General features: G+C 46.5%; 8 protein-coding genes across 12 annotated transcripts; 2 read left to right on the top strand and 6 right to left on the bottom strand.

The window, feature by feature from the left end:
* Nucleotides 1-20546: 20546 nt before the first annotated feature.
* LOC26532679 (uncharacterized) lies at nt 20547-21281 on the bottom strand. The gene is made up of 3 exons (XM_015186624.2): nt 20955-21281; nt 20749-20884; nt 20547-20697 (listed from the first exon to the last, which is right to left on the bottom strand). Exons 1-3 carry the CDS (start codon nt 21159-21161, stop codon nt 20612-20614), a joined length of 429 nt encoding a protein of 142 aa, XP_015042110.2. The 5' UTR covers nt 21162-21281; the 3' UTR covers nt 20547-20611.
* Nucleotides 21282-52910: 31629 nt separating this feature from the next.
* Nucleotides 52911-95252, bottom strand: LOC6901770 (uncharacterized). Of its 4 annotated transcripts, XM_033383369.1 has the most exons (11): nt 95141-95252; nt 94370-94425; nt 55913-56409; nt 55571-55855; nt 55199-55483; nt 54988-55110; nt 54332-54436; nt 54133-54231; nt 53841-54071; nt 53703-53771; nt 52911-53100 (listed from the first exon to the last, which is right to left on the bottom strand). In XM_033383369.1, exons 1-11 carry the CDS (start codon nt 95159-95161, stop codon nt 53090-53092), a joined length of 1782 nt encoding a protein of 593 aa, XP_033239260.1. In that variant the 5' UTR covers nt 95162-95252; the 3' UTR covers nt 52911-53089. The 4 variants fall into 4 exon arrangements, with proteins under 4 accessions (XP_033239260.1, XP_033239258.1, XP_015042111.2 ...); XM_033383367.1 differs by having other exon boundaries at nt 53703-54071; XM_015186625.2 differs by having other exon boundaries at nt 53703-54071; nt 54988-55083; nt 95141-95251.
* LOC6901771 (transcription factor GTE3, chloroplastic-like) lies at nt 59706-61294 on the bottom strand. Of its 2 annotated transcripts, XM_002134405.3 has the most exons (3): nt 61143-61294; nt 60127-60960; nt 59706-60060 (listed from the first exon to the last, which is right to left on the bottom strand). In XM_002134405.3, the coding sequence occupies exons 2-3, from the start codon at nt 60955-60957 to the stop codon at nt 59821-59823; spliced, it is 1071 nt and encodes a 356-aa protein (XP_002134441.3). In that variant the 5' UTR covers nt 60958-60960; nt 61143-61294; the 3' UTR covers nt 59706-59820. The 2 variants fall into 2 exon arrangements, with proteins under 2 accessions (XP_002134441.3, XP_033239261.1); XM_033383370.1 differs by having other exon boundaries at nt 59706-60960.
* Nucleotides 74862-75405, bottom strand: LOC4814875 (uncharacterized). The gene is made up of 2 exons (XM_033383372.1): nt 75297-75405; nt 74862-75240 (listed from the first exon to the last, which is right to left on the bottom strand). Exon 2 carries the CDS (start codon nt 75237-75239, stop codon nt 74934-74936), a length of 306 nt encoding a protein of 101 aa, XP_033239263.1. The 5' UTR covers nt 75240; nt 75297-75405; the 3' UTR covers nt 74862-74933.
* On the bottom strand, nt 83138-83954 carry LOC6901772 (uncharacterized). Its single transcript, XM_033383371.1, has 2 exons — nt 83691-83954; nt 83138-83630 (listed from the first exon to the last, which is right to left on the bottom strand). Exon 2 carries the CDS (start codon nt 83579-83581, stop codon nt 83261-83263), a length of 321 nt encoding a protein of 106 aa, XP_033239262.1. The 5' UTR covers nt 83582-83630; nt 83691-83954; the 3' UTR covers nt 83138-83260.
* Nucleotides 95253-95404: 152 nt separating the features above from the next.
* LOC6901773 (uncharacterized) lies at nt 95405-98401 on the top strand. The gene is made up of 2 exons (XM_002134407.3): nt 95405-95634; nt 97270-98401. Exons 1-2 carry the CDS (start codon nt 95619-95621, stop codon nt 97743-97745), a joined length of 492 nt encoding a protein of 163 aa, XP_002134443.1. The 5' UTR covers nt 95405-95618; the 3' UTR covers nt 97746-98401.
* A 24773-nt stretch (nt 98402-123174) lies between these two features.
* LOC6901774 (serine/threonine-protein phosphatase PP-Y-like) lies at nt 123175-124373 on the bottom strand. The gene has a single exon (XM_002134408.3). It carries the CDS (start codon nt 124365-124367, stop codon nt 123375-123377), a length of 993 nt encoding a protein of 330 aa, XP_002134444.3. The 5' UTR covers nt 124368-124373; the 3' UTR covers nt 123175-123374.
* Nucleotides 124374-126533: 2160 nt separating this feature from the next.
* On the top strand, nt 126534-128831 carry LOC4814881 (uncharacterized). Its single transcript, XM_001355116.4, has one exon. It carries the CDS (start codon nt 126626-126628, stop codon nt 128687-128689), a length of 2064 nt encoding a protein of 687 aa, XP_001355152.3. The 5' UTR covers nt 126534-126625; the 3' UTR covers nt 128690-128831.
* The last annotated feature ends 15032 nt before the right edge of the window (nt 128832-143863 follow it).

Raw genomic sequence — 143863 nt, 5'->3', positions numbered from 1 at the left:
TTTTTCAATCCCTTTTCTTTTTTTATTTTTATGCTGCATACTTTCCGGAAAAAGCGGTGCGGTCGCGACGAGGCCCAGGGTCAAATGGGATGGGCGTAAGGGGCAACGCCTTCTAACCCAAAAGCCAAAACATAGCCCAGACCCCAACCCCCGCGCCCGGACCCCCTCCCAACGACAGGGCAATGGTAATAATTTAAAATTAAAATTTTCTTTTCAGTTCTTTTCTTCCTCGTTCTGCACTCTGTTCTCTCGGTGCTCTCCGTCCTCTTCTGTCGTGTCCATGTCCGTGTCCGTGTCCTTTCCCGCCGCTTAATCGGATAATGCGAATTTTTGTAATCGAAGTTTGTCGAGTCCTTGTAGCCCCGTTGTCCTGTTGTCCCGGCCCGCTGTGGTGTACATGACTTGAGTCAATATATGCAGTATTTTATGAAAAGTTAACCCTTTTTTCCAGACCAGTCCCCAACTCCCACTCCGACTTCTTTCCCAGGTTGATTTGCATGCGACCAAGTCGAGTCCTCATCCGCAGCCGAAGCCGAAGCCACGGCGCGACTTTTGTTTTAATGTCAGCTCGGGCGGGCGACGTCGCTGCTCAATTGTCTAACATTATCTGATTTAGCGTTTAATGCCTAACCCTTGCTTTGCCTGCCACTGCCGCCGCCTGCCGCTCGCCTGGATACCGCCTCGGCTACAGGATGCGCCCACAAGGACGACACACGCGCTCTGCCATTAAGCAGGCAAGGGCAGAAAAAAAACCAAGCGAGAGGGTAAGACTTTGTTGGTGGCTTCGAAGCTTTAGATACCCTTTAACTAGTCCCCCCCAATACCAAATATCGAATATATGTATCCGTACGATCTAAACGTTTCCTGCTAAAATATATCTTTACTCAGTTACAGGCCGATATTTGTATACCCAAGGACTTGCTTTGCTGCTACGATATAGGCTCGTAAATGCCTTATTTTCTACATGGCAAACCTCTGGTAGTGTCATCATACCCTGTCCAAGAGGAGGGTACAAGCAGAACAGAAAGCAGAGGTGGAGGCAGGCGCAAGGATAACGAATTAAAAAATTAAAAATCGAAAGGCAACGACGACAAGGACAACAACGAGACGACAACAGAAAAGGTGGAAAAAAACCCCCACATACACACACACATACACACACACATAGAGAACACACACTCTATCGTCGAGAAAGGGGTGGAAGATGATTAGGTGAGGGGGCTGCCTGATGTGCCGCCGCTGATTAGGCAACGCTCCGGGGCCCAGGCAGGAGGAAGAAGGCAGGAGGCAGCGCGGCATAATTAAAACTCGCAGCGCCGTGTAATAAATGCCGAGGCAGGCACGGCCAATAAATAGCAACAACAAGAACAAGAGCCAGAGCCGGAGCCAGAACTGGGAAACGGAAACGGCATCGGAGCAACCCTTTGACAGCAGCCACAACCTTCTCAGAGCCAGAGTCAGAGCCGGAGCCGGAGCCAGCAGCAGAGGCAGAACCAACCCCTGACAGTCCGAAGGAAATAAAAGAAACAATCGAATTTTAATCAATTCGCACACCATCCTCGCCTTGGAGTTCAGTTCCCATTTCATTTGCATTTGCATTTGGGCTTTGTCTCTAGGCAACCAAGCGTTGGCCCACAGAATCCACAGACCCAGACCCAGTCCCCGATCCAAACTCCAAAGAGAACTTGGGCCAATCCCAATCCCAGCCAAAAAAGAGCCAACAGCTAACACAATGTACTAAGGGTATAATCCTGATCTCTCAACCCTGCCTGATCCACGAGCAGGTTGAATGCTTCACGCCCTTGCAGGAGCCCTCCCAGGGGTTGCCTAATGGGAGTTTGGGGGCTTCGCAAAGGGTGCTCGTTGGATGGCCTTTGAATGGGAATTGGTGCCGGAGTGTTTCGATGGAATCGATGAGCTCCCCAGTTCTTTGAGAGCATCTCAAGTGATTCTTTCAATGGAGATTGGTGCAGAAGTGGTTCAATGAGTTCGATTGATGATTCTCTTATGGTACTCTCCGAACCAGAAAAGAAGGGCGCACAATATTTACTGTGGACTCTCCCCGGGAGCTGTTGAAGTCGTGCCACATTGCATTGTGTTTGGGGCCATTTGCTTTGGCAATTTCTATTCATTGCAAGTCATCAGCTCCCCGGCTGCTCGGCTCTGTCTACACATTGCACTTGACTTCTTCTTTTTTTTTATTTTTACTATCATTTCCACTGCCTTCTTCAGCCACATTTCTATGCGGACTTTCAGGGTCCGGCCCTGAACAGAGCCATCATCTGCCGGGGCCCTGGTCCTGCGCATCGCCCCTCTGCCTGTTATTGCGGCTCATCATCTTTCGGCTGCCGAGTGGAGGCTGACATAGCTATTCCCTCATTCTATACCATTCTTCTGGCCATCCTCCAGCTCCAGCTCATCCTCCAGTATAGTCCACAGTCCACAGTCCAATCCCCATTCTTGTAGCTTCCATTGCTCGTTCCTCTAGCTGGATGCTGATGCTGCTGCTGCTGTTATTTATAATTTTCGTTTATTTGCATTCGCATCCAATTTGTTTGTTCGTTCCCGGACTGCTGTTCTGTTCCGGCTGCTCTGCTACCTGGTCTGTCGTTTTTTATTCCGCTCTCATGTAGAAGGGAGTCGCCTTCTCCTTCTCCTTCTCCGTCTCCGTCTCCTTCGCCTAGCCCCACATTCCACATACATTTCTACTACTTTCGACTTGTATTTTTCCGTTGTTGTTGTTCTCTGTGTGTCCGTCCGTGTCTGCCTTCAACCATTTTACGCCATTATCAACGTCATCGTCGTTCTCGTTCTCATCTGAATCCGAATCCTCCATCCTCCATGCTCCATTCTCGTTCCTATTTGCGTTGGTATCTTCTGTTTTGGGTCCGTGGATCGTCCATGGAGCCTGGCATTGTTGGGGCTTGGTGCCCAGGCGCTCACCTTTCCCAGTTGTTGTCCCATTGTTGTCGCTGAGTCCTCCTTCTGGGCCCCCATTTCTATATCCCACCCATCTCTACCGTCCCTTTCCGGAGGCCATCTCCGCCGCCTGTCCAGCTGTCAGGGCATATTATTGGTGTGCGGAAAATGTTCGCGTAATTGGAATGTTGACATTCGTATTTGTGAAAAGGGAGGAGCTCCAGCTCTCATCCATCCAATCCAAACATCTGGGTGACATGACTCCTATCAAAGTGCATCAAATAGCCTCGTTCTGACGCCCAGCAACATGATGCCTCTGGCTCTGGCTCTGGCGCTGGCTGTGGCCTCCGTCTTTGGCTCGGACCACGGCTTGGACTCTGCTTCTGACTGTTTGGCTTGAAACAGTCCTAAAAATCTGCGGCGTTCGGCATTCGGCGTTACCTAAGTAAGGCATCAACCTCCTTTCCACGCTCCCAAGCATCAGTCAGCAGCACATCAAACCCCGACCAGAGGAAGACTCCTTGTTGACTTGCACCCTGGTCGTGACATTGCTAAAGCTTCGACAACTTGTCAAATTACCCAAAGCCAGCCGCCGGGCAGGAGACCGAGGCCCCCACTCCAGTGGTCGTTTGTCAATATTTAAAATTGAAAAATGCGCCCCCGCCCCGACCCCGTCCGTCCATCCGTCAGGTATTTCATATCATTTCAATATCATTGATGTAAAAATGCTGTTCGCTCTGTTAATGTGCGCAACGCGGGGCAAAGACAAAACGCAAGTCAATGAAAATGAGACGGGCTTGGGTCTGGGGTCTGGGGTCTGGGGTTGGATTGGTTTTGGTTTGGCTGAGATCAGGGGAAAAGACAGCTACGGCAACAACGACAACGACAGCGACAACGTTGACGACAATCGGAAGACACCCTTAGACACACGGCAGAGTCACCAGAGTCACCGGGGGTTACCATTACCGACATCCATCCATCCATCCAGCCATCCGTCCATTCACTCGCTGCTTCCTCCCATTCATTCATTCATTCATTCGCTTATTCATTCAGTCGTCTATCTGTCGTATGTATATTTCATATGCCCGCATGGATTGGCTTGGGGGAGTGGCAGGCGTCTTAGCATTTCCCAATGTACTCGAAAACGATTTATTAAAAAATATCTTTGGCACGGCGGCGAGGCAAAACAACAAGCAAGCTTATTAAAAATTTATTACCAAGCTTAAAAAATGTTACCCCAGTCGTCGACTCAATGGATATATGTATACATATATATATTATACGTTTCCTCGGTACCCGCGGGGCATTTCACTGAGAAGTTGGAATCAGGTGGCGGTGGGGTGCGGGTGCGGGTGCAGCCCGTGGAGTGCTTACCTTCGACGACAACAACGGGACAGAAAAGAGCCCTGGGCGAAGATATTGAAAGGTATTTTGGCTGATTTGTTTGAGTTGGAAATTTAATTTACAACTGTAAATGGTTTTAAGCGTTGCGCTCACGGAGCGAGGAAGTACAGCCCCCGCGGGTTCTACGAGTGCAAATGGTGGCAGTCAGGGGCGAAAGCATAGATGGGATCTCTCTCTGCAAACCCCAAGCCCACAGCTAATTGAAACTTAATTCAAAGGAGAGTAAACTTTAGGTTTTATCAGCACGAAATAAAGGCGAAAGAATCTCGTAAGGAAGCAGTTGATTGAGCCCATGTTTGGATCGTATTAAATTTAAGAGATCCCATAGAAAATGGATCTTCCCAATTTTTGGTTCCGCAGGAAAGGCGGAGGAGGAGGCATTGAAGGATGCACCCTAATCACTGAGATATCTGGTCGTGGAATATTCTCATTTTCGATGCTTTAGACTTGCATCTAATACATAAAGGAAAAAGCATCTTCGAAACGAGCACAAAAATGTGGCTTCAGATCTATACATACGAAGTCAATATTAGTTTTAACTTCGAATATTATTCAAAATATTATATCAACACAAAACAGGGCTATCACCAAAAGGAATACCCCCTATCAAAGTAGGATTCATTCGGGCTAAGACCATCAAATACGCCTCACTGTGGACCTCTTTCAGAGCCTTCAGACCTTGGTCTTCGTACTCGTAGAATCGACCCGTGGCCGTATCAGTGGCATGGGCAGAACAGCCACAGATGGGGTAGAGGAGGCAGGCCATTAAGTGACATATCAGCTGGGTGGCAGGACCTTCCACAAAGACCTTTTTTGGGCATTGGTCATCATCATCATTAGTAATGAGCGAAACCCGAAATCCAGCCACCACCAAATCCCACCCAAAACAAACAGAGAGAAACGGCCTCTGTCGTTCATTTCTCTGACTCTGATTCCGAGTCTCTGTCTCAAGCTCAAGTCCAATGACAAATGATCAAATGTCACACATGGAATTTAAAGTAGCTGCAGCTGTGCAAGGCATGGACGGGTGGAGTGGAATGGGATGCGAATGCGAATGGGATGCCCTGGGATGTCGATGGGTTGGGTTCTATTTTGGGGTGGAGATGGAGGCAGGTATACGCTTATTAGCCAAAAGATGGCGACCAAGGGTTGACGGACGGATGCGGATGGGCTACTATTTGATAACTAAAACTCATCCAGCGACGTTGTCATCATTTTTATGATTTGGCCAAAATGATGATATGAAAGCCCATGAAGGATTAAGTGTGGCACAAAGATACGGCTGCTAGAGAGAGAGAGAGACAGAGAGAGTGAGGGGCAGGGGCAGACACACATGTGGCATGCCGTAAGCCCATCCAGGCAGGCGGAAGCATTTTTCAATATTTGACAACAGGCTGCAGTACCATTGCCACAACCCAGACACCCACACCCACCCCCACCCCTATCCCCACCTCAGGTTCCCGCTCCACTGGCCGTGTGTGTGTGCCACTGTGTATTTGTGTGTGAAAAATGGCGACTTTGACAGCTTGACACTTGAGCCTGGCAACCCTGGTGGAACCCTGGCAGCCCGGCGGTACCGCACAACCTCACACATGCATCCCAAACATCGGGAATATTTTAATCTAAGCATTGTCTCTTCTTATATAAAGGTAGCAGCTCTACGGCAGCCTCTCATTTGGCACAGTTCGGGGCACCACTTCTCGTGCCCCTCCCCCGGGTGATTGGACCCGCTGACGTGGCTGATATTTTGACAGCCAAACGTCACTTCTGACAGCTTGTCCATTTGTCAAGGCACGGCCCAAGGAGCTCAGAGTTCTGCCACAGGATTTAATTAGTCGAGGGGTTGGGTATGGACATGGACTGGGACTGGGACCCAATAGAGAGTTTAATGGGTGAGGAGCAGTGAGCTCTCTTGGTTTCTTCGTTTCTTGGATTCTCCCTCCTACTATCGTCAGCTTCCTCGAAATGTCATCTCATTTGTTGTTTCTGCCACCGTGTTGCTGCACCTTCCACGAGTATCAACTCATTAATTTCTATTTCTGTTTGTCTTGGGCACAAGAGTGCAACGCGCTCGGGTCTTCTCTAGACCCCATCTCACTCCCTCTCGTGTTGGCAGTAAGACCCACTTGGCGATCTCTTGTTCCTCCGACCTCCTGCCTGCTCCTCCAGCCCGCTTGGGCGCTACTACACATATCTGAAATTATACTTTGTCCTTTCTATAACAATAATTATTATTTTGCTTCAAGCATCAGCTTCAGCGCAAGGACCAAAGGAGAAAGGAGCAAAAAGGGTGTGGGCCGCAGCAGGAAGACTGGGAGGATGTCGGTCCAAACAATCAGAATGTCTATGGTGGAGACGCTTACTGGGGACAGAACCAGCAAACACTTAAAAATGCTAAATAAAACATATTCCACTTACACACACACACACCCACACACACACGCAGGGGAGGAGCCATATGGGGAGGTTCGTGCAACACACACAAGGTTTGAGGGGTTGCTTCGAAGGAAGGTGGGGGTTTTTTAGGGGCCGGCCGGCGCTCACAGGTGCCGCTTGTTAAGAAATATCTCGGGCTAGGGCCAAAGCAGGGCCAAAGGGGCTGGGGGTTGGGTTATTTGCAATTCATAAACAGCAGACACAGATACACACACAGACACAGGCACAGACGTCACATACGCACACACAAGAGTGAAAAAAATAATTTGCAAAAGTAGCGTCGTGTGACAATTGCCGAGTCCCGTGCCTCAGCCTCACCCAATGACTGTGCCCCAGTCTATGCCCCAGCCTGTGCCACAGCCTGCGCCTCAGCGTGTGCCTCGGATTGAGCTTGTGTGGGCCTAAGGGTCCACTGTGAGGATTGGGAGGCACCTCTGCTCGGCGGGGACCAACTACAGTTGTTGCTGTTGTTGCTATTTGAATTTTGAGGACATTGTGATGAGGCTTTAGTTTGCAAATCTCTTGCACACACACACATATAAATAGAGAGAGAGAGAGAAATGCAAGGCACCACCACAGCACCACCCATCAGCAAACATACGTCAACGAGCAGAGACTGATGCTGAAGTTGAGACCGAGATGGAGATGGAGATGCAAGGCCGGTAGGAGGCGGAGATGCTAACGCTACTTCAATGCTTGATATCACATAGCCATGGCTGGGCACAGCCCCCCCCCCCCTTACCAACCTTTGGGTGTATGTGTGTTTTCGTGTTCAGGAGCCTGCATTTGGCGTTGCATATTTTTGAGGGCATCGCCAGGTGGACTCCTCATCTGCAAGTGACAGACAGTTACCGGAGGGGAGGACTTTCCACCGATCTTTGTGGTTAAACGACAAAGATCTTAGACTCTTTCTGATTTCTATCCCATTGAGTTTCCCAATTGTTAACAGTCTTTTCGTTGCCACCCTATTTTCATCCACATCTTGTGGCCTTTTTTCCGTTCGAATTCGTTAGACTTTCCGTATTATTTTTTTGTAGAATAATAATTTTGTCGCCTGCCCTCGCGCGCCCTCTGAACGAATAGAGGGGCGGAGGCTGCTGCTGGAGGTGTTAGGACGTAGGGATGGTGGTGTTTGGGGGGTTCGTCTTGCATCATCAGCGCTGCTGTGCAGGTGTCACGCCCAGTCCGGGGCTGTCGAGTGCGCTTATGGCTGTCATGACGCCCATAACATTGTCATCAACATTAGTTTGCCTCTCTGTTTTTCTCTCTCTCTCTGCATCTGTGTATTGGTGTGTGTCTTTGTATAACTGTATGAGCGTGATGTTGCGTAAGTGTGTGTGTGTTGGGGTGGCCACTAGGTGGTACTGCCTATGCCTTCCTCGCTGTTTGTTTGTGCTCTGTTCTGACATCGTCACAAAAATTGGTGCAAAATGCTTCACTCACTGTTGTTGCAGTATCCAGTGTATGTGCGTATCTTTGTGTGTGGCTGTTTATTGTGACTGCAAGTGAAGCGCAGTCTCTGGCATCCTTTTGGCCTCCTTGGATCCTTGGCTTCCTTGCGACTGTCTGTCCGTGTGTCTACCTGCCTGCCTTCTTTGTGTCTTAGGCGGCCACTATTTATTGGTAGCACCCGAAAGTAGGCTACACACACACACACACACACTGCTGCTCAGACATACACACACGCAGAGACATAATTAAGCGTTGACTATTTGTAATTTTTAATAAGACAGCCCAGCCCCACCACTCGCTCTCCCCTTCGCCTGAGCCGCCAGCAGCTAGCAAACCCATGACAAAGCAGCGCCCATACACAATATAAAATAAGCATGAATAATTAGAATATGTTAAGTGTTTGGTGGGGCAGTGGCAGTGGACGGGATGGAGGATGGAGGTAGGTAGGAAAGTGCACCAGTGCACCGCATATTGTGTATTTATATACATAGCCACGCCCACACGCCCACACACCCAGCTCACACTCACACAACACACACACACACTCGTAGCAGGAAAGCGGAGCTCGAGTGGGTGGCCCACCTGACTTTTTGTCATTCAAATGAAAACTGTACATACGTCGTCGTCGTCGTCGTCGTCGTTGTCGTTGTCGTCAGGATCTTTGTCGTCAGAGTCATCATCAACAGCTCAACACACACACACACACACACACACACATTTACGCACACATAGATACAAATGCACAGATGCAGAGATACACAGATACAGATACACCTGCTCTGATTGCTTTGTTCAGCATTTTTTCTGCTCACAATTCTCGTTGTCTCGTGTTGCTGTTTCTCTGTTTCTGATTCTTTTTGCATTGCATACACTTAGGCGCGACTTTTTTCTCTCCTGCACCGCGCCGCGCCGTATGAGCGTGTGCGTGTAGCTGTTATGTGTGTGTGTGTGTGGGTGCTGCTGCATAGAAAAATTTACAATGCAATTGAGTATGCAAATATTGCCTACTTGTCATGTAGACAAATATACATTCAGCGCTCTGGCTCACCCTTTGTAACAACCTCCTCCTCGCACTCTCCCGCTCGCTATCTTAGTGCCCCATACATATGCAGTAGCTGTTATGCATATGCATATGTGTGTGTCTGTATGAGTGCCTGTGTGTGTGTGTATATGTTATTGTTAGAGCCGTTGCATTGTGATTGTTGCAATTTTCGAAATTAAAATAACAATATGGCTAAATCTTACAGCGCAACGCCTTTCTATGCGCTTCTCGCTGAACGCAACTAAACTCAGAAAATGGGGGGAGAACGAAAATGGGAGCCTGAGCCAATAACATGAAAGATGATGGCTAGAAGACGGAGTGCTAATTCAAATAGAAAGGTATCAAATAATCTTTGAGACTTTAAATACGAAAGGTTTTTCTCCTTTGCATAACTGTACTGTACCCGGGAAAAGTGGATGAAGAAAGCAGAAGAGAGCTGAATGTATCTCCCTCTTGTTGGCATCTCGTCGGAACTGACATTTATGCCATTGCCATTTATTTATTACAAATTGTTTGATATTAAAAATGTATGCCCGGGCGAAACTTTGCTCCCAAGTAAATCATTGTTTTCGACTGAAGAATGGGGAATGGGTGGGGGGCGTGGGGCTCTCGGGCGAACAATGACTATGCTCCTGTCTGAGGGTACATATGCATATAGAATGTCAAGAAATTAATGGCACTTGGCGAAATTTATGAGCATTCTGATATTTATGCGTCTTCTTCGTGAGGGGTCCGCTGAGACTGGCTCAATATTTCGTTCGAAAGACATCACAGGCGATGCCACCACCGCCGCCCAAACTCCTCACCACTGCTCCTGCCACTGCCCTAAGGTTTCATTAATGGCCTTGTTAGTGCTTTGCCTGATTCCAGTAATTTTTGGGAATTTTTTGTGGTGCCTGGTGGCTTGAGGGATGGATTGGATGGGTGCCTCTTCCGGTTTTGGTCACTGAAAGACTAAAAGACTAAAAAGGGTTTTTGTTTTTTTCCTAAAAATAAATTCAATTTGCTAAATGTGTGAGTGAGTGTGTGTGTGCTGAGAGGTAATGCAATTTATTCGGACTCGTAATAAAAATTAATAACGAAAACGTGTCGGCCCAAACAGCGTTCGAGCCACTAATATGACTTGGCACAAACAAAATGGGAAAAAACTGAGCTGGAAATGGTGTAAGAGGAGGAAGGATGGGGGAGGGATGGAGGAGGGAGCGCCGCCGGACAGGAGGGGAGTGCTTTGTATCCAAGGTCCGGTTAGTGCTCTCGCATATTTTCTATCTAATAAAAATCAAACAAATTATGCCAACAAACTAGATTTTATTGCCCATGCCCCCATGCTCCCCGTCCTTTTGTGTCCCTGTCTCCTGGTGATTTGCTCAATAACCCTTGTAATATAAACAGAGGATTCCACACACAAGCACAAACACATGACGTGACTTTCACTTGGCAGCAGTCCATCAGGGTGCCCGCCCACAAGCCCAGGAAAAAAAGGACATGACTTGGAAATCACTTAATCTACTTGGCTAGCAAGAAAGCAAGCAAGACATACCCAGAGGGAGGGAAAGCAGAGGCCAAACAAAGAAGCCGAAAGGGAAAGCGACACTGAAACCGAAACCGAAACAGAAACAGAAACTGAAACCGAAAACCCTTTCGACTTAAGGGTCGAAAGAAAAAAGGGCAAAGGAAGTAAACGGCGGCACATACGGGCTCTGCCTTTTCCTTGCAAGTGGGTGCGTGTGGGTTGGATCTGGCCGAAGGACATCCGCACTGAATAAACACACCATGACAACGGCATATTTCACATATATGCGAACAAGCCCGGGCGGCCCATCCGAATTATTGCAAATCACTAAAACCAACAATCCACAATCCACAGCCAAAAGGAGCAGTCGAACAAGCCGCGAACAGCAACAAAAGCAACGAAAAAAGGGGTTGGCGATGTAATTGAATTCAATCAAAATTGTTTGGTCCATCAAACAGACAATTACAAGCCATATATTCTGCCCAAGGAATTGGCAACAATACGCTTTGCAAAAACCAAAGCAAATACTGCCATTCCACTTCAACCCCCTCACACGCGACAGGACCAGACCACGCATTGAGTTGTCAGTCCGCACACAAGCCCTACCCCCGAAATGGCATTGCCATTGCCGCCGAGGAACACACACGTAGACAAGCAATTTGTCAATCGCTCGATTTGATGAGCTTAACATCCTCATCCGCGTCCCCATTCACATCCGAATCTCAAAGGGGGAGACGATGAGGCGGCAATAAAAAACAGCCAAAAGAGTTGCCTGATGGAATTGGGCCAGGCTTAAATCATTGGTCGGCGTCTTTGGGGAGGCACATGCCAAATGTGAATCACGCTTGGGCATCGGCTGAAACCCAATCGATCTACAGGGATCTATGCCGTCATTTTCAGTGTTTTTGGTAACAAAGGATTCATAAATTCGCGTGTAAGTCTTCATTAACTGAGAGTTAATGATCATCTGAACTTTCATTGAGGTTGCACTTTTGCAGAACTTTCTTAAGCATATCACTAAGGAATCAATATCTTGTATATCCCCTTATTATTAGTCTGGTAAGCGTTGGGCTTTTCAGAAGAGTGACCAGAGTTTCGCTGCAAAGCTCGAAATCTTTCAAATAACATTTCTCCACTGATCCACAAACAGCAAAAACGTGTTGCACATCGTTCAACAAAGCATCGAATCTGTTTGATTCTGCTCTCCTTTTGAAGAAACTCTCTGCCAAACCTGGGATTGCTTATGGCCCGAGGTTGGTTTTTTCAGCGCTTGACCTGATGCCCTCCTCCTGGTAGACCGCATGGCCTATACGCCTATCCAGTATCCAGCTGTTGAAGCCTCCCCGTCGCCCTCATGGTCCATTTTTTCTGCAAAATCACTTGACCAATTTGTCAAGTGGCACTAAAGCGTGTGCGTCGCCCGCCTCCTCGTACTTTTGGGGGATGGCGCGTGCTACTTTGTTGTCGTCCTCCGTCCTCCGTCCTCATCCTCACCCACATTCTCGTTTTCATTCTCGTCCTCGTCGACGCCGTCTTGTTTGCGGTGGTCTTTTGAGAGTTTGGCATTATCCTTGTTACAATTTGCATGCATTGTGGTGCCGTTCATCCAAACCCAAGCCCAAACCCAATCTGAAATCCAACCCCATCTCCTGATGGAAGGGAAAGAAAACCATTCATCCATACATCCATCCTGGGGCTATCTATCCAGGCGCCTTTTCAGGCCAGTGATAAAAAATCTACTTGTCATTTCTTGTTAACCCTCCCCTGGACCCAGGCTCTTGGTCTCTGGTTCCTTCCCCGCCCACGACCACATCCATGGCCACTTATGCCCGGCTATTTACTTATTTTTTATGATTTTATTAGCTGCAAAAACAAGCAATTGTGCTACAATGTTTATTGGTTATAGTGTTCTTCTGGGGATCCACAAAAAGGGGTTCGGGCTGGGTCTTTGATGTCCCCTTAAAAATCATAAGCGTGAGTTATGGCTTATGCCCAAGATTTGTTAGATCTCAGTGTATATGGGACATGTGGCTTACGAGTGTATGGGGTTGTTATACCAATAACAGACTTCTCCATCTACATATGTATGTATGAGTTGGGCGGGTCTCGGATCCGGGTCCGAGTCCCCGTTGCCAACGGCAAATTGCGACAGCGATTTGGCCTGATTTGTGTGATTTGATTTCATTTGATTGTGTGTAATGTAATATGGCCAAAAATGAGGGCCTGCAAAGGGCAGGAGCTGGAGTGCAGCCCAATTATGTTCATTGACTGGCAAAGATGGGGCAGGCCATCAGATCAAAGTGCAGCCATAAATTCGTATTAATCAGGCACATATTGATTGGAGGTACACGTTTCTGTGTAGTGAAATCTATTGATTGATTGTAATTTTGTGTTCAACAACGGGTGTAGAGAATGAGTGGAAACCTAGTGGAATAGTGGAATATAGCGTCTTAGGATATGGGGCATTAGATTTGGTTGCTTATAATACTTTTCTAGTGACCGTGTATACGATAATACATCCATTCGCCATGCCAGCAATCACCAATCATACTATCATCTCTAACGCTGTCTCAGTCAGTCATATTTTAACAATCGTCCAAAATGAATGTTTTGCGTATTATTCAGGAAATTCTTTCTCCATTTGCTGAGTTGGTGAGTTGCTAAAATATTTTAATAACACTCAATGCCCTTTAGCTGGGAATCCACTTGCAGGAGGTGAACATAACAGTCGCGTTTATGGAGTTAACGTTTACGTTTTTCTACGAAATGCTTAACGACAACATGAATTTGATATTCACCGTGTTCGTTATGAACTGGAACACTTTTCCAGAGGGAATTCTCGCAGTATTTATGGATTTTTGTATGTAGCCACTGATCCCTTATGTCCACCTGATGTCCTTCTAATGTCCCTGTGCCATTTCAGTGTCCTGCATTATGTGGAACAACTCGGAAACGCGAAGGCCCTTTCCAGTGGACAATCCCTGGGAGCACAAATGAAGTAAAAAGTAGGCCTCACTTTGTTTCAAGCTTTCAACGAGCAACGGGAGTGGCCGAATAAAGATATTAATGAACAATTGAAAAATTTGTTACCTATAATCTCCAATCTTCTGCTGTTTCGAGGCCCTAGGTTTTGTACATATGGAACTTCTACAGGACGTCACCTAGAGCCCTGGAAATAAGCCATCTTGGCGGCGACTTTGACTGAAATTTTCGAGTGGCACCATTGTACATCGTCTGATTCTGCGTTTCCACTGTCGTCCTGAGGCGTGTATTTATCTGCTTTTTGATGATGGAAACTCGTTCTAGCTCAGACATTCTAGATTGAATTCTGAAAAATATAATTAGACAGTCCCTTAGTTAACTGATTCTTGTGGATCCCCTGTCAAATCAATAGATACTATTTAAGCGCATGCAGCATGATTTGATGGGGCTCTTATGGAATGCTTCTGGAACTCCCATGCTTGAATGGTACTCCCTGGGCTGGACAATTGGTTGACCTTTTGGTAAATGTCTTAAAGACATCTTCATTTCAGTGACCCCGCCACTCTTCTGGCTTTTAATTGCCTGCTGGCCCCAGGCCAGGTCAGACTCCGTCTCGTCTTTATATCCAGTTCCGTGTTTCCGTCTGTCTTTCTGTCTTGGTTTCAATTCTAGTCCCACCCTCGCAGCAGTCCGGCATTCATTTGGACCGGCCATTTCATTAACTGGCCCAAGGCGAACCGAAAACGCTGTGGCGATTAGTTCACAGTCATAACACATGGTCGAACCGCAGTGACCCCAACCCCCAAGCTCCACCCGTACCACTTCCAGTGCCACCCCCACTCTGAAACCAATTCCTATTCGGACCCAGTCATCGACACCGCCTGACTGACTGTCCACTACCTCCCGCTCCACAGAACTATAAAATTTTATGACTTTCTACAGGCCAGCGGCCATCAACAGGAGCCACACACACACACCCACACACACAACATGCGGCTACACTGAACGGAAAAAGTATTTATATAGAATGTGGAATGAAAACAGTTTGTAGATGATTGAATTTTTTGATTTGAAACTTTGAAAATTACTATACCTCTGATTCTTGCTTTTATTTTCAACAATGTGATGTTAATAATGGGAAATATATTCTTGAGTTTGAGATTCTTGCAGCTCTTCAGCAATTACCTATATTGGGGATTATTCATACTTGATTATAAATCCGTAAATAGCTGAATATTTCTGATAGCTCAGATATCATTTGACGCTTCCCTAATTAACGTAAAGCGAATATTCACCACAAAAAACGACCAATCTTCAGTCTCAAAGATGTTTATCGAAATGAAAATACCCCTATTCTTTCTGAAGTCCTTTTGCTTAGCTTCTTGGTTTTGAAATCACTCTCTTCCAGAATAATAACTCGATTGTAGCAAATATTTGTCCCAGTGTACTGGCGCACACACACATACAAGTAGAGGGCACGCTCAATTGGTTTCTGGTTTTTTTTTTGTTTTTTTTCATGTTTGCAGGTAGTTTAGGCTGCAGCACTCCCCCACTACCGCGTGGTGGGGCCCCTCTACCAATGCCCCTGCCGCTGCCTGCCTCTGCCGACCTTCCCAAATTGCGCAAAATGTTAACAAGCAATTGAGCAGACAAACAAACAACTGTTGAAGCTGTCCGGGGGGGTGACAGGGTGGTGCTGCGTTGATTAGTTTAACGCGTCCAACGTAGCGGAAAGTTGCGACGTCTGCTCATTAAATTGAACCAGCCTTATTAGTCGGTATGTGTCCTTGCTGTGGCTTAAACCAGCCCCCATTCCCCCTCCCACTCACAATTCGCATCTCACTTGCCATCTTCGTCTCCATCCACCATCCACCACAGCATACTCAACGCTATAAAATGTAATTTTATATCGAGCGAAGCTACTTCATCTGCAGTTTTCCGCCGCCAGTGCCGTGTGTGCGGTTTTTATGGCCCACAAACGATCCCATACAGTCGGAACGGACTATAGCGAACATTGGCTATAATTTGGAACTGGATGAAGTCCAAACAGAGCTAGAGGAAGATCCACTAGAAGGAAGGGAGAAAAAAGTCTAAGCTGCCTTTACAAATCGATCGTTTTTTTGTTCAAAATTGTATTTTAAATTTATTTTAAAGCCATGAGGAATAAATGAAAAGAGTTTTTCCATAGAAACTCGGTAAAAAAATGACCTGTGAATAGAAGATAAGCAAAATACCACCCATTCTGTCGTGTATGCATCATTTTAAAATCCTGATACCTTCGTGGTATCAACGGGTGGTGGTGGCGGGAGCCAGAGCCAAGTCTAACTTTCAATATTGACACATGGCAGAAGTTTGGCTCCGTTTACCCAGCCGCTGGCGCATAATAACTGTCAAAAATCTTTCAAATTTTAATCAACTTTATTTTTGGTCCCACACACATGTCTCTTCGCTTTTCCACTGCCTGGGAAAAGCGTTTGGGAAAAGTTTGTTGGCTTCTTTTTCCTTGGCCAAACAACACACATATGAACATTAATGTAAATGTGCGGCAGTGGCTGCCGATGCCTATGTCTTACCGTCCTCGCCATCTCTGTCTGTTTGCCGGCAAGCCAAAAGTATTAAAAACGCATTTAATTAAGTTGAAATTGTGGACTGAAGCCTTAACGGAGTGGGAAACGGAGACTACGCAATTAACCAAGTCTTGCGAGGTAATCCTTGTGACAGAATCTTGGTATTAACTTTGAAATTTCCCCAGAATTCAATCGATAAAATGTACATACATACATACATGTATGTGCATGTGTATATTCTCCTAAGGTTAATACAGTTATAATATAAATAAAAGGCCTTCAATTTAGAAATATGGGCTGATGGACCTACTAACGATTCCAGTGTTCATCTTTTTATGGGTATACGAGTATTTCATATAAGAATATTTAAAGTCAAATATCTTTTATAATAAAACGATCCGAGCTTTAAGGTTTCAGAACCTCACTGCTTGATAACTTCCTTCCGAAGCGAAAGTGAACCAAATGTTCAGGTTTCAGAGCCGCACTGCTTGATCACTTGCCTGCGAAGCGAAAGTCAACCAAACGTTCAGGTTTCAGAGCCGCACTGCTTGATCACTTGCTTGTGAAGCGAAAGTGAACCAAACCTTCAGGTTTCAGAACCTCACTGCTTTATCAAATGCCTGCGAAGCGAAAGTGCATCAAACGTTCAGGATTAGATGACGCACTGCCTGTAGGAAAAAAGAACCAAACCTTCAGGTTTCAGCGGCTCTCTGCTGATTACTTACTTGAGAGGGGAAAATTATACAATGGCTCAGCTTAAGGGGGTGTATTGCCTAGTCTGCCTACGAATTTACCGAATTGTACAATAAGTCAGGAATCACATATCGATTGTTTTGCTAGATCTTTCCGTACTCAGTACGGACAGTACTCTCCTACTTTCCCATACCTATTCCCATTCCCAGGAGAACCCAAATACCAAACCAAAGCAACGAGAGCAATTACAATATGGCGTCTCCCGGCCGGCGACTCCACCTTCCTCCGCGGAGATGCCAACAAATTTGATATATTGTCAACTATGTTTGCCCAGTGCTTACCCAAACCCAACGCCAATTCCGAGCCCAGAGTCCAAGCCCAGAGCCCAATCCCAATCTATCCCTGTAGATGAGCTGCGAGCCCACCTAGGCGCCGTCGCTGTCGCTGTCGCTACTTTGTCTTGTGCATGCCAACAATAATTTTTGATTAAAGATGAATTTTTAATTTAATGTATCTCACAGATAGAGACGCAACCGTAGCCAAGCCATAGCCATAGCCGTATCCGCGGTCGTATCCGTATCCGTGGTCGTAGTCCAACGATACGTAAACGAGACAAGGCAAAAGGAGGCAAGAGCCACGCTGGCCGGCGTCGTGGCTAAAAAACATCAGGGAAATGAGGGAAAAAACGCACGAAAATGTTTTTTAATCTCAACGGCAAACGGAAGCGGAAATCAAACGACCAGAACAGCGGCCGTGCGGTGGTCGGGGAACACAGAGAACTTGAAGTGATGTAAGTGGTGGCATACGCGGTGCAGCAGAAGAAGGAGTACGGCGGGGTGGAGAGGAGTGTGAGTGGGTGGGTGGTAGAGTGAAGCAACGACCAAAGTATCAAACAAAATTTTTAATGTCTTGACTGGGCCTCGGTCCACGGTCACCCCCGTTCCACGGACCCCGTTTTGGTGTCTTATGCCTGGGCGCCCTGTTAAAAAGCCCGCGAAATTCTCCCGAACCAACCCCCGCGCATCGCTCACCCCCCTTGTAACTACCCATCTTCATGGCACTCCCCGACAGGAAACGGCCTTTGATTTTTTCCGAAGTTTTTTAACTTTTTTTTGACCATTTTTTTGGCTTTTGCTTTTGGCTCATTAGGAATTTTTCTTTGCCAGTTTGTTGGAAAAGCGATAAAAATGTTTAAGGCAGCAGTGGTCCTTCCCCCTCCAAGCTCGCCCCCTGTAGCTTAGGACACCCCCAACCCCCTGTGCAGCGCCTGCCAAATGGTGTTTAATGATTTATGAATAATCGCCATTTTGCATTTGAGTGATGACGATGGGCCTGCGGAGGGACGGCACTCGGGGTGAGGCATCAGGCATGTTGTCTGTGGAGCATTGACGGGGGGAGGGGGGTGGTTAAGTCAGTCAGTCAACGCACCCAAAAGTCCATTTGCACGTTTCGCTGGTAAAGGTGAAGGCTCTACCATTGAGCGGTAGGGGGGGTGGGAAGAGGGAGGGGGTGTCGGTGTTTCACTTCACCGGGTGGTTGGTCGGTGGGTGGGTGGTTTATACAGGCGTTATCAATGTTCCTGGGTGGTTTGTATACAAATTTTCATTTTCTTTTGATAATTTTTACATTTTTTTCGAGCGTTTTTTCTTTTTTTTCTGCCCCATCGAAATTTTGTTGCTCATTTTCGTTGTTTTTACAATTTTCCACTTACGCGTTAAATATTTTTGACAAACAACACGCGCCTCCGCCCATGCGGCGGTACGGATGGGGAGGGGGAGTGGCGTGTCTGCTTTGACAGGGGATGGTGGGGGGGAGGTGTGGCTGTGAAATGGATCGTTCGGCAATTAAGAATTTTCCCTAATTGAAAGTGCTGCTCTGTGGAGTACTCGTATTCGGTTGTTGGTTCGTGGGTGATATGGAGGCTGCCACTTATGTTTTCTCTATCCTTGTGGTTTATACTTTCCGCCAAACTATCCTTTGAGCAATTTTCCCATGAGTCCTACTGCGTCCTCCACTTTGCTCCGAAATAGAGCTTGAAAATCTATTAAGATGCTGCATATTCTTCAGTTTATTTTTCGCATTATTCATACGTATATTTGTCGGCTTTCGTCCGCATTATTTTATATAAATTCCTCAATAATATAGATTTGCCAGGTTATTCGATGGTTCATTGTATTAAGTTTAAGTTCCCATTAATATATTTCCCTTCAATTTTGGGTTAATTTTTTCTTTCATCCAAGCTACAATCTATTATCCTTCATGGCTTGAAGAGAAATCTGAACTTCTCATTCCTTTCCCTTCCCTTCCTTCAGACAGCCTCAGCATCCCATTAAGGACTTTTAGCATAGCATTTACCCCCATTTTATGCCTTCTAACAAATACAGATACAGAACGACAGATAAAGCGATCAATTCCGTTTGGAATCAAACTCAAACCACACAAGTCGCCTGCCATTTGACTTCTGACAGTAACGGGTCTTAAGAGGAAACAACAACCGTAATAAAAGTATCAACCCACACACATGGCACACATGATACTCCCTCACACACACACGCACACACACACACAAATATACGCGTATTCCCATTGAGAGGCATTTGCCTATCAAAAAGTTTTGATCTTTGATTGTCTGGGTTTGGCTTTTTAACTAATTTGCGACACCCTGCCCAACCCCTAGCCATCACAATGCTCTGCCACCTTCCCACATCATCCCCACCCGAACGACCCTCCTCCTTCAGTGACACATACACCCCCCCTCTCAAACATACAACGCGCTCAAACCGCATGCAAAGCGCGTCACATGCAGTCACTGGGGAATTAACGCCCCATATACCCGCCCCCCCCAAAACCCAACCCAACCACCTCACGGGGCTCACAAATATTTTGCATACGTTCGTTTCGTTTAAGCCGCTGTAGCAATCACAATCCCCATCCACCCCCTGTCCCTGGCTTTATTTGCGCAATATTTTTCTGATAATAACAAATTCGCGAATATGTTTATCTGCGTTTTCATTGCCATCTCCTGCCGTCTGTTTTCCACTGCCTCTGCCACTGCTTTTCCTTGCCTCCTCCGTTGGTATTTTTTATTCCTTCTTTCTGCTGCTCTTGATAAAATGGAGCTTTGGCAGGGGTCTCGTTTGGATTTGTCCTTCTTCAGTCTCTCGTCTGCGACTGCGACTCCACAGAATGGTTCCCCTTCTGTGCGCCTTCCCTTTGCTAGTCTTTTTTTAGCGTGCCACTAATTCCATTTGAGACGTAACGAAAACGAAAATGACATCAATTTATTTGTGTATTGTTGTTTGTTTTCTCTTCATTCTGTTGCTCATCCTCTCATTGGCTGCCTTTCCTTTCTTAGTGACAATATCCTTGGGCAGAAGGGGCTCTTGCAGAAGGAGAGTGGGCCAGGAAAGAGGCTTGAATTCAAAAGGAAAAGATATTTCAATTTACATGTTTGTTTATGTATCAAACTTTTATTGGACGATTGGGTCATTGATTTCAAAAGTGTCAGAAGACATGCATGAATGTTACAAAATTTGAATTGACGAAGAAGCATAGTAAGTATTTATAGAGTTCTCGCGTTTCACATGAAATATTGAATTTAATTCATTGATCTATAAAGTCTTCTTGAATACCCATCTGTAAATACTCTTCGGCCACGTTCCAGAACACTAAGCCGACCACTAAAAATGCTAAAGAAGTCACATTGGTTAGGTGGACATCGAGGATCGCTGTATACGTACTTATATCTAAGATAGCCAGGCTCATGACTAGTGGGTCGGCATGGCCATAGAGTATGGTAAATATCAGATATCCACTGCTCAGAATAATCTGGATGGTACAGTTCCACAGTAAAAAAAGAGTCAAAATCAAGAATTCCTGCAGGCAGACGCACACATCAGGTTGAACGATGTTTCCCATTGATTAAGGACAAAATTCGACTACTCACAACGATGTGCCGAGCTAGCAGTATTTGTGCTGCTATATACAAAAACACTTGGATTGTTTGGACCACCATTATGACGTACGAGTCATTTTTATCGACTTTCTCGGGATGGCGCTTAAATTTGTCCGCTACCGGCTGGGTGAGTATCAGGAACAACAGGTTGGTCATGCTCAGGGCCACGACATAAAATCTCTTCCACCCAGGCAACATTTTTGAAAAATCTGTGAAAGATTTGTGTTGCTTTGTAATTTGTAATTTCCGAAACTAATAAAATGCTTAAAAGATTTGGAGACTCAAGTTGACGGACATTAGAAATTTTCGACAAAAGCCAACTATCTTTTCAATTTCTCTTTTCAAACAGGATACCTTTGTGTTCGTACTGAATTGATTGATATCGAAATCTAATATTGGTAATCATATTAGTTATCGGAAAACATGGAAACGATATACATGTACGTTCCAAGTCGCTCACATTTTCATGTGAAATGTTTCAGATTGATTGTAGTAGATAATTAATTTACTGAAAGATGCTTCGTTTTAAAGGGACTGACATTAGTTGGCCTTATTTGAGCTTTAGGACTTCAGAGCTGATAAATATTAAGATACTTGGTTCTCTGTCTCTTACTTAGAGCTCAAAGAATCAACCATATGTTGACTCTATCGGACTATCTGACCAAATCAAGATATCTTGACATTCTACAAAGCTAGAAATCTTTTGGAATCGTAATATCTCTCACAGTGCCAGATCTGGCCTCTCTGCACAGACGACCCACGCATCCTCGGGCATGTTCTTGTGAGGGAAAAATGCCAACAATAACTACAATTACACCCGAAGGATCAGTTAAAAAGTCAATAAGCCGCCATGGACAGGCGTACGGATGTGTATGCGGTCGCGGACGCGGACACGGACACGGTCCTAGACACGGACGCGATTCGATGGCGAGGGTAAAAAACGCGCCAAAAAGAAAAGCCGCAAAATAACCGCAAAAGAGTAAACAACAACAAGCGAAGAGCTTACCCCTTTCCACCCCACACTCTTAACACGGCCACCCTCTTGCCACCCTCTCTATCAGTTTCTATCCATCTCTGTTGCTCTTCTAGTATCTGTTGCAGCACCTTTCCACTGCCCCCGTGGCGCAACCTTTTCGGGAAGACTTTTTTTGCTTATTTAAAAAAACCATAAATCAATTGGGCACGCCAAACACAAACACATGCATACACACAAATATACACATATACATATATGCACACTTATACAAATGCAAATCTATTTTTAAATGCGAAATAATATGGAACCCATGTGGAGGAGTCGAGGGGCGGGAGACATCCCCTGCGGGCAATGCGTTGAAAATCGCGCACTGCTAAAATCGCCCGAAAACGAAGTTTAAAAAAAAAGGGGAAAAACGAAGCGAGGAAGGTCCTCGTAGTGGGGATGGACGGAAAACGGGGGGGCAGGACAACGAAGCGGCAGGACAGTGGATGAGACGGACCGGACGGGGACGAGGCATTGGGTAAAAGCCACGCGAGAAAAGCCGCTGATACGACATGTGGGAAAAGTCGAAAAGTCAGACTCAAAAACGTGGAGGGAGACGGACAGAGAAGGAGATAGCCGCAGAGAAAACGAAAGGGAGAGAAAAAGTCGGAAAGAAAGAAAAGTGCGGTGTGGGGTGCGACAGATCAACGGATGAAGATGCGCCGGCGAACGCCCGCCCGCTGGCAATAAAAGAAAAACACGAACAATAAAAATTTTACATTTTTGCATAACCGAGAAAGTGTGTGGGTGCGAAAGGGTTGTACGGCGTCGGTAGCGGGAGGGGTGAGGGTTGGGGCACACCCGAGGGTTGCCCATAAAATGACACACTTAAAGGTCGAGTTGGGAGACCTATTGCGGTCTACCCCGAAAAGGAAACAGTGAGACAGTCGCTTGGCCCCTCGGGGCTGCGGAGAATCCCACTACCGTATTTGCGTAGAGGGGAGGTCTCAGAGCCGCTCGACATTAGTTTTGACGGACTGTGCTTTCGTGAAAGAAATGCCAACACCCGAAGAACAGCAGCAGACACATATCTGATTTCCGTTTGACGGATCCTTTCCCTTTCCCAAACCCAAACCCAAACCAGAGCCCAATTCTCTCCACCGTTGTCCTCCCGCTGGGCGCCTTGGATAACTCTCTGGCAAAGTGGCTGGCTTATTGGCTTAGGGCTATGGACTGTGCACTGCCCTCCGGGATGCCGGTAAGTGTTCCGTTCCCCATCGGACGTACACCATGTGTACATAGGGTTTACCATTCGAAAGTTTGTACAGATTGACTTTAACTATGGTCCCAGAAAGGCTGCCCCGCTGTCTGGATCTTAGCTGATAAAGATTAACTACGATTAGTCGTGGATGTGTGCATCAAACGTCACCAGGAGATGATTGTGGGGGAATATTCTCGAATTTACTTTACGGAAATCATAATTTTCGCCTAGAAGTACCTGTTGATCTAGCTTCTAGAGGGTTTCCATGTCCGAGGGATCTGAAGCTACGCTTTCCATTCAAGATCAGGAACTATACGATCCCTGTTCCTTCTAATTAACATATACCCTATATTCAAAAAGAGTTTGGACCATTATTATTATAACAAGAAGGAACAGATCAAGAAATCTGCTTAAGAATACAATAAGTTTGCTCTTTTAAAGGATATCTCATTATGTGGAAGAAATTGCGTGTGTTTTCACACTCCTGGGTGCCAGTAGCAACGCGAGCTTTGGAATAAGGGCGTCGACTACAAAATGGTGACAAAAGCGAAAAAATATATGTATATGGAGCGCATTTAAATTAGCATAAATCAAAAAAGAAACTTCCAGTGCAGAGATTTGTAGGAGGAAGCGCGGAAAGTCAAAAGGAATGGGAAGGGGTAAAGGCTAAAAGTTGCATGTGCAGTGGGTACAAATGGAGAGTGTTGCATTCATTTCAAGCCTTTTCTTATGGTTTCCTACATCACATATAACACTTCATTCATCTGCTCCCAATTCCGATTCTCGAAAGTTACATACCTCCACTTTCATTGCTTCCGATCTCGACTGATGGACAACCGCAAGGACTCCACATAGTCGCAACACCTTATCCTCCGCCCCCGCCTCTTCCTCTTCCTCTGCACAATTCTGTTTGTGACTAACGCTAACATTTTTGTGATTTTTCATCTGCTTTCCTCTCTGTCTTGCATTTTTCACACCTTTTGCGGCTTCGCTTCATTCGCTGTCGCTGTCGCATTTCCATTTCCATTGCCACTTCCGCTTCCGTTGATTTGTTGCCGCCGCTGCTGGCGATGGGGCGTGGCAGGAAGTGGCTGCTTAAAACGCCCCACACAGCGAAGGAGTAAAGGGGAGTGCAAAAAAAAAGGAGACTGAGGTAGCAGCGGCGGCAGCGCCTCAACTTATGCTGCACATAATTTGTAACCATTTCGCACACTGCCCCGCCAATAGGTGGGGGGAGAGGCTCGGGGGTGTGCTGCCATCGTCACATGCATTTGCCCCAAATTGCTTCACATTTCAAATAAACCAAAGCGGATTTCTCACACCACCCAGAATCTCAATCCCCCCACCAAGTCCGACCTCAGGCCCATTCCATTCGCTTAAAGTTTATAACGTTTCCCGCTTCTACTTCTGCCTGCCTTTTTTTCCTACCATTTTCTTTTGCTTCTTGCCATTTTTTTCTTCATCTTCTGGACAGCTTCCTCTTCCACTACGAGTTTTTTCTTTAAAATGCCCTTACAGAGAAGGGTATTGTGTATCAATAGATGACTACAGTGGATGCAGTTCAATCAGTGGAAGTCTTCATTTTTCAAAATCCTGACTGACAAAAACGGAAGATCAAAACTAAATTTTTGTATTCATATCTAGGCCTTCAAACTGCTTTATATATTTGAAAGCGATGAATCTGCAAGGGTATCTTAAGGGTCGACCACAGTCGCTCGCATTCCTTCCTTTTTTTCTGTTTAAATTTTTGTGTGCGATTGTTTTTTTTGTTGGTATATGCGAATATAAATGAAATTTTTGTTGTTTGGACGTGACACATTTAGTTTGAATATATGGCAACTCAGTCGTCAGTCAGACGAGCATTGGAACGTAGATGGTTTTTGAACGGAGAGATGGTCGGTGAGGCAGCGGCAGCGGGAGCGCCATGGTCTTGGTCTTGACTGACGACTGATGATGACGCAAACGCAATTTGGCTTGCAAAATAGATGGCTAAAACGGACTAGAGTATGGAGTGGTGTGGCAGGAGAGCAGGAGGAGACAGAGGGTGGTTCGGAGCTGTAGCTCAGGCGCGATCTACCTCTGGCAGTTTATATCTAATTCTATTCTGAAGATAATGAAGGCTTCCTCTATAACACTTCCTTTGTGCATCGCCAAACCACACAACAGTCCGCTAACCCACTCCCGCACAATGTTGCACCTCCGTCCTACTGCTAAGCCCTGAGTGCCACACTCCGAGGCCAATCCTCGTCCGCTCGCTCCCTTGATCCTTGGCTGCTCTTGACAGTGGAAGTGGGAAAAAATTCAACATAAATCACAAGCACTCAATGTCAACTCAATGAACTGTTCATGCATGCAGGGTCCCATTCTCCCCCTCCCCACCGATTACCTTCTGCTTAACCCCAGCCCCACCCCACTGTGCACCACCCCTCGAGTGAGCGGAAGCAAGCCCACGCAGTTGGTGCAAGTGGAGCTGGCATCGCGTTATTTGTGGAATTTTCTTGAGTACATTTCGATGATAAGCAGCAGGCTGAAGAGCAGGCCACACGTGGGGGGTGGGAGAGTGGGATGGTGGATGCTGCTGCTGCGTTTTCCTAACAATTTGTCATGCATGGAGCGCCAAATATGCCGAAAAGAGAAAAATGTATTAGGAGCAGCAGCAGGAGCAGGAGCAGTCGAAGAATAAGTCTGTGAAAGTCCCAGAAATGCCACAAATAAATCATTTCTTTTTGCCTTCTTCAAATACGTATGTATGCGTGTGTGTGTGTGTGGGTATGAGTGCAGGAATAGATAGCAGTCCTTGAGAGGGAGGAAATGGGTTTCGGATTCCGATTCGGTTACGCATTCATCCACTGACTGTCTGAAGTAGTTTCATTTTTGGTTTCGGTTTCGGCGGCACTCGAAATATTTTCACGTGTCCTGAACAAATGTCAAAAACACACACACGCACAGCACACACGAACACAGCGAAACAGGGACATAAATCAAAAATTGCATGTGCGAATATGGATGCCGGGATTCGACGGGATTCGGGCAGGCACACACTCGTGAAAGTATTGAAATGTAACGCATTTATTTTCATTACAAGCCTCGCCATCGGCCCGCAAAAGTATGCTATGTAAAATATTGGGCTACGGCGCGTCACTAATGTGACAGCCAGCAGAAGGGGAAGGGCTAGCAGAGATGCCAGAGCAGGGTAGGGGCCGGGGCATGGGCAGGGTAGCCCTTTAAGCCACCGTCGCGCTATAAGCACTTTATTGGATCATCAGACTTATTTTGATATGTGACCAAATATATATGCGAGTAAATATACGAGACTGATGAAAGAGGCGGGGAAAAGAGCAGAAATTCCTTCGAAAAGAAAAGAACAGAACAGAACAAATGCTGGTGGAGGGAGCATGAGTACGAGGCGACACAGCATTGACATTTTGTAGAGCACATGGAAATGGTATGGAAAAGAGCAGAGCACATCGGGCCCATAAATTCTTGTCAGTGCCTGGCAGGGGCGATAGAGGATGCTGTATGCTGGGATGCTGGATGCTGAATGCTGGATGGCTGTGGTAGGACATCAACTTTTGCTCAAGTTATTTTCATTTGTGTAACATTTTTGCATACTTTACGGCGCATCTGAAGCACGTCTGAGTGTGTGCGTGTCCGTGTGTACGGATGCTCTTTTGCCGACTACTTTTTGACAAATCTACTTAGGCATTTCTTTGGTTTTGGTTTGTTTATTCATGTTTATTTGTGATTTATTTCGATAACATAATAAATATCCACACAGCATACCATTCACTCTCCCTGTCTTCCCTTCTCTGGCCCTTTGTGTGTGTGTTCGTGTGATAATGGCATGTGTACTATGTATATGCTGAAGGCATGTATGTCCTTTGTCTGTTGCCCCATACCTCCCGTCCCGCCCATTCATCTACTTGAATATTCAAATCACTTTCAGAGCATCCACTTACCTGGGTAAGAGTACGAGAATCCATCCATCCATCGTTTAGGGTCTATGAGGAGCAGACGGGAATGTAATCAGAGAATTCTTGTAAAATCATATATTGGAAAGATCTAAAAGTTCCATCCAATTGATTTCCTTTGACTAATTACCAAACTGATTTCCCTTTCTCCTTTAGCCCATCTATTCCCATTTCCCCCACAGCTCTGTACTCTGATGGGACACCTTCAATCTCTGGCTAAGGTTCAGAATGAGGCCCATTCGGGGTCCGTGAGCTACTCCGAAATCAAATTATAGCAAATTTCCCATTAGTTTTAATGGAGGTGCGTCTCGGTGCGTCTCGGTGCGACTCGGGCTGTGGCTCTAGCACAGGGATCCGGCTATCAAAACGCTGCAGGTAAAACGCGGCCAGCGTTTCGATAGACATTTTTTTCGTTTCCCATTTAATATCCCCGCATCCCCCGGCAATTTCTCTCCCTCTCTCTCTCTCTCATCCCTCTGCTGGTCACTTTTATGTGGGTGCTGGTTTTTCTCATTTTCCATTTATTTATTTTTTTATTATTATGATTTTCCCAGCCAAGAAAAGGAAACAGGAAATATCTTTGGCTGGCCGCTCGTTCATTTTCGTTTCCAGTCGTTCTTCCTCGTCCTCGTCGACGTCTTCGTTCTGGGCTTCGTTATGGTCTCCCGGATCTCTCTTTTTCTTATAAATGACAACGCCTCATCGCGCAATTTGTTTACCTTACATTTGCGCGGCATGGGGTCGCATCCCCATCCTTCTCGCAGGGTTCCCATCAGGCTTTTTTCATCAATTTCAAAATTGCTACATTAGTGTTGCCCACTTAACAAGTTTAAGGGGGCCGCTCCTGAGGTTTTCTTTCGGTTTCGGTTTTTCTCTTGCTGGTTTTTTTTTTTTTGGCCTCGGCTGAGCCCCGCCCGCGCGAGCCTGGTGGATCTTCTGCAACGCCGCGGCGCGACGTCAGTGCCGGACCGCCTCGTTGCGTATTAAAATTAGTGATTAATTTTTACGCTCGAAATATGCAAATGTGTTGCATTGATGAATACATTCACAGACCCACTGGGGTCTGCCCTGAGTGGGCGTTGCGCTACTTCATTTTCTACTTCATTGCCAAAGTTCGACGCCTGGGGACTTGTCCGCTGGGAATATCACCAGAAAATGTGTCTGGCGTCGCGCGTTTTTCTATCTCTCTCCCACTCTATCTCTCTCTGTCTATTTGTACTTTTCTTTTTTTCTGTGCCTCTCTGAAGGAAATGAAAAATTTTTATGTCATATTTTGTGCGTTTCTTTCTTATTTTGTTCGTGCCTCCTTCTCCTCCTTTGGGCCGGCGGCTAAAATTGATTATGGATGAACGCCAGTCGCCGTGGACTAAGCGCAATTAACATTACTTTTAATTCGGAGCGGACCATGGGGCATGGGCCACGCTAATGAAGCATGCAAATGGGCGCAACGGAGGCTGGGACCGGGGTCCGGGGTCCAGTGTTCAGGGTCCAGCCGGAGATAAGTTGATGTCGTCCTTAACTTGATTTTCTCTATTAGTGTCTAATTTGTAATGTATTTTCTTCTTGGCAATTGATATGCAAATCGCCCAAATGCTGACAAATTTTTATGGACGGGACGACTGTACCCCAGAGAAGGCGTTCCCAAAAGGAGAATTCAGAGATTTATGGTACTTAAACGATGTGGAGAATGAAGAATATATATTCAACGGCTACTCGGTGTTATAGGACAAAGAGGGAGTGCTCAGAAATTCTTCATTTTGTTGGGAGCTTATTCGAGCCTAACCCTTTACTACGCTTTACCTCTATCTGCTTGGCAATTTCTAACAAGACAATCCCCTTTGGCAGGTGTAACCATTTAGTTTTACAGAACTAAGGAGCTGTAGAATGTCGGACCCGACGAATGTTGCCTCGTCCGAACAGATAAACTCCAGAGCCGTAATCCCAAAGATTTCCAACGATTGGTCTTGCCATTTATTGATTGTCATCGCAAAGGCCAATCGAACTGAATTTTCCTTCCTGCCGTTCAATAGTGATGAAGTACTATAGAAATTTTTTAATCCACTTTTATATATATAGCTATTTTGATATTTGATGCAAGCTAGTAGGGGTCACCAATCGAGTATCAATCATTAGCCTTAAACTATTCCCAGGCGGAAAACCTATTGATTTCAAGATTCCCTCACACTCTCCTTCTCACTCTCTCTGTCTCCCTCTCTTCCTTTCTCTAAAACAGGGCAAGTGTTCAATTGTGTTGCCTAATTTCTGGTGCGGAGGCAACTGGAGTCTGGGGCAAAGTACACGCGCGTGCACATGCGAAATGAGAAAACTTTTCGACCACAACATCGACGTGGTGGCAGCGTTAACAGCCGCCGGCCCACACAGACGGACAGGCGCGCTCTGGCGGACGGACACGGGCGTATAGCTACAGCACAAATACAAATGCAAATACAAATACAGAGGCTGGTGCCTCCATTGCTGTTGTCTGCCCGCAAAAGATTGCTTTTAGAAATTTATAGTTTCAATAATGTGGCGGCCGCTCTGCGCTGCACTACACTGAGCGAAACGGCGGCAGCTGGGAAATGGCGGGGCGCTGGGGGTCTCGTGTGTATTTTCAATTTACGCGTCCGTAACTTCAAGTTTTGCCAAGTTTACCTAACAGCGCGCCCAGCCGCTCTCCTTGTGCCACATGCCACACGCCCCAAAGGGGAAGGAGATGTCGACGAGCCGCGTATCGAACACTTGAGCAGCATCCTCCACAGAAGTAAACCCACACCCAGACACACAGCCACATATGCTCGCGGAGTCATTGTCTTGCAGCAGGAGTCAGAAACTGTGGCAAGGACTGGTGCTGGTGGTGAAGCTGCAACTGGGGGCAGAAGCAGAAGCAGGAGACCGAGACTGAAGCAGTTGCCGTTTCCGCAATTACAAAACTTCCGCAAAAATAACAAAACACTCGCGAGTGCTGGCAGAGGAAGGCGCAGGAGACACACGGGTGGGATGGTAGGACCCAGGAGGCCGCGAAGACCAGGACCAGAAGCAGGACCCTGCCGATGAAGCCCCGGCATCACATGTGCAATGGGCGAGGGCGCCCAAACAGTTCTACATGCATTTTTCTAGGGCAGATTTTAATTTCTTAATGCAGAAAGGGCATAGAAGAAGGAAGAGTGAGAGAAAGAAGGAGAAATAGAGCCGGAGAAAGAGATAGAAGAAGAGTTGAGGTGCTGGACAACTTTGCCTTTGTGCATTCCCAATGAGACAACCGGCGGAGCATGTTCTGCTGAGAGTCGCATCTGTTGCAAGGCAATGTAGTGTCGCCCCCCCCTCTATCTCTCTCCCTCTCTTGTACGTGATGGATGTACATGTTGACCCGCTCCCGTGCCACCATTAGTTTTCTGTCTGCCGAATATAAGCATCCATGAGACATCATCTCAATTTTCTCATTACCAACATCATTGACCATATTTATATGGCACACAAGCGCATCGCATCAAAAGAAATTGATAATCTCTTAATAAGCAAACCAGCATCCGGGGTTCGGGGTCCGGGGACCGGGGACCAGGGACCAGGGACCAGGGACCAGACAGGCAAACAGACTAAGAAAGATTCCTTCTTGCTTCTTACGGGAATCCAAAAGACCAACAAACAAAGTCCGACGAAGGCAACTTCAAAGCCAGTTCCCCCCTGCCACGTGTTTAAGGAAACATCCTGCCCAACTATCCATTCCCCCATTCCTACCCCCGAACTCTATTCCTTTCCGTCCCCATCGCCCATGCCCTGTCCCGGAGTCCTTCCCGGACAACTCCCGTTTGACACGCACACAAATCACTTGATTCAATCATCTCGAAAATTGATAACATGCCATTTACAAATGACATCGCCGGGATGCTGAGCTGCCGCTGGCCGTACGGTCTAAAAAAGCAAGCTCATTGAGAGCTCCTGGCCCTGCAATCCCCCACAGCCCGCTTGCCACAAAATATTTATAGGCGGACAAACAACAGCGGGAAAAATCCGAAAAAATTAGGACACGTGCCGCCAGTTGACCAGCCTCTTTCCTCTTCCTCTTCCCCTTTCCCTGCCACGCCCAACGCCACTTTACGGGTGAAAGTTGCAGTGAAAGTGAAACGTTCAAACCGCACACGGCACGCACCCAACGCCCAACCACCAAACTCCAAGCAGGAGGCATCATGCCTATGTACCTCCCATCCCTGCCACTCATTTGCGATGCGTTGCACGCTGAGCTTTTCATTTCAATTTGATCGCATTTTTTGTGCGGCCATGGAACAGGGGAACAGTGGCATAGGGGGACGGGGGACTGGTTAGACAATCTGAACAATCTGAACAATCGGACAATTGATTCGAACGCATTTGCGTGTTTGCTTCAAATAACTGAGAATTATCTTCAGTCTGAGTTCTTTTGTTGTGTGGATTCCCCATTGTGCCATCAGGCATCATCAGGGACTCGGCGTTCGGGATTCAGGATTCGGGATTCGAGATGAGGATGGGGCGGATGGGAGACGGGGGATGGTCAGGGAATCAAGTTAAGTGATTCGCTACGTGATGCTCTTTTGGGGAGCATCGTAAAAAGGTTCTAGCCGCAAAAAATGGCATTCAGAGAATGTTCGAGAAGAGAAGGAGACAGTGACCAAGGAGTTAGTAGGAACGAGTAGGAACGAGAAGGAGCGAGAGGTGCCCCACCACTATCAAACACTCGTTATTGCAATTCCCAGCCAATCCATTGAGCATTTACCAGCTTTGACCAGCTCCCAACCAATCCCCAATCCATTGAGCATTCACAGTCGCAACCAGTTGACCAAAGTTTAATTAAGAGCCAAAACAAGCAGAAACAACACATTTGGAAGAAAGGCACAACAACACAAAAAACAGTTGGACGAACAACAATGGCCCGGGGTCAGAGTCAGTGTCAGATGGCAGGAAATGGTAGAGGAAGAAAGAACGAATGGGCCGGCCATCGCCATCCAGCAGCAGAAGAAGAACTGACCGAAAAGTCAGCAACACTTGAGCCAAATGTCAAATACACAAATGACCGAATAGCCATTCAAATGGCAGTGGAAGGGAGAGTGGAAAGTGGAAATGAAAACGCCCTCCGGGGTGCATTTGCGACTCGATTGAATATAAAGCGAAACTATAACGAAACCGGCAGCAAACAAGGAACAACAAAACCCCAAAAAGGTTAGGCCCAGACCCCAGTGGTATCGATAGTTGTACCCGACCAAAGTTCGCCCCAAAGGAGAGACAATGCTGGGGAGTGGGAAGTGGGGGCCGACCAAGTGACAATAACAAGCACAAATGGCCACGACACTGCTGATGATGACAATGGGACCTCCAATGGGACTCCCTCCCTGACCCCAGCCGTGGGCCATGGACTCTGACAAAAGGCCAAGCCGAAGTGGCAGTTTGGATCTTTTTCTTGGACCCAAGACCGGAGCCGGCACCGGGACTCGGACTGCTTGACATCCGGCATAAATGTCAAACGCCAACTTTAACCACAAACTACATGTCGGGTCAATGCATCGACAAAATTGTCCATCCAGAATCCTCCAGAAAGGGGATTGACCAGCAAGCCAAATATATTCATAGCCTTTGACAGATCTTTCGATATGCCACTGGTATGGAACTGGAGTTAGCCGGAAATGGGGAGGGGGATGGGGACGGCGGGGGAATAACTTCGTCCTGGCAGTTCATCAGAGATGGCCATAAGCGGGGGGAAACTCTAACAAATTGGTTAGCATCTAACGAAACATTTAACTTAAATATATTTTCCCTCATTTAAAGCAGACCAATACACATCCCCCATCCCCAGTCCCCATTCTGCGGGACAGAGCACAACACAACCCAAATCCAACCAAGTGCGTCGCTTAATTACAAAACGAACAACGCATAAAAACCAACAGAGACAGTGGCAGTGGCAGTGGCAGTGTGGCAGTGGCAGTGCCAGTGGCAGCGGCACTGGCAGGGCTCGTCGATGGCCCCCAAGGAAGGACACTATTGTCTGACGGGACTATAGCGTCCCACAGCCATAGCCACAGCCACAGCCATGGGGTATGGTATTAGTATAGCATGGCTATTCCATGGCCGCCTCATCGTTTGACATTTGCAATATTTGACATTCAAGTAATGGCATAAATTTGCGTTTAATGAAATCCAAAGTCATGGGGATGTACGAGCACGAGCACGAGCACCGAGTTTCTGTATCTGTGTATCTGTGAGGGTCTCCACCATATGACTATAGTTGGAACAGAAACAGACCGACCCGGGATCAGACGGCACGCCCCCCCAGTAGCGGCCATTAGGCGGCCAACCGCAGCGACAGCTGGCATGGACTAAAGAGATGAGGAGAGGACAGACCCGGACCACAGCACCCGAGATGGAGAGAGTCTATTGAGCAACCATTGAACATGATGATGGCAAGAACGTGTTGAGGGCTTGGGCGACTCTCCCACTTCTGTCTTCCATGCCCATCCACACGGGGTGCAAGAGCGTTTCGTTTTTGGTTCTGAATCTGCAAGCTAAAGAAATGTATTCTCTTAGCTCTGAAAAGCAACCAGAACCCATCTATATATCCAATAAGAAATATCTTTGATCCGATCGCTGTCCCGATGTTTGGTCTTTTGTGCCTCTAGCATTACTGGAGGAGGCGCCTCCTGTCTGGGGATGGGAACGGTGATGGTGACTGGTTTCAAATATTATACATATCACTTATAGGTATTCATACAAGTCGTTTGTGGCCACACAGCTACCACCATATCATGGAATATCAATATCAATATCTATATAGAATAGTGCTCAGCCTCTGACTCTCAGCCGACTTTTTCTTCCCTCTGAATGGCATGGGGATCGGATGCGGGAGAAGGGTAGAGATTTGCAATTAAAAACTTAAAATCTGCACAGCAAAAGCAAATAAAATGCAATTAGCAAGATTTGAATTAATTAAGTAGCAGGTACAGTTGGGCCCGGCTACAGGCGTCAAGCGTCGCGTCTGCCCAATATAGTTGATATGGAAACGCAGGTACCCCGCGGCAGACACCGGCACTGGCTCTGGCCGGGTCTCCAGTCTAGTTTCACTTTATTAATAGCTGAAAGTAGTGGCAAAGTTTCAGGGCAGAGCAGGGAATACAAGAATATGTGTAAGAGTAGCAGTTGGGCAGGGTTTCGAGCAGGGGCAGGGGCAGAGGCAGGCCTGGCGAAGACATGTGCCAGACAACAACACAGTCGCAGTCGCAGTCACAGTCACACATGGAACAGTTGTCTGTTGTTTGTCTTGCGCCACGCACAGACAACGACAATGCCACTGCAAAGAAGCAAAGGGGCGGAATGGGCGTGCTGGGAGGTACAGCAGGATTCAGGATTCTGGGTGGAGGAACCACTCGGCAACTCTTTTTGGCAAGTCCGCACCAGGAAGCAGCAGGGAGGCCGGGGCAGACAAGGGCAACAGCAAAGTGCAATTATCGCAAAATACCTTAAGGTTTACATCGTCGATGTGGGGCGGGGGGCACAGCGACACACCGACACACCGACACACACACACAAAGACACACACAGGATCACCGGTACGGTACGGGATGGTACGGTCCACAGGTGTACCCTGCTCCCTGTGTGTCGTCTCTCCATCCTGCTGCTGCTGAGTGTCTGCTGCTTCTCAGTGTGTTTACCCAAGTGCTTTGTATTGAAGTGCATTTTGGCATGTAATTTGTAGTTCTTTGCTATTTGATTTTTCGAGCAGAGCGCTTAAACCAAACCGCCCTCCTCCCGCCAAACGCAAACCCGAACCCGAACCCCCTTTAGCCTTTAGACAACCTACTGCCTTTAGACATGGTATCCTCCTCTACAGCCCCCAACTGCCCGCCGACAGTCTCTAAGCCTGTTTTATCACAGTGTTTGTCTCGAGTCTGATTTAAAATCGTTTAACGAACTCGCGCTGATTACGTTGTTGCCTCGGAAGCCAGCCGTCAATGATGGTCGTCTCTGATGGCCAAGGCAATCAGCGGAGGAGCGAAGTAGCGGTGGAGCACAGCGAGGAGTACTTGACCAGAGAATCCTCTAATGCCGCCTCACACCTAATAATCAGTTAGGGGTTCCCATAGCACGATCAAATTTGTACGATGATCTGCGGAGAAGCGAAGTGGTGAAGGCAGAGGCAGTGAGAAGTCTGCCTTTGATGTTCGATAATTGCAAATTCCTTGTGCATGTTTCAGTTCGCATCAAATCGTCGCGCAATGATCGGATTTAAATCAGCGGACAGCAGACAACGGACAACGGACAGCGGACACCGGACAGGGCGACTGTGGCGCAACTAAATTGATCTTTTATCGCTTCAACGACGACGACGACGCTCTCTGACTCAGTCTGTGGATCGGATCGGATTGGATCTGTTCGGATGGTCTGCGCCTGGGGATGGGGCTGTGGCTGTAGCTGTGGCTGTGGTAGCCGGCGCGTAAAAGCTTACAAAATACGACAACGCACAGAAGCGCATAACTCAGCAGATGGAGCGGCTGGAACAGCGACTGCTACTGCGATTGCGACTGCGTCTGGGATTGGGACATGAGGATCGACGACAACGACAACGACATTCACGCGCTGGGATTAAATCGGAAGTTATGCGAATGTCAGAAGCTCGTCTCTGGCCCCGCAACCGCTCCTTGATTGGTGCGGCTCTTGCAGATGGAGATGGAGATGCAGTTGCAGATACAGTTTGCCGCGAGAGTGATGAAGTAAAAATTGTTACCGTATCGAATGCGGATTAAAATCAGCTAAACAAGTTGCCAGTCGCATTGGTCGCTCAATGTCTGTCGATCTGCGAGATCTTACCGCAGCTCCTCGTGCCTCTTTCTTTCTTCTTTTTTTGTCGTTCAACCCATATCGACAGGTCACGAGGAGTGTGAATCGATAACGAATCAATTAACACAAGATCAAAAAGGGAATGAATATGGGGCTCTCAAAAACAGATCTCTGGGAGGTGGACGGGATGGATCGTAGCTCGCATCCCGTACAGGATATGAAAATGTTTCAATTGCAGATGGTTCTCTCAACACTTGACTGCCCCCCAAGCATCCCTTAATCCCTTACCTCCTCCCAGGGAGTACCCCCTTCTTTGTTGCCATTTTCAATGCCGATTCTTTCGTTTCTCTAATCAGCAACATTTCAAGTGGCCCATGGCCCGTGGCTCGTGGCCCTGGAGAGAGCCAAGAAAGCGAAAGCGCCGAATGGGGGAAAAAAGAAAATAAATAAAAAGAAATCGGTCGAAAATGAAAGGGATTAAACAAATAAATCACTTGGATCCGTTTTCAGGACATTTTCGGCCAGATTTTTCACGTCCAGGGTGGAATAAAAAAAAGGGTTGCCCACACCAATTAATGAGTTAAAAATTGTGCAGCATTGAATGAATTGGGACTTCAGGCCGCGGCTGAGGCTGAGGCTGGGGCTGAGGATGAGGGTGCTGTCCCACAGCAAAAGAGCAAAATTAATGAAGATATTTCTCTGTCGTCGGTTGGAGAGGAGAGAGTGGAATGGGGGCCAAGGGAAAAATCATTTGATTTTTAATTACGCTGATTTTTTATATTAGAACGGAAACAGCTTGGAATAGCAAACACCTTGGAAATTAACACGCCCACGAGTCCCCCGAGCCGAATCCGAGATCCGAGCATTCGAAATCGTGGACGCGGTTGGAGTTGGAGTTGGAGTCACCCGCAGCTGTGGATACGAGATGACGGACCAAGTCCTCATCGCTGTAGCTGTCGTCGACTTGCTGGCCACTTGAGCTACTTGGACCGGGGACTGGAATCGCTTAGGGGGTCTGAGTCTGGGTCTGGGTCTGGGTCTGGTCACTGGGCTCTGGGTTCTGGGTTGGCATCTGCCAACTGGCACTGGCCCTGGCACGCACGAAAGGGTTTCAACTTAATTAAACCGTTTCTTCCTCTTTGGCTCACTCATTTTTTCCCCTTTTCGCCTGCCTTTTGACGCAACAGCGAGTACAGGACTCGAACTTGGATCTGGGACCAAATGGAGGTAAGAAAGGGGACAAAGACGGGACAGGGCTAACTGCAAACTGTCATCGTATTCGGCGCTACGAAAAGTGGACACAAATTGACATCTAAAGTGCTTAAAATTTTCTTTAATTAAGTGTGACAAACTGTGGGTAAAACAATCAAAGGGAGGAGAGTGAAATGATAAGCGGCAGATGAAAGGGCAGGTTGATAGTAATCGACTGAATGTTCGATGGAGTGTTTAAGTAAGCCATAAATTATAGCCAAATATCATATATTTGTTGTATGTGAGATTACGCTCCCAGATAAAGAATTATTCGATTTCAAAAGAAACACTCTTGTGTGTATTCAATACTAATTTTCTACTGTTTAACCCATTTTCATATTGGCCTTCAAGTCACCTTTTCGTAACCGCTCTTTCACAATAATTGAATGCCATTTGTGAAAAATATTTTATTACTCTTTGCCCCTACCTACACGAGCATCATCCGCATTCTTAAGGCCCCTCTCCACCATGCTTAGCCATGCTCCACTGACATGACAGAGGTGCAGCAGCAGGAGGAGCTGGCAGTGGAGCTGCCCACGCGGCCGACGGCCGGCGGACGGCGCTCAATGGAAGTCATTTGGAGCTCGTAAATAAGCAGAGTGCAGCATTAATAGTTGCTGATTAAGCAGCGCCTACGAGAAATTAAAATTAAGTAATTTAACCAGACGGACGGACACGACGGCAAACACGAGCAGGGACTGGAAACGGACAAACGGACTGGATTCCACGTAGGTGGGCAGCAGTGGACCGAACCAGTTTCAGTTTCAGTTCTTGGCTTCCGATGGGAGCCTGAGTAGCTGAGGAGAGTAGCGGGCTGCGAGGGCACGGGAACGAGGGTTCCACAACGAAATTCCAAAAGGGATACGCAACTACCAGACGAAATTGTTACTTTAATAACCGCACTGACCGCATTGCCCACTCGGGTAGGAGAACTCTATTTTGCACTACAATTTTATTCACTTTTTCACCATTAAACAACATACAAACAAAAATATATAATTGATCCTCTAACTTAGCTCCAGGAATTACTACTTATGCTGCCTCAAAGGTGCTACCTCTTGATTGATAAAATTCCCGCCTGAATAGACTCTAGGTTCAAAGCCCAACATCAACTCAGGGCGCCTCAACATCAGCCCCAATGCCTGCCTCGTCCGCAAGGAGGCCAGGCAATGGCAATTAGCCCTGGTAAGGGCGCAGACAAGAGGGAAATGGCCCGGTCCGACATCGAATGGCATAAATAATAATCAATTTGAAATCAAATCGAGACGCCAACAGAAGTCGACGACGACAATGCCTTTGCCCAACAAAAAGGGAAAAAAAATCAGAATTGATGATTATTGCTTTTTGACAGAGATTCGGCAAAGGCGACAATAAAAACAGGCCGAAGAAAAGCACACAGGACATGCCCTTTAGTGTCCACATGTGTGTGTGTGTGTGTTAGTATCAATAAAATAGCCACACACACATCCGCACACAGACGAAGAAAGAAAGAAGACTCGCAACACGTATACGGAAAAGTGGGGTCCAGGCAAAAATATTTATGTGCATGTTATAGTAAGTGCAAAATAATAGCCAGCGGACAGGGGGAGTGAGCCAAACGGGGAAGGGGGTGGAGAAGTGCGGAGTGGGAGAGGGGCACGGGCACGTAGCACGCAGGGTTCGACCACGTGGAGGCGGTGGCGTCTAGTACTAAAAATGTTTCTACAATTACCAGAGAAAATGATATGAGCTGTGTGTATGTGTAGATCTCTGCGTTAGCATAGACACATATGTGTGTGCGTGAGTATGTAAGTGTGTGTATGGCCAACTGGCAATAATGCACTCGACACTTTTATTTCTTTTTCATTAGCCAAAAAGCGAAAACGGCCGATGACGACGACGACGACGACGAGAACGAGACCTCATCCACCCTACAAGATGCGCGCCTTTTGCTCCCATGTCGTGACCTTCACATGTGTGTCCTACTCGGAAGGGATGTGAATGTGCTGCCCGCGAAGCAGCCATATCGATGGCTGAGAACTGTCAAAGTGCCAAATCAAATTCAACGAAAATCTTTCAGCAGGAATCGGGAAAGACGCAAGAAGCTAGAAATTGAAAGAGGAATATATGTACTTCCAATTAAAAAATATAGAAAGAAAGGACCAAAGACCATATAACTCTAGGGTTGAATGATACATATGCAAGGCTGCCCTTAGAAAATCATGACAGATCAAAAATAGATAAGGTCGAAAATCTAGATCAAGCTCCAGAGCCCAAAGAGGAGAGATGTGGTCAATGAGCTTTTAAATAAATGAAATAGATATTTATGTCTGAAGATGTGAAAACTGTAGAGATTTCAAATGTATCTCAGAAAGAAAAAAATAGTCTACTGAAGGATGTAGAGGCTTTCCAATAAAATCAACGAATGAATGGCAAGACGATTCCTTTTAGGAGCTCTCAAAGATTGAACCACAAAACCACAATCAACTTCAAACCCACCAACTTCCCGCCTCCTTGCCTCCCCATCCACCGTTTTGGTCTTTAATTTTGTATTTTATGATTATTTATGTGGAGAGACACAACTATAACTGGAACACCCCCGATGGTGCTCTCGGTCGCTTCCTATAAATTCCAGGATTTACGGCATTTCTTTCGCCGGGGCCCCATGTTCTGATGTTCAGCGTCTGATGCGTTTGCAATCGTTTGGGCCTGTGGGCGGCGCAAATTGCCAGGGTTGTCATAATTTCTAATACCCAAACCAAGACCAGGGTGTAGGAGACAGGGCACAGGGCACAGGGCGGGCAACTACGTTAGATAGGCGCCCCCCCCATAACCCTACTTTATTGTATCATAATGTGGTCCATAAGTGGAAGTCTCGCTCCTTCTCTGTATCTATATCTTTCTCTCCCTCTTCGTGTGTGCGCGAGTGTGTGTGTGCCCCAATAGTTTGCAATTAGCTGCTGGGCAATAAAAACGGCAATCAACATAAAAATAATCGAGAAAAATCGGACGAAGCTCCTTTTTGATGGTCATTGCCGGGGCGTGAGCCAGCGACATTCACATTCACAGTCACATTCACATCCACATTCACCCCGCCACAATCCCTCACTTGCTAAGTGTAAAATTTAATTGAACATGCCCCATCCACACCCACCTTGCCCCACCGCCCACTCATCAGAACAACTGCGCACATTTCCTACCGCAGAGCGACGGAGGGGGGAGGCGGGGAAAAAAGGCGGCAATCTATTAAAAAATTCGAGCGAAAGTAGCCCAAAAAATGTTCCGTGGGCGCGTTGTAACGTACAAATTATGTAAACAGCGGGGTGGGGGTGGCTGGGGAAGTGAACGTTCGGGGTAGGGGTGAAATTATGAACCTTAAGGCAGACTGAAGAGAACTTTCCACCGGGGGATAAACAGGGACAACGCAGGGAACAGATGAAAAATTCGACCCTAGGCAATATTTACAATTAAAAAATTAACGTAAAACAGACCGAAGAAGAAGTCCAAAACCCAAGCCCAAGCCCAAACCCAAACCGAAGCAAACGAACAAATTTCGGGGAAAAAAACTGTGAAAAGCCCTAAAATCAATACGAAAAAACCTCAAGAGGGGGATGGGAAAAACAGAGAAATAACTGACAAAAATATAAAAAAAACTTTCACAGATATATGTACATACATTTCGGGGAAGAAGTATGATATGAATGTGGATGTGGTTCAAGGGGATTTTTCGCGAGGCCTAATGGAAATTGTATTTATCTCGTTTGAAGTTTTGCCTCGTTCCACCCCCACTGGCGCTACCGCCACCACCGTCGCGGACACCACTACCACGGCCACTGCCACTGCCACCACCACCGCCAAGCATCAAGCATCGCACCTTCACTCCCTCCTGGAGACCATCCGGCAGGCGACACTTAGCCTCACCTTCTACCATCTGCATCATACCAACCGCCTGCCCCCCCGCTGGGCAGTCAGCCTCAAGCGATTTTTTATAAATTAACAAAAGAAGAAGAAGACCCCGAAGAAGCGAACAAATTATTAGAAAAGCGGGAGAAAAATGAAAGAACAAAAAACAAAAAAATGAAAAGCGAAATGAATATTTTTTCTGGTAATTTCTGTACCATTTTCATCCTCAGTTTTGCGGCTGTCAAGAACGAACAACAACGGAAAAATGCTTGAAATGTTTTCATAGTTAGCTCCCCTTGGAAGGGATGGCGGGTGCAGGGTGGATATCCTCTGATCCCTAACGTTTTCTATTTTTTTCTACCGTTTTTTTCTTTAATTTTTGGGCTAATTTAAGCGTTAAACCGACTCGGGTAAAGAGAAATTGGAAAGGGCTTAATCGGAACGGGGGAAGTCCCAACAAAAAGAACAGTTGGCTGAGTGATTGGGCGGATGGCAGGTGGGTATGGCATTAGAGAACATTATAAAAATACTCTGCAGCCAAAATCTCTAAAACACATTTGGGAAAACAAACACCCTACCAAGAGCAATATGAATACTTAATGAAATTCGAAACATTTTGTTAAAACAATATCTGCAGCTTTTTAAAGAAAATTATGGTATAATTCAGGGGCAATAAATGAAATAACCTATGACCTAAAACGCTGCAGAAATGATCCGAAATTTTTGACCCAGAACTACACAATAATGGATTCTCTCCACTCCACAAAATTTTTTGGTATGTATTTAATTAACAAGTTAACAATTATTCAGGCCAATTCTAGACCACACACGAAACGCACTCGAAACGCGTGCAAATCGCGCTCACGTTTCAGCGTTTTCAGAAAAGCTACAGAAAATGGCCAAAAATTGCCAATAAACTTTTGTCTATGTGCCAAAAACTATTCGAATGTGAGTGTGAGTACTCATAATGAATATTTCGTAGTCATGCTCGCATTCGGACTGGCATTCGGTGTCCGGGGGGCTAGGACACGTAGTGGCGTGCGGAGGCAAGGACGTGCGTTGTTTGGCCAATTGCCGTTTACGTTTCGATGATGGGAAAACTTTTTCGATAATACTCAAAAATAAGTGCGAAAATTGTTGAATATTCCACATGCCATAGACACACACACAGACACAGACAGAGAGAGTGTGAGTGCGAGAGAGAGAAAGTGGGATGGAGTGAGATGGAGACACACACATGCAAAGTGCATTACATTTTATTGTTGCATACTTTCCGGGTTTCCACTGGGCGTGGACTTGAACGTGGCACACCTGTTGCTGTTGCAGTGGCAATGGCAATTGCAGTTGCACTTCCCAAGGCAGATCTATTTTCTTTTATGTGCCGTAAATTATTGGCATGTCTGAGAACATCTAACCCCCTCACTGCGGGGCCAGACGACTGCGCCACATGACGTCATTGATTTTCAATATGGCAGTGTCCCCTCTCCACCCCACCATGCCACACAACCGCCAACACTTTCACTTGATAGACAATCAACCCAGACACAGACACACAGTCTGGAAGGGAGAGACTGGCAGAGCAATCCTTTCCATCGACTTTCTTAAATGTGCGCTTCCGCTTCCGACACAGCATCCCTTCGTTCTGCTTCCAGCTGGCAACATTTGCATACTCCACCAGACCACCAGAGAGCGATTCGATGAGGCTCCGTGACTGAGGACTGGGGCGGCCTGTCAAATTTTATGATAGCGCCAAACATAACTCATTGACAGCTTTGCATTTTCACATGCCGCCTTCGCCACAGGGGGCGGGGGTGGTGGCGCAGGGGGTTGGGATCGCCTTCTGCATATTGCACAAAGTTATGAGCCGCAAATGATAAACGGCTTCGAGAGCTTTCCTGTGTACGAGTATGTGAAAGGAAATGGAAATGGGAATGGGAATGGGAATGGGGATTGTTTCATGGCCAAAGATATTGGCGAAGCTGAAGGATGGGTGAACTATTGATTTTCCGCTTTCCATTTTTTTGTAATTTACATTTTCCACTGCTTTTGTTGCTGTTTCCTGTTTCTCTTTCAATGCTATCATGCCATTACGCTCATCAGCAGAGGCAGCAGAAGCAGAAGCAGCAGCAGAAAGTTTATTTTGTCATCAAGCTAATTAATTAATTAGAAGCGGCAGCAACAGCAACAGCAAAAAACAGTAGCACCAGCCACTATGTACAGCGTCAACCTCAAATGGTGTGAAAAATCGTCGGGACACACCTTGAAAGGCACACACACCCCATCCCCCCAGTCGCCAGTCGCAGAGGGGGGACTCTCTCTCTCCCTTTGGCCGGTGAGTGTGCAATAAAACTGTGTCCCCAGTCTAATTAGATGTGTAGTTGATGGTGCTGTTGAGGTGCTATGCTGGTATGCGTGTAATTCATCAAATGTCAAAGCCAAAAGGCCAACTGACATTGACTGCACCTTTTGGGCGTGTTGTTCCATAATGCGATTACCCCTAAAATTAGTTCCATTCGGCTATACCTGTTATCACCCGAAAAAAGATCGGTACTTGGCATTGGAGATGGCAATCGGAAGGTATGACTTCATCTGGGTGCCATTTCATTCGGCAACAGGTCCTTGTTGTAAGCCTACCTTTATCTTTAGAGCACCTGCCAATTGGAGGCATTGCCATAACTAATCTTCAAGCTCTCCCCATTCTCCCCCACTGAGATCATCTCCCCATGGGGATGGGAAGACTTCATTCGGCATAGATGAGAGATTAATCTGGGGGAGATTGCCGAATGTTAAACCCTTTCCAATGCGACTCCTCCCCTGAATCCAAGAAAAGCCGCAAAATGCTGTTAAATCTCTCACTCTTTTTCGGCTACTTCCGGCCCCGGCTACGGCTCGTGCCCCGGACTCAGTCTATAGATAGCATATTCTCATATATCCGGCATTGTCGCCAATTCATTTTTATTGCCCTCTCGCTGCTGTATATCTCTCTACGCGTTCCACTTCCAGTCCCAGTTTTTTTTCTTTTTTTGTGTATTCTTTATAGACGTTTATAGTTTTTTATGTGGCATAAATGTCTTTTGTTGAGAGGGGAGATTCTCCACAATGAAAAAGGGTAGTTCGATTGGTGGGGGGAGTTTCGGTTTTTGGGGAATTTTTTCGTCAATTTCGATATTAGCGCGTGCGCCTCGAAAAAATATGCAATAACAATTGGCATGCATGCAAATTACTTCATTTTCTCAACATTTTCGTCATGCTCTATCCATTCGCATCCCTCTCTCTCTCTCTCTCTCGCTCTTTTGTCCTCTGTTTTTCTCTTTCCCGCTAGTGGCGTTCCGCTTTTTTACTTGCTCGGCACTGGCACTTTGCATGATTGAACTGCTTTCTCTGGCCACCCCCCGCACTCAACACTCGGACTGACTCATTTGATTTCTTTATCCGGCTCGAAGTTTTATGAATTCTTGCATACTTTCAGGCACTGCCCCAGTCCTTGAGCGGCAGGAGCGGGAGCATTGGACTCCTCTAGCCGAGTTTATGTATGCAGATTGCGTGGCGCACGTAAATTCACTTAATTGTATTATTTGCAATGGGTTATAGAATGGAAACGAGTGTATGCGCGAGGGGGAAGGGCCATTCAAATGGGAGTAAAAAAGCCAGTCCTAAAACAAGGCCAACGCAGGAATGATATAAGTCCTACCCTTTTGGTGGATCATCTTCCTTCTGGTTGTCTTTCAAATTGGTTCCACCGAGAACGTGTACTAAGAAATATCCTACCAGTTTTCAATCGATATTGTGACGACCTTTATTGTGATCGTTCTCTCATAATATCATCTTCCAGCTTCCACCGCACTATAAAAGCGAGAGTGCACAGTGCTTGCCGCCTAGTAAAACATATTTTTCGTAGAAATATCTTTTATATAATCTTTTTCTTGGAGTACTCAACTATTCTTTTTTATTCACATAATATTTTCATATTTTCCTCAACAACAGTGTATTTTTCTCTAGTGTCTGTAATACAGACCCCCTTGGCGTCCTTAACCGACATATCTTTCGACTCTTTTTGGAAAACCAAAACAAGTATCTGATACAAGTATCACTCTACCCATTCCAGTGCTACTCCTACCAATACATAACCAAACCAAAACTTTTCACTCCCTCAACTAAGTATTGTGTTAGCCCTTAGTGGAGTATTAGTCGGGGGGGTGGCAAGTGGTGCCTTTGGGTTTATCTAGCCCGTCTCATCGGGCTTCATTCATCATCCAAATCGACTTCCGTTTTAAGCGACGCGACGCGACGGAAAGCGATGCAAACTATCGATAAGGTCCCCACGCTTGTCGGAGTCCGCTATTTGGAGTCGGAGCCGCTTTAATGGCAATTTTATCGATAATGTTCGTGCTGAATTTTCGATTTTGTTTACTTGCATGTCGGCCGGCGAATTATGAGCGATCGACACGCCAACCGCCAACCAGAAAACCGGCAAGCCGACAAGTACCAAGAAATTGTGCAAATCCCCACCAGGGCCGAACCCACGGACCACCCTTTGATTTAGTAATTTAGCACACAATGTGTTTGTGGATTTTTCCTGGGTTTTTGGGCTTTGTTACTGTACTGGGCCTGGGCCCCACCTCTTCAGGCACTCTCCCACTTTCAGTGGTACCCGCCTCAAATTATGAGCACGCGAATATCGAACGCTGGGTGGTAGGCGTGCCCACCCTATCAATTAGAACTGGCGACCGAACATCTTGATAAGCATTGGCCAGGCATTGACCAGCCATAGCCATAGCCACAGCCCCAGCCCCATATACAACCCCAATTCCTTCTGTTTCGCAGGGGATTCGCAGTGGTACATATACGAAAATAAATAAAAACAAAAATAAAGTGCCAACAACGAAATGCGCTTCAAATGGTCATTAAAATCGTTCGCCTTCGTCCAGCGCCTAAAAGCATGCACTGCTAATTGCCACATAAATAATAAGCCCAACCAGCAACCAGGAATCAGGAACCACAAAGCTGGAATCAGTGGGCGGGCATTGGATTCCCAATCGAAAGTTGAGCAGGACACTGGCAGGAGGTGGGTGGCGTGGCCCATTAAAAGAGAGTGAGTGGGGTGAGTGGGAGACAGACTGAAAACAAAGCACATTATAATTTATCGAGCAGAGATTATCGATATGTCTGGGCATATATCATTTGTCGGCGAGCCCACGACCAGCCACCAGCCAGCGACTACTTATCGCCGCAAAGAAATCGGTAATTATTGGCGATGACTGAAAATGAAGAATGCTATCGGGGGGTTAGCGGTCGCGGCCTGCCGGGGTCCCTGCTGAAGGAGTGAGACCTATGGATTGCTCATGGAAGTCTTGAGACCTATTGGACTCTCTTGGAACTCTATTGGAAAGTGGATTACTGATCTTTCACTCAATATTCGGATAAGTTTCTGTGGATCTCCACTTCAGGCTCGTCTCTTGCCTTTCAAGTACCCTTTTAGACCACTTTGAACTCCCCAAATATGTCACCATTGAGGTTATTAATCGAGATGTCCGATTCTCGATTCTCAATAAATTAAATATGATATTTCCAATGGAAGATAGGTGATAGGTTTGACTAGGAGTGTCTAGGCTCTCGCTCTGTGCCTTCTCATGAATTCCTCAAATTCAAGTTTCCTTTCGACAGCGATTTCCAGCTTAGTTGCAGCCAATCACAACTGTACTTTTGGCCCACTTTCACTGGGAGCTCAATAACTTGCAGGCCAGACAGGACGTGGTTGGCTCGTGTCTGGGTCTGTGTCGAGGGCTACGTCTGCTTCTACGTCTTCGTCTTCGTCGAAGGCTTCTTAGTCTTCGTCTTCATCTTTGCCTTTTTCCTCTGGTGTGTCCATGTCGCATTAAGTTCAATTTCAGCTACTAGATCAGAATTTATGACATTGACGAAACGATAAAACTGTTAGCCAGTGGCCGGGACATAAATGTGCATTACCCACAATCGTTACGGGGGTGGACGTGAACACAGGGAAATGGCAAAAGGGAAATGGGGATTTCAGATGGCACGAGGGGGCAGGGGCAGGGGCAGTGGTCAGGGGCAGGCAGGAGGGCAATATAACTGACCAACCGACATGAAAATGAAATGCGATGCGATGCTCCGCCGCACGTCAGCGAAAGCCTAAAACTATTAATTTCCACATGCGAGAGAAGCCCAGGGAATGGAATGATGGGGCACGCATAGAGACAGGAGAGAAATCTATATTTACGATTATTGAAGTTTATGACGAAACGTTTTCGTATCATTCTGCGTCGTCACATAAAGACAGAGAGTGTCAGGGCGGACAGGCAAGAACAGGACCGAACAAGACACAGGACATAGAGTGGTCAGAAATGTGCCCTCTCTGGGGTTGAGAATTTCATAAATGTTTTTGCACGCAAGCTGCTAATAACATTCCAGGGACTGGGACTGGGACTGGGATTGGGTTTGGAGCTACAAACACATACACTTAGGACAGGTGGCACAGCCTCCAGATACAGATACAGATACAGATACAAATACAGACTCCAGCTACAGTAACAGCTTCGGTTGTTCGGTTATTGTCGGATAGCTCTCCATGTCTGACGGGGGGGAGGTGGCTGATGTTGATGAGGGCCGCCAAAGTGCAGCACGCTCGTAAAACCAATGAGCAAATAGCCCAAAGAGAGAACTGGCAGAACCCCCGGTAAAAACGTTGTGTAATTACAGTAGCGTTACGCACAGATAGATGGACAGGCGGACAGCCACCCCTCGATAATGGCCTCCCAAGGCTGTTTTGACCGCTCTGTCAGTTGGTGAAATCATAATTAGGCCTTCGGATCTGTATCTGTAACTATTGTAGTTGCTTTTGTAGTCGTATGTGTTCTGGTTCGTTTTATTGTTTTAATGAACACACGAGTGCAATCCTTACACGGGGCTTTCGTTCAGAGTGCCTATGTTTTGGGGCTGAAGTTGAAGTCTGTCACGTGGGGTGGCTGCCCAAGTTTTGTAATATTGGCGATATAAACAGCAGCTGACGTACATCTCGCCAGGAATCAGGAATTAACTCCAATGGCAGGGCAGCCAGAGGTGCACTTTTCACGGAGAACAAAGAAAATCATCAAATTTAATCATACGAGTACATATGTATTTATGCAGCGGAGAATGGGGAATGCGAAATCCCAATGCGAAGCCACTCCCCAGAAATAACAACAATTGGATCCTGCAGAGATAACATTTAAGCGAAATCGCTTTAAAATCAATTAACCGTAAAATCACTCGCCCATTTGCAACAACAATCGAAACGCGAGACAGGCCAGGGCCAGAGCCAGGGCCAGGGCCAGGGCCGTGTTAGGTCCAGGGGCAATGGACATCGACGGCAGCCAAACAATCAAATGTGGTGGCAGTAAAATTAGCCCTGTCTCCCTCTGTTGCTGCCCCAAGCATTGCGCTCCCAATGGATGAGCGCTGGAACGGTGAACCCTTCACTGATGCTGCACTTGACCGGCCCCCTCGCTGGGGCTGTGGCTGTGGCTGGACGTGCTGCCAGGTATTAACCTCCATTTAATGTTGAACAAAGCCGCGTTACACATGTGCGATGAATGAGAAGCCCCAACCAGCACCAGATGGGAGGGGGGGAGGATTGGTGGATTGGGTTGCACAAGGGTTGGGTGTGGCACGGTGCATGGGCGAACAAAAAATGAGTGGAAAAAAAGTCCGAGCCAGCAGCAAATTGAATTGCTGGCAAACAAGGAGCTCCGTTTCGCTCCTGCAGGAAGTAAGCGTGGCGAAAAAAAAATGTATCTGCATACACTGAGAGAAAGAAATGACAAACTGAATAGAGTTTTCGTGCACTCTGTAACGATGGGTATTGAAAAATGCACAATATAATTGGCATTTGATCATCTTTCAAAGGGATATTCCTGATCAAAAGGGAGGCCATCCAAAAACCAGAATTAAAAGAGGTCCTGGAAAAGGTTTTACTATTTCAGATTGAGGATTTTAGGCTGGACAGTTATTTTTCAAGCAAGGGGCTACATTTGCCACAGAATCATCGTCAGTACAAGATACTTCACACCTCACTTGGATGATTTCCCTCAGTGTCAATAGGTACATTTATGTGTATACATACAGTACAAGTATATGGGAATATGCATGACAAGGCTGACCCTCGAAGGGAACATGAGAATCATCATCAGCGCCATCGCCATCGCCATCGTCATCAGAATCGTTTTAAACAAAACGGACTAATTAAGCGCACGTTGCCCGCGTGGGTCCTTGAGTGGCTAACCAGGGATGTCCATGAGGAGTACGGGGGGAGGCATACGATAGGGGGTAGGTGGTAAGTGTAAGGGTGCCAGGTGTTTGGGTGTGAACTGGCTTATTAGCGGGGAGCAGGCAGCCTTGGACGCGCTATGGAAAGGTTCTGCCATTGCCTTGGATATTTTCAATTGCTAGATACTTTTCTCTCACACAATCCCCACTCACACTCTGGGATTTCTTCCTAATGGAAATGGCTTTGGAGCCACAGGAGAGAGAAGGAAAAAATCGCTTTTTGAGTAGTCAACTCCACGGTCGGGCCTGGGAGCTGGGTTCCGCTTAAGACGCTTTGATCTATGTGTGTCAGAGTCCTCTCTTTCCAGAACATAGCCCACACCCCACATCCCATATCCTCGTCGATCCGCTTCCCTTAGCACATGTATCCTTGGTGTATCGTCGCGCTAAATCCGTCTTTGAATAATGATGCCGTTGATAGCTGGGATTATGCCCAGGCCCAGGCCCAGGCAGACGGAGGACCACGTCCACGACAGGCACATATGTACGCGTATGTATTGCAGTCCCTGACGGGTTGCATGTGTGTGTGGGTGGGTGTCCATTTATTTATTATGCCACAATATTCAATGACCCTTAATGGCATTTCGTAATAAAAATATTGGATTAGTTTGTTAGTTTTTGTGCGAGAGACAACCATCAACCACCATCGAACCAGCACTGCCCATGGAGCCACAACCCCACTGCCCACTGGCCACTCGTCACTTTATCAACCGTGGCCTAGGGACATTACATATTCCATTAAACGACTAATGAGACCATTGTGCCAGTCGATGGGCGGTGGGCTGTGGTCGGACGGCGATGGTTCATGCTGCCGTTCAGGTTCAGGTGCCGGAGATCAAAGGCAGGACTACGTACAGAGAGTAATGATTCAAGGAAGGAACCTCTGGGATGGATTGTAATAGACGAAAAGAAAAAAAGCTTAGATTCCAAATCAGCCCAATCGAAAGAAATATGATTCTAGTCCTTCCAGTACAGAAAGTATTCTGAAGTTTGGATCTAAATGATTACCGAAAATCGCAATTCAAGCTAAAAGCAAATGTAAGAAAGGTACCCCAAAAAGTCCTTCTGCACAGGCATTGGCCCTTTAATGATGCGCCGTTTCCCACTCAGGCCAAGCAGGGGGATCCTTCAGGGCTTACAGGATCCACCCCATCCCGCATCGAAAATTTCTAGCCATAGTTTTAGTTTCAAAATTCCCAATGAGGTGGGACTGGGGACCCAAGGCACCCAAGCCTGTGCCCAGAGGCTGATGATGTTGTCCTGTTTGCCGTATTCATGTGGCTTATTAAAATATTAAAAACATTCGACCCGAAAGTTCTTCTTCGGCTGCTCCGGCACGTACGAACATACTCCTAGAGAAAGAGAGATAGAGATGGAGATGAAACTGGAGCTGAAGCAGTAGCTGAGGCTGTGGCTGGAGTCCAGTCAATGCTTTGGGTTCGGGCTCGGTTTCGGGGTCTGGCATGCATGTGACATAATAAATATTAATGACAACTGACCGACATAGATCCCCGCGCCCAGTGGGTGGGCACAGGCCCAAAACAGAGTAACACATGATGATGATGATGATTAAAGGAGGTGGCTCGGGAGGTGGTGCTACTCTCATGCTACTCTCCGTGAGGACGTTGACGTTGACACACATTCGACATGTGACAGATAAATTATGGCAATTGGACGAATGTCGCCACACCTACAAGGGCTGACTGTCCTCCGTGCGCTTCTGCGTTTCGGGGCACTAGATCATTTTTCATTTTTTTGTTCCATCACTCGGTTCGCCCTCCAAACATTTGCTTGTGGGGTTGTGACATATGTGGGGTGTTGTTGCCCCGTCCCCCGAGGCACTAATAGTTTTCTGTTCGAAATTGGGATGCGCGAAGCTCAGACCGCTGCAGAGAAGCTATCGATAAATGCCAAGTGTAATCGACGCATTAAAAATTGACCTACCACCCACCCGACCGTTCGGATGTCAGTGCAATTGATGACAGGCCACGGAAACCACCCACTGGGCGGGGGGGAAGACCATTATCATTACCCTGCGTGTTGACTTTCATTAGGCGCAATGGCCCAGGGTCATTGTCAGGGCAATTTTTCAACCTCCACGAGACTGATGTCCCCCCATCAATATGGAAGTCAGTCCGGGACGGAGTGCATATGGAATCCCTCCTCAGGTGGTCTTCGGGATACAAGTACCATCATCTGCCGCCGGTCACCTTATGACTTACATTTCTCTCTCTTAGAGACTTCTCTCGAAGAGGGGACCCAACCAATAATATAAAAATAAAAGTTAATATACAAAAATAATAAGAGAAATGGAAGGCTCGTTTTGGAAACCGAAGCTTTGGATACCCTTGTGGATAGATCGACGGTTCCCAACTTGGCCGTGCACTACATAAACACAGGATACTACAGATAGATTCTGAGTTTGGTTAATATATGAAAAGGCCAAGGATTATAGTGATTCCAACTGGCAAAGTCAGAAACTCAGAATGAATGCAGAGACTTTATTGGAAGTATACTCGTATGAGCTGAGGGGTCGGAGAAGCCTCCCTTTTGTGCACGCTCGCAGAGGCAGAGGGTATCCAAAGGAAATTCAAAAGCGCCGTAGATTTATTTACAGGCAACGGGCTTAAAGCCAATTTCAACAGAATGAAAGAAACCAACAAACAAACAAACAAGCCCCACCCCCGCGCCCAGCCTTGGCAGAGGGGGGTAGGGGATGGCACAAGTAATACGCGTGTATAAAAGAATCAAAAATCTAGATTTTGATTTCAGATACTCGACCCTAAAACTTAAGAGAGAGACAGAGAGCGTGAGACCGAAGAAGGACAGGGGTGCCGGTGCTTGGCCTGCTCCTGGGGGAGGGTTGTGGGTTGGGCGTTGGGCGTTGGTTGCCGTGGCTGTGGTTGGGGCTCGCGGAGGGTGGGTGGATCCAGGGTCAACGAGGGGGTTGGCTGTGGTGGGGCAGAAGTCAAGTGGCGCTTAGTTGCGCTGGCGAGCGACTAAAAGTCGCGGGCGTCTGCGGCGGGCAGGAGAGTGGAGGGCTTCCTATGAATTCCACTTCAATGAATTGAAAAATTGCCTCGAACAAATTTGATGCGCCGCCAGCTGCTTTGCATTCGCTGGGAGATGGAGATTCCACGGAGATACTCGTACAGCTCGTGGAGGGGGAAGGAGATGGGATGGCTTGGCATGGCATGGCATGGCCCTTTCCGAACATGACATTTGACATTTGATAATGTCATTTGCCGCGTAATTGTTTTTTGATTTGATGCCTCCCTCTCTATCTTTATCTTTGACTGACTTTCTATTTTTTTTGGTTTTTCTTTACATCTTCTTATTTTTTTATCGTTCCTTTGGCAGTGGGAGAACAAGAACTCAGAGATACAAATTGATTTGAACAGGGAACAAGAACGAAGATGTATACCCACTTTGGAGCCAAAGAGCCCCTTACAGAACCATATTTAAAGGAACCATATAGCAATCTTGCAAGGCATGGAACACCGTTTTAATAAGTTCATAATTTGACGATGCTCAATTTATTCATCTGATTAATATATATAATTTAATTGAATTAGTGACCACACAGGGACACGCACAAATGTATGTAAATTTTAAATAAGACGCATGATATTGGAGTCGTTGCTCTCTGAAATACGACTCTGTGATTTCACTCCAGGAATGCTTAGCGGGAGCCTGGAAAGAAATGTGAAAGGGTTCGATTAGAGATCCGTTTTATAGCAGCAGTAGTAAATGGTAGCTTAGATATATTCGATCCTAGCCCTACGGCCTTCGAGCACCTCCACCACGCTCAGGCTGGGAAAGTCCGCCATTGTTCGCCCAATAGAAGGACCTGAGTAAAAGCTCATCGCCGCGTCGATGCCTACAATGGAGCCATCAGATTGGGACGACCTCAATTGTGGCGTGAATCCTGCTCCGCTCCCTTAATGTAAAACCTTCGCGAGACTAAACGCGAAACCAAGGGACCCTGGTAAGTCAGAAAGCAAGCCAGTATTCTTTATCGCGCTCTGACCATATGTCGGCCCAATCTTAATATCCATAAGAGCGCTCAAATAGTCCGCATAGTGCTATAGTGGTCGTGGGAGGGGTCGGAGCAGTGTCTGCCGTAGAGGACATGATTTTTGGTTTTCACTTTGTGGGTGATCCCTCTCCCCATCACAAGGGCCCTGATCCGCTTCTTTTCTAACTTATCCTTCAAGTGGGCTCGTTCTTACAAATTTCATTCCTCACTTTTCTCGCTGACAAATTCACCCTTAAGCCCAGACGCATAGACCTACCTGATGGGTGTGATGTTTGGCGCGACTTTTGGAGGTCGCCGATGGCGGTCAACGAGGTCAGAGGAGAACCTGTGAAAGAGAGAGAGGCAGAGGATGATGATTCTGGAGATTCCGCAGAGTGTCCAGCGCGCCTTTTACACTCCGCAAAAGACTGGCGTGGCATATCCAAGATGTTGCTGGACGGGGAGTCGGAATCCGATTCTGATATCGAGGACGAGGCAGTGTTAACATCAGAATCAGATGAAGCCAGGTGCGAGTCCTCAGAAAATGGTTGGATCTTGTTCATGGTTGCGGGACGGTTGCGATTTATGCGCAAATCGTATGGCAATGGTTCTGTGGATGGTATCCCCTCGCCTGAGGAGCTGGAACCTGGAAGTAAATTGTTTTGTCATTATTAACATTCTTTTAAGAGAAACCATGTAGGCCCTACCTTTGCGGGTATACGATCCAAGCAAACAGTCGTCGCTCTTTGAACTATGGAGCCCTGAAGAGCCCTGATCGTGATTGTCGCCGTCAATCGCACGCGACTCTGAAAGGATAAAGAATGCACCAAATTGATACGTAATTTGTATTTGTAATAGTTTACTTTTTAACCAATTGAAAATCAGAGAAATCATGGAAACACTTACCGGCCCGAATGCGAACATCGCCTGATCCTGATCCTGTCAACTTGTCGTTCGTCTCTGAAGAATAGTTCTCTATGAGAGGGGCCCCGTCCGAGTCCCATGCCTTTTCTGCATGCCAAAAGATACATAACGTGTTATGTTTGGGTAACTTTTACCCGGGAATTATCCGGGGTAGAACTTAAGTGCCATGTCTATCGTGCAATAATGTTTGTGGGATGAAAAGAAAACGATGGGCGATCGAAAGTGTTGACAAATAATATTGTGAGTGTAACCAAACTAGCGCATGGTACATGTGATATATAATGAACAGATCGAAAGAATTCAGGTTAATGTTTATGTGCATACAGAAATACTCGGTTTTTAATCAGATTCAGAGAGAGTGACCATATTTTCTAGGCTTCCGACTTGGTACTGACTAAATGGTATAAATGTTGAATCGTATTTCACAATTTTCACAAATATTCGTCTAGGCGTCAAACATGATGGACAAATCGACAGGGCTATATCGACTCGGATATTGATGTTGATTGAGAAAAACGATTTCTTCTGGGTGCTGCACACATCCACTTTCACCAGAAATCTAATATCCACCTATGTATACTCTTCTAGTACCGGCTATAAAAACCATTTTAAAGATTATTGTGAGAGGAAGCACATACCCTCGCCACTATCGGGTGATCCAAGTAGAAAGTAGTCGCTGCTCCGCTTCTCTGAAGAGCGCTGTTCGAGAGTGTCGACAGCTGTGTTGCCGTTTTCTGAAGAGAGAAGGCGAATAGAATGTTCTTGAAGAAAACATATGTTTGTATATGTATATGATACGTAGTGTGCAACATTTGGGCATATTATAGAAGAAACGGAGGATGCAGTTACCTTCGCCATTGTCGCATGACCCAAGCGAAAGTCTGCGATCGCCACTGGCTCTGGTGTTTGTCTCTGATGAGCGCTTCTCGGGGATGTCGATGCGAGATTTGCGTGCGATTGTCTCTGAAGGGGAATCGTTGCGATTGCCCTCAGAGTCACGACGTGAGGCCTTGGCTCGATATTGCTCGAGGTGTTCCATGCCGAACTCGCAATCTGTATCCAAGTCGACAAACTGTTCGTGGTCCTGGTCCTGTCTACGCTTTACGTTTTGTGGCTTCGACTTATTTTCCTTTACTAAAATGCCAGAAATACGAGTATGTCTTACAGATTATGATGTTTCTTTTCGAAGGCGGACTTGTCCGAGCTCAGAGTGATACGTACTGTATTGGTAGTTGGTGTTCGATGATAGATTTATAGGGTTTGCTTGGAAATTCATAATGTAGAGCTTTTTTGGCTTTGCCTGGCTGATTGGGAGTGCTTTTTCGGGGCTACTAGGGTTATTATTGATGGGCTCGGACATATTTTTAAAATTTTCCTTGTTCTTGCACTTTGTCTTGGGCACTGCTCCAGTGGAGCCCTTCTTGCCAGCATTTTTCAATGGATCCGGAGACTTTCTTCGCTTTTTCTCCAGCTGCAAGTTCATGCTGTCCACCAGGCTGAAGATATCTGCGAAAATCGAGAGGATTAAGTAGGGAGTCGTTATCTGTTTGTGGATTCACGTACATTGGAAACGTTGATGAGGACACAATGCCACCTGGTCGGGGTAGGGAAAGGGCATGTCGTAGCCCGATCCCGATAACACGGGCTTCGCCATGAGTTTCGGTGGAGGAGTGAACTTGACGGGTACGGGCGATACGGTGGACGAGGACCAGCGACTGGAGATGTCAGACGACGAGAACGAGGAGAGGCTTTCCGGTTGGCTCAAGGGATCTAGGTTCTCGGCAAGGGCCATTAGCTCCGGCTCCAGTTCCATGTCCAATTCCAAGTCCATATCCACTTCCAAGGCCAGGTCCAGTTCATCCCTCTCAGGTCCGACATCCTGCGACAGCCCTTGGCTATCCTCCGGCTCAGCTATAAGCTTTCCGCCAATCAGCTCCCCGCCTATCGGCTTCTCCTCGAGATTATGATCCGGCGTGCGAGCTTTACCGGGGACAGCGATCGGCTCGGCCTTAGAGCACTGCGGATCGGAGATGGACTCGTCCTGACCCTGACTGGAACGCCTACAATTCACATACACATTCATCGTTACTGGCTATTGGGTATTGGGAATTGGTTATTGGTTATCGATTTGGGAGGGTCTGCGGACAGGCGCAGTAGCTGCCCGAAGGCGGTTCCCCAGCGACACTCTCGCTTTGTCTCTCTTTGGGTCTTTCTTTCTCCTTTTTCCATTGTTGCTGGTAATTTAATCAAGCACACAACGGGTTGAGAATGAGCGCAACACAAAGGAATGGCAAAAAAAAGAAAGGCAGGACGATGCAGGGAAACAAAAAGAAAGCGTAGCATGAAATTGGCAGTCGGTGGCTCTGACTTTCATCGAGGTGTAGGGCTCTCCTGTACTCCTCAACCTCTGACGTCTCTGTTTCGCATTCGCTCTGCTTCCAAACTAACCGTAAATTGCGCTCCATTTTTATTTAGTTTTCATTTCCGGCGGCCCAGCCAGCCGATGTCAATTTTCGCCCCGCCATCGCTGACTGAGAAGGGAAGAGGAGATAGCGTGAACGAGAAGGGGCAGAGAGAGAAAGAAGCTGAAAGAGAAAGAGGGACTTTGGGGATTTAAGCTTCATCTTCTCGATGAAGAATTGTATGGTCTGTGATATATGGTTTGGTTTGGCCAGACAGATATTCAAACGAATCGAAAATCCTCCAAATAATAAGAGCATAGGAAAGCACCCACACGCACCGAAAGAAGAACTACATGGTATTTTATAGACAGTATTTTTTTAAACAGTATAAAAAGATGGCATTATAGAGGACTTTATAAAACCCCACCAATGTTGTCGAAAGTGGAGTGTCGTCAGACCTGGATATTGGTGCTGATCATCTAGGGAACGTACAGCTATGGATGATCTGCCTTCTGTAGGTACCATGTACTATGTTTTCCCTCTGTAATAGGGAAAATCCCTATGTGCATTTATCAATGCTTTCCACTTGCTCCGTTTCTGCTGGCTTCTGCTGTTTTTTTTCGAGTGCAGAACTAGACATTTATCGCCGCTCCCATGTTCACTCGACCCGTGCTCCCGCCGACTAATAACTAACGTGGCTAGCACCGAAACCCCCCTGTTCCTGCCCCGCCCATCCAACACCCTCTTTGGCCACCACCCCTGGTGCAACATCAATTCTCCCTAGACACTATCAAGCCCCACCCGACAAAGTTAGTTTACGGCCAAAGTTTAACAAAAAAAAAAGAAAGAAAAATAAAACGCTAACGAAAAAAATCCTCGAAAAATTCTACAAAATTGTGTACCGAAAAAAAAAGATGAAATTTTCGGTCAAAAGCTAGTCGGAATCATGCAGGGAATCATGGGAGAAGAGAAGCTGTACCGAAAAGCGCGAAAAGAGGAACAAGAGAATCATGTAGAGAAATGGGGGGATGGGGGGGGTCCAGGCGAGAAAAAAAATTGGTTTGCAATGCAATTTTTTTGTGGAAGCTTCACACGAAGCTTTTCATTTGGCGCTGGCAGCCATTAGAGGAAAAATCAGCAGCATCCCTACCTACCCAAGGGGAAGCCGAAGGGGAGGTCGGTAGGAGGTGCCCTCTGCCCAGGGGGTGGGGCAGTGCAGTTGTTGCTTCCACACATGTGGAAATTCTGCGCGTTTTGCAGTTTTTTAATTGACCAACAAATTTATTTGATTCGTTAGCAACGCGAATATTTTCTTCCACTGCCCTGACTTTCCCCTACCCTCCCCTAACATCTTTTCTAGAATCATTCACCAGGTCCCCCCTTCCCCCTGCCACTTGCCTACAGCATCATGACTATATATAACTTTAGAGGTGGACAGTGCGTTGCAGGAGCATAAGTCTGTCAAGGGTTATGGTAGGAGATAAGAAGAGTACAAGGAAAGAAAAACCTCTCGAAATTCACAAAAAATCCATTTAAAAATATATTCTTTTAAATTAAATGTGATATTCTATAACTTGAGAGTGACGGTTATTATCTAGGATCTTCCTGTCAGTCTTGGGAAGACACATGGATACCTCACACCCTGAAAAAGTTTCAAATTGTGGTGTCGATTTGGAATCTCTTAAATAACTTTACTCTTTATTGCAGGTCTAACCATCTAACCTTACTAAACTTATAAACTATCGATGGATTGTCTTTCCATTCCCTTTTGGTGTTTTTGATGCCCTTCCCTCGTGCCTTAAAGCCGCGACACGGACTGTCCACCCGGATATGCATATGCGCTGGATTCGGATATGGATGCGGACATGAGCTTAAAGCCAATGCCCTGATGGCTGATGTAAAATAGCCGAAAATCCGGCACATCGCAGCCCTCATCCTCATCCCATTCATTCAAGGGTAATTGAAATTCAAAGCAAGCAAAGACCAGAGGACACCAGCACGGACAGGGGGGACTTGGAGCCGCAACCGGAGTCGGGGCCGGGGTCGGATACGGAGTCCGTCTCTTGTTGTTTCTAAGGATTACATATTGGTAAACAACGATTACAACAACGGAGAGGAGAACAAGAACAACCATCGGTTGATGGTAACGACAACTTATTGTGCTACAAATTGGTTTGTTTGTCCTGCCTCCAGACCTGAGACCCGAGACCCCATCACCAGATCCCATGTCTAGTGCTGCAGACCCTTTGGGGTTGGTCTTGCTGAGGGCGAGCTGTTTGATTTGATTGTTGACTTTATTGGTCAGCGCGGCCTTTTGTGTGTTGTTCTTTGGCCCCAGCCCCCGCCCCCGCTGCAACTCCAGCACCATCTTCTGCTTCTGCTGTTGTTTTAACGATATTTAATCTATGATTAAAATCAATTAAATGCTACACTTGACTTAATTTATTGTCGCGCACACTGACCGCTCCATGGAGCTCCATGGAGCTCCATGTTGATAGGATCAGGGCGGAACACACTAGCGGCGGGCAGACACAAGACAAGTAGCTGCTGCGAATACGTATCCGAAATAACCGATGCAAAATTATATCGCCCGAGCTGGCTCGTAAAAATCAAATTGGTAACTCCGTCCCCATCCCAGTCCCCGTCTCGGTGCCGGGGCCGGTGCTGGTGCCGGTCCCCGTTTCGAGCGAAGTCGAATGCCAATAAAAATCTGGCAGCAAAAATCTACGAAAAAGTCGGAAACACTTTGTCGGTGGCGTGGCTGGGGCTGCGCTTCGCTTGTTCGACTTGGTCGGTGCCTGTGGACGGGGGGCTTGTGGCCCTATCTTTATGGCTCGATCTGGTTTCTGTTCTCTCCGACAGCAATGCAGATAATTGTCCACCTCAAACGTTCACGGGGGTCGCAACGGGAACCGAAGCCGAAGCAAGCCAAAGACCATCAAGAACATCGATTGTTTCGACTAAAAGATGACGTTTATTTCTGACCGATACAATACAAATTTCATCCAAAAAGTACATAAAATTGTTTTTGTTTTTCTTACTGCTTGCTGCTTTTGATCTAATGGACAATTATGAAAGCCGACTCAGGACCTCAACTTTCCAGCGAACCACATTAAGTGCCCTCGCCTTTGCTCGCGCAATACGATTTAGATATTTGGGCCTTAACTTATTGACAAGGGCTTGGGTCCTTATCGCTGACATACGGACCGACGGATTGGCGGTGAAGCAGGACATTGCGTTCTCCAGCATCTTGCGTATCATGGCCTGCAACCAGCCAAAGCTCACGAACTGATTCCCCACCAACAACATCTGCAATATGTCCCAATCAAGAGGGTCATCGCTGTGATCGTATTGCGGATTTTCGGCGTATTTCACCCACACTCTCGAATCGTTGAATGCCCAACAGACCCGCTGACGACGTTTGTGACGCAGAAACTTAAGCAATCTCAAGCCATACGAACGCTCGATCTCGTAGTCGACAAGAGTGGCGTCATATATAATATTCCCTGCATTATTGTACGACCTTGGGAAATCCTTATGTTCGTTGAAAAGAAACCTTCTGACCCTGGGGGCGAAAGCTGCGAATTCAGGGCAGCCACGACCACGACTGAGAGCCGGAAGTTCAAGGAGGGCCGGAGCTTTGATCACCGGCAAGGGAACGAACTTTGAGCTCTGGCTAGCCCTGAACCTTATTTTCGGAGCCTCCACAACCTCGTGCTGAATTTCCCCTTGGAGCTTCGCCATGCGGGCGCAGAGGAGGTCGCACAGAGCTAGGGCATCGTGGAAGACGGGTGATTGAGGACTGTTGAAACTCCTGCAATTGCTGAATATCAGTAAAATATCCTCTAGAACCTCCGCGGCCCTGAAGTAATAGCAGTTCTCCAGCCTCTTCTTGATGGTGTATAAGTCCATCGGACGAGTGATCAGATTGTGGTAGTTAAACACGTGAAGCTTCACGGCGTTCACGGGATGGCGGAATTGGTAAGAGGACTTTGAGCGTATCATCAAATCCAGCACGGTCCTGAATTTCTTCGTCAGATTGGTGGTCCTTCCAATCCGGTTGGGCGGCGGCATGACATCCGGCTGTACGATCCCATTCACCGGCGCGATCTTGGGCTCATGCCGGGGCGGAATAGGCACGTCACATCCAAGGCTTTCGAGCCGGGCTAGAAAGCCCTTAAGGCTCGAGCTCTGCGCCTCATTCATTTTCTGCGAACGGCGTGGGAAGAGTGGAAATGTTTGATTAGTTTTTACACCGAGAAAATCGTGCCATGTCCACCAAATACAATTATGGACGGACAGTCACTTCTCATTTACATATTCCACCATTTGGTATCGCTCAAAAAAGCCAACCGTAGCCTTTTTGCACGTATATTTTTTCTCTTGTTTACCTTTTATTTTGTAATTTTTGAATCAAATTAATAGCACAGCTGAACACAGTTCCGTCTTCGTCGAAAGTAATAAACCAATTCGAATGATGACAGTTTTTTCAAAGGCCCCTTGGGTTCATAGTTCTGGGTATACCCCTTGGATTTTGCAAGCGCAGGGTATACAAGATAATTTTAAAAACTCAAAACGAACCGTTAATACTCTTTGATATTTTGTTCTTAACAGCGAATAGAATTTCCATCACGGTCACATCGTTACTTGGAATATTCATCGATGACTTTACAATTGTTTCAATGGAAATGCATATAATCGTTCCAATAATATAATCGGTAAAAATACTAGATATGCAGTTGGAAGGCAACTAAATGAGCTGGCATAAAAAAAAATATTCCAGATTTATTAGAATCACAAAAGGTTCTGCCAAAAGTCATCGTACCCTGGGGAGAGTATGGATATCCATTTAATCAGGCACTTAATCGTTTTTGGGGACGGGCTGGCACTGGAGCTGAATGGAATTTTTAGCGATTTTTGCTGACATACGAGAGATCTATACGCGGCTCAAATCCAATGAACCCTGGTCTCCAGCCTTGAAGCACGATTTGGAAAGCTTTGGAGAGCGACGGAGTACCAGATCGATTGAGCCTGGAAATACCGTTTGAAAAAGGGGAAAATGCAACCATCAATCGAAATCAGTCCCCAAGAAACCTAAGCCAGAAATCCACCTGCACTGGGACTGGGGGCGAACTCAATCAAACGAATGCCATGCAAATGAGTGGGACAAAAAGTGGTGGATAGTGGATGGGTATGTGGATGGGGGTGTGGTGGCGCATCAAAAATTCCGTTTAATGATGCAATTGGAATTTGATGAGTTGGAAAACTGGGGCCGAACCGAACGGCCAACGTAACTGACATCGCTGATGAAACGCAATCAATGCAGAGACACTTTGCCTGTCAGAATGGGGATGGGGCGACTGCCAGTGGCAGTGCCAGTCCTGGCTAGCCTACAGTGCCCGGCAGGTACATTGCAACCAATAATAATGAATAATTGAAAATCCAATCAAACACCAAATGAAAACGGAGGCACACGGCCAGCAGCATCAGCATCAGCATTGCCCATATCCATATCCATATCCATTGCCCATATCCTATACCCATCCAAAAACACACACTCGTACAATGTACGTTTGTATCTGTGGGTGTGTGTTTGTGTGTGTGTGTATCCTTGGCGGCTGGGTGGCTGGGCGGCTGGGCGGCTGGTGTTGATTTTGCCGGCTTTATCGAAGGACATTAGCAAACGGTCGTTGGGTTTGGCTGCAAATGCAATCAAAAGCGTGGGCCTCTCTTCCAAACGCAGACAAACACAGGAACAGGAAGGATAAACCAGAGCAACCTGCATAGATGACACCCCAGGGACATGGCAAAAGTCAATGAATGGTAATAGGTGTCGACATGGCATTCTCTCCACCTATCCCCATCGCCCCAACCCCCACCCCCATGCCTCGTCCTTGTCCTTGTCCTCTTGCCGAAATGGAGGCATGGCATGTGGCAACATGTTGTCGCTGATGCTGCTGCTGTGGCGGCTTTATTGGTGTTGTTTTTGCTGATTGCCACTTTCGGCAATGGATCGAATGGCTGGACTGGGCTCCGAACGGGCTTTTGGATGGGCTCTCGCTGCCCTCTGGATGGGGAAGCATGCATTAATTGCCAGTTAAATTGAGTTTGACTAGCACTTGCCGTGCCACTCGTGCTTTGGGACTGGGCAATGCGGCAATCTGATCTGATCTGATTGGATCTACTACTGATTACATCCGATTCTGATCTGAGCTGAATTGCATTGGTTTTTCCACCTTTCTCTGCCCCAATTTTCCAGCATGTTTGTGTCCATAATTTGATTTTTTCATAATTTTCCGTGCTCTCCAAACAAATAAACAAGGTTGCATATTGAAAGAGCCTCAGGCGGCAGGCCACCACATCTCTCCATGACTGCCCTCGCTCGTTCGATGGCATGCGAGGGCGTGTCGCCCCTAGGCGTGGCACAAGACAAAAGTTTATCGCCATATCCCGTGTACACTGTACATGGTACATATGTATATATTTTTGATAGATGTAATTACAAGCAAATACGCCGCTAACGTTGAAATTTGCCTCAAATTGAGTTTCGGTTTGGTTTTGGTTTCGGTTCGGGGTTGAGATGAGATGAGAGGAGAGGAGTCTCAGTTTTGGCTCTGCCTCGGTCCGTCGAATGTTGTTCAATTAACGTGTCTCAGTTGTTTGTGTTTTGGTTTGTCTGTCGGGGGAACTCAATCCCTCCCTAACTTCATCCAATCATCGCACTCGCACCCACTCATCGACAGCAAAATGACAACCGCGAGCGTTTTCCGCGCACTGCAGCTGGATGAATGTGGATGTGGATGCGGCTTTGGCTGTGGCTGGGGCATCAACATGTTGCACAAATATAAACATAAATCAATTAACATTTTTCAACGAGGCAGCCAGCCGGCTGGGCCAGGACCAGAGCCACGACCAGGAGTAGGTCCGAGTACGAGGCTGGGCTCTGGAGCTGAAAATGAAACCGAAACTGGCAGCGGAAGTCGAATTTTTGGCCATTCGCCTGCGGCGCAAAATTTCAGAATCGACAATTTGCAACAGCTGTCTCTGTGGGTGTCGCGTCGCCCTCTCTGTAAGTGTGTGTGTGTACCACTCGTGTGTGTGTGCGTATGATGCCTACTTTCGGGTGCATCTGCCACCCGATGAAAGGCAAGGATGGAAGGGAGTAAACCGATCAAAGATGTGGCAATTGAATTTGAATTTTGCTGAATTCCGCAGGCAATCAAATATAAGATTCTTACACCAAAACGTGTAAACAAAATGGAACGAGCGCATATTCCCCAAAACTGACCCCATCATCGTCAGACAACACCATCACCAATAACTCTTCAGTTAACTGCTGTTTTAAGAGCGTTTCCATCGCGATTTGTATAACTCCCATTTGAATAGAAATTCGTCAGAAAATGACACAAGTATTTCCACCCACCATAAACGATTTACGTGCACACTAATTATCGATAGTTTCCTTTGTGTTATCTCAGATTTACCCAGCCAAAGCTCCTTTCATCCTGCTGCCTGCCCGGGAGCAATGGCAACCCAACTATTATATCCAAAGCAGAACCCAGAAAAGAGAAAATTATAATGACAAAAGGGAGAGAGGTTGGATGCGTAGATGGCGGCGACACAGATAAGGATGAGGTTGGGGACAGGAGCGGGAGACAATCGGACGACATGGCACACATGCCGACAATGGCAAGCCCTTGGCGAAATGGTAACTCGAACCAAGCCAAGCCAAGCCAAAACAGAACTGAGCCGAACCGAACCGAACCGAAAACCGTAAACGAAAACCGAAAACCGAAAAACTTGTTCCATAAATTTTCTATTCAAAATGTAATTAAACCCTTGTGCTGCTGCCCGCCTCAGCTGCTCATCTAATTACAACAAAAAGGCATCCTCCAGCACTCCAAGCCCACTCCGGTCCACATTTCAAATGATTGCGGGGCCTGGGGAACGGGACGAACACGAACCCAGGGACGGACGGATGCGCAGCAATATACTCGATAATTGCAAACGAAATGGTAAAAGGCACTGGCAAAAAACCCAACACAACAAAGCAACTTCAAATGCGGTCCGCACAGAGGCCCGTAGACCTAGCCGGAGCCGGAGACCGAGCTGGAGCTGGAGCCGGATTCTTGGTACGGACTCGTCTATTTCCATAAATATCTTCAAAGTCATTAAATTTCACACATGTTGGCGGCACGCAGAATTGTTTTAATTTTAAAATTATTGTCATTAATTGATTTTTGATACAGCCGGGCTCCGGCCGGAGAACGGGTCGTCCCATAAATCTCCATGTGTGTAAATCTCCTTGGGAAGGGCGTGCCCGAATCGGGGGATGTAGCACCATTCTCCACCTTATCCTCCTCCTCCTGCTCCTGGACTTGCCATCTTTTGCAACAGTTGTGTTAGTGCCAGCAGCATCAGGAATCAGGAGTCAGGAGTCAGAAACCCCGAAGGGAACCAGCCGCAGAAAATAATTAGTGACTACGAAAAAAATAAAATGCCAAACCATAGGCAAACACCAAAAAGGGGTAGAAGTGTGGTGCTAGTGCGGAAGGGGTGCTGGAGGGGGCGGAAGCTTTTACGGCATTCACTTGATTATTGAGACCATTATTTTTGTTTAATTACGTTACGGGCGTTAATGTGCGGAGAGCACCAGCTCTCATCGTTATGCGGCCTCCCACTTCCACTCCCACTCCCGGTTCCCGATTCCCGACCCGGAACTTCAAACCGATTTCCGTTCTCCGCTGGTGAACGTTCGCCGTGGCCACATTCTCCAAGGTGGAGAATCAACGACCATTCGGATTCGATACATCGAAAGTTTGTGTTAGATCGGAAATCAGTAGGAATTCAATGGAAAACTACAACACTTGTATATACTCCGGAAAAACCGGAACTACTTCGATTACTTTAAACAGCGAATGCACACCTCACAGCACACACTGTCACTACTCCCAGTCAACAAAATATACATAATTTAAGCCCCAAAAGTCAACTCCGAAAGTACCACCATATAGACCGGCACTATTTTAGAACTAAGCCAATGCAATCTGCTAGTATCAGAGGGCTGTGGCTGGGGAGGTCCTGATCCTGAATTGCCTGCCCAACTCAGATACGTACGGACCTCTACGTAATCCTGTGAAAAGTAGGCGAACGCGGCGCCCGGTACTTGGCGCTTGGCGGACAAATTTGTGACACGTTTCCGACACGTTTGCCATGTCGATTTTTCTTGAGCAAAGCGTTTCTCATATATATTTTATAACTGTAGACGTCGACGATACATATCAAGTGGGCTCTCGGTGTGGGGCGCATACCTGTGTGCCCATGCCCCTGCCCATGGGGGCGGCCTCTGATGGGTGGTGGTTGAAAGATAAACGTCGCTGCTGTTGACTCATACGCAAATTTTTACTCACATGGCGAATGGAACGGGGTGGGTGGGGGTGCGACAACAGTAGCAGCAGGAGCAGCAGCAGGGGTTGTAGCTGGAGTTGTCTCTGCCCCATTGTTGCTGTTGTTGTTAATGGTTTGATGGGTTTAAAGTCGTGTTGCCTTCCTGAGTCGCATTCGGAGTCGGAGTCGGAGGTGGAGTCTGAGGGGTGCGTCAATGTATCGCTCTCATATATAAACACACACAGGACATAGAAGTAGCTACACATATACTCGTCGTATATTCATATATATATTATACATATACATATACATAGATATGTATGAATTTTTTCTGCATATGGACGCACGCCTGGTGAGGCTTTGGATTGGATTGCGGGCGCCCGTCCGCCTGGCTGTGTATCTTATGGCTTTAATAACTTTAGTGCTGGTACGTGCCATTGATCCTTGATGTACGAGCATGGATGTGCCCCATTTGACAGTACAATATTGTAAATTCGGTGGGTACATCGGATTAGATGAGATGCTTGGTGGATATGACTTTCATCTTTCCAAAATATATGTGCAGCCAAAAGCCTTTCAAGCCCTATTCAAATCAATGTAGGTAAAGCACAAACTGTAGAAATATACCACTCATAAACACCCATCAGACAACTCTAATATGACAACGTTTATAATATTTAATTATTGAAAAAGAACAAGTTAGGCAAAGAAAGTCTTCTTGAGCTTGGGTAACTTTTCTAATCCGACTTCTAGAACTTCAATATAATATGGGAAACTTTCCGCTCGTAGAACTTCTGAAATATGCTTCCGTTACGCGCCTATCCAGGTATCTAGCAGCCATCCAGCATCCATCTATCCATCCATCAACCTTTGGGACTCAGGGCATATATGATTCGTTTTAATTTTCTTGGGAACGTCTACATCTACGCCACCCAGCTCACCCACACCCCCCACCCCCACCCCCACCCACAACGCCCCCAGGGCGCGCATCAATTCCACCAATTGCTCTTCCTAGTTTGGCATTTTTGTATTCCTCTTCAGTTTTTTCCATTCCTTTCCCGCTTTTATTTGCCGCTTTTGATGGGCCATTCGCCTGCTCGCTTTTCGGCATTATGCATAAATTTCATTTTCCAGCTCGCTTTTCCCCTCGCTTTCCCCCCTGCCCCTCTTATTGTTCATTTTTTGTGCATTTTGTATTTCTTTTTCCTTATTTTATTTACGAGAGTGTGTGTGTGTGTGTGTGTGTCCCTGCCCACTTTTCTGTTATTAATCTTCGTGGGAGTTATTGCTATTTTCCTGCTGCTCGCTGCTCGAGTCAAATTATACGAGTACTCGCACTCGCACTCGTATCTCTCTGTGTATCTCGGAGGGGGCCCTGATCTGCGTTCATTTGTGTATGAAATTAAAATCACACCCATGAGATGTCCCAGGAATTCCGATGAGCTCCGAGGAGGGGTACGGGCAGGGACCACTGGTCCACTGGTTCCTAAGAAAAAATGGCCGACCCGTGGGCAATGGCATTCCGGCTGAAAAATATAACAACTGTAAATTGAGTTGTTGCCCTTTCGCCGCGGTGCCCAAACTTTGGCCGCCGCCTAATTCATTCATGAAAACCGTTGTCGGAGCACCACCACGCCCCCTTTGCCACCTCAGCCCCTGTGCCACATATTACCCCAACCCTCCTGTCCAGACCCAGCTCCATGTTGCAGTTGCTGCTGCTGCTGCTGCTTAGCATACAATTGCCACATTAACTTGCCAGCCCAAAGATAAATCGCACAGCCAGGCTGCAAATTGTTGCTGCCCCGTACCCCGTGCCCCGTGCCCCTCGCCCGTGCCCCTACCCCAGTTGCTAACGCTAACGCTAACGCTGCCGCAGAGCTATTTCGCACTAAAGCCGCTGCGGGGCAAGCAAAAATCGAGACAAGTTTGGAGGAAATGCTTTTTTCGCAAAGTGCATTTGAGGCCTCAGGCAATTGCAATGGCAATGGACATGGGCATGGGCCATGGAGAGCTAGGGCCAAACAGCTTTCCAAATACCCTTTAAGAGCGCTTTGCGACTGGTCGCCAAAATCGAATCGAAGCTCCTTGGCACTGAGATTAAAACGGATACAGGAATCCCCAAATATCCAAAGTAATGCCGCTCATATAAGTGAAAGTTTTAAGCAGGTGCATTGGCCATTTAGAGAAGAAAGTATCGAAATGCTTTCATTACCAAAACATATATTAGGTGTTCTGCCAGACACCAAGTAGCAATCATTTTAAGGCTATATGTTCAAACCCTTTGTAGCCACGTGGAAGCTCTGTATGCCCTTATACCCAAGCACGATTCAGCTGGAGTTAGAGTATTTTTGCCAAACACCAATAGCAGAAACAACAGAAACAACAATGTTGGCCAGTTTGTGGAAGATGGAGAGGAGAAGAAGGAGCAATTTTTAATGTGTTTGCGCTTTAGCCAAAAGTTGGCGTTGGGCCCATTTTTCTTTGCCTTGTTAGAGAGACGTTAGCCAAGAAGCAGCAACCGGCAAAAGATTCCAAAACACTTGGCCACAAAGGTTTCCCCACCAGTACCCGTCACCGTCACCGTCACAGTCACCATCACCGGGACCGTCACAGTCGCAGTTACAGTCGCAGTCGCAGTCGCAGCCAAGTGCAAGAGCAACGGAGAACGAGATGTTATTCCTGTTGTTGTTTATGATACGTCAGTTGTAGCAGTTCTTGCAGTTGTTTCAGTTGTTTGAAGAAGTTGTAAGAAATAGGCTTGCCTCAGCGATGAGGTGTGCCTCAAACCAAGGGGCAAGGGCAGAGTCAGAGCCAGAGCCAGAGCCAGTAGACAAATGATCTCTCAGGCACACTGGGACGAGCACCAAGGAAATGCACTCACGCCCAGAGTCTACAGTCTAGACCAAGTCCGAAACGCTGAGCAGAGCTGGCCCCAGGGTCGGGTTGCCCAGAAATGAAGTAGTTAAGGGGGAAGATAGATAGAGACAGGTATAGAGAGACAGAAAAGAGAGCTCATAGCATCGGATACTTGGAATGCATTGATGCACTCGTCGTTGCACATGCAAATGCAGGAAGTTGCTAACGAAAAAAAAGCGAAACGTTGCACTGGGAATCTGGTGATGGATTACACGCTGCTGCCTCTGGGCCAACGGGAAACGGACCGCGTAGAGCGGATAGTGGACTCCGGTCAACGGACAGGCATCTTCTGCATCTTCTTTGCAAAGGATGGGAGACAATTCATTTATTAAACTGCACTTAACATCAACACCACATCATCATTAATATTAACAGCACACTCGGATTCGGACATTGCCAAGGTGTTAACAATGTTGCTTTGTGTCGAGGATCCAAGCTGACCATCAATTTTGGGCCTACGACAGCGATTTGTAATTGTGGATAGTGGATAGTAGGTAGGGAATGCTACAATGAAATGTGCGAAAAAGGAATCAAATAATAGTTAAGTCCTGAGGTAACCATAACGTGAAGTCGTGTTTATTCTCCTCAGAATAAGATACGATTGGAAAAATATTCCAGAGAATATGGGATTGGCCATCTCTGCCCTTAGATTGCAGATCAATGGAGCTACCTATGCTACCAGTCAACAGCCACCACAATCTGTGTATCGCCTTTTCGCCAAAGTCAGGGAGAAAGAGGGCAATGTCAAGAACTCATGTTCAACTGTCAAACTAAACCGACAAACCGTTAATTAGCAAATCAAAGATATGCCACGCTACAGACAGACACAGACACAGACACACATCAGCATCCAGAGCGGGGCATGGGGCACGAGGCACGGCCAGAGTCGAGTCGAGTCGAGCCACTGACAGCTCACAAAATCCGACAGTTGCGCACATTCGAGAAAAGATCAATGAGAATTGTGAAAGAGGCTGAAGAAGTCCAGCAAACGGCCAGCAATTAAAAGGCTAAAAGCAGAGGTGATGGTGAGATCAGCGACGAGGGAGGCAACCGAAACGTTTAAAGCGCCCAAAGCCCGTCAACCTGTCAGGGGACTCCGAGGCCGAACGGGGGCAGGATCGGTTAGGACCTGCACGGTTTGGTTTTCGGTTCGTTCGGTTCTGGATGCGTGGACTTACAGAGCGGCTCAATTCAGCCGTTGTCAATCATAAGCTGGTCCATCTGCGGCACCAGGAATCCATCCTCCTCCCAAAAAGCCATACTCTATCCCCCACCCCTCCCCCCCAGCAATGGTTGAGCGATCTAAGCACTTCTAACATTCCCACTCCCATTCCCAGTCGGATCTGATGCTGATGCTGAGGCTGGAATCGTAGTCGCATCTGTCGGATTTGCATTACCGCGTCCGACTTGCCTTGAAATTATGTGAAATTGATCAATTTCAACGTTCCTCTTCTGCTGTTCTGTTGCTCTGCTCTTTTGCTATTGCTGTGGCCACATCCCCACATCCCAGCTCCGTTGCGCCGTGGCCAGAGGAGCATTTAATGTAAAATGTCAATCAAAAATTGCTCAGAATGAAAAAAAACTTTGAAAATTTAATTAGAAATGTGTACACGTCTGGCAATGGATGCCTGGGAAAATGGGAAATGGAAAATCTTTTGCGACTGCTCAATTGAAGCGACGAGAACTGAAAAGCTGAAGAACTGCAGAGATCCAGCATAGTGTCAGGAGTTGTGCTAATTGTTAAAGCTCTCTGTCTGTCAGCCGCAGATTGGCTGGAACCGATCTGAGCCGCTGCAGATCCGAGTGGGAAAGTTGTCATTCGAATCGGTGCAATGGTAAAATATGATATTCGAGATCGCTTGGATAGATGGGGGGATCGATAGAACAAAGAAGGATAACGAATGACTAGGAGGCAAGCCCACCGATGTCAACATTTTATTCGCTATACTCAAAATTAGTATTGGGGTGTATTAGATTTGTGCGGAAAGTGGACATGTCTAACGCCCAGAAGAAAGTTTTTCCGACCCCAAAAATTATATATATTTAAAATTCGAGTCTTAGAGGCATAGAATTAAAGGAAAAAAGCATCAGAGAAGTTGAAGACTTGGAAACAAAACTGTAAATGGAAAGATCGCCCCCTTGAAATTATTCAAGGGGTAAATCTATAATGGAGTAAGGAAATATTACAGTATTTTCGATGCTGAAACAGAAATCTATGATAAATTCTTGGAATATTTCTGGACTCGATTCCAAGCCACAGCTGGGGTTCCGTAAGCAAACTGATTTCGATTTCCCTGAATTGAAATACCCCTCGGTCCTCCCTTGGTCACTCCTTACCCCTGTATCCAGTGTAGCAGTCGACTAACATGGACTTATAAAGACATAGCTCACAGTTTAATGACTATAAATTCATTTCGGAGTATGAAATTTTGGTCGGTCTGTCGGGGCCATTCGTTGGAAATTGTAAAACCAGCGACAAACAACTTAAATAATAATAATAATAGTTGTAAAAATAATCATAAAGCGAGAAGCGAACAAATGGTGAGAAAATAATCCAGCCAATGGACAATTCGTAGTTTTTAGTCGAGTACTCGGAGAAGCTGAAGTTGGAGTAATCAAACTATGGAGTTGGAGCTGTGTTTTTTATAGCACTTCCCAATTAGAAATTCAAGTCGGCCCAGCGCGTCGGTCGACATCAAACGCCTGAGCCTGAGCCAGAGCCAAAAGACGAGCTCTGTATTAATTTGTCAACCATTTCAGACCCTCTCTTGGAGTATGTATGTACATATATGTATCTCTCCCAAGTTGTCAATGGGAAAGGCTCAAATGGTGGAGTGGAAGTGGAATACAGTAGAGTGGTCTCTCTTTATCAATGGGCGGTGGTTCCAGTCGTTCCAGTGGTTTCAGCCATGCTAATTTAGTCATGAACAGTTTTTCGGCCTGGCATAGGGCCATATATCATATTTCTTGTTTGTTTCGAGATTGTTCATTTTAATGCTTCATTTCTTTGAATTTCATAATTACACGGCTTTGACCGCTCAACGACTCTTGCTCCATCTGCCCCTCTGTGCTCCTCCGTGCCCCTCCGACGCGTCTCTTTCTGTGTGTAGTAACTGTTTTTTGTTATTGTCAGTTTTTCTTGAATGAACTTCGGCTTTGGCTTTGGCTTTGGCTAACTGGTTAACACTTTACACAGAGTCCGTCCACACTGGCCGTCTGACTGTCTCCATGTCCATGTCCCCGTCTTCGTGTTGACTGGTTTGTGGACTTCTTGGCTTAATTAATTATTGTTGTATAATTTGTAGTTGGTTGGGGCATAATTCACCAGAAGCAAACCATTCATGAATGGTTCACATTTTCCCACATTTCCGGTACAGTTGTGCTCAAAACGTTGCCACTTGACCACTATCGCTGGCTCTTTCGGGACCCGGACCGCTTTTCGGACCGCCCCAAGTTGGCTGCTGCTTCAAGCCATAGCCATAGCCATGGCCAAAGCCAAAGCCAAGGCAAAAGCAAAAGGGCGTTGTGGGCAATGTCAATCAATTGGTTCGCCGACTTGGTTGGCTGGGCTGGCTGCCCGAGCCAAGCAAAAATGGCAGCTGACTGACAGACAGATCGAAAATGCTGCCAGAGTCCAGAGTACGGGAAGGGGACGGGGATGAGCACGGCGATGGTGATGGTGATGGGGGCATCGTTGGCCTGGCCAACAAAAACAGCAGCAAACTGAAATTGTGCCGAGGACTGGTCGATGAGGCTGTCTTTCATAGTGACGGGAGCGTGACACGAGTCAGACCACGAGCAACGAGCAATGTCCTCCAATTGGATGGTAGAGGAACATAGACCATTACATAGGAATGTGGAATATGGGTGCCTTCTAGTCAGAGGAACTCTGGAAACAGAACATAATTGAAACAAATTGAAGTGAAACATCTTATACTCGAATATGGGATATTCTGCTTGGAATTTTTCCCTTTTAATCCAAATATATATTCAGGCAAATCGCACAACTCCACAACACGAATATTCCTCGATTTTTAGCTATATATATATAGCCAATAGTTGCGATAGTTGCATCGCCGAAACAATCGCCAAACAGCCCCATCGATACCATCTCGAAAAAGCGATGCTGCAACTGAAACTGGAACTGAAGCTTAGGCGCCGGGGTATGGGGCATGGGGCATGGTCTGCTGGGGCAGCTTGTAGCTGCCTTGACAGGCGGTGGCATGGCACGGCGCAGCCACGACTCGTAGCCAGCCAAATCGATCGAACTGCCTTCATTAAACTGAAAAAAAGCAGAGCAATGCCGGGCCTGGCCGGGTTCCCTCTATCCATCCCTCTCTGTCTTAATAACTCCTTTCCTGCCGCCGATTTGGAAGCAGCAGCAGCCACGAAATGGAGTTGCAGATGGAGAAGGAGATCACGGCTGCTGCTGCTGCTGCTGCTGTTGCTCTTCGATCGCTGCCGCTCCATTGCTCCATTAATTTCCATGTTGGCCACAATTTGACTTCTGTTCGCTGCTCATTCAGACCCCTCCTCCCTGTATCTGTATCTGTTTCTCTCTCGCTTTTGGTTTTTTGCAAAATTTACGAACCGTGATTGCGAGCCTCAGTCCCTCGATCTGTCGGAGCGGCATGGCACGCAATTTGCGCTTGAACGGAAAATAAAACAAAAAAATCTGCAACAAATTGGAAGCCAATAATCAAATGTCAGTCAGGGTTCCCTCCCTCGGCGATCTCTGCGGATCTCTGGGCTCTCAGTCAGCTCGTCTGACAGTCAGTCAGTCATTCAGTCAGCCAGCCAGGGCGGTCGGCGGTCGGCGGTTGGCGGACCAGCGCCAAGTTCCAAGCTCCAGGCCTCATTACTCAAACTCAATCTCAAAGCCAGGCTGTGGCCCAGCAGCCTGTCTCTTGTTGGCCTTCGCTTGGACCCTGGACGGGGTCCGATCCGGAGACCTGGCGGCGTGTCCGATCTGCCTGTCTATTCATTTGAAAGTTTTCGAATTCGATTTTGATTTGATTTCATTTCGGGCTTCACGCTTTTCTGGTTCTTTAATTAGTTCATTTTTTTTTATGGACAGGGAATTCTCAGTATGGTTCAGGGTGTCGGGGTCACCGCGTGTTTGTGTTGTGCCAGAATTCTCGATTGCAATGTCCCGATATTGTTTATTGATTCCACATTACGCCCGCCGCGTATAATTAACAATAAAAAATTTCAAACACATTTTGACACAATTTTAATAGTCAATAAAACTCAATGGAGAGCGTGAAGAGTAAGAGGACAGGAGTGGAGTGGAGAGGAGAGGAGCCCCAGAAAAGACGAGCAGTCAAACAGCAATGAAGCGGAATTGTCGCCACTGATGTGACCATTGTTCAAGTGTGGCTGTGGCTGTGGCTGTGGCTGGCTTTTGTGGGTTATTGCTGTTGACAAATCGATAAACAGCTCAATTAGCATTTTTGATGCCCAGTCGTTAAAGAACCCTCCCCACCCGTCTTCACAGCGCAGACTTTGGCGGGGGCTATGACTGACTGACAACTGTATGGCAATCATAAATCAAACCATAAAAAATATATCAGGAATTCGGTTCAATAATCAATTTGTATGCGCTGTGTATGCCCGTGGCCCCGCCACAATTATGCAAATCGAGCTGTCAAGTCGGGGAATTTTTCTGGATGGAAGGAGGAATCTGAATCTGAAGGGGGTCTCAATAAGCCAGAGACTGTCTCCCACTTGTTCAAACACATTTTTTAGACGGTTATACATTTAATTTACAAGGTCTAAGATCGAAGTGTTTGTGACGTGAGGGGGGATCTTTTCGAAATGGCTTTTAATTCTGTATCTTGTTTGGGTTACATCCCTCAACATTGGACCATCTCACGACCTTATATACGATCGGCTGGGGGCTGGCCAATCTCATTTTCAATCATGCTACCCGAGGAATGAATTTCCCTGTCGCTCTCCTCGGGAGCCAGCATACATTTCTTATAGTGCTCCAGACTGAGGGAGTGAAGACCCTTGAGCGAAGTCAGGCCTGTGTCTGTGATGTTGAGGCTGGAGAGGAACTCCCCGACGCTGGAAAAGTGAACGGCATTGCGGCGGCTGCGATTGATCAGAAACTGGTCATCACTGCTTTCCCTGTTCACGTTGGTGATGTCATCGTCAACGACTATGGTCTGCTCCTCCACCATTCTGCGGAGAATTGTATTAGAGCTTTAAAGGAAGGAACCAAATCTTTTACAATTTACAATTTTGGTTTACAATCTTTTACTGTCTGATAACTCGTGTCAATATCCAAAACAAAATGAAGGTGAAAACCAGGCAAACATAAGCAGCAACCAGGCCAACAAAGTGCCGGCTTACAGTGGGAGCATGTCGGGAAGGAGCGAAGGGGAGCCCCGACCCGGCCTGGCCCGACCCAATGTTATTTCTATAATTCAATCACGTGTTATCGAATCGAATAATTGAATAAGTCATCGTGTTGAGCGACACAAATTTCATTTCAATACGCAGAACGTTTAACGAACGAATCAGGGCCTCAAAGACGATTGCCGATGATTGAACGATGGAACTCCGATGGAACGGGAAGGTGCAGGCAGAGGGAAGAGTCAAAGTCAGATTCAGATTCAGAGGCAAATTCAAAGCAGACCCAGAGGCAGAGTCATGCCCAGAGACGAAGACGAAGACGGAGACGGAACCAGCGGCCAGCGGCAACGTGAGTGATTGTCGCAAAAGCTCAAAGGCGACAACAGCTCTTCGAATTGTACTGATTTTTATTTATTTTATGTTTGAACCGAAACGCTTCTGGAATCCAAAATGAAATGCGACTGCGCCCGGGCCTAATAGTAGCGGGTAGGGGAGTCCGCCGATTCCCGGTCCCCGATGGTTGCCAATTGGTGTGGGAAAATGCTGCTCTGCCAGTGAATCGGTAACAGGCGTGGCGGCTGGCACTTCGATTAACATGTTCACCTCGTTGCGATTTCAATCGAATTTAAATTGCCCCGAAAGTGGATCTACTGATTGAGAGATATAGCTTTCTGTTTTGGTTCGATTTTGTGTATGGCCCTTAAAAGGTGGAATGATCTTTGATATATGAGGATATCATGGCAGATAATCCATTGAGTATACGTCAACGAGCCTTCGTTCAATGTAATCAATAACTTAGTACAATAGCTGAACATGCTTCATAAATTTCTAAATTTGCCATTAAAATATATATACTTGCAGGAAAGCCATGAAACCCTCAAGTCTAAAATGTTAAAGAGGAAATTGGGGAAAAAGTACAGACATCGTTAAGGTACTAAACCTACGCCAAACTTCACTAAAATGCTTCTGTTTGGCTTTCTCATGGTATATTTCATCGCAGAAGTTTCGCGCCAGTTAAAACAGAAGTTCTTTACACAAGTTAAGCTTATAGATTAGGGCTTAATCATTTTAAATAAAAGATCTAAAGCTGACTCAGTGGATTCAAAAAGAATTTCACACCCAAGAAAGCTATCTAGATGAGTCAGCCAGTCAGTCAGTCAGTCAGTAATCAGGGAGATCCCAACGCATTCTCCCCTACACAGAAAGGGTCTTCTGGTCGCCCAGGTCCCTCGCTCGGACTCACGTAAACTGGGTCGATAACTGACCTACAAATCGCCCAGGCATGCACCCTGTCCAACGGCTGACTGGGGTACCCAGATCGGGGAGGGGAGGGCCGGACAGCAGTTCGATGCACGTTCTCGAAAAGCGAGAGTTCGATAGATTTTTGACATATTTTTGATCGGCACATTGAACCCGCTGAAAGGCCCATTCACACGCTGCCGTCCGTGGGAGAAAAATGCAGGGGACTGCGACCTGGGATCTGGGATCTGGGCTGGGATCGCTAAAGATCTACAGGTCTGTGTCCTGTGGATGGGGATGGGGTTGGGACTGAGATGCCGAAAATTGTGGTGTGCTGATTGGAGGGATTGGAAAGGAGTGGAGACTGGACAGGGCCTGGACTTAAACAAATCAATACGAAAACGATGCAAATGGCAAAAGGCATGTCAACAATGCTGGCGAGTAATTGGCAGTGCAGTGGATCGGTCGGCTGATGACGCTCGCTCTGATGTTGATGATTGCGCTTCGAGTGTTGGCTTTGTGTGATTGCGATCGCGACAGCAACAGCGACAGAGACATGGAAAGGTGCAGGGTCTGGGCTGCCTGGGAGCCGCCAAAGTGCAGCTAAACATCTGGAGCAGGAGCAATGCCAATGCCAATGCCAATGCCAATCTGAACCAAACCGAACCAAACCGAACCGAACCGAGTCCACCCCACTCTACTCCACCCATTGCTGGCGATCAGTGATCTTTGCCGACGCAGAGAGTCCGAGTCAGAGCCAGAGCCAGAGCTGGGAGACCGAGCCATGAGGAAGCCGGCTTTGATCTGTCACCGCTCAGCGCTCACCGGTTACCCAATCGAATCACGGCAGACGCGCGCGGCCTCAGATAAAATTATTGAAATTACATTGGCAAGACGCCGTCGATCAGTGGTAACAGCTGCGATCTCCTTATTTTCTTCGAGCGACTCCAGCCACCAGCCTCTGGGGCCGTGTTTTCCCGCTCTGAAGACACAATCGCCAACACTTACAGGACAGGGAGCGAGCGATCCGGCGAGAGCGTTGCGGCAATAATTATCGCTTTTAGTCTCAACTTGGCCTGTCAATGTAATTCCAAAAATGTCGTCAGTGTCGCCCGGCACTGGCATAGTAGCTCATCATCCCCAGATCCCCAGGTGCAGATCCACGGACCAAGAACTACCAGAGCACCCAGAGCCAGAGGAGCACCTCAGTACGAGGCTGGAGCTGGAGCTTGTGCTTGATCGGCCCTGTGATTTCTCATTCGATTTCGTGCCGCTCGTTCGCCTGTTCACTCGTTTTTAAAATGTAATCATCATTAAAATATTTATGGGTTATCTCTCGCTCTAACCAACACCAAACACTCCGAACACTCTGAATTCCCCGTTCTGCCCTCTCAGAGATCTCAGTTCTCTGTTCGAGCGATCCATCCAGACTGGACGGCTTGTAATGACCATACATAGCAATTGGTTCTCACGTTCGTCGAGAAAAAAAAACAAGATACTCGTACAAAACGAACACAAAGTGAAAAAACAAACCACAAAAACTCGTTGCCAATTTGGCGTCATCGTTGTCGCAGTCGCAATCGCAGTCGCCGTTGTCGCTGTCGAAGGTGCAGTTAGGACTGAAGTTGTCATCGTCATCGTCACCTGTGCATCACATCGAGATGCTGCAGGGACTGCCGTTTGCTGGAGGTGTATACATAGATCCCTGGATTTGTGGTGCCATGTGAAGATCGATTGATTCTGTTAGCCGAAGACTGTGTTGCGGATTGGTTAGGATTGTAGTGAATGTTCTACATATCCCAAAGGAATCTTTGTACGACGATAAAGTGCCTTACTGGTATTTCTTAAACAGCTGACACTGCTTAAATTTATTGGTCTATAAGGTACATCAAACAATCATTAGAAAAGTTTTTTTGTTTATATATTTACAGAACTATCAATCTCTCTGAAGTTTCTATTTGAAGTTCGAAGCCTTGACTGCAGTTGGGATACTCGCTTAATCGATCCATAAAAAGATTCCATATGATTTCATTTGGATTTTTATGCGAGTCAATATCTTATGATCTCCACGGAGCTGTCGAACAATCGAACATTAATCGACTCTTCCTAAAGCAAATCCAGTCTCAAAATCGATCGGTTTGATGGTGCTAAGTAATGATGTTCTTATAGAGACTGCAAAGATGTATCTTTGTATATGTATATGTATATCTATAATAGTAATATTAATGCAAACTTTTAAAGATTATTTGCTAATCACAACTAAAGAGGTTGTAGGTCCTAACTCTCCTCCAGAATCTCTCCATAGTCTATACATATCAGAGAGATTTCTTTAGATCTATAGGAAATCGATTGCTCATCGTCCACTTTGGATTGTAGAACTCCTGCTAATCGTAAGATATATTTCCGATAACTTATCTTTGACTTTCGATTTTAGACTCTTCCAACAGAAGTTCAAGGAACCCACATATCGTTATACTTGTACCCCCAGCGTATGTCTTCTCTGTTTGACAACGCTTCGATTTGTGTGCTCGGCCAGGCGTGATCACTGTCACTGCCACTGGCGGCGGCGGCGGCGGCGACACTGGACGCCCTGGTCCACCCCTGGCGAGGCATCGAAGACACCGCCCCGAGTTCACTCGTCAGATATGGAGGAGTCTCGAATGTGGCCGCTGTTGTCGTTTATCAATTATGACAAATCTTTGCGCATGCGTGGCCAGCGTCGTCAACGCGGCTATTTATAAGCTTGGGTAAAACTTTGGACCCTCCTCCGATGCCGGTGCCGATGCCATTGCCGATGCCACTGGCGCATCCCCAGAGCTCTTCCTCATGTGTCCCATTCCGTGTTTCATTTTAATTTGTAATTATTTCTTCAGCTTTTTTGCTGCCTTCGGCTGCTTCTTTTTCTTGCTTCTTGTGTAATTTCAAACGATTCCGTGGTCGTTGTTGCTTCAGTTGCCTTTGCATGTCGTTGTTTTTTTCGAACTTCATTTGCGCTTCGGTTCGGTGACAAATAAATTAAGTGGCAGCCTCAACCAGAGAGGGAACACCAGCAAAAGCAACGCCATGTAGCGGCAAAAACCACAGGAAAATAAATACTGCCCGGCGGCTCTACCCATCATTACAACAAATGCAAGAACACCACTAAAAGGGGCCTAAAAAAGGGTGTCAACTAGTGGATTCTCAGTGATTTCTGATCCGATTTATTTTCAATAACATACTCTCAAGCCAGGCAGTGTTGCAAAGGGCATAATACAGTCTTGGTTAGTGCAGGGAAGTTAGGGAACACTTTAAGTGTACATTTCAAAGAGATACCTTTCCATTTCCCGTCCATTGTCCAGCCCATCACTTCATGGAGTACCCTGGAATACGAGTGTACCCACACCAACAGCAATAATAGCAAGTAGCTGCAATTAAGAGGAGTCGCCATCGTCTTCGTAGTCGCCGAATGGTTGGGGTCTGAACTACTGGCAAAGAATGCTCCTTTGTATTAAATGTTCGGCGACTGGAAGCATACAAAGCGGTTGCTGTTCGAGCCAAGTTATTAATCAGAATAACTTCAATATTTCATCGATGATTCGGGCAATACTAAAGGGGGTCTTTTTCTTGGAATTCTTAACATATTTAATCGATTGAATTCTCTCCAAAGTATGGCGTTCTCTGTGAAACATCTTGGCGTTAAGCCTCACTTCCTGGAGGCATCCCGACTCGTTGAGCCTCAACCCACACACCAGCAGCAGCAGCAGCAGCAGAAGCCCTCAGCGCGCACATCATCCACTCAATCAAAGGACCGATTCTGCCAACTTGAGGCCAAATCAGCTGCTACTGTGCAGCTGACTGAATGACTGAATGACTGAACGACTGATGGACTGTTAGACTGAGTGAGTGAGTGAGTGAGAGCCCGGGGGGTATCCAACGCTTCAGATCCCAAAAGGTGCATCTGGGCAAGTCGTTTATTAATTTGGCATGTGACAAATTATGCGTTGGCCAGCAATTAGAACTCTGTAGTCAACGGACAAGTTTTGAGGCTTCTCTGCAACTTGTCTTGGCCTGAGTCTTGGTCTTGGGACATTTAGCGCTGATTTAACAAAATTTTGCAGCCAAGACAACGTACAAACAGCTTCGATCTGGCCGGGATGCTTGCAGCGATGCTTGCAGATGGGAATGCCTTGAGGATGGGCATGGAGATGGAGATGATGCCGAGGCTGAGGCTGATGCTCGGCCTGAGGACGAAGAGCGTCAACAGACGACAAGTGGCACTTTGGCGCATTAAGAAAATCTGTACAAGTGTCACTTTGGCACACACAGCGCAGAAGAGAGTCCCGGCAGAAGCTCCACTGCAGTAGGAGTCGGCAGATGGTGGCTGCCGGGGTGGAATGGTAGAATTATAACGCCAACGTTTGGCATCAGCCTCAGTCTCAGCTCCAGCTCCAGGCCCAGCCGCACTCCCAGCCCCAGCTCCAGCTTCAGTCCCAGTCAAATGCAATTTCATTGCACAACAAGGATTATAAATTTTCGAGACTGGCCTCGACCATGGCCAGGGGCTTGTTTAATCACTTTTCATTTAAGGCATGAGGCAAAAAGTATGCATACAACTATATGGGTGTATGGGTGTATGCCTGGAAGAAGAGCCTCAAATTTGTCCAGTCATCGGCATTATTTAATGAGTTGCCAACAGGTTGCCAAGGCAGAACGAACCCAAGGCGAGCCATGCAGAAAATCATCAGGTTGAGCCACCAGTCACCAGTATTGCTCCCCGTACCCGTACAGCTCCCTGTTTAGCGTCCCCTATGAGGGTCTGCCCAGATCCAAGCCAAAGTCCGTGGGCCTCTGCTGCGGATTCAGCTGAGTCAGCGCCGCAAACAGAAGCCAACAGGCGACGTCGGCGCATCAGTCGTCGTCAGTCCGCAGTCCATGGTACAGGGTACAGGGTCCTCGGTCCATCAGCCGGCCTACGCCCGGAGTCCCAGCCCCAGCCCCAGCACCAGCACCAGAGAGAAGCCTGCGCCCTGCTGAATGTGTCATGTAAATGCAACTTGTTGGCTGCTCTGCCTCTGACTCTGCTCCAGCCTCTGCCCCATGCCCCCAGCCTCTGCTGCACTTGACTTTGCCTCTGTAGCGGCTTCTGGTGCGCTGCTGTGTCGCTGCGTGTAATGTCAATTTGACAGACAAACTGTCGACCGTTTGAAGCGTATGCAGCTACTGTCTACTGTCTACCGCTTGGCCAGCCACCGATTATGATTTGTTTGATTGTGGCCTGGGTGCCAGGGTCTGGTGCGCTACCCTCGCGAGAGCAAGGCGTATGCGTTGCATCGATCGATTAACAACAAGGAGAGCTTAAGGGACAGACAGCTTGCCTTCCAAACAAACTCGCAAATAATAATCCTCGCTTATTCACTTCCTTTTAAGAAGAAGAAGCAAGAATTTATGGGGATACCTAATTTTTATATATAATTATTTCTCGGGAAGAATCAGGCCTATTTTCATAATCGATATATATATCTATATATATATATATCCCTTTCGATCCCATGCACAGATCTATTCTCAGCGGATCGGAAGGAGTGGAGGAGGCCCGAAGGAGTTTGCCTGCCACTGCTACTAGTACTCGTACTTCAGCTTGAGAGTCGCACTCCAAGTGCCACTCCACATGGTCTTAGGGACACACACACACAGATTACACCGAGAAACGGCGGAGGGGACGGATGAGACGGAGGAGACAGAAGGCTGGCGTTGGCATCTACAGCATTCAATAAAGAATGTTTGCGATTTTTATCTTGAGGCAGAGACTCGCGCGCGCGGTTTGAGGTCTCACCCCGATCGGCGATCGGAGATACTCTCGCGCAAGAGCAGATCCCACAGCCCCGATCCGATCCGAGATCCCCATATGGACGGAACGGGACGGGACGGTTGGCCCCTTTGCTTAATACTCATAATTGATTAAAAAGAAAATTTCCATGGCATTTATGCGTACCACGCCACTCATAAACACAATGTCGACTTGTTGACAGCCAAAGACGTTGGAGTTGGGAGAATGAGAATGAGAATGGGTATGGGTATGGGCATGGGTATAGGCATGGGATTGAAGTTGGGACTCTGTTCAGCTCTGGAGTTGAGTTGGCACTGATGCCCGTTCCTGTTCCTTGGAAGTAGTTGTCGAAATGTTTTTATTTGTTATCGATTAACCGCTTGAATCAACAGCCAGCAGTCGCTGTACAGTGGCAGTTGTCTGAGCATCGCACGGATACACCATTTGTATCTGCATCTGCATCTCTCCGACCTCTGAAATGTTGCTGTGTAATTGTTTTGAAGTCTCGACTCAAAGATTGGTAGCAACAGCCGGCAGACTGGCTGTCAGCCATCCTCGACTCTGGTTCTCTGACTCTGACTCTGAATCAAAATCCGCAACCGAATCCGAATACAGCTTCCATGGGAGACTTGCGTGCCTGTCAAATGGTGATTGATCGATTGTTTGCACACGTTTTTATGAGCTTTCGACTCGAGCGAATTTATTGAGCATTTTATTAATTTCTACTGATCGATGAGACGGATATTGCTATTGCTATTTTTATGGGTATGGATATGGTGCTGCTGTTGGTGTTACTGTTCTCTAGAAGTTTTCACAGTCCATAAACTCGTCTTTGGATACATCGTCGTCCAAATCTTTGAACTCAGTGGCTGAGCCAAGAGAAGAGGAAGAGGCTACCTCGCCCACATCGTCAGCATCCTTATACATCGAGGATCCACTCGGTTGATCAGCGGGCATGGCTGGGTCAATGCCAGCACGTGACAGGTCCTGCACCGTATCCACTTTGCGTAGCTGGTAGAGCCCTTGCTTGACGATCTCTCGGGAGTTATGGAGCTTCAGGGGTTCGGTGCGAGGTGGGATTTGGTCCACTTGGAGCGGGGGAGAAGAAGGGCCGTTTTCCATGATGGAAGGCTGATGAAAGACTCGCAGGAAGACCCTCTTTGCGGAAACCCTGGAGAACAAATGGGTCGGTCAATGAGTTTGCGTGGCGGCAACGGATGGGCCGTAGTACTTAGTATTTGCGCTGACGGCTATCTCGAATCCGCTGGTTTCCAGAACCTGCCTGAGGCGATCGAATTGGAGGTCCTTGAACAGAACTAGTGGACTGGTCTTGACTCTCGAACGGGGATGCTGAACGATGTCCGTCGAAGGCGAGGGCGAGGCTTTATCCCTATAACGGCCCAATTTGTGTACTTTAATTAATTTTTACGGAATACTTTCGATGTGTAAGGAATGCTCGAGAAAAGCTAAACGCAAAGGTTTTTATGAGCTGTCATAATAAAGCCTGAGTTTCATATGCGATATTAATCGATTAGCTATCTACCTATCGATGTTTACTCAGTCCCATTCGATGGTTTACCAAAAAAGATATCCTGTAACCTCCTTACAGAAAACCACCTCACACTGGATCCAACCCGATACAATCGGATGATAGAAGCTTTCGACTCCCGAGCCCGCCCCGAGTCTTCTGCGAACTGATGGACTGTGTGTGGCTTCCATTGAAAATTGAATACCGACCCGGGGGCACACCCCACACCAACAGCAGCACCATTCCTAGGCTGTGTTCCATGTATCGATGGTGGACTTAGATAACTGACAGTTAGTTCGAACTAACCGCCACCTTTTAGGCCTTGGCCAGTGGATCCAGAACCTTTCGGTTAGTGGGTTAGCGACAATGTCGCACCCGAAAAACGCTACAAAAACGCGGAAAAAACGTATTAAATACAAATTTCCTGGTAATAAAACAGAAACCAAAGCGAGAGACAAAGCGGAGATGGGGATGGCTGCTGTACAGGCTGCTTCCACTGGCTGCCAAAATAAAGAAATAAATCTTTACACCCAAAATGCCAGAAAGAGACAAGCAGTACACAATGAGAAAGAGATGGAGAAAGAGAAAAAGAGGGGTACAGATCATCCATCGCTTTGGTTTTGGTAGTGACTAAGCGAAGGCAATGTATCTCCTCTCTGGCTGCCTTTATGGGTATTTTTTTGGTGTATTTCTTGTATCAGCGTGTAAATCTCGCTCACACACAACAGACCAGAGGCCCACAGGCAGATGAAATACTGAGCTGGAGCTGGAGCTGGAGCTGGAGCTGGAGCTGGAGAGGCAGTCAAACCGAACTCAAGTCGAAAATATTTTTATTGGAAATCTGTACGCAGAAATAGTCATCATCCGCATCGCATCATCATCATCTTCATCTGCCGCAACAGGCCAGGCCGCCTGTTCCCCGATCTGTTTCTTGTTTCTGCTTCAGATGCATATCGCTGAGCGCGTTGGCAATAAAAATATATATGAGCTGTTGATGACTGCATATAAAAATTATACGAAACGGGCCGAAAACCCTCCTCCGACTCCAACGCCGCATCGATGTGATATATGTGTGTCGCTGCGCATGCAGGAACCCACCAAAAAACACGCAGGCATCTCCTCCCGACAAGCGCCAGCAGACTGGACACCGGATCACCGATCCAGGGGTTGTCCAGGTAATCATTCAGGGAATGATATTGGCCAGTGGAGCGAAGATGTTGTTTATCCTTCCTAGCATTTATATTTTATGGTGCTGGTACTAATTTTGTGCTGCGATAAGGAATAGATGGTGTAATCTTAGATGTTAGGAATCTAAAGAACATTCTAGATCCAATAAACAAAATTCTGATTTCATTCCTATTCTTAGAACACCATTTTCGTCTTATCAAAGCGTTTAATAAACATATTTCGATCCCTTTATACAAATGTTTAAAAGTGCAAAAACCGCAACCAGAATATCATGTTACAAATAAATATTGATACCTTATACAGGTGATGTGCAGAAATGTTAGCCCCAAGCAATCCACAATCCAAGCAGATCCTATCGGATGCCGCACCGAATCCGAGACCATTTCACATTGGTAAACCGACTGGACCTTGGCCAGTTGCTAAGTCATTCAGTCGGTCAGTCAATTGTCAGAGTGGCTAGGGATCCCATTTAATTGCTATAATTTTTCAATTGTAACTCGAGACCTTCCTCCAAGTCGGATCGGAGACAAAGCGCACTAACAAATCGCACAAAGGACTGGCAAATGCGAATCTGAATCTAAATCGGAATTCAAAACCAAAACCAAAACCAGAGCTGAATGTTCATGTGTTCATGTGTTCAAGTGTTCATTCGATGCCGTTCGAGGAGGGAAGTGGGCGGCAAGTGGCAGGGCGACCTGACACGGCCGGGATTTCCTGAAATCAAATCTAGCAAATCAGACCAAAACCAAACACCAAAGCCAGACTAAACAAAAACCAAACCGATCCGAACAGAACCGAACCGAACCAAACTGTTGGAGTAGTGGAAAATGGAAAATTTTAAAAGCTGTTGGTGTAAAGGGCGTGGAAATTGGCCCGCCAAGGGGCCAGGCGAGATGTGGGCAAAGCCAAGCGGCGGAGCGTGCCACCAATATGGCAAATGACGACAAACGCAAACTTAGAAACGAGTGAGTGAATCGACGACAACGACAACGGCATTGAACAGAAGGCAGAGCCACAGTGTCATGCTCTAAGATACAGATACACATAGATACATAGATGGGTCGGCGTCGGCCTTGCACTGCTCTGCTCTGCCCTGCTCCAAGTCTGCGTCTGCCTCTGGTAGTTGGTTAGGTGTACAATTACCTTAACGCATCGACAATTATACGAATGGTTGGACGACGGCGACGACGACGTTATTGCTCCGGGCTGGGGCATAGCAGGCCGTGCCATGGCAGGTTGGACCCCAAAACCCAACCCATCAGGTGCGATATGCGATACGCAACCGACGCGTCGACGGTTAAGACAATTGCGCCACAAAACGGTTGCGACTGGATGCCCAAGAAGATTGAGGAAGCAGAAAAAGAACGTATGAGTGCGAGTGCGAGTACGAGTGTACCCCCCAAAAAAACGCCCCAAAAAAACACTTTGGGCCCCCGTCATGGGCATGTCTTTCAGTTCCTCTCCTCTCACATATGCGAAGCAATTTAGGGGGCGGATGGGCAGCCAGGCAGGTGGTTCAACCATGTTTGAGCTTGTCGACAGTATTGACAACGTAAAACGGTACACAGATACACTGAGAGGAAGTTAGTTGGGGATACTCTCAAACCATGTCGAAAGGGTTTTGAATATAGGAAGGTTTGTTCCCCATGGAACACATCCTAGAGATGGATCCTTCAAAAATGTGATCGAGATTACCTAGGTAACGATTTAGGTAATATTGATTTAGTAACTAGACTACAATCCCTTGAATCGAATGGAAGCAAGACCTATATTATTACTGTTTTTTTCTGAAAACATATTCTAGGCTTTCGGATTCTCTTAATATGATTAATTAATAAGTACATTTTGATCTTCCGATTTCCATTATTTATGACCAATTCTTAAATGTGTTTTCCATAGTGTAAGTAGCTAGAGGAATGGGATGTTGAGAGCTGTGGCCGTTGCCAAAGTTGCGGCAGCATCTTTCCTCGTATTGCCCACGGGTCGACTTAATTGTCTGGCGGCACAGTGGGGCCAACTCTGCGCCGCTGTTGCCATGGCCGCGCCATGCAGCCCACTGTGCGGCCCTGTGGCAAGGGGCTAGGGGGAACGACTTGACGGGGCTTCACTTTGGCCTGCCCGAAAAACTGATTGAATTGAGCCAGGCACTTTGGGCAAGCCACTGGTGGCAGGGGCAAGGGATGGGAATGTGGCACTGCCTGTGGCATTCATCAGCATGCTCACAGATAGACAGCATATGTGTGTGTGTGTGTACAGATTGGATTAAATTGTATTGAAAACTTTTGCGCGCGCCCACAGCCGAAAAAGATGCGCGTTCTCCCGATTCCGTGCCCCTGCCACTGCCCCATCATGTGGCACTTGTAGGTGGATGCCAAGGGGTTACGGGGGAGGACTGAAGGATGCAGGCTCTATTTACTTTTTAATTGGCAAAATTAATGCAATGCAATGAAATGAAGCCCGCTTCTCTGATATGGGATATGGGATATGGATGGTGGATGGGGATTGAAGTTGAAGAAATGGATGGGGCTGTGCATGGATATGGATATGAAGATGGGTATATGGATTGGGGATGGATTGTCTGTCTGTCTGTCTGGGCGGAGAGGGTGGTGGACGTCGTGTATGGCGGGGGAAGGGAAAAACGAAAAGGGAGGCAGGGCGATGCCAACGGCACTTTTGTTGTTGATATTGCTCTTCGTTTCATACTGTTGCTGTCGGAGTTGTTGTTTTGTAATTCTTAGAAATTCAATTTTCAACTTAAAATCCCCCCCTCTCTTTCGCACTGTCTCTCTCACTCGCTCTCCTTCTCTCTCTCACTCTCTCTGTCTCGCTCTCTCTTTCTTTCATACTCCATCTCTCTGTTGCTGTCTCCCTCGCTACAAGTGATTAAGTGAAACAAGAGGAAGAACAACCCCAGAAAGTGAGTGGAGCACATGCAAAAACAAAGCAAAAGAAGCAAACGGCAATTTCCAGAACCGAAGAATCGGATACCCTCGCAGATCGATTGTTGCCATAGCAAATATATGATATATCGAAATTCAATTCTGTTTGTCTTTCGATGATCCTTCTAGAGTCCTATGTCCCCTGAAATATCTCTAAATCTTGAATATTCTATAATTTATTTTCAGAACTGTTTTTTTCTTTCCACCTCTATGCATATTCCCTTCATTGTTAATATATTAATTAAATATCCATCAGGAAAAGACTTTATTTGATTAAAATTTTCATTAGAACAGACACAAAATGAAAGTACTAGATACATATATGGATGCAAATTAATACTTGGTATATGTTTCATTTTCCATCTGACAAACATGTGGCATAATATCCTTATACCCTCTGCAAAGTGTACAAATGAAACACAAACATCAGAAGAGCAAAAGTGGAGTCAGCAGGGGCATGAATGTTGGCGGCGTCGCGGTTTTGATCCATTCGCATAATGATAATGAAGATCATGACGACGACGACGATGGCATTGGCATTGCCCTGCGTTCATCTGGATTTTCTGTCTGTGCGGACTGGCAGTCAGTCATTCAAGCAAGTCAGTCACACATATTGAAATAATTATTATCTGCATTTCGAGATCAGCCTCTCGGCACAGCACGCCACGGACAGCTCTGTGCAGCATCGGGGAATCGGCATCGCGGCATTCAGCCAGCCAGCCAGCCAGTCAGCCCCACCATCAGCCTCAAAATTGAAGGCCATAAAAAATCAACGCATATTGCACACTGTCAATCCGAAACAGCATTTCCCCACATGTATCCATAAAGTGGGGGTTATACAGTGAAAGCTCACTGGCAAGGACCAAGGAGGGGTTCCAAGAGGGAATGGCCATAGATTTGGTGTCAAAAGTGGAAGATAGATACAATCCTTCATTGATGGTAGAGATCGGAAAGGCGAGAGCACAATGAAGCCGTTCGCTATTGAATCTTTTACTGTATAGAAAAGGAACAGAGCGGCCAGAGATACATAGATACACTTTACACAGCTACGGGCACAGCTCATTAGCAGAGCCCTGCCCCACATGCAACGCAGTGCCTCTTTTTTCTCGCGCCAGTAAAAGGAAGTGATAATCCTTTGACAAAGACAGCGACTGACAAACTCCCCCCGCATTCGAGAGATTTCGCGCATTTCGAACAGCGCGTGAAGTGAACAAGAAAATCCGTGCAAAAAACAGAGCAGAGCAGAGCAGAGCAAAGATGCAGAACCCCGTGCCCCCGAGGGCCCCAGAAATTCCCCAAAGAACCGAACCGAACCCAATGACAACAATCAGCTACCCCGTCCTCGTCCCCGTCCTCTCCTCTGCGTCGCCGTGTAATGCGACGTGTTTGCCTCAATTCGAGCATATGAAAACGGTTTATTTTGCTCGATTAAGTTGCCTTTTGAAATGCGATTCGAGGCAAAAAAATTAAATGAAAAGGAAAAAGGAAGAACGGGCCGATAGAAGGCAAAGAAAGGAGCAGCAGGTTGTCCCAGGAAGCGAGACAGGAAGCAATAAAAGATTGGGCAATAGGAAGCGACGGGCCCAACTATGGGGAAGATATTGAATCGCTTTGAGCCAGGCCCGGGATATTCGCATTCGATGACAATGGTCGAGCCGCAGATGGGATGGTGTGTGCTTTCATCTCCCCATTGAGGAAGTCAAGCACTCGAATGAGCTCTCCTCATTGACATTCCTTTTCCCTCAATCAATATATTGGGTGGTAAGCCATCAATCGATGGATTTGTATTAAGATCTCTGCAAACCAACTCATTGGAAGTGTACACTGTACAGGTCAGAGGAAGATTCATCGGATCCCCACCCCTCTGAAGATTAGATAGCATCGCAGGGCATTAAAGTAAAGTCCAAACTCAGTTACGACCGTAACAAGCCATAAAACTTTCACCGATAGACCGATAAGCATCGACACTGCCCACTTCCCTCAATGGGATTCATCGAACAGGTAGCTACCGACAGAAGACAGACAGCAATGGGAACCAGTAGCCCATCACTTTACGATCGTCGTAAACCGAAGAGAAGGTTTCAATTATGCAAGTGCACATCACAATCCCAATCGCAATCGATACGGGGCATAACCCATCCGGAATCCGGCATGATCCTCCAGACAGTAGCCGCCTCGCGTCGCCTCTCTCAGTCGGGGCGCCATTAAATGCGCCTGACCTCGACCGGTGAGGCGGCGGCCATAAATCCCAAAACTTTTACGAGTGTGTGCAGATCTTTTTACGACTTTATTAGATGTCATGGTAAATATGGGAATGAGAATGGGATTGGAATTGGATATGGAAGAGAAAGAGGTGACGCCACTTTAGCTGTCAAAATTATACGGCTTCTGTCTACGATATCAAGGCATTAACGACTTCGATCTGCATCTGTAACTCTTAGAAAAATATCCCCCTGTGATCATGGATCATAAAAGATAGGGCTGTATATTGGGAGTTCCTAATTCTTTTGTCAGGTGGTCTGAAGAATATTCAAATTCGAGTCTACTCTTCCAGCCGATCACTGAAATGAGGTGAGACACAGAAGTGGCTGTTTCCAGTAAATATTTCCAATTCTTAAGTCAATTTGTGTTTGAAAATTAATGTAATTTAGTTTTGGGTTCAAGGCAAGGTTAAGTTCTTAAGCGAATGTGCACCATTCGATAGCAGCACCTTCTCGTCGCCTGTCGGCTGCGACTGACGCTGATGCTCTCCTCCCCTGGCTGTTCTTCTGATATTTTTGCATACGCATCTAGGGTACCGCACCCGCCCACACAAGGATCCCTGGTGCAACAACTAGACGATGGAGACGCCCCTAGGGACGAGGCGACAATATTTATAACTTTTGTGGCGCGTCTCAATTCATTTGTCGCTTTCTATGGCGGTGTGTGAGTGCGAGTGCATCGGTCGCTGGTTGTGCCTCCTGCCGCCTGCCGCCTGCCGCTGCCTCGTGCCTCGTGCCTCCTCCTGCTGCTCTCTGGCTGTGCCTCAGACTGTGTGCCGGAGTGTCTGCCACCTACGTAAGCGTATAATTCGTTTAGCGTCAGGCAGCAACAACAGCCCAAGAGCCACAGCAACACCAAAAGCAACAGCAAAAGCAACAGCAACACAGCACAAACTTAATCAGTCACTTTAACACCAAGCAGCCGCCACTTACACACCAGAAAGAGAGGGCAACAGGCCATCAGAGAGAGGCAGCCGATGGAGATGGAGATGGAGATGAAGAGAAAAGTGCGTGAGCGTCAACGAGTGATGCTGATGCTCGAGGCCGAGGCTGAGGCTGATGCTGATGCTGATGCCTGGGATGCTGTCATGGTCGATATTGCGTTGACACCAAATTTGCATTAAAATGCAATTGTGGACCCGGAGGAGACCACCCTTCCCGCTCAGGGACGACTCCCTCCCCAGGCAGACAGATCGGTTTGGATCGTATCGGATCGGTTTTGGTTTTGCTTTTGCTTTTTCTTTTGGGACTGGGTAATGCATCTTTAGTGTCTATTGAGTAGGACATTAGTCATGTGGAGTGCAGCAGACACAACGCCGCGAAATATCAATTAAATCCGCAGAAAATAGAAAGTGAACTCCTTTAGCAGTCTTTCACTCGCTTTGATCTCGTTCCCAGTTTACGATCTTCTTGTACGAGTACTTGGGTCATCTGCGGGATTGAGTGGGATAGGGTATGGTCTGGTATGGTCTGGTCTGGGCTGGTCTGTCTGTCTGTCTGTCGGGGGGCTGCCACCAATTAAAAATAGTTTTGACACATCGCAAAGTCGCGACAATTTTTCGTGCCCCATGCCAGAGCGAAGTAATAAATTAATTACAAAATTGCAGAACTGCAGACCTGCAGAACTGAAAGAAAACCCCCGAAGAAAATAAGAAGAAAATTCAGAAATTTCAGATTTTATGGCAGGCCAGGGCTAGGAATCGAAATGTGGGCGGTATCTGTATCTGTATCTCTGTGTATCTGCGTATTTGAGCACTCAAAAAAACACTGAAGATCTGAAAATCAGAAACACTGCAAATATATGTATGTGTGGTGTGTGGGCGCTTGTCTAACTCCCTCTGCCGCCAGCGAAATTGAATTCCATGGCAAGGCAAGGGCCCTCCTTGGGGCAGCCTTTCTACCTTTCTACCTCTCTCTCTCTCTCTCTCTCTCTGATCTCTGTATCTTTTTCTCTCCCTCTGGGATGGCTCTCGAGGGTTTGCTGTAGTGTTTGCTTGCCTGTTGTTGGTAGACAACTCTGCCACTAGGCTTGAAAGTCTCCCTGTCTCTGCCGCCTCCAGAGCAAATGCCACTGCAAACAGGCTGCAAGCAACCTGCAACAGGCAACCTGCAACTGCTGCCGCTTTCAATTATTCACACATCATCAATGGGGCAGCAAAAATAAGCAAAGCTATGCCAGACTCCGCTGGACATTCCCTTGTCTTCCATCTACCATCTCGCATCTCCTGCCCCTGCCCCTGCCCCTGCCCGCTGGGAACGTGTCTGCATATTGTTTCGTTCATGTCAAATTATTGACCCGCGCCAGGCATTTTGAAATGTTTATGCGTTTTCATGACTGAGATGTGCAATTGATAAATCCCACAACTGGAAATTATGAATATTCAGCGTGCCCAGAGACAGAGTACCCCTGGAGTCCCTGAGAGCCTGAGAGATTCGCAGAGTCGCGCTCTGGCACCGCCCGCTGGCTTCGGACCAGGTCGGTAGCCAGCGCTAGACGCGGTCTACGTTCATGCGGTAATAAAGTTAAAGAGCTTTCGACATATAATAAGCGATTGTGTCCGGCAATGTAGCTAACTTAAAAATGCATGGAGAAGGAAGGGAGTCTATGAAGATGTCCATTAAATTCCGAATACGACAGAATACGACCCATCAGAAGCCAAAGTTAGCTCAGAGATTGTTTAAGTGAATCAGTTCTTTAAAGGATTCTTCTTAGAATAATAACAGGTAAAGAAGTCCCATCCACAAAGTTCCTGAATCAAAAATCTTTCCGCATAAACCGAGCAGATCGCTGGCGGAGCTGCTCATCCGCTCATCATCATAAAGCAAGCAGCGCTGTCTGTGAGCTGTGAGCAAATTTCTCGCATGGTGTGTCACAGCGTCCCACTGTGCGCCATGGCCCGACCATTTGTTGGTTATCAGCTACAAGCGATCAATACAGCAGCAATCAATATGGTCAATAAAGTTCAGACGCGACTCTGGCCGAGACCCAAAGCCAGGCCCAGGGCCAGCTCAAGCTCCAGGCGAATACTTGCTGGGGGGGAGCATGGAGTGGGGTGTGCACTGGGTAGAGGTACGGTACGTGGCGTACAAGGCGACGTGATGTACAGCGCTGAAACCCAAGAAGCCTGGCTCACAGATCACACAGTGCGAGTGTGTGTTGGATTTGGATGCATATAGAAATGGCCATGGGGGACATCGGGGCGTTGGGACGTTGGGACGCTGGGCGTCCCGTCACCGGCTCTTGTTGTCACTGTTGTTGTCGCTTGATCGCAAATTTGCCATGGCAAGCTTGACAACTTGCAACTTTGCAACGGGAGGCTCCACGAAGGCACCACGAAGGCACCGACCAGGAGGCAGCAGCAATTGGTGGAAGGCAGGCACCTTAAAATAATGTTACAAAACTTTTTGGCATGTAGCTAAGTACGGCAGGCCCTGTAACCAATTCGAAGCAACGCCATGCCAAGCCATCCCCAACTCCATCCCCATTCCCATTCCCATCCCCATGCCATGCCATCTGATGCGAGTCTGTGGCAGGAGTCAGCATCGTCATGGCGGGAGGCGGGGGGAGGGCAGAATCGGAGGCAACAGAGCCAACAGGCAGCAACAACAAATTGGAGATCACGGTTTTCATGTAGTACATGCAAATTCATTGCTACTGTTGCTCTCGCTCTCGCTCTCTCCCGCTCCGCTGCGAACGATCTCCCTGTGGCAACTCCGAGGCCGAGTCCGACTCGGAGGCAACTGCCGGCTACTGTATCCATAACCATAAAGCCAGCCAGCATCAGCAGCATCAACAGAAGGAGAAGGAGAAGGAGGAGACGCAGTCAGCCGGAAGAGGCGCAAGTTAAATAAACAATCCGAAACAACCGACTTGGTCTTTGGCTGACCAAAAACCAAGTCCGACTCGGCGTCCGAGTCCCAGTCATTCACAAAAGACGATGCGCTACGCACAAAACGATCGAGCCCTACAATCCCGTGAACCCTTTGGACATACCTGGCTTGAAGGGTGCTGGCTAGGGCCTCCAGCTCTAGAGGCTCGTCACTCGGCATCTGCAAAGAATCTACGAATCGTATGGCGGCTGTCAGTCAGTTGTCAGCCCAATTGCAGGATTTATACTCACTTTTGATTAGTGTCCCTTCAAAACGCGCTTGCAGGAAAGAGAAAATTTAATCATTAAGCGTATAAATTTCACTTTGACATTCCAAAAATGTAACTTCTAACTGATGGAACAATCGATGGACCCCAGAAAAACTCTAACAGCGCATTGGCGTTATGCAAAGTAGATAAAACTGTTTGATCAGTCTGCTCAACTATCGAGTATTCGTCGCCTTCTGGTGTAGGGTTCTAGGGAGCGGAGGGGGGAATCGAGTCCCGGGAAACATTTAACTTGCGACAGGAAATCGTAGACGCCACCAGTCGCTAACCTGCTCCTGCCGCTGCACCACCCCCTCTGCAGCGCACGTGGCGTCTGCTTCAGACAACGGACAAGGCAGGGAACAGATCTTGTCGCAGACCCACGGACAACAACGACGGGACGGGTGTGTCACTTGTGGCGCCATCGCCAGTCCAAATGGAATTTCTAACACTCGGCCAAAGTCCAGAAGGAGCCCGATATTCCCGAATTTCACTACAAAATCGAACACTTAAAGTCCCGTCTACCGGCGTGATCGTTTCTTTTATTTATTTTCGCTTGGGCGCCCCCTTTGGCTACAGACGTAAACACAATTTGGAGCTAGAATTGGAGTAGGAGTTTGCTGCACTTGCATTTTCCATAGTATTTCCCATCTGCTACTGTTCGAAGCTCGCGAGTCTGTGGCACTGTAACGACAATGGTTGACTGCTCAATTGCCCAGCTGTGTGGGGCTCTGATTGACGAACGATCAGCCGATCAATGACGGCTGTTATCGCTATCGAACTGGAGCAACCAGGGACAGCGACAGGGCTGCAACAGCGACTCCCCAGGGCGAAATCTAACGGTTTTAGCTCCAATTATCGATCTATTGGCCGATAATGAGCGCGGTTATGAGTACATCGTTTGGAATCGAACAAACAAACAACTGATCAACCGAAGCTGGGTAATCTTCCCAGAGGAACTGGCATCCATAGCTGAGATATTAAATCTAGTGCATCGGCTGTCATTATCCATCGTGCAGCTACATATTGCAGCTTTAAGTGCAGTGAAATAAGTGGAGTGGCCAGCTAAGAGCTTTGACATATAAACGAAGATCGATTTTAGCATCTGATGGCTAACATAAATGGTGAGTGCGGTCACGAAGTGTTATGGGTCACCTCAGAATATGAAGCATTTGCATGGGTCATCGTTATATAAGTCGGCTGTGGATGGATCATATATATTTTGCATTCCTATGGAAAGGTCAACCATCAATGATTATCTCAAAAATGAGTTATCTATGGGTCATCGCTATTGTGTCACATCTTCAATGCTAGTTCTGCTCTGTATTGGTGTCATCAGTGTCACTGAAGGGGAACCTTTGCATGGGTCGCCTAGGATGAGGTTATCCTTAGAAAAAGCTCCCTCTATCCCTTTTTGAGCACTTTTCAGGATGGTTCATCATTGGACGGATGTCGCCTCCTATTAATGGGTAACCTTAGAATAGGTCCTCTCTGAATGGTCTAGATGGGTCACCGGTTCATGGGAAATCTTTGACTGGTCACATTTTTAACACCGGCAAGGTTATTTCTTATAAAAGTCGCCTCTGAGTATTAATCCCCTATTCATGGATCATCTTTGCACGGGGGCCTCTGTAATGGAAGGGGTCACCCCTACAGGGCTGGGCGTGGTCCCTCCTATAATGTTTTCGCATGGCGGCAATCATAAATCGCCAATTTATGTTTACACTTTACGGAAAGCTCACTCTCGAGAAATGTGTAACAGAAGCTCTCATATAAATAAGCTGGAAAAAAAAAAGAGGAACAAAGTGGGTACAAAGGCAGAAACCGAAGCCGAAAACGAAATCTAAACAGCGATTGAAACAGAAAAACAGAAAAAACCACAGAGAACCGAAAACCGAAAACCGAAACCCGAAAACAATCCAAACATTTCCTGTGGCCAGAGCTCGGGTCTGTCTCTCAGGTAGCGCTCTCTCATGAGATTGGCCTTAAAAATTATTTATATTTTTTGTTAGAAAATCAAACAATTAACCTCGAACTTGCTGTTGTAGTTGCTGTTGCTGTAGTTTCGGCTGACACTCTGCCGCTCTGCGCTTACAACATGTTTGAGACATAAAAATTTCCAATTAATTTTTTCCGCCGGTGTGTATTTGTTGTTTGTTTTTAGTGGCTCTGGCGGAGCAACTTCCACGGAACCGCGCCGCAAAGACAAAAATTGTCACAGCCGCCGTTTACAAATAATTTCTGTTGCTTTTTCTCTCGGCTCTTTGGGGTTTTCAATGGAAACGAAACACATAAAACATGGCCAAACAAGACCGACCATCCTCGACAAATCCACCAAATGGCGGACAGACCAACAGACCAGCAGACGGACGGACGGACGGACAGCCAATGCGACCGGAATGCCATAAAAAGATTCGGGGAGCGCGAACCTCAAACGGGAGCCATTAAAGGTTGGATCGCCCTCAAGTGGTTCGATCAGCCCCTGACCCGACACACGACACCCGACCCATTCGTTCAACCTCAATAGATGCTACTCGATAAGTAAGCCCAGGCAATCGATTGCCTATAACTACTCGCATAGCGTATTTTCAGCGGAATATAACAATTAATTCGATACGTAAACTTCTACTGTAAGTTCGTGGTAATTTTTATTGATTTATGCTCTCTTATGAACATTCTATAATCAATAGTATACGTTTGTCATTCTTGATAATAGCATACTCGATTTCGTGGGTACTCAAATTCTTTTTGCTTCACAGAAATCGCGTCGGAGGCCGCTCAGGCTGGTGCCGGCTCCGAGCTCGTCTCCCATTTCGCCTTCGAGTTGGATAACAGCAACGAAGGTGCACGCGAGATACCCCATGGCCCCATCTCCGTGAGCGTGGCCACACGCACCTTCACTGACGAGGAGTTCGGCTATGCCACCTTCCAGATGCTGTTTGGGGATACCGATGAGGAACTGCTTTCCCCCCAGCCGAATATGATGATGCACGATGACGATGATCGCTCGGAATCGCTCAATACCCCTGAGCCGGCACCAACAGCCCCCAATACCCCCATCAATTTCCCAGAAATGGATGTGGACATGGACCTGCCGGTCATCCCGGAAGTGGACATGGAGCAGCAGCCACTTGACCATGGCCATGGCGGTGGTGCCAACGATCCTTTCATGGGAATGAATGACGGGCCCGATTTTATTTTCTTTACCATTGCTCAAATCTCTCGCTATATGTAGTCCTGATTCGGAGTGTAGAATTCAGTTGAGTAGCCAAAATAGTAATCAAAATTTTAAACAAAATTGTTGCCATATTAGTAGCCAATTTTTAGATACAAAATAGGAATCGTTTTGATATTAGAAAAGAAAAACCTTTGAGAGGAGTCTGAAAGTTAAAAAGCACCGGCAAATTACGTATATATATCCGCTACTAACTATGAAATTAACTAGGAAATCAGGACTTTTAGTTATCTTGGAAGAGTTTTAGTGGAGCCATTAATTGCTAATTATTTATTTATTTATTAATCATCTTTTTTTCTTATTTTATGTATAACCACCATATATGTATATAACCCTACTGGCAACAAATGTCGGTCGATTTGTAGCAAGTTCAAGTCGGATTGAATCCCCGAAAGCTTGCACCACTTCACATCCCCCACCAGCCGCACGTAAAGCCGCACGAGTGTCGCCATGTGTGGCATGTACGTTTTACGTATATCTGATTGTGGTTCTGGCCAAGGCTTTGTGCCTGGGATGATGACAAAAGTTCATTAGCGACGCATCAGTGGCGTCCACATCCACATCCGGTGCGGGGGTTGGTCAGTGGTTAAGTTAGTTCTTTTGGTGCCTGCTGGGGCTTATTGCCAATAAATATTGGATCATAAATTCATAATTAACATTGTGCAGCCTCACTTTTGGGTGGGGTGGGTAATGGTAATGCAGGGGACTAGAGATGGGTAACAGAAATGGGAACGGGACCCATCTCCATCTGATGTCTAGACCCCCACTCCACCTCCATCGCATCGCATCGCATCGCCATATGAGAGTAAATGTGTAAATGTAATTTAAGCAAATATTTTAATTGTTTTCGGTCCCAGTCTCGGGGCTGACGCTGAAGCTGAAGCTCGAGCATTTCATTGTCATTGCCATGGCCATTTCCAAGGATCCAGTGAGCAGCCAGTCAGCACCTGGCAGAACGCAACGCACACGAGGAAGGAGGACTCGTGACTCCTTTCGGGGACATTTGGGATGTGTGTGTGTCTTGGCAATGGGTATGATAAAATTTTATCGCTTGGAAATTTTTCAATTTTCAAATGAAACGACAATGGATATGGAAATGAAGATTTAAATGCCGAATGTCTCACGATCTGTCGTGTCTCGTGGAGAGAGGCATCCCACACCGACACCCATCCTCAAGTCGCTTCTCCTCCTCCTCCTCCGCCCTCTCCACAGACAGATGATGCCTCTTATTAAGGCTAACAACCCGCAACAAAACCCGGCCGGCGAGAGGTGGAGCGGACGGGGCGGCGATGTCGAAGCCCTCAATCTTGAAAAGTTTTTTCTTTTGGTTGTAAAAAGGACATGTTCCACTTGAAAATAACAATTTCATTCAATTTTTGATCATTTGCTACCAGAAATGGCAAATCAAAAAGCCATAAAAACCGACAAACGACCAAAGAAAAAAAACCAAACCAAAACCGAGAAACGGACAAGGACCAGGCGCCAGGCACAAGGACACGGAGACCCAATGTCCCGTTGCCGTCGAAAGTCCTGCCGTGTGCCGTGAGCAGGCGGCATTCCTTCTTAAGCGGTTTCTGGGGGCGGGTTTTTGTGTGTGTTTTTCTGATACCTTTTAATGGTAAACCACGAGGGGTCTATGGTTTTCGTATAGAGCAGTATGAACAGTAGAGATTCGTATATCTGTTTTTCAGTATTTAGACTCGGATCTTGAAGACAAAATTCGGTACGAATCATTTTAGTATCTGCATAGTAACTATATATTTAAAGATATGGAGTCAGATACTTGCTATATTGGCGTCATCACTAGAAGAACTGAATACCGGGTAAGTCCTAGTCCATATCCTGCTTCCTTTTTGTTTTTGCACGCTCGATGCTTGAGCCTGAGTCCGTGGCCGGGGCTGGGGGAAGGGTCGCCGGGTCGACGCTCGTTTGGTTTTAAAATTGAAATGATACACACACCCGCTGCCGGTCCACTTGCATGTGATTGAGTCTCTCCGTCCCCTGATATCCTTGCGGTTGTCCTGGTCCTGGTCGATGGCCAGGCAAATCCTGCACGCAAAATTTATGTTGCATAAAATTTTTCAATGAATTTTATACCAGGAATTTGACTTGGTTTTTCTTTTTCTCCTTGGTGTTTTTTTTTTTTTGTGTTTGTTATTTGTTTCGGGTGTGTGTCTTCTTAAATTTTAAAATGACTTTTGTGTTTTGCGACGACGACGGAGAAGGACGACGCACGTGGCATATGGGGCGTAAAGCATTCAGATTGAGCAGTGCCACCCCCCAAAGGATTGGCTAAGAGATGCCCATGTAAATTGAGATGGAGATGGAGTGGGAGCCACCACCAAAAAGGAATCAACTTTCAGGCGTATCGAAATGTCCTCGGAAACATCTCTGTTTTGGGGATGACATTCCCTGGATCCCAGCTATAGGATCAGCTTTCCCTCTACAATAAGAATGTCTACACATTGCAGACAGAATCCACCAAGTGGATTGTTGTCAATACGAGAAGGTGCAGCAGCAGCCGGTCAACGCACCACAACAGTGGTTTTCCCACTTCTACAATTATTGCATTTTGCTGTTAAACAAAGCAGCCACAAGGATGCCTCCTACTCCGACTCCTGCGCTGCCTCCAACTGTGGGACTTGTAACGAATTTGTCGCTGTCTGTTTGCTAGTTAGTTGTTGTGGCCAGAAGGTGTGAACACCGCCAGCCACAACAGCCTATATTTAGACCCACCATCAGCAGCAGCGGCAGCAGCAGCAGCAGGCAAATGGGAATGAGAGGAAGACAAAGGTGCATCCGAAAGATAAATCAAAATTTGATGCAAAGGCGAGCCGGGGGACCACCAGCGTCAGATAAACAAGCGACCACAACACAGACAAAACGAGGATATACCCGTACTCGTACTCGAACGGAGGGGATACAATATTTCGATGGATGGATGGGCATAGGTAGCACGCCTTTGACTCATGAACCAGACTCCTAGACTCAGACCCAGATCAATTTCCGAGCCCGTAGCTCATTTGTTAGTCCACTCCATGCACTAAACAGAAAGAACATTCAACGCAAAGTCGATATCAAATCGATTTGGCTGAGATTTCCCACTAATTTGTTGTGTTTAGGGCAGGTAAAAGTAAAGGATCCTCATTAGAAAGGAGAAATGCTGGACGTGGGCAAGGGGAAAGTGAAAGTACCGAACCGAACCTAACCGAACCAAAGGAAGGTACGCCGACTGTCAGGCCATCAATAAGCAAGGGTCACATTCTCAGTTCAGGGAAGACTCCGACTCCCGACTCCGACTACGATTGTGATTCCGATTCCTACGGTGAGCAGAAGTGGCAACACATTTTGACTTATTACAGGCGATTTGTCAGCATCGGACATGGCCACCTCTTCGGCCTATCTATCCATCTTTTTTGTCTCTATAGAAATTCTATGAAACTACAAGTATCGCAGTATCGCGCCCTGCAGAAGCGCAGATACACGATTCTCCTAATAAGTTTTCTGTTGCACCAAGGCAGACGTGATCCATGGACGACTACCTGGCCCCAAATAGGAGATAAATCTCTTGGACTGATCTTTCAGCATTGGTTCGTACACATGTGCATATGAAATGAATCGTTTGTCATTCGTAATACGATTCAGATGGTCTGGTCTCCTCATTCTCATGGATCGCCGCCTGTGAATCGGTTTCGGTTTCGGTTCGTGATCCCCCAGTACGTATAGAAGCCATAAAGTGATCGTGAACAAGCAATTAGTATGGTAATCGTTATAAATCAATCAGAAATCCGCACAAAATCTACATGCATCAGAGATCAGAGATAGTCAGAGCCAATATTCAGCTGATTGTCGATGTCGATGCCAAGGTCAGCAGATGAATGATCTTGTGTTTAGTGGATGAGCGATCAGCGATCACGAAGGTTACGACATTTTGAGATTGAGCTATTGCAAATCAATGGGGAAAATGAATCGTTTAGATCCAAAGAAATAAAATTAAGAGAGGAATATAAGGAAGTTTGCAAAATATAAAGGAAGATACAAGACGATAAAGAAGGGATAACAAACTACGAGAGATGCATTACGATTGTAAAAAAGAAACGTTGATGATCGTTGCGAAATCTTGAGTTTGCTGCTGCAGTCTTTCCATTCCGCACTGATCTTAAGGCTATAGTGGGTCTCGGGCCCCCCTTCCCCTTTTCAACTTAGTCGATGGGGCGCCTTTGCCCTCGGGCCTTTTGTCGATCCCAATCCACAGAGCGGTGTCTCCACAGTGTACTCTCCCTCCCTCTCTCTCGCATTGCCGTGCAGAGAGCGGCACTGCTTTCTCTTGCCGCTTACTCATTTTATTGCCCTGGCCAAATAAACAAATTACTTGTTTGATTTCTTTTGAACGAGCCCCGAATATTTACCACAGCCTCAATAAATTCTGCAGCGCTGCTGCAACGGACGGACGGACAGACGTTTATTGAAACGTTGCGACCGCTCGCGTCTTGTTTAGACAACAATTTTCATTGTTGACTTTACTTGTTATGTTAATGAGAGAGAGAGAAGGAGAGAGCGAGCGAGAGAGACCCGAGCCGATCCGATCCGATCTGAACCGAAACTAAACTCAAGAGAACTCTGAAACTGAAGACTCGCCGACGCGTCGCTGGATCGCTGGATCGCTCGGATCGCCTGAGGTCGGTGGAATATGCCCGTACACATAGTTGGGATGGGCCATGGGGGCCTGACGCGTGGCCATGTGTCTGTTGACATTCCATTTGACATTATTGACACACGAGTCAACCCGCGTGGAGGCGTGGCAGGGGGAGGCAGGCCCTCTGAATAGACTTGTCTGCCGATAAGAGGCCTTCGGATACTCGCATTGTCGGGGGAAGGAGACTCTTCTGTGCCACTGCCAATTAGTCGGAATGAAGCTAATTCATATTCACACGAAACGGAGTTGAAGCTAAAGTCGCTGACGAGCTTCAGCGATACCAAGATATTCAATATGTTTATGACACCGAAGAAACTGAAACAACAACAAAATTATAATTATAAAAGACGGCCTGCCGCCAGGGTCTGGGTCTGGGTCTGGATCTGCGTCTGGTTAAGGGGTTCGTTCTGAGAGGCCCCTCAACTTATCTGCAATTTGGCGATCGTAACAGTTTTGACAAATCATATATGTATATTTACCTATGTATATGTATATGGGGCCGCCATTGTAAGAGGTGACTGGTGCCAGTAAAGGTAGTCAACGGCGCGTGGGAAGGGGATGGGAGGGGATTATCGCCTGTCGGCCGCTTTTGAGCTTTATTTTGATTTCAATCTAAAACACACAAATCGTTCATTCTTCTTCTGCCGCTGTTGCCGCTTGCTCTGCCACACAGTCGCCTCTGCCTCTGCCTCTGCACAGTGGATCAAAACTGAATGTTCCATCTGCACACAGAGGCACAGGTACAGGCTCTGGTTCATTCCGCGGGCCCCTTGAATGACATTTTTATGATGCTGACGCGCGTTCCTCAACACGAGACGACGACTGCTGCCCTGGAGCGTGATTTGCATGCTTAAGCAGCCGACATCAACGAGCTGGTTACGCTTCTTCGGTGGGAGGCCAGACAGAGGACAGCCCAGAGGCGAGAGGAGGCTCAAAGGAGTGGCCGGTCGGGAGAATGGAAGGTTCTTAACCGTTCCGATTTGACAGATTTTGTTTGAACTTCCAGTAAAATTGACTTGGTATTATTCCTTTCCTAATTATAAATCCAAAAACCTAGCCTCCTCATGCATACGTATAGACGTTGTAAAACGGATCGTCTTCTTTTCAGTGATTATTTATGAATTCGTTGATAGTTGACAGGGCTGAAAAACAACTGTATTGAATAAAACACATATTTCCAATTATTATAGATTAAAATGCTATAATAATGCTTATTAAACCATTCAAATACCTAACGAGAGATAAGCCATGTGTAGCTTTTCATTAAATGATTCTCAACTACTAGAACTCCTCATTGTGAGTCCATTTCCCATTGAGTAAGTCTCCTTGCTTGCGTTTTTCAATTGCAGATTGAATGAGATCTCAGATCCCCAAATGCTGTCACCGTCAGCGTGCAAACACGTGATTGAATGCCAAAGACCCACAGACAGGAAGATAAAAGACAACGTCGGCGACTGCGACTGCGACTGACCAGAGCGAATTCGATTTGGATGGAAATGGACTTGTCGTCGTCGTCGTCGCTGTCGGATCCCTCGAGCCGCTGTGGCCCAGCTGTAGAGAGCCTCTTGTACTTGGCCGGATTTTTGGGGCATGGGGACCAACAATAAACAATTTGTAGCGCCTGAATGCACAAATCTTGCGTCGTTAAAAATTAACTGCAGAGCGGACTCGGTCAGAGCCATACCACCACCACTCTTGGTCCCTGTCCCTGGTCCCTGGTTGCAGTCCTCAATTGCAGTCGCAGTCGCAGTCCATGTTCCAGTCCCCAGTCCCTGTCTCCACCTCGTTTAGTCATTCGACGTTGCGGCGTTGCATAATTTGCATTTCGATTCGATTGGAACGTTCGTTGGCTTTTAGAGGCGCGTGTCCGCCGACACTTTTTCGTGATTTACCAGGCCAAAGACTTTCGACTGTCGACTTCGGTTCTAGGAAATCACAATAAAAATTAACGAAATTCGTTCTAGTAAACGTTCGTCGTCGTCGTCGTCGTCATCGTCCGATGCGGCATCCACCGGCACCTTGCCAAAGCCTAAGCCCCATCCAAGTGCAAGTCCAACCCAAAGCCAAAGCCAAAGCCGAACGCCGAACGCCGTCACCGATGCCAACCCAATTCCACGTACGTGACACGATCGGGCCAACACTTGGACCAGTGCTGTTTGCTCTGGCCAGCGATTTGATCTGCCCTAACCCCAGGTATAGTGTTCCCTGAAGTTCACTTGGAGCAAAGGAAAGCCGAACCCGAGCCCCGCCGAGGGAATCATCATTGCAGCATAATAGTTTTGGCCTTTGATTGATTTGACTATGGCAAATCTCTCTCTGGCTGGCAGCGTGGATCGCTGGGCCACATCCAATTGTGACAAATCAATTGTCAGCGCCCGAGGGTCGGTACGTGTGATCGAGTTGGTCGGTGGGTATCCCTAGACTGGGGCCGGGCTTCATTTGAATCAGCAATCAATGCTGATAGAGCATGCTCTACAACCTGAGCGTGATCGTGGGGCAGAGCCAATGAAGGTAAATCTTCAAGAGAGTCTGGCAGAAGGGGCACCGACGATGTGGAAGAGACTGCATACAAAATCGGAAACAGAGAATTATACAATTAAATCATTGTTTACTCATACGAACCCCGATTACGTATCCTTTTCCCCCACCTGCACCAAACCAAAGGCAATCCTTCATTTGGTGTCATACCAGAACGGAAGTACAAGCGAAGGGGAAGTGCTATACTCTAATCCTTTGCCCCCGAGGCGCTCAATTAGTCGAAATGAATTGAGTTATCGGCTAATAGGGCAGCAGCGGTAAACGGACACGTTGCCATCATTAATAATGCTCAAAGTGCCACCCTCTCCCACTCGACTGCCGGGGAGTCCCAGTGATGCCGATCGCCATTGCCGTCGCCGTCGCATCGCATCGCATCGAACAGATCAATTACCCCCGGAGCTGATTCTGATTGCCTGCATGGATGCTTCGGTGCTCCGGTGCTGCCTTGCTGAGATGCTTCGATGCTGTCGTTGGGGCGCATAATCAGGAACGGCGCAACGTCCGGCAGGGCATATAATTTGCTCTGTGTTCTCTGCTTTTTTTTTATTATTTTTGGATAAATCACGCAAGGGCGGACCCGAATCAGCCCGAGAGCAACATCAGCAGCAGCACCACGCCAGCAATAATCTATCACCTGTCAGCACCTGTCATTCAAGCGTCGCAGTTGCGATTGGCAGCCATACATGCACCTACTGGGCCCATGACTGAGGATGGCTATGTGATTGGAGATGGGGTAAGGCAATGGATAAGGAGACGTGGATGGTGCTGGCTGGGACTGGGACCGGGACTGGGACTGCGTCTGCGACTGGCAACTGGCTGGGCAGCCGCCTCAAGTGTCAGTTTGACATCATTAATCATGCGATTAGTTAAGTGGGTGTTCGTTCATACGATTTTGGTGAGATGCTCCTCGATGTTCCTTGGATGCTGGCTGTTGGATGGCATGCTGGATGTAAAATCAGTTCCGAACTGTTTAATTTGACGTTTGAACGCATGATTGCATTTTCAATTTGACAACGACAGCTACAACGACAACTCCGACAAGACACTCTGCCCCAACAGATTAGGTCTATCGCCCGACATCGAGCATCGGAAGCTGGAAGCTGGAAGGCAGCCCGGGCTGCTGTCAAAATAATCACACGTACAATTAGCATGACGACATGCTCATCAATTTGTTTGGCTCATAGACGGGTCCCGGACACGGACGTGGACCTGGAGTCGGTGCAGGTATGCCTGTTGGATGCCAGGGCCAGTGATTGGACTGGAATTCTGATTGGGGCTAAGTGAGGATGTCAAAGTTAATACCAAGGTTCAAAGTTCGGAGAATACATTCCAAAGGCTTTCAGCTAGCTAGAAGATTGATTTATACTCAAACAGTTGAACAGATCCCTTTGCATATAACCAATCGAAGGACAGGAAAATGGAATTGAAATTAAACCCCTGGTTAGTTGATGTCAGGAAATCTCATCTTTAAGTACCTTTCATAGATATATGTTGACCCCGACTCCTGCGAATACTTCACCATAACTCTCTTCTTGTATCTTTATCCTTTTCCTTGCGGACAAGTCAACCTCTGCTGGCCCCCATCAACCATTCTCTCCGCCTTAACCACCTCTCAAAGATGAATAGAGGTATTTCCCTCCAACCATCGTACACTGGTGACCCCGACTCCTCTCTTCCAGCAATTGCCAACATTCGGTGGCTGCTGGCACATCAATTTTGCGCATCATCATCGGCATCATCAGGCACTTCTAACGTGTGGACCACCAGCCAAGCCCCAGCAACACCTACAACGACACCTCATAGACCCAACATCGAGGAATGGGCATCGGTATAGGCATGGGCATGGGTATGGGCATGGGCATGGGCATCGGCATTCAACTTGAGCAAGTATCAAGTGTGTAATTAATGTTTTATTAATACAAGCGACAAGCGATCGCTGCCTGGCTCTCCGCTGGGAGACAGCGAGGGGCCACTACTACTCCTACTCCTGCTCCTGCTCCTGCTCGTGCTCCTCTCAGGTAAGATGAACAGCAGTCGAATTGCAATCGATGCGAGGCAGCAGGCACGGCAGCGGCAGCCCTGCCCGCCAGACCAGCCAAGATTCATATGCACAATGCCATAAAATATGTGCCCTGGCTACGGACCAGACTCGCACTGCGACTGGGGCTCCTCTTTTGCATGCCATGAGTGGAGGGAGGAATGGGGACTGGCAGTAGGATAGCGGCTCAGTTTCCTGCGCTTAAATGAATTACCAGATTAATGGACAGCATAAATCACATTATCGCTTCGCTTGTGGACCAGCTTGTGGACCAGACTCCGACACCAAGCCAACTCCAATACTCTCGGAACTCCACGGATGCGGTCGCATTTAGAAGCTGCTCATCATGCGGCCGGGCCGGGCGGCCTTTGTGGGCGGCCACGGCTTGGAGATGGCCTGTGCCCAGTGCCCAGTACCCAGTACCCAGTGCCCGTGGACGGTTAATGATGCTGCCAAGTGCGTTGGGAGCGAGGAGAATTTATTGAACCTTTGCCTAAAAGTCCATTCAGCCGACACCAGGCCAGACCAAGTCCGAGTCAGAGTCAGAGACAACGCAAGATGCATGATTCACTCAATAAAAAATAAATGCCAAGATCAAGGTGGGCACGATGGCCAAGGGAAATGCGGGGATTGCGAGGGGCAGGGGACACAGCAGAGACGAGGATCGGTACAAAGACAAATCACACCTTCTGCATTTGTTGAACAAAATAAATCTCGTAATGAGTTACGATAAGACGACGATTTCGACAGCTAAACAAATCACCTGCAATTGATCTTGTGCGAGTATGCAAATCCTCCGACGGCCACAAGAGGAATGCCTGCGATTTCGAATACTGGAGCAGCAGAGGACCGACAGAACCACTCCGAACCACTCCGGCTCGTTGTGGCACGCCATGGCATGGTGTGGTGTGGCATGGTGTGGTGTGGTGTGGACAATCAACAACACAAACATGACATTTATTGACTGCTTTGCTTGAAAGTATAAATTACAAATGAGTGCTGGAAGTCGAGTCAGTCGCAGATATACAGGTGAAGTGTATTGAATCGAATCGAATCGAATGGGGATCGGCTGGGATCGGCTGGGATCGGAATCGGTTCGGATCAGGGTTGGGTGTCACACACAGCAGGACATTGGCCCAGTGCACGCGCTGAACGCATAACTCACTTTCCATAACAATTCACGTGGATCTCAGAGTCGTCTAGGAGAAGGCGGCCTCAGCCGCGACCTCGAAGGGACCAACCACGGCGGCAGCGACCCAGACCCAGAGCCAGACCCAGACCCAGCAGTGGATTACTTACCTGATCTGTGGCTCTGTGGATCTGTGCGTGCCGTTTCTTGGTAGGGAATATATATTGCGATAATGATCATGACAGCCTATATAGTCGCTCGAATGCTGCCAAATGACATTTGTCTCGCCACAGACACACACTCTCTCAGGGGAGAGACCTCTCGCTGTGTTTTTATGCCTGGCAAAATCAAAACCAGTGGCTAAATTGCAATAATAAGCCACCTTTATAAATCGACCAGCGGGCAGGCAGGCAGAGCGGGCGAATCTGGCCACAAGATGCTGCTGCTCGTTCTCCTTCTTCTTATTTCTGGGCACAATTTGTCTATTGCTCCGGACCTGGCCAACGCGAGGGCGTGGAGTGGTGTCGCGGTGGTACTGCTGCTGCGGTGGGTGAGGATCCATCGGTTTGAGCTCGGGCTCGGATTCGCTTGTGCTATGCGAGAAACGCCCTCAGTAGGTGGGCGACTACTGATGGCCACACTCTGATCGAGACGGACAAACACAATTGCTTCCAGGTGCCAGGTCCGTCAGGGGGGTCTGCTTAGAGCGCCAAATGTAGGGCGGAAGTGATAAATTCCAATACCAGCAAAACCTCACTTGGCGGAAGCAAGCACTTGGTGGGACAAACCCTGGAGAAGATGTCTATTCCAGAAAGAAACTTCCATAACTTGCCTTTCCCTATTCTCTTCCGTACCCTGCCATGGGCTCCAAACCGTTTTTCAGCTGAACCGCTCCTGTTCCAGGGGACTCTGCTCAGCCGAGCAGACAGGCAGCTCGAACTATAAATTTTTGACAGTTTGAAAAAATTGCCATTCATTGTGACCCCTATTGTGTTGGCTGCCGGTCGGCCACTGAGCCGGCGATCGCTGATCATAGACTTTGGTAACTGCAACTGCAACTGGGATCTGGGACCTGGACGTTGATGTGGATGTGGATGTGGTAGAGCCGTGTAACACGAGCCAGCACTAGGTCTGAGGCCCGGTCTGCGTTTATAATGGCACTTTTGGTGGGCAACAACGTTGCCTAGGTTGTTTTTTTTTTTGTTCAATAGAATTGTTTGCCAAGAATTATGCTTTATTGATGATGATAATGATGTCCTTGTGGCTCCTTGTGGCCCACACCAGAGGGCCACACCACACCATTCGTAAGAATGAAAAATTCTCGGAATGCAGCTAAAGCTTCTCTTTTCTGTATGGGGTTCGGTCTTGGTTCGGGCTTCTTGGTTCCTGTTTTGTTCTGTAGGCGTAATAAAAATGCCATAAGTCAATATCAGATAGGGAAAGGGACTGCGGACTGGGGACTGGCACGGGTCGGTCGCGATACTTTGCTTAATGAGTGCTCAAGATGGGCATTGTCTTCAGGGCTCCGACGTTGCATGAGGCGAGGGTCAAGTCGGAGCTGCTGCAGCTGGAACGATAATATGCCAATGCCGACATTTCATTTTAATATCATCAATTAATGCAAAGATCTTCTCGGATATTCTGCAGGGCCGAGAAGGAGGAGGGTGGAATGATCGACACATGAATTATGTTTGCTCAACAGTTGGTTTTAATTGAAAGTGACATTTCAATAAATTGGTAAGCCTCCGCTGGAGTCCGTCTCCCCCAATCTCGTCGCATCCCATCCCATCGTATCGCATCGGATCTCATTCTCATCTCGCGCCTCGACCGATCATTAATGCCAATGATCATCGTTCCAGTCCACTAGCTGGTGTTAATATGATCAACGGCAGCTCATCAGCATCTCAACTCCGCTTTCAATTTAAATTTCAATTTTCATATTCATATTCAGCTTTTGTTTCTTGTTCTCCTCGTTGTTTCAGTTTGCTTTTGCTGTTGTCAATGCGATCGCTGTCCGATCGGGTGGCAAAAGGGCGTGTGAATGCTTCAATTCAATTGAAGAGAGATAGCTCTGGAGGCGGAGGGAAATTTAACTTAATTGAAAATGTTGCCCGTTCCTGTTTTATTTTTTTTTATATACATTTTGAGAATTTCCGCTAGGCGACAGAAGGAGATGCTTGTTCAACTTGTTAAACGATCATTTTTGATGCGGATGCCGATCATTTGATTACATTATGAGTTGAATCAATTACTGTGTCGTACAAAAAGTAGTAATATTCATTGAATAATTAGATTAAATATGTTGGAAGATTCTACCAAATAAAATATCACCGATCGAGGGATCATATAAGATAATCATAATGTGATGATCAGTTGATATCAGTCTGGATAACATCCCGACAATGGATCTAATAAATGAGTTGATAAGTTCATTATAACATACGAGGTCAGTGATTATGTTGTTAGTCGTGAGTGTAATCCATAGTATCGATCATCTATGGATCATCAGATCATTTCATTGTCATCTTGTTCTACAAGTCAACGATCATCCAATCTTTGGATCATCTGATGATCAATGCAATGCCCTGGAAAATCTCAGAAAATACCAGAAGCAGCTATCTATATTATCTATTCACCTTGAAGATCGCTGATTGACGATAACTTGGATGAACAGATTAAGATAAAGATCATATCATGTTTACCACAATAAAAGACCATCAGCTGCGATCGGCTCAGTAGATTATCATTTGATTATGATAGGTTCATCAGATCACTAATAAAGATCGCCCCGGAGATGGCGCTAGAGATGATTATAGGTCCCCTCTCCTGATGCGGCTGATGCTGATGCTGCTTCTGCTGCTGATCCTCCTCCGTCCCCCAAAAATAGTCTCGAATCGGATGGCCACCAAGGTGGTCCAAGCTGCTGCCACCGGGTGGTGCAACGCGGTCGTGTCGGCTGCAATTTTTTATGATTGTTTCTCTCTTTTTTTCATTTTCATTTTTATATGTTTATTTGTTGGTCTTGTTGTTGTTGCTTTTGTGCTTAGTTTTAGTCCAACTCAAGGAGGAAGGGGCATCCATCGCCCTCCATGCACCTCTCTCCTCCCTCTACACTGTGTGCCCATCATTAACCCATTAAACTTCCGATTTGCCGACAGCGATAAACGCCGCCTGCCCGCCGTGTGCCCCGTACTCGAATGCGTGCATCTATCCATCTCTATATGTATATATGGGATATACATATATATATATTTCTTTTTTGTGTGTTGTTTTTTTTAATGACATATCGTAAAGATTTGTTAAAAGCCGACACAAAGATCTTCGAAATACGTTGCGCTTCCTGCATTTCATGGGTTCAATTTTAGTTGATGCGTGAAAACGTATCGAGAGCCGGAGAGCAGCCCAAAGGAAGGAGAAAGATATGACAGAGGAACAGTCGCGACGGTTGGTAGATTGGGGCTAATGCAAGTACTCTTCGAATGCCACCCGTGAGTCGGGTTGAGCGCCACTCAAATTGATCAAATTTTCGCTATAAATTATGGGCCGACAAATGCGAAAAGAAAACCTCAAAATATTGGAACGTGTTCGAATCGTAGCCGGCCCACCCTATGCGATCCACAGTCCGTTTCATAAACAAATGTACAAAAGAGAGAATAATCAGAGAGAGAGAGGATACCCCTGGACATCTTCAATAAAATACACTTTAGTTATTCGATTTGGGAACTGTTTTAGTAGGAAAAGTCTCAAAATAAAATGAGCGTTAGTAGGTAAGGTTTTCTTGATCCTTAACATGCAAACATGTAGACATATTGATATTAGAATCCATGACTTATTTCGATAATTAATTTAATTTAATCTATGTTTCCATAACCTTAACTTTTATTGTAGATAATGATATTGATAAAAAGAACATACAAAACGCATACCCAAAGGAAACTTTCATTCAGCTTCTTATTATATTAGTAGCTGGTACCACATTTTCCAGCTGTATTATGCTACCGATACGCACTGTAAGCCATCACTGAGTTTCTGTAACCGCAATGATGCAAAGTAATCAATTTTGGCTTCATTTTTTCCCCCATTTTTTTTTTTTTGAGTTTTCAGTTCTGTTTGTTCGGGCCACGACTTGATTGAAAATTGCAAATAAATTGTATAAGCGGTGCCAGGGCGAAATGCAAATATTTCCGTTTATCTGCGGTGGTCCACCATGGGCTGCACACGAAGGTGGTGCTGATGCTGATGCCGATGCTGGCGGTGGCTCTGGCGGTGGTCAGGGAAACAATTGAGCAATTTGTGAACGCACATAATTGTGGCACGTTCGCCTTTAATGGGCTAAGGTGGAGCCCCGGTATGGGGGCATGCTTGGCTCATTTCGGAAGCCGCTCACAAACCGCAGATCCCATCGTGATTGCCCGGCATTCCTTCACTGGCACATTATACGATTACGAGTATATACCAGTACTTATCCGTATTTTTCCGTCTGCTTTTCATATCCAGAATCCGAAAGTCTCTCGGGGATTCTCTGCGGATGTGTGTGTCGCTTTGGTCAAGTGTTGGGACCGTTTAGCATGACCTTATAATGAGTGCTACCGGTCTTGGGCTTAGTCGGGGGATTGGGTTTCAAAGATCGTCTCACTTTTGACGCTAGCTGGACTTACTAATTTGTTTTTTTTCTGTTCCCAATTCCCAGCTTGAGAGGTGGAAAGCCCTAGCCCAGGGTTGAACGGATCAACGCTATGTGTATGGCTTGACCTAAGGCCTTTTGGTAGAATTAACTGCGCCAGTGCTGGGAGAAATAATAAAGAAAACCATTTTCAGAACAATCTGTAGAACTCTTTAAAGATCATTCATCTACCATCATTCAAATATTACAATCTTATATACAAGATTCCCCCCTTTACGTTCGCTTTCTAATTTTAGGTCCTAATTTTAGGCAGTGCCTCGCATGATCACTGACCTTTGCTATTTCCTTCGACCGATCTCGGTGATCTCTCAACCCTGAAGAAAGGGCTAGAAAATCTCCCAGGCTGCTTTGCCTATCGGTAAACGATCTGCGGACGTTATCGGGGAGCCCCAAAAGGCGCCATCGAGGGCAGGTTTAATGTGATTTTTTACACACAAACGTCAGACGACGGCGATCACGATCGTGGGTCGCCCGTTTGCCGTTCAACCCCAAAAGCAAATAAAATACGAATTTAAATTAAATTAAAATGCTGCTGCAAAATGGTGGAAATGGAAATGAAAATGGAAATGGAGTGGAGTGGAGTGGAAGGAAAGCAGCAACCTCATGCGAAAACAAAAGACGACAGCGCGACAGCGACAGCAAACGCTAACGACGATGACGACGACGACGACGACGACGACGACGACGTTGAGCGATCATCAGTGTAGCCTCAACGGCGGGAATTTTAACCAACCTGTGCACAGGTGTACCTACATATATAGGAGAGTGTGTGTGTCTGATATATACGATGTTTATATAGCCCTATGTGGAACTGGCACTGGAACTGGAGCTCAAGTGTGGCAAAGTCTTTTTGCAGAGCTTCAGTAGTTCCCATTTCCCAGTATCTGTCGGTCTGGCTGTCTGTCAGTCGGTCGGTTGGTCTGTCTTTGTGTGTGGGTCTCCCTCGCCTCGGCCTAACCATCATCAGCAGCAGCAACAGCAGCAACAGCAGCAGTAGCAGCTCCCTCCCTCGGATGATAACTCGTATGTAACAGGAGACATGCTCTACTGAACATGAGGTTCGATTAAATGTTAATGTTGGTTAACTTTGGGGTTTTTCTTTGGCTTGTTTTTATTGTTGTCTGTCCGTCAGTTCGTCGGTCTATCCAACCAACTGGCTGACGGGGCAGAGTGTACCTCGCGTATAGGAATATACGAATATATGCCTGTGCATCTACTTAACTACCGAACTTGTCTACGTTCACACATAAAAATCGCATACATATCATCAGACACTGTTGTTGTTTCCACAAGTACACACTATACTTCCAGAGGGTACTGCTATTTGGACGATTAGTTTGTGTTGGGAAAGCTTTATGAACATTAAGTAGTAGGGGTTTTGTTGATCGAAGAAAGGCTCTTTTCGGCCTGCACTACTCTCTTAAGAAATCTGGAATTTGACCATAAATGTAAACTAATATGTCTCAAAAAACATTGATCAGAATCGAACTAAGAACTAACTCAATTCACCCCGATTTTCCTGCAAGAGATTTATACTCGTAGTGCTACTATGATTTTATCTATAAATCATAACTGATAGTTTTATAGATAAAATCTTCCATGGGTCTGAGTGCAGTCGAACTGAGCAAAACACTTCGTTACACACTTCATTATCATGGAATATACATATGTATGAGTTTTTTTGAAGGCAATAATAGGATTACCAATAAACCCCTAAGGCTATACGAAGCCACAGCATCCTTCAGATTTTTCCTGTGATCGCAAACAGTCCTAGATTTTTTTTTCAGGTCATTGAACTTTCAGGGTATTCGAAAATTCGGCTTGTCGAAAAACTCTTATTTCTTGATATTTCTCGTTTTTTTGTTTGTTTCTTTTTTTGGGGTTTGCTGCTTGGTTAGCGGACGCACTGAAACGTAATGGGCGACGACGCTGCGGCTGCTTCTTGGGCCTCTGTGCCTCTTTCCCCTGCGATGCGTAGCTCTTGAGTGCATGAGAAACACCCTACTCCCTCAATTTTCTCATGCCTCGCTTACAGGTCTCTCTATAGCATTGCTAACAGTCTTCTGAGACCCACTTCTAATCTCAATCCTTTGATGCCGATATTTTTGATTCACCCTTCATCTTCAGTCTTTTCTGTCCGAATAGAATTCTCTCAATGTTATAATTTCTCCATCTCATTTTTCATTCTGCTCTTAACTTGTTTCTCTCTTAATTTTCTCATTATTACACTCTCTTCTCCTGATGCTCGAGGCCCGATCTCCTGCGACTCCACTCATTCTTTGCGCTCTTTTTCTCTCGGTTTATTTTTCATACTCCGCTCATGCTACGCTCTTTCTCTCACTCTTCACACGTTCCTCTCTCGCTCTCTCTATTTCTCTCTATCTCTGTCCACCCACGCGTGCGCGAGCGCCTTCGACTGCGCTTTCGGGTGCGCATGCGCGCAGGTGCTTCATTGTATCTGTGGTTTTTGTATCTTTGGCCGTGTCTCTGCCTCTGTCTGGCTTTATTTGGAGAGTCTCATTTTGAACTCCGGAGAAGTCAAGTCATTGTTGTGGTTGTACTGGTGGTGGTGGTGGTGGTGGTGGTGGTGGTGGTGGTAGTGGTTGTTGTTTGTCTTTTGCACTTCACTTCACTTCAATTTTGCACCGCTTGGATGCTTCGCTCATCCCCGCTCCACCTTCTGCCCCCCTACTCTCCTCGCCAGAGTTCAGTTCAGCTCGGTTAGATCTTCTTTTTTCCTCGCTTGTTTTTTTTTGGGGGGGAGTCTGTGGGTCGTAAATTTCCTTAGGCCTCTATTGTTGGCTCGGTGCTGGGGCTTCTGCTTCTGCCTATTAAAGTGCGATTTGTTTAATGATTTTCTACAACTCGCTGTATAAATTTCCCATTTGAAATCCCATACGAAGATGTTTGGGGTTTTCTATTAAATTTATTTCTTCTTCTTCTTTATGTATTTTTGCTCAATGGAAGGTATTTCTTCTGGTGTTTTGTTTCGGTTTTTTTTTTGTTTTTGGAAATGCTCATGGAAATTAAGTGTTTTATTATGCAAAAATCAGTCGGCGGTTTGAAAATGCTGCGGCCAATGCGCTGATTACGCCTGTAGACCTTATAGACCACCAGCCCTCCCCACCCCCCTCTTGACTATGCCATCTTCCTGGTAACTGAGTCACGGCTCTGGCTTTTGTGTTGAACTTTGCTTCTGGCCCACCGTTTGGCTGTTAGTTTCCATTTTGGTAGTTGCTTCGGTTTAGTTTAGTTTCAGTTGGTAATATTTAGTGGTTTAATTAATGGCCGAACCGAGGCTGCTCTTCATTTCCGTCTCTCAATGAGTACCAGTCTGTACGAGTGTGAATGCCTGTGTGCGTCTGCATTGGGCAATGAGATTTGCATTGAGTTCGCCATGAGAAATTGGCATTGCGTAGTCCCCCCGCCAGAGTTAACTTGATCGCTCGGATGATATAATCCAATGTAGCAGTACACGGTGTTTCGAAACTGTAGGATAATGGCCAAAAATATAAACCAAACCGTAACTTAAGACAGGCTTCAACTTCAATTGCAATTGAATAGGTATAGATTTAGAATCGTTTGAGTTCAGAAATGGAGTTCAAACTTGTGCCATTCATTGAGTAAAGTCGAGAGTCGTGAAAGTGCGAATTATAGGTGTGTAGATCTTCCTCTGGTCTTTCTATATTAAAATATTCCAAGTCTAGAATCCAATAGATCCAATAAGGAAAGTCCTTTGTCAATCTGGTTTATTTTATATTCGGATTCGGTGATCGAAAGACTGGAATTGTGATACTATTTCTAATATAACCGAATCTGGCATCAATCGAATCAAGACAGCCATTAAATGGCCCTTAAGTGGACTTATGTGTATCCGTGCCATATTTCTATAATTTCTATCTGTTATGTAAATCCCTTTACCAAAGGTAAACCGATCAAGCGCCAGCACCCATCCAATGAATCTAATCAGTCAATGCCCTGGTCGGAGCAATCAAAGCCCTACCCTTGCACCTGGCACTCACTCTGGCAAATAGCTGTGCCAATTGCCGCTATTTACCACACACATTACACGATGCGAGAAACCCAAACAACGCCAATCTATGTGGCCGACAACAGCAGAAGGCAGAAGGAACCGCCACAGCGATGATATATACACGGATATGGGTGTTCGAGTATATACTTGTGCCAGTGGTGGTGGGGGGGGGGGGGATATAGGAGGTGCGACGCGACGAGTGTGTGTGGCGCTAGGTTGAAGAAGTTGGCAATCAAAGAACCGAAGCAAACAAGAACAGCGCCAGTGGCAGTGGCAGCAACAGCGCCAGCACCAGCGTCCAATGCTAATAATTCAAAATGCTGCACATGCGACCAACAGCCCCAAGATGGAGCCCTGGGCCGCGGAGTGCGAGAAAGGTGGCAACTTCTGATTTATGCCCAGAGGGGCATAATGACTGAAAGCAATGGAGTATGCATTACATGGCCATGGCGATGGTGATGGTGGAAGTTCGAACCGAGTCTCTTATAGGCCATACATCAAGGAACCCGAGAACCCGAGAGCCCAAGAACCCAGCCCCAGCCCCAGCCCCAGTTTCAGTTCCAGTCGCAGCTCCAGTCCAAAACCCAGAACCGAAGCTGAAGCTGGAGCTAGACCTGGAGCTGTACTTGAAGCCAATGCCAAAGCCGAAGCCGAAGCAGAATCCGAGGCGATTCGCGTGATAGAACAATGTAAAAATTATGAACGTGTAAAATATGGGCAAAAGTTGCTATACCCCATAAATATGCATGGCGAGGGCGCGGGGCGAGGGGCGAGGGACAATGGAAATGGTTCGGCAAACCGAATCAGAATCTGAATCAGAAGCTAAAGGAATAGGGAGCAGGGTGGAGTAAAATCTATGAGGATGATGAGACTTCTACGAAAATAATTGATAAAGACACGGGGAAACAGCTAGAGCTGGAGCCAAGGCCAGGGCCAGCTATAGCCCCGTCTATGGCTATATAGATTTCATTATGATTCAGCTTAATAAGCTGCACGCCCGGGTGTTGATGTGGTTGAGTGGTTTGATTTAATGGTCCCCGCTTAGGGCTGCCGCAGAAGAGAGTTGCAGGTGGAGAGTGGATTGTGGAAATTGGATGGCGGATGGTGGATGGTGGATGGTGCATAGTGGATAGTGGATAGTGGTGGGTCCACAGTTTGAGCCACATTAAACCGAGTCGCAAGACTTTGGGGCCCCGGAAAGCGAACGAGTCATGCTGATGGATTGGAAATCCAGACCTGCAGCCCGCTGGATTTTCGCCATTGTGGGAAGAACGCTGGGAAAGAGGTTTCTCTACTGCACACCAAGCCAAATAACAACAACTATTCACGCTCACCATCGCCAAATGTATGATGATGGCAGAAAATCGCAGAAAAGCTACCGGAACCGCCAGGGTTACGTTACGACAATGCGGGGAAAGCTCCCCAGTGGACTTTGCCTTGGTATTCATAATATGCCAACATTTTTGGGGCTACAATTCATTGGGACTATGCCCCATATTACAAGATATTTGGCATGCGATTCTTCGACGTAGATTATGAAGGAATAAATAATATGGATTATTGGATACTTCATAACATCTATGCTATTTTATATGCTGAATATATTATTTCTTCTATGGATGACCGATATGCAAAACGCTGCTAAAAGAAAGTTTCAAATTAGCGTTCAGGGTTTCAGGCTGAAACCGAGATTTCCTGCCATTCTCCATCGACATTTCCCCTCGTTTCTGGCTAAGCCATCTTCCGAACCTCTGAATTTCTAGAACAATGGATCATAGATCATATTTTAATGACTCGTCTTCAGCAATGTCGCTGTCGCTGTCGCTATCTCTCTGGCTGTTCTTCCGTACAATGAACTTTCAATAGGAATATTTTATTTTTGCTCCCAAACAACAAAACTTACAAAAAGAGGAAAAAGTCTCGCACATTTTCACCATTTTTGTGATGCGTTACCCATTTTTATACAAATATACGTATATTTCCATTTCGTCTCGAATTCTTTGGCGAGTTCATATTTTTTTTCTATTCTCTTTCCCTCCGCCTCTGCCACTGCCAGTGCCACTGCCACTGTCTTTCTTTCTTTGTTGTTTTTGTTTTTGGTTTCTTTTAAATAATTTTTTGCTGCCTGTCCGTGATTGTTGCTGTTGTTTATTTGTTTTTTATGGCCCACAACGATGGCGTCGTCGACGGCGCGTCTTTTGATTGGTTCAACTTGAGCGTTTTTAACGAGCTCTGATTTTGCTGCCACTGAGGCTGAGGTTGAGACTGTGCCTAAGACTGGGGGGGCTGAGGCAGACGCAGAGGCAGAGGCAGAGAGGTAAGAGGCCTCTGGGACTGGCACTGAAACTGGGCGATTATCATTGCGGCGATCAGCAGCTGCCTGGGATGGGGGGGGATGGGGACAAAGTTTTGCTATATTTTTTTATGGCTTCTATATAATAATTCACCTATACGTTGACGCGACGCAATTAAGTCCCCTTCCCAGCTGCCATAGATTCATAGAAGAGAGCAGGAGAGTGCGTGGTCGGTTTCAGTTTAGGCTGGGTCTTGGTTTGGTTTGGCTCTGTCTCTGGCTCTAGCTCTCGCTGTGGCTCTGGGTCTGGCAACGTGACTCCGATGCTCCGCTTCAGATTATTTGCTGCCGCTCTCAGGGATTGGCCAGGGCACTGGCACGGCACCAGTCCTCGTCCATCAGATAGATATGGAGCGTCAAAGGACACGAGAGTGTTCCTGGACTGCATTGCATCTCTGAGCGGAGCATCTTTGCATCTCTGAATTCTGAATGCGCGCATCTGGCCTGCTGATTGCCTTTGCCAGATAACTCCTGCACTGGGCCTTAATGAAGATCTTGGCTTCAGCAGTTGACTTGACTGCTGTTATAGATGGCCTGGGAAAGTTTCCTTCCTTCGTATTGTGCATATCACGAGCAGCCACTTAGAGATGTCATGACTTGGCCAAAAAACAACCCAAAAACGGGCCAGAACCCCCAACAGTCGAGACCGTAAACAGAAGCAGCTGCCGGAATGACTTCATTCCGCACTTGAACTGCATTCGCTTGCATCCATCGATCCATCCGTCCATCGATTGGATCGATTGATAACCCCGATAACCCCTCGTGGAAGTTCCTAATTACATGACACAACCGCAGGTCAGGTTACCGTCTGAACGGTGTGCGGGGTGCGGGATGCATCGTGGTTCGTGGCCTGTGTTTCGCACCTGTAGCAGGAAGAGCGCGCGCGGCATCCTCGACCCCAAGTGGCATTTTAATTGAAATGGTTTTACTGTCGGTATTCCGATACCCGGTACTTGGCAGATCACAATGGGTATATCGGGTTTCTGTGTAGGTCGGATCGACCCTTAAAACAATCTATGTATATTCTTTGTATATGTAATTAAGATCAATACTAGAGTGGAGCTTATTACTATGTCCCATATACTAGTTCTAGGACTTATGAAAGCATGACCTGTGATGTATCCTTTTTCGTAGTCATATTCTACTAAGAATCATCACGAGTCGATAGCCTCACGAGCCTTATAACGAGTATTTCAAGTACCAGGTATCCCCTAGTCGACGCTCTCCCCTATAGCATATTACATGTTTTATTTTGTTGTGTGTGTTTTCCTTTGGGTTCTGTTGGATGCGCTTGATTGATTTAGAGCGAGGCGCAGCACTGACCCGCAGCAACAGGACATTCATCCAGAATTGAGGAAACCGCCAGCAGAAGCAACACCACCACCATTGCAGCACTGTCTATAAGGAAGTTGTCTCTACGAATCGTGTGTCTCTAGAGGTGCACCTGCCTGCCCGCTGGCAGTACCAGTGCCATTGCCAGTGCCAGGTCTTAGTTTGGGCCATCAACTGACAGTCGCATAATGAAATTCCAAGCGGCATGCGATCGACGCTCACCCTCTGCCACTCTGCCACACTGCCACTCGGTGTTTCTCAGTGGTGCTCTGCGATCTTGTCCGTTGATCTTTTTGGTGCATTGGCTAAGTTAATTGGTTGTAAAACAATTTTTCGAATTAACATAAAAATGTTTCATTGGAAAAAATATTTATATGTATGTATGTAGGTCCCTCCCTCCGTCCCTCCGTCCCTCCATCCCTCCGTTCGAGTGCAATTAACATTCGGACTTCGGTGCGAGTCGCTGCTTGCTGCTTCGGTTGCGGTTCCGATCGCGCCCGCATATTAGCAGAGAGCACTCAGACAGCAAAGCAATGACGGGGGAGTGGAGTGGAGTACAGTGCAGTGTTGTGGAGTGTGAGGGAGGGTTAGTCGGAAATACTCATATACTCGTACTCGCACTCGTATAGATAAATGAATGATATATGATTAGCAATGTGTAGAACTCGAGCAGAGGTTGGATGCAGTGGCCGCGTTTGAGTGGGAGGGGGAATGCACTCATAAATAGAATGGAATGGCAATTATGATTTAGGCATATACAAAATCACTGAATCCGCGTCACAGTGACATTAATTTACCGAATATGCCTTTGACCCTATCGAGATAACAATGATATTTGATAAGGAGTAGATGAGTAGATATGTATATTTAGGAATGCGAAATAAATTTCATTGAATTTCCATCAAATTCACACTTCCCTTCCACGTTCATGCCGCGAATTCCATTGGACTCCAGTGATCTATTCATCATTCGAGGGCTAGAAGAGAAGCCGAACGGTCTTCCATTCATCGTCATTGCAATCGTCATCGTCATCGTTGGCATTGGCACCGCTAATGTGCGAGATGTGTGAGATGTGTGAGATGCAATGTACCGCAACCGACAGCCAGCGAAAACAAGAAAACCAACACCGAATGCCCAACCAGGCAGACAATTGAATTGTTTCGGCTCTATGGGTTGACTCTTTTGTTCACTCCCCCGACTCGACTCGACCCGACCCGACTCGGACTCGGACTCCCAGCCCAGCTCTCCCCCATTCATCAGCAGCACCCGCAAGACCATTCAACCATGCGCTGGCCACACATTCGGCGCCGACAAATGCAAATTGAATGAAATGGGAAATGGAAATGGTACGAATACGAATACAAATACGAGTACGAGTACAGGCTGCGCGACCCGCGCAAATAAAGACAATGGGAAGGCAACTTTTATTGGTTCCATTCGATGATCAGCGGCATCAAAAGAAGCCTCCGCCCGTCCGTCCGCCCGTCCATCCGTCAGTTTGCGGCGTACTTAGTGACACCATTAACGCCACCAGTACATGGGCCCCATCCCCGGAATACAGCACCCCCCCACCCTCGGCCGTTTGGAACAACAGCAGCGGCAGTGGCTACCACAGCGGCAGCTACCAACACATCCACATCCGGCGTGCGCGCATGCGCAGCCCGTCGTCTGTTTGATTGATTTTGTTTCAATGTTGGGCCCTGGGCCCTGGGCTCTGGGCCCTGAGTCTGGGCCTCGACTTTGTCTGGGGGTTTTCGGCTCTGTCTCAGTGGGTACGGGCCTTTCTCTCTCTCGCGTTTTATTGTTGGTCGCTTGAATTTTTATTGCAATCGGTGTGAAATTTCACACCGCAATGCTTAAATGATTCCCGGGCCGAAGCCGCTTGTTTGGGCCGCTTCCTCTTCGCCAGCCGCTGCAATTCCCCTCCATGCCTTCCCCTTCTTTCTTTTTCTCGCTTTTTTTTATTTTATTTTTTTGTCTTGGCTCGCGAACGACTAGGCAAACAAGGCGCAAATGGCAAATTGAAATGAGTTGAAAGTGCGGTATGTGGCGACTAGGGGGGTACGGATAGAGATAAGGCACCAGCAGTAGAAGCGTTCGTATGGGAACCACCACGGATTATATAATTGTAGTACCTACATATGTATATCTCAATGTGTACAAATCTGTGGCGTGCCTAGAGAGGATAGAGATTGGATATTCCTATTTATTGCAAAAATCCATGCACTCTCAAATCACAGTGCACGGATCATTCTACATCTTATTTAATATGCTTTAACATGATCGTAATCTATATAATATTTATTACACGTCAAATACCAATTGTAAGATCAAAAATATCCTAAAAATTACAGGAGCTACGCAGAACAAATGACTCTAACATGGATTCCGATGGAAAATTGTCTATATTGGAGATATAAGATACTATTAGATACACCAACTAAATCTTAACAAAGTGAAATTATACAAAAAAGATACAAATTTAAAGAATATATTATTTTATAATCGATCTCTAAATATCACGTGCTCCTTCTACAACAGACCACAACTAAGCGAGTAAAAAGATCTACGAGATTGTATCTTTTATATCCTAAAATATTCCGTTTAAAATTAAGTCAATAAAAAATGTAAAATATGCGAATTTTTTAATATAATAGCACTTTGAATGTTTTGTAATCATTTGACAAGTTCAAAGTGGATACTAAAATTCTGATAATGCCTGTCCAGAAATGCGGATATTTGTATCATCGACTAATGTTTAAACTTATGTCTATACCAGCAGGCATAATGCAGTATGCTGTACATACAAATATTGATGTTCTATTGCTAATTACAGATTTTGCGCTTCAGGATCACGAAGCTGACGACGAGCTCGGCGCTGACACACATCACTGCCGCCGCATTGTTCCACAGTCCACAGTAGTTAGGGGCCGTGAAAATGCTGATGAGGCGTCGGTCGGCAAACATCTCGTAGCCATCCTCGACGACCTCGTGGGCGCGGATCATCAGGTCGAAATTGTAGGCTGCGAGAAAGTCCGTTATGATCTTCTCGTCGTAGGTGAAGCTCACGCCTCGGTCGTTGTGGCCCCAACCGAGGCCAGTGCGGTTCAGGTCCGCCCACAGAAGGTCACAGAGCAAGCCCTCTTTGGGGATGTCCGTGGGGCGGGGCAGGTTCCGGATCTGGTCCAGGCTCTCGAGTGAAGGGCTCAGGCCGCCGTGGCAGCAGAAGATACGGTTAGCCACGACGGCGGCCGCCGGAAAGCAGTCGAAGCAGTCGGTGAATTCACGCCAGGTTCGTACGTTGTGGCGCCGCTTGATCTCATCGTAGAAGCCATACAGACGCGTAATGCCAGCGCACTCGTGATTGCCGCGCAGCAGGAAAAAGTTTTCCGGATAGCGCACCTTATAGGCCATCAGCAGGCAGATGGTCTCCAGCGACTGCTTGCCCCTGTCCACATAGTCGCCCAGAAACAGATAGTTCGTTTGCGGCGGAAATCCACACGCTTTGAAGACTCGAAGCAGATCTGTGAACTGGCCGTGCACATCGCCGCACACCTTTATGGGAACATCCAGCTCCAGGAGCATCGGCTGATTCAGAAACACTTCGCGCGCCTCCCTGCACAGCGCCACGATCACCTTCTTCGACAGGGTGCAGTTCTCCCCGCCCGTCAATCCGGTTAGTTCCTGGATGATCTGGTCCAATTTTGTCTCGTCCAAGATCATCTTTATACTAGAATTTCCACGAATATTCAAAGTGTAACTCGGTTTTTTGAAACGCTCAATTTGTAAGGATATACAAAATAAAATGGTCTTTGGCATTTGTCGCATAGACTCCCGAGTTAGCCAGAGTTCGAAGAAGATCTCAATAACTTGATTCATGGAAATTCATTTTTAAATTTTATGAACTAATTCAGAAAGCGATTTTAGGCCATTGTTGGGGTTGAGCTCTTTCTGGACATGATGAATATCTTTTTATCGAAGGCTGATGCAGAGGATGTGAATGTGTGTAACACCAAGAAGGAAGCGTTTCCGACCCCATAATGTACATATATTCCTTATCAGCGCTAATAAAAGAGTCGCTATAGCTTTGTCTGTCTATCCGTCTTTCCATTTTGTTTGATGCCTAGTTTTCACAAACAATAAGCCACCAAATATTGTATCTCCCTGTTACAAGTGTATTTCAAAATTCTCCCAAAGCGAAATATTAGCGCAATGCATGTGTATATTGTATGGGTTGCATAAATCATTAGATTACATATATACTAACTGAGTAACAACTAAAACAGCTGCCCTTGCCTCTAACCTTTAAGCATTCCACACTCCCTATATCTTTGTCCAAATGCTATATCTATATTCTCAACGTGTTTCGTCGTTTATTAATTAATGGTCATTCAAATCTCATTAAAATGTTTGAAAAATAACAATAATAATAAAAACTTAATCACATTCCGCTTTGGTCAGTGCAAATCCTTCCATTTATCTTGTCTATGGGAAAACCCTCATGACTATGCCTGCCATATGCATGCTTTTATCGGTGTAGGGGAATCGGATGCGTGAATCAACGCACTCTGCAACAAGTGGGGTGTCGGCCCCTGGGATATGGGATGGATCGGAGTTTGGTCTGAAGTTGGCCATTCGATAGGTTCTGGGTTCATTGTAATTGCAAGCCCTTCAAGTGCCACCAGACCTCCCCTGCCACACACAGAAACGACTGAAACTGCAACACTGCAACTGCAACAATTGGCGTTACGCTTCGTTGGCCTTTGCATACGACAGAGAAGAGCGACGATGTCGACGACGTTGTTTGTACTCGTCGAGGGCTGATTGAAAGATTATTTTGCACTGATAACGCTAAAAACGTATGGATGGAACCACCACCACTGCCGCCACTGCCGCCACCACCGACAGCACCACATCGGCAGACAACAGCAACAAAAGCTACAGCAAAAGTCAAATAGAGCGAAGCAGAGCGGCACAAAAATTGCAGTTCGAAAATTGTTGCGCTTTCGGTTTGCGTGTTTGCATTTTTGTATTCATTGTCCGCATGTCCGTACGCCAGTCCGTCAGTCCTTTGCCTGTCTGCCGTCGTCGTCGTAGTCGTCGTCATCGCAGTCATCGTCATCAATTCGCAATGCATTTCCCACATTTCCAGGCCAGCAAGCGACCATCATCATTAATAATATTGAAAAGCCCTAATTACGGTTAAGTGGCCCAAACGAGCCAGAGACAGAGCCAGAGTGCATGGGGAAAGAGGCCAGTGCTGGTATGTACATATGCTGGCGATGACCGAGGCAGAGGCAGTGGCAGAGACAGAGGCAGGGAGAGGGGGAGCGGCAAAGGGAGCCCTTCCATATCGAACTTCGCAAAGGGTTCCCCTTTTGGGTTGTCCGCATTCACCTTTACTGAAGCGGATCATCAAAACTGTGTCTCGCTCATTGCGTAAATCATTTTTCCCACCCCTAGAAAAACCCCGGGACCGGGGCAAGCAGCTCTCCTACTTCACCTGCCCAAGGTGTCCCTCGAGAACCGAATAAGAACCGAATGAACTGCAGGTGCATGTGCACCATCGCCACCGCCACCACCAGTCTTCGTCTTTGGCCCTGACCTAGGTCGACCCTCAGCTCTCGCTTTAATGAAATCATTTATAATTTTTCATCTTCCCCCTGGAGTTCGAGCCCGAGTCCGAGTCCGAGTCACTGTGGTCAGAACGGTGTGCGAGGGTTTTCTCTTCAGCAGGTAGCTCTCCCTCGCGAGGACGGTGTTTTCCTGCCGCTTGATTGCCCCGGCCCATTGATAAGGAAAGGCCCTTAGCACGTGGCTACTGGGGCTGCAGCTGCATAGCTCCGAGCTCAGAGCTCAGGAGCGTAGGCAGCTGCCTCAAGACCTACATAGGCACATCCTAATGGTCCTTCACAGATCACTCAGGATGATCCCCCATTCGAAAGAAAAAAGTAATATCTCAGCAGGCACTGACCTTAGAAACATTATACAGTTGTCGTATTTTGCTGGATGTACAACTATCCCCATCCTGTTCCGCATTTAATATTTACAAAAATTTACATACAAATGTGCAGAAAATGAAGAAAAACACTACAAAAAATTTGGTAAAATCTAAGAAAATGACTGTCCAGTCATGTTCGGAAAAGCTGCACCAAAATCAAAATCACACAAAAAATGTTTTGGCAAAAGTACAACATGCATTCGGCACAAGATTCTCAGAGCAGGACCTCAGCATGGTAGCCGCCCCGCGGCTCGTGGAGAAGTCAGTGTGGAGCTCTCCGCAAATCGGCGGCTCAGGTGGGGCCCTCAAGGCCCTGGCCAAGAACGTGGCCAACCACCTGGAGCAGCTCAATCGGGCCACCATGAAGCGGGTGGTGGCGCAAGTGATCGCCGAGCGGCACAGCCTGGGCGAGGTAGCCGACTTCAAGGGGCACATGTACTTCGCCCGGCCGGATCACATCAACTTTACCGAGCTTATTGCCCAGTCCAAAGAGGCTTTTGACGATCTCGTCCAGCAGAAGGCGAAGCCAGGGGTCATCACGGAGATGCCCCAGAAGATGAAGACGAAGCCAAAGATGCTGCCATACAGGCCCTCAGGCAGGACCCAGTCGTGTGGGGTGGGTCTGACGCGTCTGGATAAGCTGCTGACCAATAAGTCGATGCGTTCTAAGAAGCAGCTTCCCCGCAAGGCATGGTCCTCCACGATCAAACGATTCGAGAGCCCCATATCTGTCTTTCATCTGAACGATGAGGGGAGTCGAAGCCTAAACGGAGTCATCATCGATGATTCGCACTTGCCTGTCGACCGCAGGGACATCCTACTGAAGGTTTCCAAGCGTCCACGCGGAGCCTCGTGTGCCTTCAAGAAGAAGCGCTCCGTCAAGGGGACACTCTCGGCAAGGTCTCATGAAAAAGACGAGGTCAAGTCCGAGCCGGCAGCACCGGCTCCCCCATCGAGGAAGTCGCCGCAGCGAACCAACACCCAAGACAGCAAGGCTGGGTGTAAGGTTTCATGGAACTACGATCTGCCAGCCGGGGCCTCCCATCATCCGCCCCCGACCCCAGCCAGAAGCCACAAGAAGAAGCCGAAGTCCGAAATTCCGTCGACCAAGCTCCCCTCGAAAAAGGCCAAGTTAACGTCAAAGGTCGGCACGAAGACTCCATTGCTGAAACGCACCTACTCGAGACCCTGGCTGGTGCGACGCACCAAGTCGCATCATTCGAAGCGCTTAGTTCGCCTGACCGGAGGCTTTGTAATAGAGAAGTCGCCACAGGAGCCAAAGATTGAGGCGGCCATCCACGGACAGAGCAAAGTGGACTCCCATGTGGCAAAGCAGATCAAGAGCGTCGTCTTTCCTTGGTACACGCCGTACCAGTTCAAGGGCGGGGCCGGCACTGGCGCCCCTCAGCAACGCGTCAAGGGAAATCGCAAAAAGCCGTTCTCACGGGGCGTCTCCAAAGGATCGCCCAACAGGAAGGCGAGACCTCTCGCCAGTCGTACCTCTATCAAAAAGTCAATAACCAAGAAGAAACCCCAGAGCAAGGAACTCATCAATGCCAAGGTTAATTTCAATATTAAACCGAAGAACAAGAAGAAGTCACCAGCAGCCACCATACGAGCAGCCCCAAAGCCCTTGATCAAGGCCAAGACGTTGACCACCAAGCGATCTCGCTACAATCGGCTGCAGGCGCGCCTCATCCGTGATCTGAAGCGAGAGGAGGCTATCGACGAGCCGGAGCGCATCAAGTCCGGCGGCCAGCGACGTCGCAATGTTGCCAAGCTGCCACAGGACACAGCGGAGGCAAGTGTCGGGAAGTCGCGCACATCTCCACGGAGCTCCCCGGCCAAGTGCCTCGGCAAACGCCCACCTGCTCCGGTCGCGCTCCCTGCTGGACGTTTGGGTGGATCTCCAGCCCACTCGGCGGTCAAGTCGCAAACTAGCATTCGTCGCCAACGCTCGCGTTTTGTACGCGTGGGCAGCAGCCTGGGCAGCCTTGCATGCTTGGGTCCAAAAGCGGCCTCCAACAATAACTCCAAGACGACGCTCACCCCGGCCAAACGCAACCTGACCATTGCTTTCTTTAACAAGCGTCTTGAGGAGCGCGGCCAACGCCAGGCATTGAGGCAGCCCTGGAAGTAGGCGTCCTGGTCCATTCACTTTTTTCAAAGTTCTTTTATGAAAAACCCTTTCGGCCCTTCCGCTTAGGCAATGTCCTTCTAGGCTCTTGCTAACACATAATTATATATTTATTCGAGCTATATAAATTGTAAAGTACTATTGACATGGATCGTTTATATGGAATTTTTTTTAAGAGACTGTTCATGTAGAAACGAAAGACTCGTTCAAGAAGCTGCTTGTCGTGGTCACCACTTTGACGAGACTCCTTTTTAAGATAATTGCCATGGAAAGACCAGAATGGTCTCATGACAAGATCTTACTTAAAGTCAGGAAGCATACGTATCTAAAACAACCTATTGAGGACCTCCATCTGATGTGGTAGAAGACATCCAAAATCCCTGTTGGGGTCACCATTTCAATTAGAAGCTGCCTTTCTCTCGCTGTTGTGCAATCAAAACCCTTAAGCTGGCATTTAACCCCGCGTCAAATGATTTCCACTTAAAGCACTGCTCGTCTGCCAATACCAATATTCGTAGAAGTTCTTAACCATATCCCCACGATTCAAGACTCACCGCTCTCCTCCCTCCAGCCGTGGCATGCGCCTGCTTATGTCAAACATTTTTTCATGCATGCAACGACAGAACAACAAAACAACAGCGCTAAATTCCATGGGGAGTCAAAAGTCAGGCAGTCGATGGGTTTGGCGGGCAACCGAAGAAAAAAAAAAAAAAGAAAAAGGACTCAACCCAAGTCGAGAAGGAAAAAATATAGGAAAAATAAGAGGCAGCTGTGGAAGGCAGGGTGCAGGGGGCAGGGGGCAGGAGTACTCTTCCTACCAACAGCAAGAACAAGCCCATAATTTAAGTCGGTAAAGTTTTGCGCCTTTTGTTCGCTGCTTTCACTAGAGAAGTTATTGAAAATCGCGCAAGGGTTGAGATGGGTTGGGGTTGGGGTTACGGGGTTGGAGAAGCCGAAAGGGTTCGAAATTGAAAAAGAAAGCGAATGTCAGGTGGCGGCGGTTGGGTGGCTCATTGGTGGTGGCGATGCCAGTGGAAATGTTGGTGGTGGTGTGGGTGATTTAGTGTTAAATAAAAACTTTTAAATTGCCATTTGATCGTTTGTTTAGCGACAATAATGTCGTCGTTGTCATTGTTGTTCCCTGTTCCCTGTTCTCCGGCTCTCCGGTTCTTCCCTGCTCCTTGCTCGCCTCCAATTGAATGCGCCTGGGTCCTGTGACAGGTTTATAGGTCGCTTCCTTCGCGACAGTCAATGCCGAGTGGGCAAGGGTGAGGTTCAAGTTGGAATTGGAAGTGGAATAAGAAGGAGTTGCAGATGGAGATGGGTATGGGTGAGGGCGTCGTGACAATGACATTGTTTCGCTGACAGTTGTAGCAAATTTATTGAAAAGGTGTTCCCTGGTATTTCTTTCCTGTCCTTTCGTTCGTTTCGTTTCGTTTCATTCTGTTTCTGTCCTTCCCATCCTCTGTGTGGTTCGGTGTGTCTTCGGGAATTGTCAAAAATTTATTGATATGTTGAAATTGCTTCTTGGCCTGCCATAAAAACTTTGACAGCTCCATTTTTTGCCCCGTTGTTGCTGTTGCTGTTGCTGTGCCGGCTTTCAGCGTACGCTCATTGTAGTAAATTTGACAGCAATTGTTTTGTTTGACAGTTTGTCGTCTCTGCCAAAATGATGATGTCAATATGCAAAGCAGTTCTCTGATGGCAATGGCAATGGGCGAGGGCGATGCCAATGCCGATCCCAATCGAGGGTTCGACCCGTCCACATATGTACATACATATGTGTGTGGAACGAATGAATGAATGAGCGAGTGAATGGCTCCGAATGGGTTATGGGAGTATTGCGAAAATTTGACAGCAGCCGCAGCACTGGATGAGTAGCAGGATGTGTTTGAATAAATTCACGATTTCTATGATTTTTTTTTGGCTACACATGAGTTCCACAGCCACTGTGCTTCATATTTAATGGATAATTTTGGAATTTTCGTTTATGAAATAGCCCGTATCCCAGAAAGCGAAGATCTCTAGCTTCTGATTTCACTTTCCACATAGGTTCCACATGACAAATAGGCTGTAGAGGCCTCTTTGAGCTCTTTTTTATTACATCAAACTAATGGACTTGGATAAATTAATGCTTGAATTAGCTTCCACCCACGTTCCACTTGAAATAGCATCCACGGTCGCCATCGAATTTCACACTTTTGCCATTGAACTTTGCCAAGACACAAAGCTGCAATTTGCTTGCCGATCCCAACAGCCCCAACAGCCACCATTTTCTCCTCATCCCACCGATTCTTAAGTATCTATGTATTTGCAAAGCACATACACACACACATACACAAACAAGCCAGAAAGAGAGACAGAGAGAGAGAGAGAGGAATATTTTTTATGAGACCGTTTCGTTTTTCGCTTAATCGCACTAGAAAATCTCTAGAAATGGTAGAAGGAAAAAAAACTTGCCGAGCGTTCAACTTGAAAATATGCCAAAAGACAATTGGTTGTCGGTTGTTTGGTTGTTTGGCTGTTTGGCTGTTGGAACGCTAAGGGCACGGCCCAGTCCCCAGCGATAGACTCGGTCTCCGTTTCCATCTCCGTCGCCAGTGCCAATCCCCCTACAAGACCCAGAGAGCGTCTTGTCTTAGTCTGGGTCTTAAGTTTTCTTCAATGTTAAGCGAAGCGTGAATATTATTAGAGAGCAGGGAACGAGGGGGCAGGCGGCACTGGCGGCATTTATTAATAATTACCACAGAATGAAACAGAAACAAAGAGATGTAGAGAGAGAGGAGAATACTAGCAGAGAGATGGCTTAAAGAACATAGTAAGAAATTTATTTGTTATTTATCTTTTTTGGCATTATGCATGAATAACAATAAAAAAGAGAGAAGACAAAAAACAGAGAGTATCTACGGGTACACACATGCACATATTTATGGTCTTGCTGGTGGCATAAATAGTTAGCCAGAAATGCGGCAGCAGCAAAAAGTACGAGTATCATAAAAATTATAACAATCCACTCGCTTGTTGCTCGGTTCTCAGGTGTATGTATATCTGCACGTCTCACTCTCTATCTCTCTGTCCCTCTGGGAGTTCAGTCAATAGATTTAGATCACTTTGCAATGCCAGATAGAAGGAAGTTGGTTGGAAGACGGTTGATGGTAGATGGCGGATGGCGGATGGCAGAGGAGCCCCAGAGAAGCGCCAGAACCGAGTGCTGAAGATGGGGCCCAGCACAAAGAGTCATAAAAATAATGAGCTGGGCACGACGACGATGGCGACAATCATGATTTTGATGATGAACAGCAAGACGTTGGCACTGGCCATAGATATAGCTCTACATATAGACCTACGTATGTATATATTTATGTATATGCATATAGTATATGAGAATGCTGTGCGTTTCGAGGGTGAAAGGGCATAGTAAACCAACTATGGAATGGCTTTAAATTAATAACAGTTCCAATATCAATTTCATCAACTATCCAAGACCTGAATAATTAAGCTTAAAAGATCATGTTTAACTATCCATCAATAATAGTAATCAATAGTAAAATCAATGTATGGTTCTGAGCATGGAACAACTATAAGTCATACAGCAGGAACTATCAATTTGTGGATATTGAACAGGGAAGTTTCTATCCATATTCTATAATGGAACTATTTTTGTGAAAATTCATGCCTAAGAACAGACCTATTTAAGTACAATCATATGACTAAACATCTCAATGTACATACGTCAAGATATATGATGACTTCTAATAATGAACAACCTGGCGATGATGATGATGATGGTGCTAATCTTATTGACTCTTGTAACTGTACCCAGCCACATGTCAAGACGATAGAAAAATTCCTTCTGCTGCTGCTCATTTTTTTTTGTTTTTCTGGGCCTGAGGAATGATGCCTTATCGGTATGCAAACAATAAAATTCTGTGATTCCGAATGTTAAATGCCATTATTTACTATTTGTGTGGGGACAACTTCCCTTTGGGGCATCTGGAGGCATGTTGAGGGAACAACTACTCATACTCATACTCGTACCGCTCAAATCACAAAATTATTCTCAGAAAATTAGCCTCATGGCTTTGGCATGCTGTGGTCTGCTGATGAAACCGAAGCTGTAGCTGAACCCTCGAAAAAAACAACAACTGAGAAAGGAAAAGAATGAGATTCGTTTTCGTTTTCGTTGCTGATGTATCCGTATCTTATCGTCGCTCAGATACACATGCACACCAAACAAACCGCTGGAACACCGCACTCCGCACTCCGCACACCGCACACCGCACAACTCCCCCGCAATGCACGCAAGCCCAGCCTGATAAAGTTCAAACAAATGAATTTTGGAGAAAGAGCCAGATACAATACTCGTCCGCGTACTCGTGCAACAGAACAAGAACAATAAACGACCAAATGCAATGCGAGCTGGCTTATCAAAGACAGAAATGTGTACTCCTATTTGTCGGTGGCCGGGCTCTACAGCTCAACAGATCGCTGGTGTTGTGTACTTTGTCAGGGATCGTATTGTTAAGCGTGGAACTATTTGGTATTTGGTATTTGCATAAGATCAACAGGTGCCAGAGGCAGCATTTCAGAGCGACAGCGACAGCGTCAGCATCCCCGAGCGAGCGCTGACTGGCAGTTGCAACATCCACAATGGGATACACATGGGAATACGAATCGCATGCATTCCACACAATGAATCTGTGATGTATGGTGATCTGTTAACGGTTTACATTGTTTGAATTTGTGTGGGATTTAGTTTTGGGTCGTTAAAATCATATGAATGAAAATTCTCAATAGGTTCCACATACGATCCACATATTAAAACAGTGTGGCACGTACACGTACATATCTATTGTATCTATTGTCTATTTCTGGAGCATGGTAACCAATTTGAACAGGATCCACATGGGATCCAGATTCGATCCACTCCTTAAAACGCATCCAACTAATTCCCACAGTTACTCACCTCAAACCAATCACACTAATCGCGCAATCTTTTACCGATTCCAGGCAACGGATTGCCCCTCAGTGAACAACAAATACGGAAAAAATCCCATCAAAACCTACTAGTATAAGGAAATAACCGAAACACCTCTCCTAGTGCGCACCGTCACCGTCCCCATACCTATCCCCATCCCATGATGGGCCGTTGCATTTGAGAAATTTCAATAATTGAGGCTCATTAAAAGTGCCCGGATAATGGGAGCCCCGAAACACTCGAAGCACTTCAGCCCACCCAACACTTCCGATTATGAAATTTATTCGTTTAACAAAATGCCATAAGATACTCGTACACTTACTCGTAGCTGTTGTTTTTGTTGTTGTTGGCAGACAACGGTAATCATAACATAGAAATATCTATAATGTAATTACGGCTAGATCGAGGTGACTGCGAGTACGAGTAAAATTAACTGAACATCGCGTCTCCAAAGATGTTGTTGTTGTTGTTGTTGTTGGCGTCGTAGTTGGAAAATCAAGTAAAACGCCGAAACGATCAGAGCCAACAACGAAGACGACAACGACAACGACAACGAATGCGATGCGACTACGACTACGACTACGACTCATTAAAACAATTTTAAAAAATAATACAAAATAATTACAATAAATTATGATTACGCTTGACAGTGACAGTGGCCACGAATGCTGATGCGTTCCCTGTACGAGTATCTGTGGATACTTGGGCGACAAGCGACTCTCGGCTTCGACTCCCGACACCGACTTCGATGGTGGTTGTGGTTGTGGTGGCACCACCGCAACACCGCTACAGGTGCAAGTGGGAGACGGCGTCACTGGCTGGTGACGATGAGCAGCGTACAGTAGAAGTAGCAACAGCTACAGCAACAGCAGCACCAGAAGAAGACCAAAGACGATGACGATGATGACGACGACACCCAGGAATCACTCAACTGTGGCCAAAAAGTTCGTTGTTCATTTGCGCTCGACTCGGGCTTCATTATGCGGGGTAGTTTCAATTATCTTAGTGGGGTATATTAGACTAGAAGGTGCTTAGAGGGCTTCAATTTTGAAGAATGATACATCCAATGCACGGCACACTAACCTACAGCCATTACCCTTCACCATTGCATTCCCACCCCCAAGAAGTATTTGTTCTCGCAGGGTATCCCCAAGTCCACCCATTCCGCTCTCAAGCGAAACATTCTCTGTTGGTTTCTTCCATTGCTCTCCGTGTGCGCTTCACTTCTTCGCTTTAATTCAATTCAATTTGGCCACAAAAATAATTACAAACTGTCCAGGCTAACGCGCAGCGTGTGAGAGCCGCCGGTGGCGCCGCCCAGTGCTGATGACATGTACTACCCGGGGGCAAGGGCACACACACACGCATATAGATACTCTCTCAGGTCACACGGATCTTCCGCAGAGAAGGAGGACGGAATTTATCAAAAGACCATTAAAATCAAATTGAGGCGCAGACAAGCGACAAACAAGTCCATACATGAGGGAGTAGATGGAGATTGGAAATGGAGATGAATGTCGCGGAGATGGAGGTGAAGATGTTGGTGGAGGTGGAGCTGGGTGTCGATGCCGGGATGTCGAATGTGATGGAATGATGGACATGTGTATTGGGGCAATACATCAGCGGATGCTCGATGCTCTGTCAAATGCATTCCTGGCGACATAAAAATCTTCTCGAATCGTTAAAAATGCATCATCATCAATTTTTGATGCATATTTAATGTAACAAGAGGCTCGCGAAGCTTTGTATCTTTGTATCTTTGCATTTGTATCTGTGTGTGTGTCTGTGGCTGTGGCTGTGCCTGTTCCTGGGGCCAGATGATTCCCAGTTTAACTGCAAAGTGCGACATAAAAATTGATTTACTTTCAACGTTGGCGCACACACGCACAAAACAGGCCCCAGTCGGAAAGATTTGGGCCATATCGAAGACATTATGGCTCAATTAGAGGCGTTAATTCGGTGACCAGAATGCCCCGTGGATGGCGAGTGAAGTGGTGTGGATTGGGCTGGGTGTAGGTCCCGCCGGATATCCTTGGATGCGATTCCTTTGTCGGCACACGGCTGTACCTGTTTAGCATGTCGGTTAACCTCAACAGGTACTCCCTTGCCCCTGCCCTTGCTTTTGCCCTCTTCCTACGACCGCAACAAGTGAACGCGATATTTCACAGGCAAATAAGAAAAACGAGAGCAGAGCACATCCTCCTCTTCCTGGAAGGCACATCCTTCGACTGTTCGGCGCTGCTTTGTCGGTGAAAGTTCTGACCGCATCTTGCCCCGTCAGCGAACGCATTTCGATGGAAGTATCTGCTATTTGCCTGCTATTTACCCATAGCGATTCTACCCCACCCCCACCCCAACCCCAACCGAGTGAACCACTTTGGTTTCCGGTCGTATGAGTACCAGTAGTTCTCCCCGCCAGCTAAAAATCTGATGGAGCAGGCGGCAGAAGGCATAAGAGTCAAGTCAGGCCAACTTTCATAAATTAGTCATTGAACCCGGCAAATAGCCAGGCAACAATGAAACAAAACAAAGCAAAAACAAAACCAAAAACCCAAAACCCAAAAATCATAAAAATAATAAGCTAAATGCGAGCGTAGCAACAAAAGAAGGGGCACAACTAATTTTTTTATAGTGTGAATCTAGCGCCAAAGCTTAAAACAATATACGCATCCGAGAGTCGAGTCTACGCTTTAATAACTTTTGAATCTTTCGAGTACGCTACACTCAAATCCATGAGGCATTTGGCACAGTGAAAGCCACAAAAGTTGCCTCTTGAATTTCATTCGGAAGGTGGCCACGTGGGCATCTCTCAAATACTTCTGATTTCCGCTGAGTCTGTCCCAAAATTCTGGTTCGTTGCTCTAGATTTTTGGCGCAGGTATCTTTTTACACTTAAACGGATTCTTGGTAAACAGAATTCTTGTCAGATGAGATCCCCTTTTGGATGTGTACTTCATGTGAATATCTTTATAAATTTAAGAATTTTTCGGAAGATGCAACATCAGCTATAGATTGCAAAGCCAGAATCAACTATTTCGTTGAAGATCACTGACTATAAACCTTTTTTCCTGACAACAAAATAAATCATTGTTGAAATCTTAAATCCAACAACGAAATTATTGCATTATCGCTGCTTGTTCAGTATTCATTATCTGGCAAATTATTTCATATATTCGGACTTTAGAGCATAAAAGAATCTCTCGAATAAAAAACTCCTATGTATTTTTGTATACCTTTAAAGTCAGATGCCAGGCAATCCCCTACGATTCACTCAAGACTCTCAACCTGACGCTCTGCTTGTCAGCCCAGATCAGCCCCTGCCCCTTCCCCTGCCCCTGCCCCTGCCCAGGCCCTGTCCCAGCCCCTACCAATGCCCAGTCAAGTGGGCCAAGAGAAGCCACCCACCAGCAAATGGCGGCACTATGCCCAAAACCGAATAATATTTAATTTATGCAAAACAGCATTAACATCAAGCGGCTATAACCGACCTGGATGTGGCATTATATATGCTGCCTCTGCCTCTGCCGCTTCAAGAGAAATTCAGTTCACGAGCTGCGGGTCTAGGGTCTACGGTGCAGGGTGCAGGGTGCAGGGCGGGAACGGTGCGGCACATTTCCCCATGTGTTTCCCAGGGGCTACGCTAATTAGCCAAAAACAAAAACCCCAAAATAAAAAATACATAACTAACAATGAGCATAAAAATTTGGTAAAAAATATTTTCATTTCTTTCCATTTTTCCTCTCTATGTTCTTGTTTTTTTTTTCTGTTTCTGTTGTTTTTCTGTTAACTCATATTAGAGGCATTCGTCCAGAAAACGAAATTCCAAAATGGCGCACAGAGATATGTGATACAGGGGGGGAGAGAGGGTGGAGTTACGTGGAGCAGGTGGAATTTGAGCAGCCACTTGAGCAGAGCCTAGAGATAAGACAACTTGAACTCCGAGATACTCAGAGACTGCCACTGCCACTGCCAGTGCCACTGAGGAGAGCCGTGCGTGGCATGACGGCGGGGTGTGGGGGAAGGTAAGGCCCTACGCTTGGCTGAATGACTGACAGACGAGTGACTGACTGACTGACTGAGTCTCTGACTGATTCGGCTTATCCGCGGCACACAAAAAAGTCGCTGGCGTATTTAAATTCTTCGTCTTTTTTCGGTTTTCAGTTTTTCGGTTTTTGGATTGCTCTCTTTCCCGTTTTCTGTGTTTTTTCGGAAGCCCAGTCGGTGCTGTGATCCATGACCAAGAAAGCAGGGTGGCTCCATTTTTATGATTTGCCAAAATAAACTACAACTTTCTAAACCCCAGCAATAGGTCAAAGATCAAAGACAAGATCAAGCGGCCAGCCAATCCGATTCATGATCCAATTTCGTTGGGCAAATCGTTTGGCAGGAACAACTTGTTGCATCCAGTGGTGTGGCAGTTTCTTGCCGTACTGTGGCAAACCACACCAGACACAATTCTTCAATCCACATTGGGAAATATGAAGGAGAGCCCTTTTCCCCAGAAACCCCAAGCACTACATCAAAAGAAAAACCTCCTCTTCGCGACGTTAGATTCGCGATTCTGTAAAGATTTTGATTACATTTTTGTGGGATTTATTTTTGGGGGCGCCAGGGCGAGACGAACGGATGTCGCTCACAGGATGTCTTCAATAAGCAAATGATCTGCATCAGCAACTGTAGCTGTAGCTGTGGCTGTAGCTGAAGCTGTATCTGTATCTGAATATGTATCTGTATTTGCACGAGTATCTGCATCGGCAAGAGCATTAGCATCAGCATCAGCATCAGGCATCAACAAGAGGCTAGTGCTACAGACAGCAAGAGCAATGCATTTTTAGTGTAAGCAATAAAATTTACTTTTATTAAAGAAAAACGAACCGAATTCAAAAGAATTTCTCGCGACTTGTTTTGGCGTCGACGACAGCGACAACGACAACCAGCGACAACGACGACCACATAAATTTCAAACCACCTACACATAAATTTTTGCTAGATACTCGGTACAAAAAATAAACTGCAATAATCATAGCAGCAACAGCAGAAACAGAAACAGCAACAGCAACAGCAAAAACAGCAGCAACAACAGCAAGTGCAACTGTCAACTATTAAATGACATTTAACATGCCCCCGAAGTGTTGTGGATCCAACAGGGAGGACGAGGAGGGTAGTGCCACAGCCGAGGGTGGATAAAACACAACACTCTGCCCCTCTGGTTGTGCCTGTCATCGTCGAGATATGGCGGCATTAGTTTCTTAAAATATCATTTCAAATTTCAAATCAAGTCATCAACAGCCAGTGCGCTCCGTTCTGTTCTGTTCGGTTCGGTTCGGTTCTATTCCCCAGACATCCAGAGATTGGAGGCGATTGCAAAATTCTCTTTATCAGGGGACCAGAAAAATTTCAATTACAATTTATGTATATGCGATCATCTCTGTATTTTTAGACAAATGAAATCTGCAGCGACTACTTAAGCGGGGCTTTGAATGGGAGGAGAAATTCATCCCTGAATGGATGATCGGAACGGCACAAGGCTGCCAGATCTTAATAGAACTGGGAGGTTGCCCTCCTCCCCGCCGTCCAATTGATAGTTTCCAGGCTTTCAATATTAGGATAATTATTAATAATTGATAACAAAAACCTATACGTATATAAAATTGACTTTTCATCGGCACCGAAACTCGTTTTTGGACTTGAAAAGTGGCTCGGCAAAAATGGAGAATTTCCTATCCACACAGGTCTGCAGCAGGTCTTGGATCTCCTGCCACTCGACGTCTAGGTCACGGGAGAACTAAGCGCTCAATTTGGCCAGTTTCAGTCTATCGATGTACTGCTGGAGAATGGTGTCAACGTGGCTGTTGTCCTCCACAATTCCCTTTCTGTGGGGAGTTTCTCCATCAAATTTTCCTCGCGGGGCGAGGCCAGGAGCTTGGTCTTATTGGGACCACCGCAAGACATTCTTGCACTTCTGAAACATCAAACTCCAAACAGGCTTCATCTTTATATAAGAAAATGAAAAACTTAAAGGGAAACTGCTTTCCAAACTACCGATTAGCATTGAAATGAAATGACTCACCAAGAGGAGAGAGAGAGAGAAAAACTCGAAGGGACAAATTACGCTCAACTTAAAATAATCTCATTCCGACCGATACACTTTAGACAGATGGATAATTCGATTCAAATGCCTCCTGATCCTGCACAGAAATCATATCTATCAAACTATGGAACAGAACGAAGAGTCGAGAGTTGTGGCCATATGGAAGCAGCACGCCATATGAGCATTACCATCAGCTCCAGCTCCAGACCCAGTCCCATCCCCGTCCCCGTCCCCGTACCCGATCCGGCAGCACATTATTCATTATTTCGAACAACTTCATCAGCGGCAGGACAACAACAGGGAAAACAAAAGGAAAGGCAGCGAAAGGAAACAAAGGCAAAAGAAAAATGCTTGCATGAACTATTTTCCACATATTCGATGAAAAATTAGATTTGTTTTGCATACAGGGGATGTGTGGTGCGGCGTGGTGTGGGGGCGGATGGGGTGCTGCCAATCCCCTATCCCACCCAAAAATCGTTAGAAGTCGTCGTCGCCGTTGTCGTTTTTGTTCCTACTGCTGCTCTCTGGCCTCGTATTTTGATTGATTTGAATGTTACGTTGAGTGCGCTCTGCTCTGCTCTGCTCTGCTCGGCTGAATGTGTGACTGATGATTGATGGACTTGGCCAGTACCCTGCACCCCGGCACCAGCCCTAACACCCCGGCGACCCGACCCGCCGAAGAACATACATATATAAAAAAAACTGCACATACATATACATTTTCTTGTGGCCCAACAAACAAAAAAAAACACATCCGATTTCCACAAGAAAAAAAGAAATGTAATTTCCAGGGTCTGACAGGCGTATGTCAAATTCGACGACATGCGAATTTTAATAAACAACAAATTGGCAACAGAAAAACCCAAAAAAATGCAGAAAAACCGAAAAGAAATGGGAAAGTAAATGACGAGCTCTTAACACTCTAATTGAGAAAGTTTTCAGCTAGTTGTTCAGTGAATCAGAGCTTAAGGCGATGTGCTTACTGGATTGGGAAAATTCACACAAAGGAGTAGAATAGTATTGAAAGTCAATAAAAAACTATTACGAAAAATAGCTTTTCACAGAACCAAACGATTCTTAAAACTCAAATGGGAATCCTGCTTATAAATGGCATGCTTTCCTTTGATTTTGTAAAAGATAATTATTGAATCCATTCCTAAATCGTAAAAATTGTGTGATTCATTGCAAAGATCCTAAATTGTTCCAGAATTAAAGCAAACATAGCATCTAGAATGAATACCTGCAGAATACTTTCAAGGAGAAAGAAAATGGATATAGAAGCAATAGGACTTTAACTAATATTAATGTCCGAGCTCAACATTTAGCTAAACAATTGGGAAAGGTACGTCAAAGAGTGTGGGTGGTTGCATATATTTTTTTAGATTTTTACCAGCACCTTTCACACTCGACAGCTCCCACAGAAGCTCAGGCTATTCCCACAGTCACCGCCTCCTTTCGAAAGTGCGAAGGGAATGACCAAAGAGTAATGTTCTAAATAATATTTTGAAGTGATAACTCGCCTCGACCCCCCATCTGGCTTGACCCACTGAACTTTCTCGCTGCCTTGCTGTATCTCTGCCTCAGGTCTCTCTCTCTCTCTAGCCAGTCTCCAGTCTCCATCTTATATCTCACGTGTGGGAGCGCATTTTACACACACTCATCTCGACGGACACTTCCCCGTGAACGGACGAGTGCCGGATGTGGTTGCGTAGAAAGAGGTGACCCCGTCTTCCACCCCGCCACTCGAGTGTGCGGCCCTTGAGATCCACCGAAAAAAGGCAGTGGCAGAGGGGCACAGCAAAATGTCAGCGGCATGCAATGCGACTTTCTGTTTGTCTACGGCTGCTCCAAGCGACTAAAATAATAACAATAATAGTACATAATACTAAGTCAAAATGCCAACTTCCGAAAGCCGAACTCCGTCATTACTCCATTTTTACCACAATTAAAAGGTAGCAAGGCAGCCGCACAGACAGACACAGGCACAGGCCGACCCTAGCGTCTTTTGAGTGTCTGGGTGAATGTCTTTTCTATCTTTTCCCCACTTTATTCCATTCCATTCCATTTTATTTTATTTATTTTTTAATTTCCATGTGTAGACCTTTCCTCTTGCCACTTTCTGTGTGTTGTTTGACTTCGGTTCGGTTTCTTGTTTTTTTTTTTTTGTATTTTTGTTTCGGTTTTCTCCGGGTTCATTTCAGCTAATGTCAACTTCCGTAGGGCAGATGGGGTCTTGTGCGAGTGCTGGGAATGGGAAGAGTATCTGAAGTGTGGTGGGATACACGAGTAGCAGATAATTAGGCATATTGATACATAGATTCAAAGATGCACAGACAAGTGTGTACTTTGATGTAAGTATACAAAGATACACGTATTAAAGGACACATATTTGGATCTACTTATTCTCGTATAAATAGAATAAACTTTTAATGCAACCAAAAGGTAGGAGGAAACAATTACAAAGACGAGGAGAATACAATTAAATGATGCACAATATGACTAAATCGTAGAAAAGCCATACAAATTTTGAAATACATCTGATAAGACATAAGATTTAGGTTATTTTTTTAGTAAATTGAAAGAAATATTGAACAAAAGATAGTAAAACAGTAAAAAAAAAAGCATCGCACCATTCCAACTTAGACACAAACATTGAACATTGAACGATATATATGTAGATGCAGTATACTTTGATCCAGGAAAAGTACTATTTTAATAGTAGATCCCTGTCAAGGTAGATATAGGAATTTGTGTAAGAATATAAGAATATGTTATCGGTTGAAATAACTTACATTAATCAATTAATTAGCTAAAATGAATTAAGCGGAAAGCTAGACCTAAGCGAGGCCTTCGGCTCACCCTGACTTCAAAAATAAGTATAGTAGGAATATGCTCATGTGCTCACATAGATTCAATTAACAATGCACCGCTCTATACATTCATATTTGCATATAATTATTCAAATATAAATTTACTATTAGAAAGATAAGCAGAGAGAAATGTAGCCATTAACATCCGGTGCTTCCCCTTTCCCATTGCAAATTGTTAACCACGATGGGAACCCAAACTCAATCCAATCCAATCCAATCCATTCCCGATCCCAGCCCCAACCCCAACCCCAGCCCCAGCCCGAGCTTCGTGCGTGTAAAGTTTTAGTTTTTGTCGAGGCATTGTATTTCGAAAGTCGCTTAACTGACAATTTAAACGGAAGATAGATGGAAATCGAGGAAAACGCGATCCGCAGCACGCAACGATGGTGAGGGGCAAGCAGGGTGAAACGGGGAGAAGGGTGAGCAAGTCCGTCTGGTGGAAAGTCTATAAAAAAGGATTCAATATAGAAATTAATGTTGCGCCGCCTCCGAGGGAATCACCAGCCAGGATGGGGGTCGGGGTAACAAGAATGCCAAATGAATTACGATAAGCAGCAGGCGGCCACCCAGCAAGGATAAACAAGGAGAGCCCTCTGGAGGGGTGTGGAAAGGGTTCCCGGAGTGTCGGGGAGGAGACGGAGGGAGACAACCAACGAAAGGGGAGAAAAATTGCACCAAAATTAATAAGAAGTCGAGAAAAAATACCCCACACAGGAAAAGAAAACAGAAATTCATGAACATCTTGCACCAAAAGATATCTGAATCGTTGGACTTTCAAAGTACCCTGCAATGAAAGAGATTAAATCCGAAAACTAACAAAATTGAAAGAGAACCCGGAATTGTTAGGATTATAAATATAATGAAAGTAATGTATCGATTAAAAATGCATTTAAGAAGTTATTGACGATTGAAGGTAAATGTATATAGGAATATATATAAAGTACAATCAATGAATCGTTGAATACCAATCTATCCGGTCTACTTGTACACCTATCCCTCTCTGTAGTATTTTCTGTAGGCATATGCCCTATCCTTTCGATGATAGCGCACCCATCGCCCCAGCCAATGGGCAAAAGTAAAAAATTATTGAAAGTTTATGAAAATAACAAGGGAAGAAGGAGAAAGAAAAAAACCAGCGAAAAAGAAAAGAATAACCCAAAACACCCAACAACAATTGTTGCCGGTGTTGGTTGTGGCTTTCTTTCTCTCCTTTTCATTTCTATTTTTGTTCTTTACTT

The sequence above is a fragment of the Drosophila pseudoobscura genome, chromosome X, assembly GCF_009870125.1.
Source record: "Drosophila pseudoobscura strain MV-25-SWS-2005 chromosome X, UCI_Dpse_MV25, whole genome shotgun sequence".
Taxonomy (NCBI): Eukaryota; Metazoa; Arthropoda; class Insecta; order Diptera; family Drosophilidae; genus Drosophila; species Drosophila pseudoobscura.
This window is presented reverse-complemented; position numbering and strand designations above follow the sequence as displayed.

Excerpts from the sequence above, each read along its gene's own strand:
- LOC26532679 (XM_015186624.2), bottom strand. The coding sequence starts at position 21,161 with ATGTTGCCTGGGTGGAAGAGATTTTATGTCGTGGCCCTGAGCATGACC. Across the intron at positions 20,885-20,954 it reads TGCTAGCTCGGCACATCGTT|GAATTCTTGATTTTGACTCT; the intron begins GTGAGTAGTCGA and ends GTCTGCCTGCAG. Across the intron at positions 20,698-20,748 it reads CCTGGCTATCTTAGATATAA|CATTTTTAGTGGTCGGCTTA; the intron begins GTACGTATACAG and ends TGACTTCTTTAG.
- LOC6901771 (XM_033383370.1), bottom strand. The coding sequence starts at position 60,957 with ATGAATGAGGCGCAGAGCTCGAGCCTTAAGGGCTTTCTAGCCCGGCTC.
- LOC4814875 (XM_033383372.1), bottom strand. The coding sequence starts at position 75,239 with ATGGTGGAGGAGCAGACCATAGTCGTTGACGATGACATCACCAACGTG.
- LOC6901772 (XM_033383371.1), bottom strand. The coding sequence starts at position 83,581 with ATGGAAAACGGCCCTTCTTCTCCCCCGCTCCAAGTGGACCAAATCCCA.
- LOC6901770 (XM_033383367.1), bottom strand. The coding sequence starts at position 95,161 with ATGGGAAATACTATGGAAAAT. Across the intron at positions 94,426-95,140 it reads TGGGAAATACTATGGAAAAT|ATGCCGAGTGACGAGCCTCT; the intron begins GCAAGTGCAGCA and ends GATTCTTTGCAG. Across the intron at positions 54,232-54,331 it reads CGATGTTCGCATTCGGGCCG|AGTCGCGTGCGATTGACGGC; the intron begins GTAAGTGTTTCC and ends TTATCCTTTCAG.
- LOC6901774 (XM_002134408.3), bottom strand. The coding sequence starts at position 124,367 with ATGCCAAAGACCATTTTATTTTGTATATCCTTACAAATTGAGCGTTTC.
- LOC4814881 (XM_001355116.4), top strand. The coding sequence starts at position 126,626 with ATGAAGAAAAACACTACAAAAAATTTGGTAAAATCTAAGAAAATGACT.